Source organism: Trichechus manatus, unplaced genomic scaffold (assembly GCF_000243295.1).
Source record: "Trichechus manatus latirostris isolate Lorelei unplaced genomic scaffold, TriManLat1.0 scaffold00138, whole genome shotgun sequence".
NCBI lineage: Eukaryota > Metazoa > Chordata > Mammalia > Sirenia > Trichechidae > Trichechus > Trichechus manatus.
The window spans coordinates 7,217,651-7,324,855 of record NW_004444074.1 but is presented as its reverse complement, the minus strand read 5'-3'; the positions used below and the strand labels follow the sequence as shown (position 1 = coordinate 7,324,855).

Sequence of the window (107,205 nt, the reverse complement as noted above, 5' to 3'; positions counted from 1 at the left end):
AAGGACAAATATTGTATAAGACCACTATTATAAGAACTCAAGAAAAGGTTTAAACACAGAAGAAAACATTCTTTGATGGTTATAAGAGTGGGGAGGGAGGGCGAGGGTTATTTACTAACTAGATAGTAGATAAGAATTATCTTAGGGGAAGGGAAGGACAGCACACAGTACCAGGGAAGTCAGCACAACTGGACTAAACCAAAGCTAAGAAGTTTCCTGAATACAATCAAACACTTTGAGGGACAGAGTAGCAGAGGTAGGGGTCTGGGGACCATGATTTCAGGGGACGTCTGGGTCAATCGGCATAACAAAGCTTTTTAAGAAAACGTTCTGCATCCTACTTTGGTGAGTGGCATCTGGGGTCTTAAAAGCTTGCAAGTGGCCATCTAAGATGCATCAACGGTCCCAACCACCTGGAGTAAAGGAGAATGAAGAACACTAAAGACACAAGGAAAATATTAGCCCAAGAGACAGGAAGGGCCACATAAACCAGAGTCTTCATCAGCCTTAGACCAGAAGAGCTAGATGGTGCCTGGCTACCACCAATGACCGCCCTGACAGGGAACACAACAGAGAGTCCCTGATGGAGCAGGAGAAAGGTAGGGTGCAGAACTCAAATTCTAGTAAAAAGACCAGACTTAATGGTCTGAGACTGGAGGAACCCTGGAAAGCATGGCCCTGGGATTCTCTATCAGCCCAGAACTTAAACAATTTCCGAGGCCAACTCTTCAGACGGGGATCGGACTGGACTGTGGGACGTAAAGTGATACTCATGAGAAGTGTGCCTCTTAGCTCAAGTAGATACAAGAGACTAAACGGGCAGCTTCTGTTCGGAGGTGAGATGGGAAGGCAGAGAGGGTTAGGAGCTGGTTGAATGGACATGGGGAATCAGGGATGGAAAGGAGGAGTGTGCTGTCACAGTATGGGGAGAGCAATTGCGGTCACATAACAATGTATAAATTTTTGTATGGGAGACTAACTTGAAATGTAAATGTCATTTAAACTACTACAATAAACCAAAAAAAGAAAAGAAAAACCTATACTGGTTAGGTCCTCAGAATAGGTTACCTTTTTAAATTTTTTGTTTTAATTGTCAATAAACTCTTTTCTCTAAGCTAATACAGAAGTCAACTTCAGCCTAGCCCAGGCCAAATTGTCACTAATTCTGAATTATCCAAATAGGAATTAATGAAGTGTTACTGTATCCAATTCTTTGGAATGGAGTAAGGACCCTGACTCCAATCAAGACCATCCCATGGATGTCCCCAACCATGAACCCTTTAATGGTGAGCAGTACTTGGTGGACAGAACCCTGGAGTGGGAGCCAGGGAACCGGGTTCTGATCCCAGCTCTGTCACTCACTTGCTGTGTATTCTTAGGCAAGTCGCTTCTGCTCTCTGGGCTTGGTTTCCTCCTCTGCAACTGAAGAACATGGGATAAGTGATCCCTGAAATTGTTGGCAGCTTGCATATTCTGTAATTTTTGTGCTCAAGGAGGCCTGGGATGGGGATCCTAGCATTTACTGAGTTTCTTCATCCATAGAATGTGAATAATAATAGTACCTTCCTCACGGTTGTTTTGAGGTTTAAATGAATTGACACAGGGAAAGCCCCTAGAACAGGGAAAGCCCTCAGTAAATGTTTGCTAATAATGGTAGTTATTATGTACACACATTCTCTCTGCTCCACTAGACTATAACCAGTTATCCCACTTTATACACAAGGAAATAGAAGCTCAAAGACGTTAAGCAATGTTACCAAAGTTCAGTCAGCAAGTAAATGAGAGTGACCCTGTGGCCAGGATAAAAGCAAGAAACTATCTCAAGAGAAATCACTCCAACTCTTATCTGGTCCTTATCTGACACTTGGTAGGTATTTAAGTCATTAGCTCCTTCCTCAATGCCCAGCTGGGATCCACCTCCTTTGAGGGCTATATTGCAAGCACTTCCCATTCTCAATAAAACATCTTTCGGTGGATGAGAGAGGAGAGATGCAGAGGTGTAAGGCGTGAGAAAGAGCTTTGGAAGTTACCAAGTAAAGACAGTCAGTGTCTTCTGATCATGCCTTACCTGCCCCTCCTCTTGTCCGAGGGAGGCAGCTTCCTGTTCTTTGGGGAGCACCCTGGCCTGGAAGGTGAAGTCCAGGATGCAGCAAAGGAAGTCGTTTTCTAGCTTCGGTGCTTAGATTGGCTCATCTTGGGGCAAAAGGAACTGGTGAGCTCACCCTGGAAGGAGGGTGGTGAGGGGAGAGAGAGACGCGAATTTCCGGGGGCTATTTCACTTTTCTGTTTTGTGCAATTTCACTTATATAGCCAATGCTTGGCTGCTGCTTTGGAAACTCCCCTACGGCGCCCCCTAGACTGGCCATGACTCCCTATAAAGGGCTGGCCCGGAGCGGACTTGCAGAGGATCCTGAGACAGCAAGTGCCGCCTTCACAGCCTCTGCCATCAGGCACCATGAAGGTGTCTGCAGCCGCCCTCGCTGTCCTCGTCATCGCTGCCGCCCTCTGCGCCCCTGCATCTGCCTCTCCATGTAAGTCCAGGTCCTAGCCACTGCAGCCCCCAGAGCCGGACCCTCTGCCCAATGCCCTCCCCACCTCTCTGACTGTCGCTGACCTCACCCTCTTTTCAACTGTTGCATTTACTGTCTGAATCCCATTATTTACATTCTTATGTATTGTTTTATCCAGATATCCAGCTGTCCCTGATAGGTCTCTAAGTCCCTTCATGGCAGGAACCGCTGATGAAGTTTTCTGTGTCTTCAAATTCTCCCGCCGGACCCTGCGGGTGCTCACTGAGTGTGGGCTGCTGCTGGGATTATTAGCAAGCGGGGACAGATCAAGCTGACCTCAAAACACAATTGACTCACGCCTAAGAAGTTTCTAAGAAACTTCTGAGCACTTAACTAAAATCCCTCCTGGGACAGTCATATCCTCCCCCATTTCACGGATGGAAAAACTAAGGCTGTGAGAGGATAAAAATAGCTCATGACTTAAATACCTACTATGCCTCAGACAGGAAACCCTGGTGGCATAGTGGTTAAGAGCAACGGCTGCTAACCAAAAGGCTGTGGTTCGAATCCTCCAGGCAATCCTTGGAAACCCTATGGGGCAGTTCTACTCTGTCCTGTAGGGTCACTATGAGTCAGAATAGACTCCATGGCAACAGGTTTGGTTTGATTTTATGTGTCAGATAAGGAGCCCTGGTGGCGCATGATTAAAGTACTCGATTGCTCACCGAAAGTTCAGTGATTTGAACATACCAGCCGCTCCATGGGAGAAAGATGTGACAATCTGCTTCCATAAAGATTACAGCCTTGGAAACCCCATATGGCAGTTCAACCCTATCCTATATGGTCACTATGAGTCGGAATCGACTCGACAGCAATGATTTTGATTTTTTGATTTTATGTGTCAGGTATTGTGCTGATTGCTTTACATGTATCATCTTATTTAATACCCTCTTTGAGTAGTTATCCTTGACTTACAGATGGGGAAACAGAGGCCCAGAGAGGTTAAGTAACTTGCCCAAAGTCACACAGCTAGGAAGCAGGGGAACTGGTATTCAAACCCAGTTCTCTCTGGCACTTAAACACCACTGCTCTGCTGGTAAGTGGCAACTGACACTTCCCAATGTCATCTTGAATTAATTAACCAACAAAAAGTCCTCCTCTCTGTTCGGAGCCCTTCACCCCATGTCTCAGCCAGAGAGGCAATATGCATCCTCAGGTCCTTCTTAGGGGTCCTGGATGAGCCACAGAGCCTGGGTTCTGGAAGCTCTCCCCCCTCCCATCCACCCTAGGTCCCAAAGAAACCAAGTTCTGAATCCATTAAAGGTCCTGGGAGGGCAAGAATGAAGGCAGAAGGTCCAGGGCGAGCCAGGAGGAGGCCTAGTATGTCCTGAGAGCCAAGGGCAGGGGGTTATGGTATACAGGAAACAAGACAAGCTGGGCTCAAGGATTAGATGAGGGGAGGGGAGGTCCCCCAGTCCTCTGCCGGAATCCCCACTTTGCCACTGTGTACCCATGGCCAAGTGACACTCTGAGTCTCAGCTTCTGCGTCAGTTTCTCATTCAAGATAAAGCATATAAAGCACTCAGCAGAATCCCCAGTGCGCACTGGCAACAAATCAAGGGATCTCCTTCTTTCTTCCTTCCAGATGCCTCGGACACCACACCCTGCTGCTTTGCCTACCACCCCCGAAAAATGCCCCGTGCCCACGTCAAGGAGTATTTCTACACCAGCGGCAAATGCTCTATGCAGGCAGTCGTGTGAGTCTCAGCCCGCTGAAGCCCTCCAGACCTAAGAGAATCCACCAAGGACCTGACAGGAACTAGAGATGAGAGGTCAGGGCTCAGGGCCCCAGTTACATTCAAATAATAATTTTAAAAAATAATTTTTTAAAAACCTTTTTTGATTGCAGAAATAATGAGGATCTCTTTTAAATATGTAAACTAATATATTTGGAAAAATACCCTTAGGTTTGGAGAGATGTAATAGTCCCTACTACACAGCAAGTGCCTACTATGTGTCAAATGTCTTAGGTGCATTATCGCTAAATTTCATACCTGGTAAGTATGCATAACTCTCTCCATGTTTAGGGTAACTAAACTGAGGCTCAGACAGATTTGGTGATTTGCCCAAGGTTATACAGTGAGTGAGGGGTAGAGTCTGTCTCTGGAATCTTCTCTTTCTACTAAAGCAAGGTCTTTAGTGATCTCTGCTTAGGAAATTCAAGAAGATAGAGAATGTAAATGGGGGCGTCATGACGTTTCCTATATAAGGGCGAATTTTTTAATCCAAACATTCTTGTGACACTGGCAAAGTGACAAGTATTCAAAGTCAGACTTTGATTCTGATGAATCCGTTTAGTGGTAATATTTAGCACTATTAATTCTGAAAACAAATATTTTTCAAATGAAAAATATACTTCACTGAACAAGTATTATGCACAGGAAGAGATTGATAAAGCACGCTCCCTGCTGTTACGGGGCTTATTAGAGCGGCAGGACCGAGGCAGCAATGACTAGCGTACCGTACCATGCGTTAAGAACAGTAGAAAAGGCTGAGCAGCCGGAGGAGGGCGGGAACATATGCAGTTTCAGGGTTTAGGAGAGGGGACTCAGCAGAGGTTTCCTGCAAGAAGTGCCAGCTAAGGTGGGACTTGGACTGGCAGAGAAAAGCCTGAGGAGCTGGGTGTATCAGGCAGAGGGAATGCCTCCAGCACTCACCTTTGGTTTGCGCATAGTCTCCGTGTAGGGAAGTCTGAGGGATAAAGCAGAAAGCGAGAGCTGGGCCTGTCCTGGTAGGGCCTTGAGTGTCAGGACAAGGAAGCAAACGCTTTCGAGCAGTCAAATGTGAAATGAGCTGGAACAGGAAAAGCCTAGAAAATAGGGGTCCAGTTTAGAGGCCGTTGTTATTATCCACACCAGTGGTAATAGAGGCTGAACAATGCCTGAAGGAAAAGAAAGCACAGACAAGGGTAAGAAACCTCCAGCGGTGGAGCCAGCAGGCGCTGGCAGGTGGCTTGAAATCAGGAGCAAGGAAGAGAGAGGGGATGAGGCTGAGGCTGAAGTTTCAACCTAAATGGCTGGAGAGGGGCAGAGCCACCGTAAGTCTCGAGGAAGAGCTGTTTAAAGACAAAAGACAGATGCGTGTGGTTTGGGTTAGTTTGAGCCTGAGGGGCCAGCAAGACAAACCTGTGGAAATGTCCCGCAGAGAGTGTGCTAAATGAGGAAGGGCATCAGTGCTAGAGATGCGACGTTCTTCTCTACGAGGAAGGGGTCTTCAATAAAAGAGGGGCAATATAATACAGTCTTGGTGAGCACTGGCTGTGGAGCTAGTATGCCTTTGTTAGAATCCCAGCTCTGCCACTTGGTAGCTGCATGAACTTGGGACAGTCACTTAACCTCTCTGAGCCTCAATTTTCTCATCTGTAAAATGGGGTGAATAGAAGTTTTTCCCTCAGTGGCTCACAGTATAACAAAATGTTTAGGATATTGCCTGGCACACAGTAGATAGCCAATAAATGCTAACTTAATGTCATCATCATCTAAATGTATTATTATATACATAGAAGTGACAGGTAAAACTTAAGGAGTGAATGCAATTCATTCATTCACTTTCTGACTCAATAAATACCCATTAAGTAAAATTTTATGCCAGACCCAAAGCCAGAAACGAGGAAAAGAACACAGAGGAAAGGGCAGCAATGCTGAGAAAAGTGCTCTTAAGGGACAGGTGAGGGTAGAGGTTCCCAAGGATCCTGAGCAGGCAAAGAAGGAAGTCAGGGAAGTAGACGGTCCCGAAACTGGGAGAAGGAGAGAAGGCTAGGCAAGGAAGGGCTGTTCTCTGGTGTCACATTCTGCAGGGAGCAGGCAGAAATGGAGGCCTGAGCAACTCTCACCCTAGATGTTGGTTTCCTGGTCTTTTGACTTCCTGGCCACAGGCAAGGGGGCCAAGGAGAGGATGATGAATCTGGCAGGATTTCCTGTGTGACTCCTGGCTGAGCAAGGGCAGGGTCTGTGTCTGAGCTCCCTCCAAATTCCGACTCACAGCGACCCTAAATAACAGAAAGGATCTGCCCCGTAGAGTTTCCTAGGAAGCAGACTAATGCATCTTTCTCCCGCGGGGCGGGGCGGCTGGCAAGTTCCAACCACCAACCTTTTGGTTAGCAGCCAAGCACTTAACCACTGCACCACCAGGGCCCCTGAAGCTCCCTTACCCGGCTCCCCTAAATAAGTGAAGAAACACTAGGGGGCATGAGAGCCCAGGATAGTCTTTATGCTCCCTTTCTCATCTGTGCACAGCAGGGTGGGAGAAAGCAAGAAAGTGGCTCAGAACCAGGCTCAGAAAGGGGACACAGCTTGCCTGCAAGCAAGTGTTATCCAGGCTGGAGCCCAAACAGCAACCAAGGAATCCTCGTTCTCCCCAGACCACCTATGCCTTCTCTTGGTCTGAAAACATCTGGGCTCAGGAATGTGCAGGAAAACATCCTAAAGGGGAAGTCAAATAAGAAAGGTCAAGTAGGCAGGGTTGACCCCTGGGTACTTCTGAGTATTCCTAAGTAATATGTTAATTGGCTGCACTTCTACCCAGACCATGGTCTCCCCCAGACAGAACTAGCAGACTGGTCAGGCAGGCAGCTAGACTGATGCCCATGACCCCACTTTTACACTTCCCGTTTACACCATCACCACCTGCAGAGATAGGGAGCTCTGGCTCAGGTGTTGTTGTTGTCAGCTGCCGGAGTCAGCCCCGACTCATGGCAACCCCACACACAATGGAACAGAAACACTGCCTAGTCCTGCGCCATCCTCTTAATCGGTTGTGGGTCAGACCGTTGTGATCCATAGGGTTTTCACTGATTTTTGGAAGCAGATCGCCAAGCCTTTCTTCCTAGTCTTAGTCTGAAAGCTCCACTGAAACCTGTTCAGCATCATAGCAACATGCAAGCCTCCACTTGGGTGGGTAGTGTCTGCACATGTGGCACATTGGCCGGGAGTCAAATCTGGGCCTCCCACACGAGAGCAAGTAATTCTACCACTGAACCACCACTGCCCTCATCTCACACTTACAAGCCTCCGCATCCTGGTTGGTTAATTGGTAGAAGTGCTTTGCCATTGCCAATATCTCAGGGCCCTCAGCCCCTCGGAGCCACGCTGTCCAGTACCAGGAACTGTGGTCTCATGTTACTCTGATCCACACCAAAGCAGAGGTTGCCCAGCAATCTAATAACAACAACACATTGTGGTATTTTTCAAAACTCTTTCACACGTTTGAACTTCACAACAATTGTGCAAAGTAGGAATTATTTCTATCCACATTTTAGAGGTAAACACATAGACTCAGAGGCCCTAAGTGATTCGCCTAAAGTCATCCAACTAGTAAGTAGTGAAATCAACACTCAGGTTCATGGCCTTTCACCCATCCATGCATGTACAGATATACTCATGGAGCCACTTTATGTCTACTCTGTGCCAGGCACTGTGTTGTCTGAAGCCAAATCACATGTTTTTTTTAACCACTTTTCAGCTCCCACTTACCCAGCCATGATTCGGTTCCTGGAGGACATAGAATTCACCCTCTTTCTCTCCCCAGCACCCAGCACAGGGTTTGGAATAGAAGGAGTGCTGTTTTCTGGCTAGTGGTTGACCAGCTCAACCCTGGGCCCCTCAGGCTCCATATCTCCAGACCCCTTTCAGCTTTCCAGGAAACCTGTGTTTGTATAGGGGTTACAGTGCATACAAATCTGCTTCTGGCTTACAGCCCTTTTACCCTACAGGAGAGGAAATGTGCTTTCTTTAGAGGCCACAAATACAATCTCACGGAGCTCCAAAATACCCCAGTACCACTAGCATTTTCCCTTATGTCTCAGTCCACCTCATCCTCAAAAAGCGGTGTCCCAGTGTTGACAAGGTCTCACCCCTTACCCTCCTTTTCCACAGCTTTGTCACCCGAATGAACCGCCAGGTGTGTGTCGATCTAGAGAAGAAATGGGTGCAGGAGTACATCAACTCTTTGGAGATGAGCTAGGATGGAGGGCATCTTGAACCTAAACTTGTACAAATTTTCCTGTTGCTGCTTGCTGTTGTCCTAGCCAGCTTGGGAGGCTGTTCCCCTCAATCATCTATGCCCACCCCTCTTTGGAAAGCAGGGATTCCACCACAAGGCAGCAGTTAGAAAAGCCTCCCCCATCTAAAGCCTCAAAAAGCTACTGGAAGTTCTGCCCTATGAACAGGCAGTCTCTAGGCTCTGAGCTTCTGGCTCCTCGGGACTCAGCTTGGCCCTGGCTCTGCGAACAGGAAGGAAGGCAGTGCGTCTCCAGAAGCAAGAAAGGAAGAAAACTGGGCTCCTAGGGGAATGTCCTGGGCCAAGTCCCATCTCAACCCCCTCACTGGGAAGGGATGACTGGCAAACAAGAAATCGGCTTTCTATTAAAATTCTCTGTGCAATTGCAAAGCTGGCTCCTGTTTGATTTCCTCCTCAGGAACCCTCCTTCCCCATGAGCAGTAAGCATGTGCAGGGCTTGCACACATCTAGTGTCCACCCTAGATTTGGGGGCTGTCGTCCTGCCCAGTGAGCAGGGCCAGGAGCGAAAGCTCTCTGAGAAGGAGGCATGGCCGGGACAGAGCAGGGAAAGTAACTGTGACTTGGTCACTCGGGGGGAAACAGCAGTCACTATCTCCCCACTCCAGGTCTCCAGCATTTAGACACTCCCTGCCTCAGACCTCGGCTGGCGCTTCTACCCACTCTGCTCCCCTGCCACCTTAGCCTATCCTCTACCCTATCCCCAGTAGATTTCTTTAACACCATCCTTGTCCCAGGAATGGGATTTAATGGCAATCCCAAAACTCCTCAGTTCTTTAAAATGAGGAGAATAAGGAAGGTTATTTTGTGGTTGTTCCAGGATTGCACCGGCACAAGGTGATACGTGAACTTTCCCACCTGTGTGTCCCTTCTTGCAAACGTATACTGAGGATGTACGTAAGAGTCAGAGTTGTATAGTAGCAATTCTAGCTAGCATTAATGGAGCACTCACAGTGCCTGTGTGCCAGGCACTGGCTCAGGTCCTTACATTCAGCTTACTTTCCATACTCACAACCCTATGGGAAGGTACTATTATTAGCCCTGTTTATACTGCGAAAACCCTTGGCACGAGAGATAAATGTCTTGCCCAAAGCCACACAGGGAAAAAAAAAAAAAGGATGTGGGTACAAATAAGATTTAAACCCATCAAGTCTAATGCCCAAGTCCATGCTTTTTGTTTCTACCTTTAATTTGCAAAATGTCAAACCTACAGAAATTTGCAAGAATATACCCACATAGGTTTCACTGAGATTCAATTATTAACATTTTACCACATTTGCTTTATCTATGTATGTATATAGATACATTTATATATATATACACACACACACATAAACATATATATATGTTTCTATATATCTCCAAAACCAGTTGCTGTCAAGTTGACTCTGACTCATGGCGACTACATGTGTGTCAGAGTAGAATCACGCTACATGGGATTTTCAATGGCTGATTTTTCACTAGTAGATCACCAGTCCTTTCTTCCAAGGTGCCTCTGGGTGGATTCGAACCACCAGCCTTTCAGTTAGTAGTCGAGCACATTAACCATTTGCACCACCCAGGGACTCCACCTACATGCACACACACACATATATGTTTATCATATGCATATATGTGTGTGTGTATACATACATATACATATATACAGTTGGTATATACATCTTTTTTCTGAACCATTTGACAGTAAGTTACAGACATGCTATCACTTCACCCCTAAAAGTTACCGTATGTATCTCCTCCTAATAACAAGGACATTCTATATAACTACAACAGGAGTAGCACACTCACCCACTCGGGAAACTTGACAATGACACAATAGTATTTTCTAATATACAGTCCGTAATCAAATTTCCCCAATTGTCCCAATAACATCCTTTATAGCTATTTTTTTTTAATCCAGGATCCAAATAAGTACACACATTGAATTTCGTTGTCATGTCTTTTTAGTATCTTTTGTCTTTCAAGACATTGATATTTTTTCAGCATTCAGACCAGACTTTTGCGGAATGTCTCTCGGTATGGATTTGCCCATCTGTTTCCTCATGTTTAGATTTAGGTTCAACAGTTTTGGCAGGAATACCACACAGGTGACGTTGTGTCTCTCTCAGTACTTCACATCAGGGCACATGATGTCAATCTCCTGGTGATGTTAAGTCTGATGACTTGGTGGCCCATGTTTTCTAGCTACAGTGAGCGGCCTGCTGTGTGCCAGGCACTATGCTGGGCACTGGACAGGCAGAAGAAAGAGGTGAATGAGCGACAGTCTCTGCCTTTAGGCAGCTCACAGTCCAGTGAGGAAGGTGGACCTGTGAACAGATAAGACAAACCATAAACATTTAAAGGGAAGGAGCTAGACAAAAGGCTGTGGTCATATTGAGGGGTGAAGAGGGATGATTACACCACTGAGTGGGTGGGGCAGGGAGCCTGAGGAGAAAAGGAGGCTTCAGAGATGAGATAACATTTGAACAGTCTGAAAGATTTAAAGAATTCTTTAACAGGTAGAAAATGAAGGGAAAAGCATGACAGGCAAAGGGAACAGCATATGCAACGGTATGGAGGTATGAAAAGCAGCTCCTTACTACACAGGTGAGAGTTCATAAGATTTGTGGGGAGTCTCTTGCCCCCAAGGAGTTGTGTGTATGTAAAAAGGGCTTTCCCATCCCTGCCATTTTCCCGCTGACTAATTCTAAGAACAATCTCTGCCCACAATTGACTTTCTTTTAGAATTTATGCCTCACCACGGGCCCTCCACTTAAGCCAGGAAGGTAAGACTTTCCCACTTGTCAGATGCGGAAACTGAAGCTCAGAGAGGTAAAGTGATTGGCTCATTTCCACAGGCCAGTAGATGCCAGGGCTAGGGCTCAAGAATGGAACTCGAGTGTTCTATTTACCAAGGCGATCTGGTTGCTCAGCACTTGGTAGCTTCTACCTCCGGCAGTCGGACACTTCACTGGTCTCTCTTATGTCAAAATGGATGAGTCTCCCCAGGATGTGCCTCCAGCCTCACAAGAGACCCAGAAGGAATCCTCAAGCCCTACCTCAACCCATCAGGGAAACAAAAAGATGTTCTATGAAAAAACTCATGTCCTCAACGTCACCAAGTCAATGTTCAAGTACCCATGGATGGAATATTGAGATAGGGTCAAAGGTGAGGCTAGAATGGACAGAAACAGAGCCAGGGGCAGGGGCCTGAAAGCCAGTGCCTGGCTCCCACTCCCAGCAGAGGGTGTCTAGGTGAGTTCAGCAAATCCATGGAAAAGGATAGGGCAGGCCCTTGGGTACTTCTGTGGCTCCTCAGAACCCTCAAGGTAAGTCTTTAGCTCCTTAGCAGGGCCCACAGGGCCTTCGAAGATGAGACACCTGTGTGTCTCCCAGCTTCTGCTCCCAGACCTGCACCCTGCTCTCTACCCCAACTCTCACACCTCCAAGTCTTTGCGTGAGTGTTCCCTGTGCCTGGTGCTCTTCCCCTTTGTCTATCTGGCTGACTCCTACTTGTATTGAAGACTCAGTTTGTGTATAAATCTCCTCTGGGAAACCTTTCTTGATCCTCCCAGCCAGGTAAGGTGCCTCTCATCTGTACCATCTGTGCTTCTATCTTCACATTTATTTCCCTCTGTTAATAATTAACATTTATATCTCACAAACACAGACTGGTGGTTCTCAAAGTATGGACCCTGCCTAAATCCCCAAACCAAAAAAAAAAAAAAAATCATTGCGGTTGAGTTGATTCCAACTTATGGTGACCCCATGTGTTATAGAACTGCCCCATAGGGTTTTCTTGACTGTAATCTTCACAGAGGCAGATTTCCAGGCCTTTCTTCCATGGCACTGCTGGGTGGGTTCAAACCGTCAAGCTTTAGGTTAGTAGACTATTGAAAGCGCCACCCAGGGCCCTCCCAGACCCCCAAAAATCAAACCCAAACCCATTGCCGTTGAGTTGATTCCGACTCATAGCGGCCCTACAGGACAGAGTAGACCTGCCGCATAGGGTTTCCAAGGACCGCCTGGTGGATTAGAACTGCCAATCTTTTGGTTAGCAGCCGAACTCTTAACCACTAAGCCACCAGTTTCCCAGACCCCTGGACCTCCAGAAATGCTAATTCTCAGACTCCACCACAGATCTACTGAATCAAGAACTCTGGGGATGGATCCCAGAAATCTGTGTTTCAACAAGCTCCCCTGGTGATCCTAATGCACTCATAAGTTTAAGAAATGCTGAAGTAAGCCAATGGTTTTCAACCTTAGATACACATGAGAATCCTCTGGGGAGCTTTTTAAAATGCCTAGGCCCCATCCCCAGAGAATCTGACTCAATTAGACTGATGTAGGGCCTGTTGTTGGATGCCTTCTAGTCAATTTTCGACTCATAGTGACCCCATGTGACAGAGTATAACTGCCCCATAGGGTTTTCTAGGCTGTAAAGCTTTATGGGAGCAGACTGCCAGGACCTCGGCATGTTAAAAGATTCCCCAGATAATTCTAATATACAGCCAAGGGTGAGAACCACTCTGTCAGATTAGAGCGTCTCAAACTTAACATGCATAGGAATCATCTGGAGATCTGGTTAGAGTGAAGATCCTGATTCAGCAGGTCTGGGGTGGAGCCTGAGAGTCTGCATTTCTGAGAAGCTCCCAGACTATGCCAATGGGCTGCTGTTCCATGGACCACATTTTGAGTAGCAAAGTACTAGAAGAAGAAGACTATGAGCCCCTGAAAGGCAGGAATTATGCCTTCCTTGCCTCCCTGGTGCCTGGTGAAACAACTGGCACCAGTGTTCACTAAATGCTGAATAGATGAATGCCTGAATGAATGAGTCTTTAAGCCACCTTTGCAAGGGCTCTTTCATTTGTTACCATACCACACTCTTATCCTTCTTCCCAGAATTCAGAAAAGCCACAGCTCTTGTTCACCTACCCTTGTCCTGCTACCAGGTAAGACCCCTAATTTTTGCCACCCTGGAAGCTTGTCAAAGTAGGAGGGACAGCAGACTGTCCTCTTCCATCAAGGCCAGCTCACAGAACCCTGGCACTCACTCTGGGGAAGCCACTGACTCTGTGTGACCTTGGACAAGTCACTTTTCCTCTCTGAGTCTCAGGAGCTTCCTCTGTCACAGGCCAACTCCTGCCTTTGTAGGCTGCTGTGAGAGAATGTCTCTCAGGCCTGAGTTATGCAGGCAGTGCTTAGTAATGGGAGTCATTTTTATTAGTTAACACAGGGATCCAATAGAGTTGCCACATAAAATACAGGATGCCCAGTTAAGTTTGAATTTCAGATAAACGATGAATAATTTTTTTAGTGTAAGTATGTCCCAAATATTGCATTCATTACCTGAAATTCAGTTTTAACCCCGTATCTTGTTTTTTGTGTGTTTTTTGCTAAATCTGGCAATCCTATTCATAGTGGGTCAATGCGTCATTTTCTGAAATCATGTCAATCACTTGAGACCCCCTTAATATTATCTTTTCAGTCAACAACTCGGTAGTCACTGGCTGAAGCTCCTTTTCCCTGTTTCCCAGAGAAATCTGTTGTAAAGACAGGAAGGCTTGAGAAAGACTTGAAAATCCCTTGACTTACCCCAAACCCTCTACTACAGGCAGAGCTGCTGTTTCACAACTGAGAGAGGTTATTTGAAGAAGTCTGTTTTCCCAATTAAACTGTAAGTTCCATGAGCGCAGGGATGATGACTGCATCCTCAGCACCTTACACAGTGCTTGGAACATAGTCCAAAAGATCCAAACCCAGTGCCGTTGAGTCAGTTCCGACTCCTAACAACCCTATAAGACAGAGTAGAACTGCTCCATAGGGTTTCCAGGGCTGTACATCTTTATGGAAGCAGACTGCCACGTCTTTCTCCCACAGAGCAGGCTAGTGGGTTCAAACCGTCGAATTTCTGGGTAGCAGCCGAGCCCTTTAACTAGTGTGCCATCAGGGTCCTTTTTTTGGCACATGGTAGGTACTCAATAAAAATTTGTTGATTCCTGAATGAATGAGGAGTAGCCTGTCTTTTCCCTATCTTAACTCCACATCTCCCCCACCCCTTGCCTTCCTTTTCATTTCCCTGCCCAGATGACCTTTTCAAGGAGCTTTGAGATCCTCAACTAACCAAACTTTGTACCAGATTGATTTACAGGTCACCAATGGCTTCACAATCTATATCTCTTTTGATCTTCACAACAGCCTTGGAAGGGGCACAGAACAAGGATGATTAGCTCCATTTTACAGATGAGAAGACTGAGACCTTGGTAGGGTGAAGTAACTTTCCCAAGTCACATGTGGGCTAGAAGGATGCTGTGACTCCAGCCCAGATGAGAGGCTGAAGGGAACTGTTCACCCCACCCCATTCCCATACCTAGCACCCATATAAGGGCCTCAGAGACCCTGGTTGAGGGATATCCTCTATGACTTCTCTGCCACTCATACCCTCAGATGCCAAAGGAGGAGTTCCCCCCAAGTCCAGAGTGCTGGAGGCAGCACCCGAGCAAGCCACACTCAGTGCCTTACTGCTACTCCCAGAGGCCTGAAATCTACTCACACTGGCACACTCTCTATGACCAGCGAGAGGAACGGGAGGGCCAGAAGATACTGTGGAAAATGAGAGACACCCCTAGGTGAGCTCTACCTGCCCCCAAATCCTCCACACCCTCCACACCCTCTAGGAAAGAGAGGAAGGAGGATGGGGTGGGATAGGGAGCGGGGCAAGTCAGCCTACAGGTCCCAGAGAGGACCCTGGGTAGAAGGGAGGCTTGTTTTGGGTGGATGTCACTGTGCCCTCCTCTGAGCTGGGCTGAAGACTGTGGCAGGGAGGGGTTGTGACCTAGGGAGGGAAGGAGCAAGGGAACCAAGGTCTGTGCAATTTCTTATGCAGGCACTTCAGGGAGAGTACTCACCTCCAAAACCTCCATCTCCCCATGAACAAGTTGACTCTAAAATCTCATGTGGCACCCAGGTCCTTAGGGCCTGCCTCAGATCCCCTAAAGTGGCAAAGATTAAAGGTCAGGGACCATAATGGAAGGGGGTTGGGGAGATTCCTTCTCTGTGGGCGCTCTTAGCTTAGGCTCACACTATCCTTCAGCCCTCAGTCCCTGCCTGTACAGTAGAGGGAGGGGAGGAAAAGGGGTTGCACTGGATAAGCTCCTTTCAGTTTGAACTTCTGTACTATATTTATCCCTTTCTTCTTTTCCACTGGCTGCCCTGGATGGGCAGGAACTCACACAAAGTCTGAAATCTCCGAGGGAGGATGAACAACATTATGCAGCTCAGGTAAGGAATGGTAAGGGTGGAGGAGGGCGGTTACAGTCAGGAGTTGGCTGAGCTGGAGAGTAAAAAGACACCTGAGGTGTGCGTGGTGGAGGTGGTATCCAAAGTACAACTTCCAGCTGTGTCCAGAGGATGGGAACTCCTGGGGTGGTGTCCAAGGTCTCTTTCTTCCTCCACCCCTGTTCTTGCAGGCTCTGGGGTGCCTGGGCATCAATGACAAATTTATCATGGAGGCACTACGGGAGGTGGTGAGTCTGGGGCTGTGTGGAGTTCCAGGGAGGGGAAAACAAGGTGTAAGGTGCAGAGGACAGGCACATGGGCACGGACAGTGCTCCCCAGGAGGTGCAAGGACACTGGGTCAGACCCAGGGCAGAGAGAGCCACCAATGTGTAGCATGCCCCCACATCATGCCCACATCAAGAACAGCTTGATATAAAGGGTGCAAAAGGGGGAATCTGAAGATCTCCTTGGCCTAACAGAAAAGACTGGACTGGAAGCCAGGGAAGAACTCGGGCCGAGTTCATTCTCTACCTCTGACTGAAACATTGCCATATGCTTCTATGCCAGTTTGCAACTGGAATCATGCATCCTTATCCATAATCTCATTTAAATCTCCCAACAACAATAGGAATAGGAATTAACATCTGCATTTTTCTAATTAGAAAAGGGAAGCTTTGAGAGGCCAAATGACTTGCCCCAGGCCAAGTGGCTACTAGATACCAAAAATAGGGATTTGAACAAAAGTCTGCTTCCCAAGACCAGTGTTCCTTCCATTGCACCATCCTGCCTGTGCTCTGTTTGAGTGTGAACAGGTCACTCTTTCGGTCTGTTTCCTCATCTGTAAAATGAAAAGGGTGGGCTGAGATGATCCTTAAACCTCTGACATTCTATCATCTGTGGTATGCTTTCACTACCTGCCTCCTAAATCAGGCCAAAACTGGTCCAGAGAAAGTGAAGTTCGAGGCCTATCGATCCCTGGCTCTCCTGGGTGAGTATGTTCTCTCCTGGGGTAGACAGTAGGGTAGGTGAGAAAGAAGAAAGTGCAGCCAGTCCTCAAGTCATGTGTGTAAGGGCAAAAACAAGTGGAGTGTATACCCACTACCACCTAGAGTTTATCGGGGTCTGGGAGCTATCTGATTACTGTTGGGCAGAGACAGGAAGGTGTGGTGAAAAGAAGAGATTGGAAAGGGTAGAGAGGGAGGGCTCCTGGAATTGTGGTAGTGCCCAGCCTGCTGCTCCAGTGTCCGGGAAGACGTACAACACCCTGGGACCTAGTACTTGGAACTTCTGTCTTGAGGGCACAGTGGAGTTAAATGGATCCTGGCAGAGAGGAGCAGCCCCTGAGGCTCTATCTTGACCTGAGGATCCTCCCTGTCCAGGTTGCCTGAATAAGCACGTGATCCAGGCTCTCATCCACCATCTGAAGGGGCAAAATGAAGCTCGAAGGATGGAGACTCTGGTGGGGCTACGAGTGGCTCTGAACAACCGGGTGGCTGTCCCTAAAGACAAGGTGATTGGGAGCAGATTCAGTAATTGGGGCAAACTGAGACAAGGTAATTGACAGTGCTGCCTGGGAGTTACAGCAGGCAGAAGATAGCCTAGCTCCCAGCTTTGACAGCAAGTGGAGTTCCTTGTGGAGTTGGATAGAAGCATATGGCTCTGCCATTTATTAGTCATACACTCTCTGAAAAGCCAGCTTTCCAAGTCGCTGTTTTGTTCATCTGTAAGATGGAGACAGTAACTACCTTATAGCATTGTTGAGAAAATTCCATGAGAAATGTATGTAAAGAATCTAGTACAGTGTATATGCTCTTTAAATGGTAACCATTTATCATCCCTAAAATAACCTATTAAAGTCAAGTCTCTATCAAGAGAGGATGGGACCAAGAGAGTCCTCTGACACTCTGGGTTTCTTTTCCCTTCGGGGTCCTCTTACTTTGATCCCATCACTGCCCCATGTGAAAGAGAATCCATCATTCATTCATTTATTCAACAAATATGTATTAAACATCTATCACGTGTCAGGCACTGTTGTAGGCCCTTGGGATACATCAGTGGATCAAACAGACAAAGAACTTGCCCTTGTGGAGCTTACATTTTAGTAGAGAGAAACACACGATACCCAATAAATTTAATTAGAAAACTACATACGGTATGAAAACTGTGAGAGCCAGAACTCAGTGGGACTGCCTTGTTTTTCGGTTTCTCACGTTTTCTGCCTTTGATGGGGTGCAGTCTTACCACTTTTCTATTACTCATTTTAGTTGAAAATGAGTTTTCCTTCTCTGACAGGTTTCTACCTTACATCGGTTCCAGCTTTCACAGGTTTTGCTGGGCATTTTAGAGGTGACAGGGAAAATTATGTAGCAAGGTGAGGGTGATCAGCAATGCTGAGTGGGGATGGGAATGCATTACAATTTTAAACGTGGTGGACAGAGGAGGCCTCATTTAGAAGTTGACGATTGAGCAAAGACATTCCAGGCAAGACCAGTCAACACAAAGGCCCTAAGGCAGGAGCATGCTTGGCGTGGTCAAGGAACAGCAAGAAGGCCAGTGTGACTGTAGTGGATTAAGAATAGAGAGAGCCATGAGCAACGAAGTGAAGTTACAGAAGTTAGCAGGAGACTAGATGCTTGTGGCCTTCTGGGTTGTTTTAAGCACTTGGGCTTTTAGTCTGTGTTGAATAGGGAGCCATTAAAGTTCTTGAGCACAAATGTGACATGATCTAACTTACATTTCAAAAAGTTCACTCTGAATGCTGTGTTGAGAAAAAATATTGGGGCCGGGGAGTGGCCAAGAGTGGAAGCAGGGAGACCAATTAGGAGCTACTGAAACAATCCTGGTGAGAGATAATGGTGGTTTGACCATGGTGGTAGCAGTGGAGATGGTGAGAAGTGACTGAATTCTGGATATATTTTAAAAGTAAAACTTTGATTGAATGTGAGCTATAAAAGGAAGTGGTGAAACAAGGACGAAGCCAAGGTTTTTGGCCTAAAACTGAAAAGATGGAGTTGTCATCAACTAAAATGGAAAAAGCTGAAGGTAGAATAGGTTTGGAGATAATATCAGTTCAGTTTTGGATAAGTTAAGTTTGAGATGTCTACTGGACCTCCAAGGGAGATGGCAAGTAAGTAGTTGGATATACAATTTGGAGTTTAGGACAAAGTCTAAACTAGAAATAGCAGTCTGAGAGTTGTCAGCATATAGATGGCATTTAAAGTCATGACACTTGATGACATCACCAAGGAAAAAAAAACAAGAATCAAGATTTGGGGCACCCCAATGTTAAGAAGCCAGGTAAAAGAGGAAGAACAAGCAAATACTGAGAAATGGTCAAAGAAGAAGGAAGGCAACCAAGAATGTGGTATTCTGAAAATCAGTGAAGAAAATATATCAAGGAGAAACCAACTGTATCAAATAAGATAAGGACTGATAATTGATAAGTAGATTTAACAATGTAGAAACCATTGATTATCTTAGCAAGAGTCATTTTAGTGGGGTAGTAGGGGTGAAGGCATGATTGGAGTGGGTTTAAAAGAGCATAAGAGGCAAGAAATTGGACTGCAAGTATGGATAACTTTTCAAGGAGTTTTGCTGGAAAGGGTGGCAGTTGGCACCAGAGGTGATTCTAGGAAAGAGGAAAAATAACTGTTTCTATGCTGAGGGGAACAATCCTACAGTTAGAAAAATGATTTTGAAGAGAGTAGGGAGAGCTACTGTAGCAATGTCCTTGAGTAGGTGAGAGGGGATGAGATCTAATACACAAGTGTAAGAGATTGACGTTAGACAGACAGATGGTCATAGTCCAGAGTAAGAACTGGAAAGGAAGAGCATAAGGGTACAGGTGTTGGTAGCTGGACAGAAATGGTGGTAGATGCCTATGGACTTTCTTTTCTAGTTGCTTATATTTTCTTGGTGAAGTAAGAAACAAGGTCATCAGCTGACCTTGAGTCTCACCAGAGTGAGAATAGAGGAAGAAGTATTACAGTTTCCAGAGGAAAGAGTGGGAAAGAGATTTGCTCAGGGGAAAATAGTATGATTACTAGGCAGCATCAGGGTCTACATGAGGTTTGTGCTCATATATTTAAAGCAAGATCAGTTGCCATGATTGTATGTTTTTCTCCAGGAGGTGCAGGCACAGAAACGGATTTAACAGGATTGTGGTTCTGTCAAGGGAATACAATGAAGTGGGCGGGGGGGGGGGGGGGGTCGTGCGGTAAAGGATTTGAGGGTGAGGCAAGGGAGTGGTTATAGCAGAACCTTGGAATTTAAGCTGAGGAAAGAGTAACAGCGAGAAAGCACGAGAGTATGGCCCCCGGACACCCTTTTAACTCAGTACTGAGGTCATTCCTGGAGTTCACCCTTCAGCTGAAGATTAGACAAGCCCATAAAGCAAACAACACACTGTATACGAGACTAAATGGGCACACCAGCCCAGGAGCAAGAACAAGAAGGCAGGAGGGGATAAGAAAGCTGGACAGATGGAAATGGGGAACCCGAGGTCAAGAAGAGGAGAGTGCTGACACATCATGGGGTTGGTAACCATTGTCACAAAACAATATATGAACAATATATGTATTAATTGTTTGACGAGAAACTAATTTGCTCCGTAAACCTTCACCTAAAGGACAATCAAAAAAAAAAAAAAAAAAAAGAGGAGGTGAGGATCAGTAGGCAGTAGGATCAGTTAGTCTGTGGGAAGTCAAACAATTGTTGACATCAGGATACTACAGGAAGTGAGCTGGAAAGATAGAAGGTGAGGGTCAGAGAGTGAGAGCCACATGAAATGGAGATTATGGAGAAGCTGCAGTTATGGGTCATGACGAGGTCTCTCTGTGGGAAATTAGTGGCTGAGGTAGAGTGGATGACAAGGTCATTGGAGGAGAGGTGTTGGATCAATTACATGTATATATTTTTTAAGTGCCAGGAATTAAGACACAATTGTTAAAGATTAACAGTGATCCAGGAGATAGAGAAGTGAGGAGAGGTGATTTAGGAGCCAGTAAATGTCAGCAAAAATAAGGGTCAAGTGAATGAAATAATGTGATGACATGAGATGCATTTTAGGGAGGGAGAATGGTCTGGAAGCAGCAGTGAATTGCCCTCTTACAAAGTACAAAGCCTGGCTAAGGACATAGCCCCTCACTCTGCCCATTTCTACTCCTGTCTCCTTGTTAGAGGACTCAAGTGGGGGACGAAGAGAAGCTGGTGCCTCTGCTGCAGATGCTGATGAAAGCCTTGCCGAATGATGCAGCTCTGGAGGCAGCCCTGTGCTTGGGTTTCCTGAAGCCCTGCAGCAAGGTGGTCCGAGAGTTCCTGCTGCAGTGCCTGGGCCAAGGGCCTAAGACCCAGAAGATGAAGGTGTCAGGGGCAGGAGGCTGGTCTCCCAGGGAGGACTGGGAAAACAGAGCCCACTGCTGACTTGAGTAGGGTCTGGATCCTGTCATCCTCATCCAGAGAAAGGGAGCTTCAGCAGGGAGCAGTGTGTTTGTGAATATGAATATGCATGAGTACGAGGTCAATGTGGACTTGTAAGTGTACATGTGTCTATCTGATGTGCATGGATGTTCATTTATGTATGTGCACACAGGAACCTGTGCTCTCCTCCAAGAGGCAGGCAAAAGAACCCCACCTGATCCCACCAGTTCTAGGCTCAGCCCTCAAGTCAGCATGGCCATCCAGAATCCTCTTGACCCTGTCTGCCCTACCCTGCCCTGCCCACTAAAGGCACTTAGGATGCTGGTCAAGGTGATGCATGTGCACTCAGCCACAGTCATCAAGGCCATCCTAGAGCAGTTGTGCTCTTCCAGTGTCCTTGAGGTAAACTCTGGGGCTGCCTTGTACCTTTCCTTCTCCAACACTAGGACAAGGTTGGGGGGGAGGGTAAGAAAGGGTCTGTCCTTCATGCCTTCCCCACCCCCTGCCCTCAGCACCGCTTTGAAGCCACCAAGATGCTCAGGACCATTGGGTTGGAAAAGATCCAGGCCGAAGGGTTGGAGGGACTCACATTTGACCTGCTCAGGAAGAAGGTGTATAATGAACCCTTCCTGGTGAGTGTCACCAAAGCTCCCAAGCCCAGGCAGCCCAAACCTGCCTCCTCTCCCACCCTAGAGACCTCCCCCCACCCCAAACTATCACATTCACGCTAACCAATTCCCTGTTCTCCTAATGCAGCCCGTGTTTTTAAGCTACTCTGCCTTTACTCAGGCAGTTCTCTCAGTTTTAAATGCCCTGAGTCATCCCTTCCTCCTTTGCAAGGTAAAAACTATTCACTCCCACTGGTTAGATAACCCCTCTCTCCTGCCTATTGTAACACTATCGCTTCTTCAAGACCAGTCCAAATGACACCTCCTCTGGGCAGCCTTCCCAAATTGCCACAATTGCCTTCCTCTAGTTTCCTGTTTTTTACCTTTATTACAACTTGTTACAGAACCAGTCACCGGCCTTCTAGAGACATTTTCTCTGAAATGTCTCTGCATAAAACTTTTCAGTGGCTCCCTAATGCCTTCCAGATGGCTTACAGCACCTTCCCAACTCAAGGCCTGCTGACCACCCTATGCTTAGGGCAGCCATGTCCTGAAAGCCACCTGTTGTCCCAGTGTAATTACTCAGAATGCCTCGTTTTGAGGAGTCCCAGTTTGGTTGCCTCACTAAGCTGAACTATTTTCTGTTCCCCTACGCAATGTCTTGCCTCCAGGCTTTTGCATATGCTCTTCCCTCTGCCCAGAAACCATCCCCCAAAACCCTCTGCCTGGTTAACTCCCACTCATCCTTCAGGATTCAGCTGAGGCATCAGCTTCTCCAGGAAACCTTTCTGGTCCCCAAGACTCAGTTAGGAGACCCTCCAATGTGCACCCTACCCTTGGCCCAGCTATAACACTAACCCAGTACCGTACTTGCATATTTACTTGTCTGCTCCCCACCCCCACAAGACTCTGAGCTCCTCAAGGCAGGAACCATATGTAGCACAGAGTAAGCATTCAACAAAGGTTTGTAATGCACTTAGATGTACCTCACTGTATTCCCTCTCTGTTGTCCCACCTTGATCCTTCTGTAGGCTATGAGGCAGGCTGTGGCTGAAACTGTGGAGGAGCTCAAGATGAAGCCTATGATGATGAACCTGGTAGAGGCGTGAGTGGCCTCGGCTAGGAACTGCCAGGGCTAAATTCCTAGGCTGCGGGAAAGGAGCAGGAAGGCCAGTGAGAGCTGAGAACCTACTTACTGCCGGCTCTCAGCTCTCACTTGCCTGTGTCCCAGGGCAAGTCACTCTTTGACCCTGGGCTTCTCTTCATCTGTAAAAAGGGGTTAATAATGCCTACCACTCAGGGTTGCTATACAGCTTAAATTAAGATGAGGACACAAAAGGGATTTGTTAAGGTAAAATTCTGGACAGATGTGAGTCCTAATCATCACTTAGTGCCTCCTAGCAAATTGTAGTACCTGCTTTCCCCTATCCAGTCCCTTTCTTGACCCAAGAAACAAGAGGGGGAAATGAACAAAATTAGCATCACTCACTGGCATTATGCCTGTGAGAAGCAATCAGCCTCCTTCTCCCACCTCTTAACTGGACCACAACACACTCACTCCCTTCTACATAGGCAACTGATGCACTCCAGCACCACTGCACGCCAGGAAGCAGTCATCTCTTTGGTAAGGCCAGCTCTACTTCTCTGACCTGATTATTGAGATGTGTTGATGGCAAGGGGAGTAGGAAACTGAGAAGAGTTACTGAGGGAAAGGGCTGTAAGGTTTAGGGAGGTTGTTTGCTTGCTTATCTGTTTTAGATTCCAGCCCTGCCAGGAGTTCAGAGTAACCTTTTCTTCACGGTTAGGGGTGGGTAGGATAAGGGACAGGAGACGGGGGTAGGGGCATTGCTTTGATATTGCAGAAGTTATATCTTGACTCTTCCTGGTGAATAATGGGCATTGGAGCCCCATGCAGTGAGGTGTGGCAAGGAAGAGGATTATCTGGGCGGGGAGGGGGCCGGGGGAGGCAGTGGGTGCTCTCCCTCTCTCTCCAGCCTGCAAGATCACCACAACGGGACTAGACTGAAAAAGGGCACAGATAGGGCATCTTCCTGGAGCTGGCTACTTAAGCACTCTATGTATGCACACATATGTGCACACGTGAACTTGTGCTCTCACTTAAGAGGCCAAAAGGCAGACGAAAGAAGCCCACCTACTCCCACTAGTTCTGGGCTCAGCCCTCAAGTCTGCCTCTCACTCTGCCTCTGCCAGGGTGTCCTGGGTATCCGCAGCCCTCACGTGTACCACTTGCTCCTAGACATGCTAGATGCAGAAAAGAACCAGGATATGAAGAAAAGCGTAAGCCATTCCTTCCCACTTCTTCCTTTTCTCTATCCCTTCTCCAAGCCTCTCCTGCCCATCCTCACCACTAGCTCCTTATCTAGAGAGAGGAGTGGAGAATGAGCCTCAGACACTGTCCCTTGACCTCACACCTTGGGGCCATAATGGCCTGTGGCCAGAGCTCCTCCTCTTGGGTGGCTCCTCCTCTCCCAGCCTGAGCCTGAAGTGTGCCAGCCCAAGGGCCTTTGTTTCAATGCAGCTACAAAAAACATTAATCCTTTTGGCCTCGACTGATCCCTGGGTCCGGAAAAAGTTGAAGAACAAGGTTCTCTTTGTATATGAGGCGCCTGAGACCAATGTAAAGCCAGAGCCTACCAGGTTCCGGAAGGAGCCTGAGAGCCCAGAAGAGTTTACTATCCAAGACTTTCAACTTGCACAGCTGAGCCCCTTGTTTGTTGCGAAGTCCAGCATCAAAATGGACCAGCAGGAAAAGTTGACGGGATCTGTCTTACACGCCACCATGAGTTCAGACTTGTACGCAGCCACTGCCTTCTCATCCTGTTTCTCTAACCCAGTAAAAGACACATCACAGGCTAAAGGGCCCTGGGAGCTAAAGATCAGGAGACAGCTCCAGACCCTCGCTAAAACCTCCAAAAACATCAGCTCTCCCCCTGATGATGCTTCTCAGGCTCCCCATACCTCCCATGAATAAATGAGTGTCATTCTACCCACTACACCTCCCTGAATCACTGCCACTGCTGTGTCCTTCCTCTTGTCATGCCAGAGGCTTCACTGGAACACCAGTCTTCTCACTCCTGGTCAGATGTTCCTTCCACTCAACTACATGGCCTCTCATCAGGGGAAAGAGGAAAGGGGATAGAGCCAAAGCTTTGGATAGTCACCCTGCCTCCCAAAATCAAGTCATTGTCTAGGCCCACAATTTGATGACAAGCTAAAGAGATGAACCTCTGCCCAGATGGGGCTACTGAAGGAAAACTAGGAGAAAATCCAATAAAGTTTGGCTCTTGGACCCATTTCCTCTAATTTGCCTCCTTCCACCCCTACCCCACCCACCAAGTCCCCAATTCCTTATCAACCAATCAGTAGTCAGGAGATAAATGAGCAGTAATCAGGGCCAACTATCCTCTCTGCTGCCTCTTCTCATACACCTGCCTCAGTCACTCCCTTTGAAGGACGCTATTTACCCTCTATAACTCCCTCAGTTTCTCCTTTTTCTACTGAAGCTTCAGTTTCCCACTCTCAGTAGGATCTGCCACACCAATCCCAACAAGCTACATCTTCTATCAAGAAGGAAAAGCCCAGGCTTTGGGGTGTGACAAATCTGAAATCTAATCCTAGGGTTCATCACTTACTTGATCTCTGACTCTGGAAAAGTTACTTAACTTTTCTGATTCAGTTTCCTCACCTTTTATAAAATGAAGAGAATAATGCCTACTACCTCAGATAGTTCCTATAAGGATTAAATAATAATATAAAGTCTAACAGTGCCTAACTTTACATAGTAAGCACTCAGATGTGAACCTCTTTTCTCTTCCTTCCCTTCTTCAGGCTTGTCATGAGAGCCTATGACCACCAGAGGTCAAAAAAGACTGACTCCTCTCACCCCAGTATATATTTTCCCAATCCTACTGGAGTGTTCTAATGGGAGGTTAAGTTCTTTTCATCAAGCATAGAAAGAAGCTCAAAGGTCTTCTACTTCCCTTCACTTCAGGTTCTAGAATAGTATAACCAGTTAAAAGCCCTGGATGTCAGAATGGGAATTCTGAATTTGGCATGGTGTGTATCACTCAGATTTATCTCCCAACCTGCTCCACCACTTCCAGAATCATGTTTTGCCTCATAGAGCTGTAAGTAAATACTGAGTGTTTTCACAAACAGCATTGCCTGGGGAACCCTCTAATTGTGTGGCACAAAAACCAAAGAGAAGAAAGATGTTCCTCCCATCTTACCCCCTTCTCTGCAGCTTTGGGTCAAGAGCAACATAACCTAAATTTTCTTGGGCCTCAAAAGCCTGTAGGTACACAATACTGGGAAAGCCAGCCCAACTTGTTCAGGCTAAGGTCATGGAAGCTCTATGGACAAATCCAAACTCCCTTAGGGACTGAACTGCTGGGCTGAGGGCTGTGGGGACCATGGTCTCAGGGAACATCTAGCTCAACTGGCATAACACAGTCTATAAAGAAAATGTTCTACATTCTACTTTGGTGAGCAGCCATCTAAGATACTCCACTGGTCTCACCCCTTCAAGAGGAAAGGAAAATGAAGAAAACTAAAGACACAAAGGAAAGGTTAGTCCAAAGGACTAATGGACCACAACTACCATGGCCTCCACCAGACTGAGTCCAATACAACTAGATGGTGCCCAGCTACCACCACTGACTGCTCTGACAGGTATCACAATAGACGGTCCCAGATACAGCAAGAGAAAAATGTAGAACAAAATTCTAACTCAAAAAATAGACCAGACTTACTGACCTGACAGAGACTGGAGAAACCCCGAGAGTATGGCCCCCAGACACCCTTTTAGCCCAGTAATGAAGTCACTCCAGAGGTTCACCTTTTAGTCAAAGATTAGACAGACTCATAGGACAAAACAAGACTAAACGGGCACACCAGCCCAGGGGTAAGGAGTGGAAGGCAGGAGGAGACAGGAAAGCTGGTAATAAGGAACCCAAGGTTAAGAAGGGAGAGTACTGACATGTCGTGCAGTTGTTAACCAATGCCATAAAACAATGTATGTACTAACTGTTTAATGAGAAGCTAGTTTGTTCTGTAAACCTTCATCTATAGTGCAATTAAAAAAAAAAGCCTGTGGGTACAAACAAGACCTTATTAACAGCAACTCAAATTTTACCTGCATAATTCAGGCTCTCAACTCCTCCAAAATCCTGCGTGCAGATTCCCAATCTCTCCCTGTTCATATCTGGGTGTCTTTAGAGAATGTCTTATTAGTCAACCAGATACCAGTCTCTGCCCAATAGCACGCCAGTCTAATTTTACCAATCCCTACCAGAAGGCTGAAGACAGCAGTGGGCATAAAGGTCTTCATAGAGCACCCACCATCAATATACTAGAGTCTTTCCAGTGCGAAAGATGCCTAGATCAAACACTCTTAAAAACATGCTTAATCCAAGCCACAGCCAGTTTCTCCCAGAGTCTTGAGATGCCCATTCCTCTCAAACATCAGGATCTGTTGGAACTTGTTAAGGATTGAATTGAATCCCTCAAAAAGTTACACTGAAGTCTTCACGTGACTATTTGGAAATAAGGTCAGTCTTAATCCCACTGGGTAGTATTTTATAGAAGAGAACAAAACAGAGTTAGGGAACAACAGCCATGTGATGACAGAGGCAGACATAACCGCAAACTAAGGAATGCCAACAATTACTGGGAGCCAACAGAGGCTAAGAGACAGGCATGGAACAGTTAATCTCTCTCAGAGCCCTCAAAAGGCATCAACATGCCAATACTCTGATTTGGACTTCTTGCCTCCAGAACTGTGAGACAATAAATTTGTTCCACCCAGTTTGTGGTATTTTGTTACAGCAGCCCTAGGAAACTAAGGCAGGACCAATCCTTGGACACTACCCAAAATGTAAACCCCTCTCTTATAGCTCTTCTGCCCCAAATCTTTCTAATGGGCTCTATGGATGTTCTTTCTGATGGCAAACAAAAACATCTACACCTTCCATCTGTTTCTTGAACATTCTTATCCACCTCTTTGCTGTAACTGAAATCAGGCTCTCTCCTGAAGAGGCCTCTTCCTGAAATCTCTCTGGTGTTGCTCATTCTCCAACATCCTTTCCAATGTCACCACTGTACTGCACCCTTATAGAAAGATCAGTGTTCCTCTGAAGTTCCTGCTCTACAACCAGCTATACCACCCTCTGCCCCACTTCCCCATTTCCTCTCATTCATTGCCTGAACTTGACTTAGTCTTGCCTTCACCTGCATGGCTTCCCTTTGGGCAACCATCCAGCCTCTCAGTCCTTTATCTCAACAACAAAGGCCTTCTCTTTCATTCACTTCAGCTACCCACTTCAATGGCCACACCTAACCCTTGTTATCCCCAGGAATTACTCCATCTCTAGAATCTTAAATATCCCACTTTTTGACCTAAACCTTCTATCTATCCAGCTCTTATTGTCCCCACTACGAGTTCTTTGAATCTCATAAGTAACACTAAGCTCTTGACTTCTCTAAATTCTACGAGCCCCGTTAACATTTTTTCTCCCTACTCAGCCTAGACCCCATGATCCATCAACACTATCCTCACTACTCTCACACCTCCACTATCATCTCTCTGGTCAGTAAAATCCCTACTCTGAATCAAGTTGTCTCCATTCCTATAACCAGAATGATGATCAAAGCTGGAGAAAAATCATATATCCATGGAGACTGGTGCCCCCAAAATATTTGCCTCCTACCTTAACTGAGCCCTACTGTTGCTTGGCAATTTTATATTTCTAGCCACAACACTTTCCTATTCCCCACAGTGGTTATTTCAAACCTTCTCTGCTATCTTCAAATCTCCTAGTCTCTTCAAACTTTCTATCATTTCACTCCTCCAATTCTCAGTAGACCATTATACTTAATAAAAGGAAAAAAAAAAAACGGAATTACCTCAAGTTCCTGCCACGTCACCTATAAGCTTCCTTGAATGTAGTAGTTAAGCCAGATGCCTGGGTTAGAACCTAGCTCTGCCACTTACCAGAGATGTGACCATGTGCAAGTTGCTTAATCTCTGTGCCTCCATTAATCACTGTACCCTCTGGAAAATCCACTTCCCAATGGCAACCAAAATCATTTACACCACCCATCTCTTCCTTGAAATGTTTCCTGTATCTCCTTGCCTCAAAGGACTGTTGTAAAAGTTAAAGGAGTTAATACATCACTAGCACACAGTAAATTCCCAATAAATGTTGATCATTTGTTACTATTATTAGCATCTGCACCTATCCTTCCCTCGAATTGCAATGCAAGAGGCATTCTCTTCTAAGGCAAATCCTCCACCAGGGTTCTGAATGCCATCTCGTCAATGGATTACAACATCAATTATCCCCATTTCCTTCCAAATAGTATATAAACATGTTCAATTCCCACCCATCTTAAAAATAACCTCCCAAAGCCCATATCCCTGTCTAGCTACCTCCTCCTCTCATCTCACCCCACCTCCAACTACCCTTCATAATCAAGACTCTTCAAAAACTTACTAGCTGATTCTAGTATACAGCTAAGATGGAGAACCACTGCTCTAGAATCTTAATCACATCCACACTCACCACTTCCATTACCATTTATATGTTGATGACTCTCAAATCTGTATTTCTAATACATTCAATTAGTCAATAAATATTCATGGAGTGCCTACTCTGTGCCTGACACTATTCCAGACACTAGGGTAGAAGAGTGAACAACAGACAAGATTCCCTACTTTCCAGGAGCCTATATTCTAATAAGGGAAAGGTATAAATGAACCACCACAAAAAGATCATTTCAAAGAGTGGTTAAGTACTGTGACATTACAAGAGATGAGAATGACTGGGGAGAGGGACGATATTTTAGATAGGATGATCAGGGAAGACCTGGGAGGAAAGAAGGGTAGAAAATGTTCTGACACTGTAACGAAGAGAGTCAGTCAAGTGAATACCTGAGGAAAGAGAATTCTAGACAAAGCAAAGAGCACATGCAAAGTACTGAAGCAGAAGCATATTTTGGTACCATCAAGAACCATGGCCAATGTGTTTGAACCAAGGTAAGTATGGAGAAATACGAGGTTAGAGAGGGAGGCACAGACCAGATCCTATAGGACTTTGTAAGACAGGGTAAGGAATTTATAATCTACTTGCAATAGAAAGTCACTGAAAGGGTTTTAAACAGAGGCATGACATATGGTCTAATTTACATTTTTACAGTATCACTTGGCTGCTGTGTGAAAAAAACATTTTAGAAAGCAAGATTGGAAGTACAGGACCAGTGAGTAGGCTACTGCAATTGTCCAGAAGAGATATGATAGTAGCTCATACCAGGATTGTAACCAAGACTATAAACATGGTTTCTGGATATACTTTAGAAGCAGACATAAAAGGACCTACATGTACAGAATGAATGAAAGTGAGAAATTAAGGATAACTTCTAGGTTTTTGATTTGATCTGACCTGGGTGGATGGTGGAGACATTCACTGAGGTTAGGAAGAAAATGATTTGGGGGCGGGAATCAAAAATTCTACTTAGTATATGTTAAATTCTAAGCACCCATTTTACATCGAAGTGGAAAGGTCAAGTAGGCAAATGGATATAATCCAAAATTAAGGGGAGAGGTCAGGACTGGAGACATAAATTTGGCAGTCATCCCTGTGTTAAATGGTATTTAAAGCCAGAGTCTGAATGGGATTGCCCAGGGAAAAAATGAGAGTAAACAGAAGAGAGAAACAGGCTTAGAACAAGCCCTAGGAAACTTTCGACATGTAAGGGTCAAGTATAGGAGAAGCTCACAAAGGAGACAGAGAGGTCAGTAAGGCAGAAAACCAGCTGAACATGGTGCTGAATGCGACTTTTTCTGAGCTGAAGATCTGTACATCCAACTGCCTACTGGATGTCTCTACTTCGAAGTTTCAGAAGTGCCCCAAACTCAACATGCCCAAAACTGAATTCATTCTGCCACCCCACCCTGAAACCTGTTCCTTTTCCAGTGTGTCCTACCTAGTTCAACTAACAGTGCCACATCCACTCAGTTATCCAGGCCACAAATCTTCCCTCCCCTTGGACTCCATACCAAATCCTGCAAAGTTTACCTCATTTCTGAAATCTATTTACTTATGTCCTTCCCAAAATACTATCTGAGCCCAGGCCAATGTCATCTCTCACCTGGCTTACCATTTCGTCTCTAGTCCCGCCCTTGCAATTTACTCTCTACAAGGTAGCCATACCATCTTTCATTTATGTCACTCAAATCAGATCATGACACTCCTCTGCTTAAAATCTTTTAATGTCTCGCTTTCAAAAGATCAGTGGTTTGAATCCACAGAGGGGTGCCTCGAAAGAAAGGTCCAGCAATCTACTTCGGAAAGATCGCAGCCATTGAAAACCCTCTGGAACACAGTTCTACTCTGAAAACACATGGAGTTGCCATGAGTCAGAATTGACTTAACAGCAACTGGTATACTGGATTTGGAGTCAAGGGAAAAATAAAACCCAAGGGCCTTATCATATAAGCTTGTCCACTTCTCCAGTCTTATCTTTTGTATGCTAACCCTTGAATTCTTCCCTGCGGTAACTGAACTTCACATGGTCCTCCTAAGGTGCACAGTCTGCTCCCCACTCTGTCTCTTAACTCCTGATTTGCTCATGTCATTAGTTTCCTCTGGGAAAATCATTTCCTCACCCTAGCCCCTTTACCTGACCAATTTCTACTCTTCCCTCAAGACTCACTGATCTCATATGACTATATTAAGTGTCTTTCCAATAAGCCCTCAAAGCACCTTGTACTTACCCTTATTGGAACGCTTATCAAACTATCTGTTGTCTATTTACTTGATCAGCAACGTATCTAGCATCTGGTCCAGTGCCTTAGCCATAATAGGGGCAGAATAGTTTTTTAATAAAACCAAATAACATATCATGTACATTGCTATCTTAACCCCAACTCGTGGAATCCTTACCTTTCCTCTCTAGCTCTTAGATCTCCATACCCCCAGCATCTAGGACCCTGCCCTAAATAAATGGTTCTCAATGCAAACTGGTTATCAAACTGACTTAATCACCTGGTGAGCTTGCCATAAATAAAGATTCCCAGTCCTACTCCCTACCTCCCACGAAGATTCCCATTCAGCAGACCTGAGGTGATGCCTAGGAATCTGTAACTTTAGCAAACTCAAGTGATTCTGATTTGTAGTCATTCTTGAGAACTATTCTAAACGTAGTAGGAGCTCAACAAATAATGTTGAAAGTAACATTTTAATTTACTAGATCAGAAGGTTACTGGTTTCCTAACTCTTTAGGGTTAGAGTCTGCTATACCTGAGTCCTGAGTGTGACACAACAATGCACTAACGTACAAAAGTCCACAAAACAAGCAGCCTTTATTGCAGTATTACAAAACACTTTCCATTTTGGCAATATTTTACAATGCACTCAGCTTCAAGGGTTGGGAAGGAGAAGCTTTAAAACTAAAAGGGGAAATTTCAACGGACATTTCTAAAAGAAAAACTGTCCCAGCCCTCCCACCCAAATAAAAATCCAAATGTCACTTAATTTTACTACCCAAGAAGAGGCCACGAGGAAAGCAGCAGGCAAAACTCTGGCAATTTCACTATGGATCATGTCAGAGACAAAGGAACATTCAAAACAGTCATCAGTATGGTCGGTTGCGCTGATCATTTCTGTAGTCGTTTCTAGGAATGAAAAATAAAGAGCCACACTAAATTCTAATTTTCTACCAAGGGAGCATTAAACACTTCTTCAGGGTGCTGATGATTGGCATCCGCTAGACAATAAATTTCTGTAAGGATGAGACCGTGTTTAATATATTTCTAGCCTCCCAGAAGATGCTTAATAAATGCCTGACTAATTTATCAGCTTTAAGACCCACAAAGTTCCCAGAAAAAGCTTTTCTATCAGTAACTCAAAATTTTTCCACCTAGAAGGACTCCAAACCACTGAGGTATTTCAGGAGGTCAGAGACTGTGCCAATTCTAACAGCAAAGAGTGGAATGAGCAAGCAAACATTTTCATGTATAAATTCTGGATCTGCCACTGATTAACTATGTGACCTGGGAAAGTTACTAAACGTCTCTGAGTCTGTAAAACAGAAAGTGTATCTACCACATGGGGTTGACAGAGGGACTAGAACTAAAGTATATGAAGACACTTTAACATTATTTGCCACATAGTAAGAAGTGTTCAATAGATGGCAGACTATTAATAATAGCTAACAATTATACAGTATTTACTACGGGCCAGCAACTGTTACAGCAATCCAATACAACTCTACAAAGGAGGAATTATTGTTGTTATTATTATTATTAGCCTCATTTTACAGATGAAAATACTGATGCTCTGAAGGGTTAAGTAACTTGCCTAAGGTCACAAAGGTAGTAAGTTATGGAGCCAGGATTGAACCCAGTCAGTCTCTTGCTGTCATGCTTTTAACCATATGCTATACAAATTCTCACTACCCTATACTGCCTCTGGCAGACAGATATTTAGTTTAATAAATGAAGCTGTTTTACATCGTTGGTTCTTCAACTTTTTCTGCCTCTACATCACTCATGTGCACAACACACTCCCACCAGTAGCACCATCAGTGATTTTCATCTGGAAAAGGTATTACCAGAATCTCCAGAGAGACACCAGTAGCGCAGCACATGTGATTTGATAAAGAACCCCCTGTAAAAGGTGTGTTCTCCCCTCACTTAAGATTAAGAATCCCTGATTTAAATACAGTTTAAAGTTATTATCATTGCATCTCAATTATCTCTTGCTTTAAGGAGAGTAATACACACACCTACACATAGGCCCAAATATTTATGAATAAGAATTTCCAAAACAAAATCAATTTTAGAAACTGCTAAGCAGGGAAGTAAATGGATCTTCTCTAAGAGGGCTGCCAATGGGAAATTCAAGTTCCAAAAAGTCAAACAATTAACAAATGTGACCAAGAGGCTCAGACCCTAAAATCTAAGAGCAGAGAGATAAAAAGGTTACCAAGTGATACTCACCTTCCTCCCATTTTGCCTCCATAGCCACCTCTGTCTCCTCCGTAGCCCCCACCTCGGTCTCCTCCATAGCCGCCACCACTTCTGTCTCCTCCATAGCCTCCACTTCGGTCTCCACCGTAGCCACCTCCACGGTCTCCTCCGTAGCCCCCCCCACTTCGGTCTCCTCCATAGCCTCCTCGATCTCCACCATAGCCTCCTCTGTCTCCACCATAACCACCTCCTCGATCGCCACTATAGCCGCCTCCTCGATCTCCGCCATAGCCTCCTCGGTCTCCACCATAACCGCCTCCTCGGTCTCCGCCATAGCCGCCTCCTCGGTCTCCGCCATAACCGCCGCCTCGGTCTCCGCCATAGCCGCCTCCTCTGTCCCCGCCATAGCCGCCTCCTCTGTCCCCGCCATAGCCACCCCCACTTCTGTCTCCACCATAGCCACCCCCACTTCTATCTCCTCCGTAGCCACCGCCGCCACTTCTGTCTCCACCATATCCGGCCCCACTTCTGTCTCCACCGTAGCCACCTCTGTCTCCACCTCTGCCCCCACGACCTCTGTAGCCCCTCTCTCCACCATAGCCTCTCCCCCGGAAATCTGTAAGGTAGAAATACAAACCAATTAGCCAAGCAGAATAATGTAAGCCTCCTTAATGCAGTCAGAAGACTAGCACCACGTAGATGCTGTTAAATTGCTGACCCACCTCCTCCTGAGGGACGAGAATCCTCTGGTCTGGGCTCATTGCACTGATTGCAGGAATTTCTTCGAGCAAAGTTCATATTTCCACATGACCTGAGAAAGCAGAAAAATAATTCTTAAGAGTTTCCAACAGATTCAGAACCCCATCCTGCAAACCTCCAACCCTAATCCCAACCCTACTCCCATCCAAGTAAATGGGATACTTACGGATTAGGGCAAACCCAGTCCCCACTTTTGGGGTCTCCACCTCTCCCCTGAAAGCCTCCACGACCTCTATATCCTCCACGGCCTGGGGGAAGGGAAGGGGGAATGCAAGAGGGGAGAAAAATCAGCAGCAGATATTAACAAAGCAGAGGAAAAGCAGCAGATGAAAGAAGAGCAAGTGCCAGCAGTAACTGGGAAGCCCCCAAAAAACTAACCCTTTATGGCAGAACTTTGTAATTCTTTGATTTCAGGCTTTATTTAGTAAACATAGGAAACGTGGGAAGGGACCACAGGCCCACAATGCAGTGCAAACAAAGCACTAAAAAACATCAAAATTTATTCTCTATAATACCTGCTTAGTTTGAGAATACGTGAGAAAGGTTAAATAAGAAGATATATTATAAATTTGCAGAATTGGAACCAATATAAATAAATAAGCTAGCAGTAACTATAATAGGGAGTTTAAAAGCTGGTCAGGTTAACCCCGTAACTAGGTATCATTTAAACAATTGCCTCCTGAATTCCAGGTGAACAACAAACTGCTATATAGCTTTCCAAAGGGATTTCTGGAACCTTTTCCCACTACCTTCTTATATACCTAATCTCCTATTCAGTACCTACCCTCATTTTAAGACAGAAGAAAAAATACTTAGGGAGAAAAAAGGGTAGCAACTGGGACGGAACATGGACTCAAACTCAAACCCTTTTTATAGTATCCAGGCCTATCAACAATGAATATCTTACCTCGCCGCCCACCTCCACTTCCACCTCCTCTCATGAATTCAGGTCTTCTGGTGGCGAAGGACACTTTAATGATGTTGCCATGGAATTCTTTTCCTAAGAAAAAAGAAAATGGTTTTGAAAAAAAGTTGGCCGAAGTTCCTAGTCCACACCTCCACTTCCCAATAAAAATATAACCATCTTGGAAATTTTCAGTTTCAGAGAAATAAGGCATACTGAAATGTATCCTCACAGAAATGCAAATACATTAGTGCTCCAATGAGTCAAGGTTTAACAGTGCAAAAGCATGACACAATCTATTAAATACAGATTAGCTACTGGGAAATAGTCACTTCTTACTAGACTTACAAACACACACACACACCCCCCCCCAATATTTTTACATAAAAAAGGCCAAATGTAGAACAATATGGTGTACTACGCTACTATTCATGTTCTTTAAAGGTAGCATATATGCACTTGCACATGTGTATATCTATATACACATACATATGTGTGTATATGTCATGCCCACTGTGCTTACCTCTAAGGACAGGAAAAGAGATCACTGGCGGTCAAAGGTAGAAAGGAAACTCATTTTTTATTACATAGCCTTTGTACCATTTGAATTTTTTACCATGTGCAAGTAGTATCTTAAAAAATATAGTATGTGTATACTTAAATACATGCACACACACATATATTCTGGTCTTAACAAAAGGAACTGTTTCACTTTAACATAAACAAAAGAACTGATACATAAGGAAAAGGTACCCAAGGATTCATAAAACAGTTATAAATCCAGAAGGCGTAGCTTCTAACCAAAGCCCTAATGATTGTGGCTGGCAGCTTCGCATGATGCAGATGGTATGAACAAGCACTTTGACACAGGAAGCAACTCATGGATCAGTATTCTAACAACTGTAATAGGAGCTGGTAATATCTGAACTAGGAGCCCTGGTGAAAATCCTGGTGGCGCAGAGGTTAAGAGCTACGGCTGCTAACCAAAAGGTCGGCAGTTCAAATCTACCATCTGCTCCTTGGAAACACTGTAAGGCAGTTCTACTCTGTCCTATAGGGTCACTATGAGTCAGAATCGACTCAACGGCAACGGGTTTTCTCTTTTTTTTTTTTTGGTAGGAGCCCTGGTGGCGCAGTGGTTAAGAGCTTAGCTGTTAACCAAAAGGTCGGCAGTTCAAATCCACCATCTGCTCCTTGGGAACCCTACTGGGCAGTTCTACTCTGTTTTATAGGGTCACTACGAGTCGGGATCGATTTGACAGCAACAGGTTTTTTAATATCTAAACTATGAAGTTAGGTTTAAGAGGCTCATCTGCCCTGTGGGTAAAAGCCACAATAATTTTTTAACATTCCATGAGCAAAATTAATTGCTTTATGACTCACAGAAACTATGAAAAAAACAGAAAAGTGAGGAAGAATGGACTTAGTCTTCAAGAGCAAGGTGATGGGGCCTAGTCTTAGTGCAAAAAAGTAAAGAAAATGGAGGTGAGGACAAATAGAGTATCACTATCTCATCTATGAAGAAGTAAAGAATTGCAATTATGCAATTATGTTTTGGGGGACACGTGTGCAATAATCTTGTAAATGAAAGGGACCTTAAGTGTCTGTCAATACAGCACAGTTAAGTACTTTAGAGACAGTGGGGCGAGACAGCCTGAGTTTGAATCCTGACTTTGCCACTTACTCTATGATCTTGGAAATTACTTAGCTTCTCTATGCCTCAGTTTCATCATCTGAAAAATAAGGGCAATAATACGGCATATGTCTCATAGGGTTTCCGAGAAGATTAAGTTCAGTAATGCACATAACACTCTTAGAACCATGCTTAGCCCATAAACCACCATAAATATGCAGTTAAGTGTTATTATTAAATTAGGGTACAACAAAAATCATGAGTCTGTAAAAACATGGGGAAATGACTAGGTTAAAATGGTTAAAGCATGAGACAAAACTGTGTTTGGAATATAAACTATTTTAAAACGCTGGAAGCAAAGTTAACAAAATATTAGTGGCTATCTCTGAATAAAGGACTATGGATGCTTCACTCCTTTCTTCTACTCTCCCATATTTTCAATGAAAAAATAAGGCTATTTCTTCTAAGAATGCACTAGCTTTGTATCTGAAGAAAAATTAATCCAGATCTTAAAAGAATATAGAGTCAACCAGGCCAACCCGCTATACCTATGCTAAGATGGCCTCAAGCACAAGGCATGATACAAGGAAATATTCTAGACAAACAAGGGTACAGCTCATCTCATTTCTAATGGTACACACACAAACTCTGACCTGCATACTTAATAGAACATGAATATAACCACTGTATTCCGGAACATACTTTGACTTCAACATTAGATAACTTTATCCAAATTGCATGTTGAAAACTATATGATGAGGCATACCATCAAACCAGTCAATGGCTGCCTTAGCTGAAGGGGGGTCATCAAACGACACTGTTGCCTCCCCTTTTGGCTTCCCCGTGTCCTTGTCTGTGTAAAGATTTATCATTGGTTTTCCAGTCTTCTTGTTTGTCTGAGGGAAAAACAAGTTGGTGTCAGATAGCATTTTAAAAATAAGTGATCATGTACCATTTAGATAATCTGCACTAGAAAATACGATGCACCCAATATAAAGTTATCTATAGGTACTGACAAAGGAAACTCTCCAAGCTACACTAAGTGAAAAACCAAGCTATAAAAATGACACATAGCAGATTGTTTTATCCATGTATAATTTCTTTAAGCTCACAAAAAATAAATACATATACTGCTTCATGTAAATAGATACCTTGTACAACACAGAAAAAGGTCAGGAAGGATATTTACTAAGCAAGTCAACAGGTTACAACTAAGGAGTAGACTGAAATTTGGCTGGGATGGGGATGGGAGACAAGGGAGAATTTTTACTTTACAGAATTCTGTGCACTTTTACATATTTCTTGTGTAACTAATTTTTTTAAAAAATTGTAACACCCCAAAAAGGAAAAAAATGAGTACACAGACACCAAAACAAGGACAACTGCAATCTGATTTTGACAAGTGCTACAATCTACTTAACACCGCTCTAAACGATGCTTTCTAGCGGATAAGAAATACATACATGAAACATGTTGCACAAGACACTTAACAATAAACAATTATGAAAGAAAGCGTTATATATTGGGCTAATATGTAGCATAGATATTTAAATACCAAAAAAGGTTCTTAATAACAACTTGAGTTTACATATACTGACTGGCATTTCAGAATCTACAGAATGCTCTCACAACCTCATTTCGTTCTCACAATTTTTGGAGGTAGGTAGGGATTTAGAGCACGTCTTCAAACCAGTTCATTCCAGTTGGAACTCCTGCTGAGAACTTGCATTTCCACCCTAGATATACTGAATCAGAATCTACATTTTAACAAGAACCCCAGGTGATCTAATGTATGATAAATTTTGAAAACCACTGCTCTACTCCTGGTTCTCAGAACTGGTCCCTAACTAGTAGCATTAGCATCACCTGGCAACTTGTTAGGAATGTAAATTATCAGCAGGGGTTCCAAGCCCTGATTTCAAGCCTAGGATTGGAAACTAAAGCATAGGTAAGCTATAGAAAGGTAAACTAAGGGAAGGAAGAAAAGCAAACACAAGCAAGGAAGACATCTGTTGGCAAATTAAGGCCCACAGACATAGGTAAGCATGTGCATTAAGCAATTTTAAGACACAAGTCTTACTGGAGTACAGGTTTATTATGTAATCTACATATTTTAACCGGAATATGCTATTATGAGCTTTTCAACGTAAGTTCATACTTCTTACTCACCTTGATAATTCCTATTTGCTTAAAGAACTCCCCCACTTGATCAGTAGACACACCCTCCCCAAGTCCTTGCACAAAGATTGTGTTGTTATCTGAATTATCAGATTCTGAATCTAAAGGGGAAAAAAGTTACGGTTAATGTTACATATTCCTTGGTTTTACTACATCCTGTTCAGAAATCAAGAACAATGGTTTATAGTCTGATATTCAACTGTTTCTATAACCAAAAGGAATAGAAAGACCAATAATAAGAACCTTACGCAGACATGCAAAGTGGTCAAAATAGTTATTTGGTTGTAGATCAAGCCTTACAGCTAAACTTAAGGTAAAGTGGATTAAGTCCACCACTATGTGAGATACATACACCAATTTAAGGGATTTTATAAATCTCACTCTTCAGATTTAGATACAGGACTAAGGCTCATAAAGAGATGAAGAGAGTTAGCACAAATTAGCATTCCCTTCTCTGGAGAGCTTTAATTCTTTATGGCTAATCAGTACGTTTAAGGCTCTCTATAAGAAAATTCCCCAAATCTGATACTCTGGACTTTCAAGCAAGCCAAGCAGAATTGCTGGTGTCTCATTCATTGCAATAAGCTTTGTATATACCAGAGGGTAGGAGCACCCTGTACACATACCTTACCTTACACGCACACTTTTGGATTAGTACAACAAAGTAAGAAAGATGTACAAAAATTCAGTCCATCAAGGGATAATTCAGAAATTGCCATCCATATAGAATACTTTGGCATCTTAATAAAAACAAAAGTTCTGATTTCAATATGTATTAAAATTTTTTTGCTCAAAAAATAACTTCAAATAACTTTCAAAAGTCTCCATGAGTAAATGTGGAGCCTTGAATTTCATTTAAAAATAAAAAGCTACATGAAATCGGTGACCTCTGCCCAGAGTAAGACAAGTCTCTCATGTATGAACTCAGGTTTCTTAGACCCACTAAGAAGACTATCCAATTTGATACTTTCTTAAACACAACTTTTCTACTTCTAATTCTCCAATGATACCAATTCTCTCATTAAATCTGATTTGTAGTAACTATATGATTAATGCTAACAAGCAGCAAAAATTCACATTTCTTCAAAAAAGAAAAGGAACAACATGGGAAAGCACAAAGAGCAATTTTCCCCAGCAAGTTATACAATCAATCCCCCTAAATGTTTATTTTTGGTGTCTCTAGAATGAAGCTCCCTAGTTTTGGTAGCACTGTCAAATTCATTCTTCCTCCTGTACTAATCCCTCCAAACACACACACACTTTTCCACTCAAAAAATGCAACCAAAACTAACATTCTCTTAAATGCAAAGTCACAAACTACCATAAACCTTACCAGCATCTGGTCTGGGTCCATAATCCCTGTGACCTAAGGGAAAAGGAAAACAAAAACGCTATTTAAGGGAGCTCATTTGAGAACATAAAAAAATAGTAATAATAACCAAGGCATGAAAAGTCAATACTTCCAAAATCCTTGAAGGTCAACCATCACAGATTTACAAAGTAAATATATAAATTAATTTTTATTAAAAGTTTAAGAAATAAGATGAATGTCAACGTTTCTTTAAACTTGTCCCAGACAGCACCCGCCACTTTGGCATTATGCTAGTATCACTTTTGTTAAGTTCTGGTTGTGAAGGCTGATTGGAAAACCCTAGTAATTTATGAACACCATGTCAGCTACCTTTATACAAAAACATTTTCTCAAAATTCAGTGAAGGTCTCATTGGTCACCAGACTCTTTCATGCAAATTCACAGTGCAGAAATCCATTGGACTGTTTAAGAAATCAACTTTGCCTTTTTAATGTTTACTTTGATATACATATATGTGTATATATATAATTGTTTTTAAGCACACAACACACACCAGCCTCAACAGAGTAAGAAAGGGCTTAGACTGCATCTGCGGGATATTGGTGGCTCTTAGATTCATATAGCATTTCCACTGAAACATTTTGAGATACTCAGCACTTACCACCAAAATTTTTGAAGCCACCGCGGTCACCACCACTGCAGAGGAAAAATTGAAGAAATGATTTCTTCCTTAAGTCTCTAATGTGCTGAGCCCTGGGCTCAATCTACACTTAACTGTCACAAGTAGAGAGCCTAGGGAAACAGTAGCACCTCTAACTTTCCAGTAAGTTCCATTTCAAAGACTTCAAAATGTTGTTTCCGTCTAAGTGTATTCCCAAGGATCTATTTCCACAAGGGTACCTTTTCAAGCTTACTACATAATATAGCTAATATACTCTTATTTTAAAATCTTCCCAACCCCAAGCCAGAGGGATTCTATTCAAACCATAACTTAAAACTGGAGGCACAGCATAAAAAATGCTAAACCAGAGCAAGTATTCTTTCCAAGGGAATATTTTTAAAATATGAGAAAAAAGAACAAGACTAGAAGAACAATACCAAGTTAAGATTTTCATAGCAGAATAGGAGAGGTAAAAACTTGAGTATTATGTTCTATTGTGATATCAAATAGTGGGTTTTATGAGATGAAGAAAAAAAGTGAGGTACAAATATGCACAAAAGTAAACCTGAATGAAAGCAGGCCTAAAATTTCAAATCATTCAGAAATCTGATAAAATGAAAACTAAAAGAAAGTATAACTTTAAACTGCCCTCCTACTCCATATCCACTATAATATATAGTACATCTCTTCACATCAGAGATACTAAACCATGCTGCCAAATGCTCTGCACACTGATCAGTAGAACACATTAGAGAATGCAACATACTCTAGTACTACCACTACCCACAAGACAATGTCCTGATTTGGCAAATTTCCACCACCAGATAGTCAATGGTGCTCACGCACATAGCTTTATGTAAAAATCTAAGGTTTCTCTTATCGAGAAACTCTTAAAATAGCCGTGCATTAAAAGCTTGTTTCTCTTGACTGAATTATATAATCCTTCAAGATTCAAACCATGAGCTGACAAAGGAACAAAAAATACCAAAAGCTTTCAGATGGTGATATCTAATCTTCTACTATAACCCAAGAACTAAAACCTCTGCTTTTGTGATCACCCTACCTTCTAGGTGGCTATTCTGAGCCATTCCGAGAAAAATCACTCTAAGTGAGAAAGCGTTCTCTCTTTATAATAAATCTATTACCTTGATGCCAAAAATTTTTTCCCTTGCAACTAGCTTAGGTACAGACACATGCATTTTAACTTTCTATTCTGATTTCTTGAAAGCAGGAGAATAAAGCTACTTCAAGGCTATGAAGACAATGTGAAACACATTCACATACAGTTTCATATACATACAGCTTCCTATTAAGTCTCTAAGATCTCTCTTTTGTAATAGTACCCAAGTCCTCCCTACACTTCTAAATGACATGCTTAACTCATTACAAAAGAAAAACCAACAGGGTTCTTGAGAGTAAACTGCTGAAATCTTATCATTAGAAACAAGATACCTCAGATTTCTTCGAACATGATCATTAATGAGAGAGAAAAGAGCTAGTAACAATATTAAGCCCAAGTTCCTATGTCAGGAGATTAAAGCACCCAGAATAAACTTCTAAAAAAAGAAACTGAAGTCACTATTTTCACAAGTAAGTGCTAGAAGAGATATCTCTTAATTACTCTGCTGTCATCTTAATGGAGTATCAAATAGTTTACCTGGCCACAAGGAGGGAAAATAATGCAATTTCATACATAAGCTAGTTCCTATAATTTTCATTTTGGCCAAGAATATAACTTTGAACAAAAAAAAAAGGGGGGCATACTCCTGCAGAAAGAAAGGGATATAAAAACAACCGGCATCTGAATAGGCTTATAAATTTCCTATTCCTCCATATAATGACATTTTAACTCAAGCCATCTTTACTAAGCATTTCCTTCGAAAACAAAGCAGCTGGTATCAACACAATGGCCATAAACCTGGAAACAACACAGCACACTGGAAAAAGTACTGGTCTTCAAACCAAGAGACTCATCTTATAGTCTTTACTACTAATTAATCATGAAAATGTGGACAAGTCAGTAATTCTCCATGGGCTTCAGTTTTCCTCCTTTACAAAATAAAGGTCTACATCCTTGGCTATTCAAAGGGTGGTCCAAGGAACAGCAGCATGGACATAGCCTGGGAGCTTCTCAGAAATACTAGATCTCAGGCCCCACCCCAGACCTACTGAATCAGAATCTGCATTTTAACACGATCCCCAAGTAATTTATATGCACGTTGAAGTTTGAGAAGCACTGGTCTGGATGATCTCTAATTCTATGTGAAGCTTTCTTTCAAGTTCAAACGTTTTAACCATTTTCTTACTAAATAAACCGCAAGCAGTACTTACTACTAAATAGTAACAGAAGATAGGACTACAGTTAACAATCTTTCTTTCAAACCTTACAGTCAAGTTACAAGTCCCTTTTCCACATACTGAGTACCTCGTCAGCAAATTAAGACACAAAGGGTACTTCAATATCTATAATTCAAGATGTTGCCACCAACAAATTTGTTTTCATTCCCATAAAAAGCAAACATGTACACAGAAAGACCTGAAGTAAAGACATATTAAAGTGAAGTAGTAGAAGTATTTAACAGAGACAAAATATAAGCATATTCAACTTTATGACTGAGTGCCCCCCTGCATGAAAAAAAACCAGTTGTATATTTGACTCAACCACGAAGACGGTTCTCCAAGTTCAAAACCACAAAGATCAGCTTACCCTGTGGTAGATTCATGAGAGTTTTTTCACTGTTAAAGCATTACATATTTAGAGAAGACAGATTCTTTGACAGAATCTCTATTCTCAATTTTAATTTTTTTAAAATCTAAATTTAAATGTATCTACTTAAGGCTTAAAACTACCAAGGAATAAAAGGACAATGCAGGAATCTTTATTCCTGGAAAATTAACTAGAGAAAAAAGGGTCACATAAAAATTGTTTAAGAGATTAGTTCTTAAAAATGTGCCACTGTTGAGTTTTCATACTACTAAATCCAGATTACAATTTTTGGGATTTGAGGAAAAGACCAACATTAATTCCAAAGGTAAATGGCTCACTGGATTTAAATACCATTCCCGACAGCAGCTGTATTTATGTTTTCTTTACTCCCATGTCACGTATGTGTGGTAAAACGGCTTTCTGGGTTCAACATTTACCAACATTTTAGGAAGGCAAAAATCCATCATTCTAGAACTGCACTGTCCAATACAGTATCTACTAGCCACATCTGAAATGTGGCTAGTCTGAACTAAGGTGTGCTGTAAATGTAAAATACAAAATGGATTTCCAAGTCTTAGGAAAATAAAAAACAAGACTGTATAATACCTCATTAGTTATTCTTTATATTAATTACACGGTATCTTGAATATATACTGGGTTAAATAAAATATATCATTAAAACTAATTTCACCTGTTTAATTTTGGGGATTTTTTTTTTTTTTTTTTTATGTGGCTACTAGAAAATTTTAAATCGCATGTGGCTTAAGTTATATGTCTATTGGACAGCACTGTTCTAGACTACCACCAGAACATATGTATGTATTTAAGGGAGCTAATCATTCTTGTCAGATGGTGAAGACACTCAAAATTCAAAATAACTTTTTTTAGGCTTGAGATATTAGCATGAAACTACACAATTACTTAGCTTGACACATACTAATAATGAAAAACAATATCTATGATGTTCTGGTAGACAATTCTGCAATGCAGTAATCACAATGTTGAAGTTAAAAACACTGGGAGAATTTCTGAACTTAAACTTTTAATCCACTAAGGTATCAATGAGCAATTTTAGATGACCATCTTTTTTGCTGCAACTGCTTTTTTCAAAGAAAAAGATTTCCTGTAGTCCCCATAATTTTCACAAATCTCTCTTCCATATTTGGAAAGCTGACGGCATCCTTCTGATCTTACTTTGTCCTTCAGTCAAGCTATCAAACAATCTAAGAATGTCCCATCGTTTAACACAGACCCCACTCTCATCCATAAACTATGCCCCTTCTTCTTTAAATATAAATACAACTAATCAGATACTCTTCAAACAGTCCCCCAAAGGACGATATTTACAATCTTGCTATTTTTAAGTAAGATGATTAGAAACACAAATGGGAGTGCTGATGAAGACTAATGAAAAATGTCTGGATATTTTTGATACCTAAATGCAAAACTAGGTGTCAGGGGAAAAAAAAAAAAAAAAACCTAAAACTGGATATCTGAATTTGAATTCAAAAACTCTTTACCTTAATTATTTAACAAAGCACATCTTGAGCAAGATGTGACACATAAAAATTTTACAAACTTTAAATTTCAACGTCCACAAATGAAACTTTATTGGAACACAACCACATTTATTCATTTACATATTGTCAAGGTCGGCTGTGGCGCTTTACGGGCAAAGTTGAGTTGCTGCAACAGAAATTGTATGGCTTGAAAAGCCTAAAATATTTACTATCTGTTCTTTTACATTAAACCTTTGCTGACCCTGATATAGGGAGTAATTATCTAATCATCAATCCACATGGATTTCTAAAAAAGGCCTTGCATGAACACCCTATTCATTGGCTATAGATCTCCCCTCCCCCACCATACCCCTATTCAACCAGATCGGCATTGTTTTGACCTAATATATTGGACTTCTGGATAAGATTTTGTTAAAGGAGTTCTAAGGCTAAACAGAAAGGTTTGAAAATAAAAAAACTCAGTTCATGAATCACTATCTGGGCCACAAATTATACTCAAATATATTGTCAAGGAGGTTATAAGAGTACTTAAAAATTGGACCTCTGGGTTGGTTAAGGTATGGATGGTCCTTCCCTCCTTTATCAGGAGGATCATTCAAGTCCTCTCAGCCCTCTGACTCTAAGATGAGTTATCTCTCACAGATGAAAATTTGTTTTTAACAACTTCCCTGCCTTTTTTCATCCCTCTCCCCCTAAAAGGTGGGATTCTACCATTCTCTGCAGACAAGGACATAGTTTAATAGACAACCCATTTGAATATAACTACCTTATAAAGAAAATTAAACCTATAATGTACTATACAATGTATACCATTTCAAGGTGCCCAATTATCTAAAACCCACTAATAGAAAAATTAAAAAATTGGTTACCTAGTTTGGGGTTCTGTGTGAAGTAGGAGGGAAGCTATAGGTTAAGCACCATGTCACTTTACATTGCTCATTTCATTCATATCCATGACGGCAGACTACTCTCTTTGATAATGAAGAGGCATACAATATATTTGTTTTACCTTAGTAAACTGACTTTAGCTATCAATCAAAAGACTTTTAACGTCCAAGTATTATAAAATGTACTAAATTATGTTTAGACTTTAGTTGTTCCACAGTATCAAAGCACTGTACACTGAATAGAGAAATACAAGTTACTGAGATTAAATTCCTGGCTCACTTGAAGAAACAACAGTGCTGTATATAACTGGTTTTATATCCCAGGTCACCACAGGGGACAGACACTCAGTCCCTAAAGAGCAAAAGAGTGAACTGGTATGAGTATATAGTTAAGCATCTGTTAACGGGCCACTGACAAATTCAGTTCCCAGGGAACATAAAGCCTGTGTATTTTACACACAAATCTGCAATCTGCAAACCTCATCTTGGGACAATAAATGTCGACTACTTTTTCATTTTTGTTTTTAGAGCCAAAGGGCTAAGTTTACAGATACATTTAAAAATAATTTTTAAACCAATTTTCATAACTTATGCTGCAAGTGAATACCAAAACCTGATAATACTAGCAATGAAAAAAAAAACCTGAATCAAAAAGTCATTCTTTTCTCCAAGAACTCAGTCTAGACGAAATACACAATGCTGCACTGAATTATTTCAATAATTATTCACTTAAAAAGGGGGACAAAATAGTTCACGTACATTAAATCTTTCATTTCCCAATCCCACCTTTACACTCTGCTATTGCCTCCTACACACTTTCCCTTCCCAAGGGGATTCAAGACTAAAGAATGGCCTATCTTCCAATCTACAGTTCACTTACCTGTTATTTTTTTACAAACAGAACACTTGGATTTTCCAGATCATCCTGTAAAGGAGTTTGATTCTAGCTTTGGTAGGAGACATAGTCAAGTGGTTTAACCACAACCATGGTAGGGGAATTTTCTCTACTGGTGTTGAAGATACACCACACAAATTAACTGCTAACATAGCCTATTCTGAAGTAATTTATGTGCCATCTTAAGACTGAAAATAAATTTTGAATCTCTGTCCTCTTCTCAACAACATAATCTCTTTTTTAAGCCTCTTAACTAAATTAGATGCTGGAATCAAACCAGCTAAGTAACAAATTAAAAAAAGAAAAGAAAGAAATGTAGTTATTTACACCTAAATACTTACCTTGATCCTGTCATAGGACCTCTTCCATCCTTGTCATATCCCCCACGCCCTCTACCTCCTCCCTGTGACCCGCCATATCCTCTATTATCTTCTCCATACCTACTCATATCACGACGGTCATCTACAAAAAGGAAAACAACAAATACATACATAAGTACATAACCATTGTCATTTCTGACAAAGGCTTCGCGTAACAAGCTTAAATGGCTCTTTAAGTCACATATTATGTTCTTTTGAAAATGCTACATGTGCAAAGAACTCAAATGCAAGTTATCATAAAACCACCTGGAACTATATGTTTTAAGAACTGTATCAAATTATATCAAATTCCATTCTGCTAAAGTCAGATTAGCAAAATGATAATTTGGAAGAGTTTGAATTAAAGTATACCCTTAGGTAGAAGAACTGGTAAATTAGATAAAAAGCACAGCCCTAATCTTAAAAGTTATTACTTTCCTCATCTCAAAACATTTAAATGTAAGCCAAACATGCACAGGGAATAACTGGATTTTCAAACTGAAAGGAGATATTCATTTAATGAGCCTCTACTTTTACCATTCACTTATTTATCCAGTCAATTATTCAACAAATATTTACTGAGCACTTACTATGAACCAAGCCCTATGCTAGACATTGAAGGTACAAAAATGAATAAAAATAAAACAAGATCCTTGCCCTTGAAGTGTAAACAGATTATTAAATATCAGTGGTATATACAATGTGCAGTGGGAAAACAAGAGGAATGAATGACTTGCCCTCCTTAGATGAGGTTAGAGAAAGCTAATATGGGATCATAATTTTCCCAAATCAAGTATACCATGACCATCAAAAGGAACTGGTAGCAGCAGCATTGTCAAGTAATCAGTGCTAACTGAGACAAAGTAAATTCAGGTAGTCAGCCACCAAAGTCATGTGACCATTTGGGAGTCTCCATGAAATTCAGAAACAGAAATCTAATAAACTCGTTTTGATCACCATTAAAGAGGAAAATATTCAAGGTCATCTCAAATTTTTACAAATAGCTGAAATCTTATGTGAGCCTTTTAATCCAAAACTCAATATACAAGTAATTCTATGAGGTAGAAAAAGAAAAGTAGCAGGAATCAATATATCTTACCTTGTGTATGGTGGCTGTAATTTTCCCTTTGAGAATGATAGGGCTGCTGGTTTTGATTATAGGAATCATGCTGCTGATCATAATTTGACTGCTCGTCATACGAGCCTTGATGTTGATCATAGCCTGACTGCTGGTCATATGAATCTTGCTGACCATAGTCTGATTGGTCATATGAAGGTGCTCTTCCACCTTGGCTAAACAGAAATCAAGAACTTAAGAAATTTACAGGATTATGTTTACCAATAGTGAGCCAATTAAGACTGATATAAGAGGCCTGACCAGCTAAACTTCAGCCATATTAAATACTATTTTCTCATGATAAATATTTAGCTCTTTTACCTACAAAATCTTCTTTTAGTCAATGGAATGCCTGTCAAATGACAATTTCTGTATCATTGAAGACGTGCCATGTTATGAGAAAAATCACATGCACATTTAAAAATTGTAGTGATGCAATAAATCACTATGGTTGTCACTATCTCCTTAAATTTAAAAAAAAGTTAAAAATGCCACATAAGTACAATGTGTCTGATTCTTAAACAAATGTGCCACAATGAGTGGTGACTCCTTTTAACAGTTACACTGAAAAGCTCTATATATGCTAGTTTTTTAACAACAATGTCACCTCTTAAAATATTTTTGGAGTTTTTTTTTTTAATTTTCTTTAGAACCTAGAGTACAGATCTACCTCAGAACCTACAGTACATCTTTGATATATCTTCTAACAGTAAACTTCAGAAACAGTAATAAATCATTTATATTTAAGTCTGGTGAGTAAGAGGAAGGAACTTGCTTTGTGATGCTTTATTTTTTTTAAATCTAAAAAGAATTCTACCAACTAATGAAACTACTTCCTTATTATTTCATGCAATTCCAAAAGAGAAATCCTAAGCATATGTTCTGAGCAATATGGCTACATTAATTACCTGTTCTCAGGGTGGGAATGTTGAATGGCAACTTAATTGAATATGAGTTCTAATATGTTTACTTAAAAAAGGGGGGGGGGGACAAAAAAGATGTCATAATTTAAAAAAAAAAAAAGTTCCCATCAAGTCAATTCCGACTCATGGCGCCCCCATGTGCTCCATAAGCTGATTTTTCAGAAGCAGATCATCAGGCCTTTCTTCCAAGGTGCCTCTGGGTGGATCTTTTGATTAGCAGCCTAGCAAGTTAACCATTTGCACACATAATTTACTCGTATTCACATCTTATTCTGCAGCAAAACGATCTAACAAAGATCAGCATATTCACCAGGCCCCTACCGAAAGCAACAATTAACAATGGTCAGAACCCTAGCACTTCACTTTAAAATGGCTGTCAAACCCAACCTAACATTTCTCTTTGACCTACATTTATATGTCATGCTTCCAGAAACATACCCTTATCAAAGAATTCTCTTTAAATTTAAAATTAACCTTTTCTTTACCTCAGTAAAATGGAAATAAATTACCGACACTATCTCATACTGGTATTTGAGGATCAATTAGGTTGGAGAATACAAAAGCATTTCATAAAATGTAAAGCACAATTTAAAAAAGTTAAGTTACTATTATCAAAATTAGTAACAAGTACAGGCTCTTGAAATCTGAAAAAAAAAAAAACTTATAAAATCTGTAAATTTGTTAGTAAACATTTACCCAGCTATATTACCAAATAAAATGTATTTTAGGAGATCTGACATATATGGATGGGTTTTGGCTTTAATTTTTTTTGTCCCTAAAAAAGTAATACATTTAAATAGTTCAAAAATAAAGTTGAGATAAAAAGGTAGATAATGACGAAGTCTCATTTTACAGGCAGGTTTTTATTTAATTTCAGATGTAAAGAATAGGTCCAAATTTTTCTAACATTTAAATCACGTGTGTTCATTTACAGCTAAGCAGTAATTTTACAAAACACAAATTATAAGAATCAAATTACAATGCTGTGTCAATTTCCAGATTCCCCATGCCACAAAATTGAGAAATAACACTATCAAAACTTTTTCTGAAAAAAAAAGTTTTTCTAACAACTAGGAGTTTGTCGGTGAAATCTGCCTAATACCGAAAGTGTTATGTCCACTGTCCAACACAATGTCAGTACTTTTACTGTTTCCTTACCCTCCTGATGATTCCGTGTTTTGCTGTCCCTGGTTATTATAAGATTGCTGGCCATAAGAACTCTGCTTTTGATTCTCATAACCACTGTAGGACTGTGAATAACCTAAAGATTAGATGGGTATACCATTTAGTGAGGGTTCTGATTTTTAAATCTCTAAAATAGCAAATTTAACAAACCAGTCCAACCTGATTGGTTCTGTCCATAACCGGAGTAGCTGCCATAGTTCTGTCCATATGAGGAATCAGTCGTTTGCCCATAGCCAGAATAGCTCTGAAATTTAGGTAGATACTCAAATTTCATCACCTACTTAAGATAAAAGCAACTATTCATGAAGAAGGTAGTTTATATTTCAACCTACTTGTGGTGTCTGTCCATAGCCTTGGTTGCCTTGATTTCCATAGGAAGAATAACTGTAAAAGAAACATGCAATACTTGAAAGAAATGTGCCAGAATTTAAAAGTGTAAATGAAAAATTCTACCTTCATTTTCAACTTTCGACTCAAATACAACCTTTCCTGAGAAACTCTCAATTTGCATGTCTCTTAGAGTCTAAATTGAAAAAGCTGACTATTATAGGCATAAATAAAGTCATTTCAGGAATTCTTGAACGCCAAACAAATACCAAAGGTTTTCCTTTAGCAATCTCCCAAAAATAAAACACTCGAGCTAGAAAATCCCAAGAAAATTATGCTTACAACATGGCAAGGCCCATAAAAATATCTAAAGCAAAAAAATGACTTTTCAGGTTAGCACTTTAATCAATTTAACTACCAATTTTGACAGATTACTTCTATCATTGCCTTAGTTACGTCTGTCTTTAACTTCCTAGAAAAAGCAGTGACATTAAAAGTCTAGTTTAATGCCTCAGTAATTACTGGCATGTACATCTTCAGAGTATACTTATCAAGAATGAAACTATATTGTATCCCCAGTGTTGTTGCAGAGCCTGGCACATAGGAGTTCAATTTAGTTATTGACTGAATGAATGAATAAATGCACCTTCCTAAGATCTGAATTCTCTTTAATTTTATAGCATGTAAGTTCTAAAAAATCAGAAACAAACCTTCTGGATACATACTATGACTTTCTAATATCCAAAAAAAATAAATAAAACATTTATTTGGGGGAAAAAAAAAGCTTATTTTAGTCACTGGGAACTAACAGAATTCTTTAACTTTTAAAAATATATTTCATGAACACATTTGATAGATGCCTACTATGAGGTTAGCACTAGCCTCTGAAAATAAAAAAATGAAATTAGTTTTGTTTGCATGACACTTAAAAATCTTATGACAAAGGATATCTGAGGTGCTATATTCTGAATATCTCCCACTGAGCTGCAAAACATTCACATTAAGCTGAAGGCTATATTTCTGGTAGGCAAGAGAAGCCTAGTGGATGCCTGCATTCACAAAAAAAAATAAAAAAATAAAAAGACTTTTCTTTTTATTGTGAGCATGGTAAGAATTTTTCCGAAGATCCTAAATGTTTCTATTTATAGTACTTTAAGAAAAATCTGCTCTGAAAGAAACACATTAGCATATTATATACCATCAAAACATGAAGTATTTTTAACAACTTACTACAGTTCAACTACTTAAACTCCTTTAATAATTATATTTCTTCTAAGAAATTTCCCAAAGAAAACAATCTTTATATTACCTATAAGATTTATTTTAATCTCTAGGGAACATCTGTATTTATTAATATAAACAACCTTAAAAAAAAAAAAGACAAAAAAATTTTTTCAGCACATATTTATATAGGCAAACTTTCTTTCCCCAGTTAAGAACTATCATCTCTTAAGGCATTCAGATATCAAGTCTCAAGAGGGAAACATGACTAAATTCACTTTTTCTCAGTTTCACCCTTTCACAGTATTATTAAATATATGTATACTTTACCTTTGCTGCTCACCCCCAGACTGACCATAACTTCCAGAATCTAAAACACATAAAAAGAATTTTTAACCTTATTTAAATTATGCTTCCCTCCAAGGCTAACTTCAGCTTTTCTAGATGAAATACAAGAAAATGTCACCAAAACTGCAGAAAGGAAAACCAAGAATTAAAAAAAAGTGCAAAGAAAAACCTGCACATACAGTATTTGCTTTTTACAGTAATTAAATCTTTGAAAACTATTATTCTATAAATGTGTGCTAATGGTCATAAGAACCAAGTAAACAACTGTGAAACAATCAGTGAAAATCCATTTAACAAAAAACTCTAACCCTCAAAAGTATAAAGCTGTATATTACCTTTGTATGTTAAAACTACCCAGAACCAAAAGGGGGAAAGACATGAATTCTAACAAGTTTTAAATATAAATCCCAGGATTATATTTACTTGCATTATCTCCCCCATACCCCCCATGCTACTCCTCTATATTGGACTGCTTTGCTTGTCAGCAGCAACAAAAGGATCTCCCAAAGACTTCATAAAAGTAGCTGAGTTAGTTGTTTAACTCTAATTTTACCAAGCTTTCAGGGACTCAGACAATTGGCCTAGCAAGTTAGCAATACCTGCTTCTAAATTTCATTTTGGCAATAAAAACTACCAAGGAAGGCATAAATTGATATTAATATGCACCCAAAAATAAAAGAAAAACTAATTCGAACTATGGTTTTCAACACTTCAAGATGTCAGTCATATCAATTTTTAAAGATGCTTTATCCTCTCTTTAGGTTTCTACTCAGTCAAATGAATGGTCTAAGTTTACTTGTGATGAATGAATAATTTCATACCAAATACTCTTGCAATTATAAAAACTGACTGCCTTCTGAAAGTTTCAAACTGCTCACGATTAGACCCAACCTCACCCAATGTGAAACAAAACACTTGGCGAACAGTTTTGAAAACCTACCAAAAATCAAATTAAATCGGTGACTTTTTCATTCAGTTCACATAAAGCTACAATGAGAACACTGCCATTGGCTGTGTAAGTACATGACATCAAATTTGCCACTTTTCTGCAGTACAGTAAAAATCTCCAATCAGACTGAATGAGTAATTTTTTTAAATCCCTAATTTTGAGACTACTAAAAGAAATTCGACACAAAACTACTTCTTCTATGAATGTGGAGAAAGGCATAAGGTTACCTGAAATGAAAAAGAAAAAACTGCATCACTGCCATACTCATGATAATAAAATGACTGTAGAATTGGAGCTAATAACCAAATATGAAAAAGATGCTGAATCTAATTGGACCATAGATTAGCTGCATCCATCAAATGAAAAAAATTAGAGATTCACCCAAATCAGAGACTGAAAAGAGTTTTGGGGTGGGGGGGAGTGGGGGGGGCGGAACTGTGTAAGAATAAAACTTAAGTACCCAGTGGATATATAAGCCTTAGGCACGGACATGGGCTTTCCCAATGGCACCGAGTCTCTTAAGATCTCAGCTTATTTCCCTTTAGTTCAGGTAAAACTAACCTAGACATACCTAGGTCATGTGACCCTATCTCAAATCTGATAGGTACTATGGTTCTTAACCTTAACCCAAGAAGCCCTGGTGGCACTAAGAGCTCTGCTGCTAACTGAAAGGTCCAAGGTTCAAACCCACCCAGCAGCTTCACAGGAGAAAAGACCTGGAGAAAAGACCTAGATTTACAGCCTAGGATACCCTATGCGGCAGTTTTACTCTGTCTTCTAGGGTCACTTATAGGCACACAACCACCTTAATCTAGCCCTCCTGAATTTTAAATCTGACTCCTTCAGTTTGCGAACTTTAAAACTTGGGAAGATATAGAAATAAGCATACTGACAAGTCTGGACCTTAATATACTTTTATCAAGTGCAGATGTTTTTATACTCATCAGAGAAAACCAGTTTGTACCTGTTATCTGAGACATTTCAAACAATTGTTCATTTATGAGAACACCTGACACTTGTGCCTTGTGACTGGCCCATTATTTCGAAGCGCTTTTAAATTTCCAAAAGTGTAGGGTTTTTTTGTTTTTGGTTTCTATCTCATTGCTGGCCAAAAATGTATTTTCTGTACTATCCTTTGGTATCTGTTAGGATTTGCTGGGTTTTTTTTTTAACTCGCCCTCCCCCTTGGTAAACATTTACAGTAAAACCTGTGAAAGCCGGAATCTATGTAAGGTGCAAACTCGTCAGAGAAGGAAAACTCAAATATGTTCCACCAAAACAAGCGATAGAAAAGTGGTAAGACTGCACTGTCACAGGCAGAAAACTTGCGAGACCCAGAAAAACAAGGCAGTCCTGTCGAGTTCCAGCTCTCACAGGTTTCACTGTACTTTTATGTCTCCTAAGTGCTTGGAAAGAATTGTATTCTGGTGAGCGCATCTTGTTAAATCTGTAAGATCATGCTCATTAGCTGTTATCATTCATATTCTTCCTAAGACATGGTCTGCCTGACGTACTACTCAGAGAAGTGCTTAAAATCTCTCTTTTGACTATGGATTTGTCACTTTCTTCTTATAATTATCTTGTTGCTTTCTACATTTTGAGGCTGTGCTGTCAGGTATATAAAAGTACAGACTTTTTATATCTTCCTGGTGAATTTCTTTTTAACATTACATGAAGACTCTTATCACTAAAAATGCCCAAACTTTTGACTGGTAACATAACTTAAAAACAATCTTCCTTTAGGTTTGTATTTGCCTGGTTCAATCTTTTTCCATCTCTTTATACTCTGAACATTTCTTGTTCTTATGTTTTAGTTATGTCACTTATGAATGGCAGTAGAGATCATTTTTCCCAATATGAAAACTTTTGCCTTTTAACTGATGTTTTAGTACTTCTACATTCACTATTATTTATTTTTTATTTCTATTTTCTCATATTGGACTTTCTACTTCCTGTGGGTTTTTCCTCCTCTTCTAACTCCTTTCCTGCTTTCTGGCAGACTTTCTTTACTCCCTTTTTTTCCTTTCTATTGCTTTGGAACTTATACATTCAATTTCTGTTCCTTTAATAAGTCACCACTCATGATTATGTTCAGTTTTTAACATGGATTTTTGACAAAGTTCAAAATTATCTTTAACCTGAAGACCCTAGTGATCCAATGGCACACTGGTTAAGCATTCAACTACTAATGAAAAGGTCGGCAGTTCGAATCCACCAGCCACTCCTTGGAAACCCTATGGGGCAGTCCTACCCTGTCCTATAGAGTCACTGTGAGTCGGAATCAACAAAACAGGTTTGGTTTGGTTTTGTTTTTTTTTAGTAATCCAATACCAGTCATGTCTTTCATCTACTAATTTGGTTCCACCTCTTTTTTAATCTCTAAACTTAATCATCTTTATTTCCACTGTTCTATACAGTATTTGCTTTTTATTTCCATGTTTCCTTCCCTGTGTTGTTTCTGCTTGCATTCCCTCCCTTTTGGATTTAATTTCCTTTTAGTTCTTTCAGTAAAGGCCTGAATGGTATTCTTGGTATTTCTGAATCACATATCTAGATACTTATCTAGGTACAAAATTCCAGATCAGTGGTTATTTTCCCTCTAGACTCAGAGCTATCATTTCATTGTTTTCTGCCTTCTTATAACTGTCAGAAATCTATCAGTCTTACTGTCGATCCTTTTAACCCTCTTGTACATGTTAATGAAATTTCATAATCTGCAGTTTCACATCAATATGTCTGAGTTTATTTTTACTGTTTTGAGACTGATGCTTGATTGAAAAGATTCATCTTTCAATAATCCTGCAAAATTCTCAACTACCTATTAATTTTCCATTTTCTCCTGCTGGAACTCATTAGATGACCGGACTTTCCAATCTATTTCCCATGTTTCTTAATCTTTCTGAATTGAATTCTGGGTAATCAGATCACATGTATCTTCCACTTCACTAACTTCTGCTAGGTCCATCTGCTATTCAACATATCCACTTTTTCCATTTCTACAAGTTATTACTGGTTCTTTTTCAAAACCATGTGGTCTTTTTTTGGTAACATCTTGGTCTTAACGTTGATTCCTTCTTTCAGGTTTGTTTTTTTTTTTTGTTTTTTTTAATTTTAAACAGAGAACATTCTTTCTCAGATTATTAGAGGTACTAAATCCTGTTTGTCACTTTCATTTCGGTAAATTGTTTCCTAGAGTTCTGCAATTTCTTACTGTGTCCTAGGTTGTGAGAATTTCCTCAGAAAAGGTTTTTCATTTGTTTCTGCCAGGAACCCAAGGGTGGTATTGCCCAGAACTAATTTTTGGGTTAATTTCTTGGCTTTAAGGTTTCCTGGACCACAAAAGCAGCCTAAATGTACACCCAAATTGTGTGAGGTACAGGTTCCAGGTTACAAATTCTCAGGAAAGACTTTTTTTCACTCCGAGCCCAGGCTTCCTTGTAACTTCTCATGCTGGTAGGTTTTTTTCTAGTTCATTCTTTTACTGAAGGTACAGTACTTCAAACATCCAGGTTTTACATAAGGATCTCAGTTCCCACTACCAGGCTCTAATGGTCTCAAGGCTTCATCTCCTGTCCTTACATAGCTGGCATTAAAACCCAAGTCTCTAAATGATGAGGCCTACACTCTCCTTCCAGGCCAGCCACAAAGTTAGCTCTACACTTACCATGCTGCTTCCTACTTTGTTTCTGGCATCTGAGGCTTTCCCTTCCTTTTTTCTAAGTCCTTGCTTTTTTAAATGTTTGGTGATAGAGAATTTTCCAGTTATCTTGGTCTTCCATATTACCAAAATGAAAAGTATCTTGACCTTGTGGTTTTTATATGTATAACTTACATTATTAGACTTGTGATTTTCATTTGAAAGAGGTAGATAATTCACATTTGTAAAGTTTTTGACTGTCTGAAAGTCTGACTTACAATATTTACAATTTTGATTTATGTATTGATTACTTAAACAAGTTTTGTAAGTCTAACTGTCATGCATTTGGAGTGTTTGAGTCAATTTGATATATTAAATTTATAAGTGTAGTTCAGAATGTTTAAAGGATTTAACTAAGCTTGTTAATGGCATTAGTTAAAAGGAGTTTACTGTTAAATTTATTAATTGAACATTCATCAAAGAACAAAAACACTATACGAAGTCGAAACTATTATTTTTACACACATTACAAAATGTATAGAGTATAACAAGACTAAGTAAACAGATTCTAGCTTTAATAAACTGAATGTTAATATAGAAACAAGAAACTATTAGGTAGTTCTTTTCACACATGGAAGTCAATCTCAATGTTTAAAAAAAAAAATCAAAGTACAAAATGACAAGTATCTCATCTGGTAATTTGAAGATCAGTACTAATGGGTAAAACAGCTCAAAAATGATATACTGAAAAACCTGAATTTTATAAATGGTAAACCCTAAAAGTTAATTTGCCATTTAAGTAAAAACTACAATGTTTTATTTTATAAATAAAAAATGCTTTAACATAAAACATTGTTTTATACCAAAACAGTAGTTATGTTAAAAATCAAGACAGGCCAAAAGTTTTTAATGACCACTGTATCCATTGAAACTTGGTAAATTTCATGAGGGCATGTTTTTTGTTTTTTTAACCATGGACAGGTTACACATCCTCCTGAAAACGTACTTCTGTGAGCTTTACCAGCCTTCATTTCAAATGATGCACCTAATAAAAGGTGTTGTACCACTGTCTACTTTGGGGTAAGAAATTGTATCTTGTAGGAGCAAGGATTAAACATATTCAAAAGAGCAAGAGGTAAACTCAGTGCAGCTATAGCCTCTTAGACCAGGTAGATGGGTACCCAAAAGAGATCAATATTCTGTTTCTATATATCAGTATTAATCTAACGAATGTATCATGTATATCATTCTCGTCTCCAATCGTTTTTGCTAATTTGGACTCTTCTTAACCTGCTGCTTCCTTTTTGTCACACATTTGCATCCTTATGCAAGACTGGGTTGCTACTTTTTTTTAAAATATTAACAGGTTCGCCCTTTAAATGAAAAATACAAGATTCTGCCAGCAGGCATACTTTCGCCCCAACTATATGGCTTCTGGAAAATGTTCTGCTTTTCCATCTGAAAAGTGACATCTAACTCTCGTAATGGTTTCTACCAAGTGGGTACCTGGGTTTTTGCAGCCAGTGATGTGATGTAGCCCAACAAGAGAAGCCCTTGTGCGGTCAGCTAGGACTGCTAAATGAAGAGGACATCCACCTTCCAGACTTTACATTGTTTTAGCACGATCTAAACTTGCTGTCCTGAAGAAACTAATGCCTCCTTTTCTCTTACACAACGGGTGGCCCCTGCCAATTTGACTACCTCGTGGGAAAAAGACTGCCTTTCCTTTGGTAAGTTTTAAGGGAAATGCCACATGTACCTGCTGAAGCCCATCAATAACAGAAAAGGGCTCACTTTCACGCTCTTGTAGGAGGCCAACTGGAGGGGGGAGGGGAAATGGCGGTGGGGGTGTGTGTGTGAAAAGGAAGCTGGATTATATACAAACACCCCCAACTCGAACCCAGAAGACTAGTGCAAAGGGGATAAATACGATCTCATACAAAGCAACGTCCTTCGAAAGGGCTCCCAGAGCGTCAAGGCCCCCACCTGATGAATGGGTGAGTCAGGAAGGCCCAGCTTCACTTCACGGATAGGGAAACAGAGGTACGAGGCGACGAGATGACTGGCCCGAGGCCTCGCTGAAAGATCGGAGGCGGAGCAGAGAACCAGAAGCACCGATTCTCTCAGGCTGATGCTCTAATCACAGCACCCCCCGCCCCCACGATGGGGTAGACTGCCTCCGCCCCCCGACTCACACACACCCTCCCCCGGGAGCGGGTCGTCTCCTCAGGTTCCAAGGACAGGGCCAAGATACGGATTTGCAGACCGAGAGCCGTAATTTGCAGACCGAGAGCGTTGGGATCGCGCGTCCCTCCAGTTCAACATGGCGGCGGCCGCGGCCGCCCCCCCACCCCAAGCCTCCCTCAGGGCCGGCGGCTTTCCCTTGGGGCCCTCTGGTGGGCTGGAAGACGGCCCAACCCAGCCAGGGCCCTTCTGGCTTCTGCTGCTGCTCACTGAAAGAGTCACCTACCCGACATGACTAACGGCCGCGGCGCAGAGCCCCCAAAGCCCGCCGAGAACAAGGAATACGAGAGCCAGGCGGCGCGGCGGCCGGAGCTGTACTGAGGGCGGCGCGGCGGGCCGAGTCCGACTGCGGGGCCTCGGCAGCCAATCAGAGGCCAGCGGGCTATACCACAGCGCCAGGCCAAGAGGGGTGACATCTATACTAGTATCGGCCTCTGAACCCTGAGGACTTCGTAATCCCTCTTTGTTCTCCCCTCCGCGAATGGTACCATTATTGAGAGGGAATTGAGAAGAGAAAATACCAATGCGGCTACTAGGATGGGGGAGGAAGCCGAGCCTACTCACTCCGTCCTAATTACAATCCTGTTTCTCACTTTATTGGGTCTGACAGAGCTCGAAGTTAGGCAGCGACAGAGGAGGGACCTTATAAAAACAGGCTAATGATTGGGAAAGACCTTTCTCCCCCCCCAAATTTTGAATGGTATGCCCTAGTTGGCTCCGCTTTTGCTGCAGAGAGCTTGAGCCACCTGGGGGCGTTCGGAGTCGATGAGCTCTGGGACTTAAGAGTCGTGACGAGCTTGGGTAACTTACTCTCTGCCGATTTGTCGTAACTGACTTGTCAAAGAAAAAATTAAAGATTACAAGGTGCTACCGGAACAAAACTATGCATTAAAACAAAATCACAAACACACGCAATACCTGACCCTGAGAAGGGGGTTGGGGAGTGGGGGCACAAGCTTTAGTTTTCAATGCTATAAAAGTAGCTAACTCTGATTGTCCGGCGCCTTCCATCTCATTTAATTCTCACAACAGGCTAATGAAATACCAGTCCCATGTTACTGATGAGAAAACAGAATCACTTGCCCTAGGTCAGACTGCTAGTAAATGGCCAAGGTGGAATTCGAACCCCGGTAGCCCAACACCATTGCCTGTGGGCTTAACCGTTATGCCGCACCGCCTACCAAAGACAAAATCAAACCCGTTAGAGCGGAGTCGATTTTGACTCATGCCGACCCCATGTGTTACAGAGTAGAACTGCTCCACAGAGTTTCCTTGGCTGTAATCTTTATGGAAGTAGATTGCCAGGTCTTTCTTTCGCTTCGAGTGGCCTAAACTCTAGAGTATGAGATGGGGCTGTGAACGCTCAGAAAGTGCAGGACATTTTTGCAGAGGGTGCTGTAACATTGAGCCAAACCCTAGGTAATGTGCAGAAGCTAACCAGGTGAGTAGTAGGGAAAAGAGCTTTCCAGACTAGTGTAGAACAAGTAATTCAAAGTGTTTGGAGTTTACCTGTAAGGAGAGAGTGGTAGGAGACGAAGTCAGGAAAGTAGGGGGATAAAGCTGAGGCCTTATGAAGTACTTAAAAGTTTCTGCTTTATCTTGAAGGCACTCACTAGAGAATTTTAAAGAATTTAAGATCAGATTTGCATTTTCAGGATGCAGTGTGAAGAATGCATGGCAGGAAGAGCTGCGTAGAAGCAGGGACACCGATTAGATGGCCAATGTGATAATTCTGGTGAAAGATCATAGTGGCCTGAACTTAGATAATAGCCATGGAGATGGAGGTAAGTAAAGAGATCTGGGGGTACTTAGTCTGTAGACTGGACAAGACCTGGCGACCAATTCAGGTAGAACAAGTTAGGGAAGACAGAAGAATCTGGGATGAATTCTAGGTTTTCCACTTAGACAAGTGAGCAGATGGTGGTGTCTAGGGAACAGGAGGAGGGGCACGTTGGGGTGGAGGTAGAGGGGTAAGTTCAGAATTAATGCCTTCAGGTTAGAAAAAAAGCATGAGGTCATCTCTTCTGGTTACACTAGCAGTAATTGTGCCCTTAACTCTAGGTAAGAAGGTCACAGAGCCTTCTAAACAGGTCTAAACAAGCAAGGTTAAAGGGATAGAAATTCTTTCAGAACTGAAAACCATTTAGTATATCATTATACAGACAAAAGCAACTCAGAGGCAGAAGATGGGCCGGAGAGAATTAGGTTGGGAGGGAGGGCTCACAGTTCTTCTTTTAAGAATATTTTAAAAGAAAGAAATATGGAAAGTGTTGCCCATCATCAACTCTTTGAGTTTGTACCTCCGTCCGTTCATTCACCCGTCACTCAGCTGCCATCTCCTGAAGTCTACTATGTGTCAGGCCCTGGGAGGTCCTGGAGATCGAAAAAATAGGAAGCACAGCCCCTGCCCTCCAGAAACTGCAGTCTCATAACAGGGAGAGTACAAACCTGTGATTCCAATCAGCTGGATGTGCTAAGATTGGAGGATGCAGAGGGCACTCTGGAACACAGAGGAAGGGCATCTAACCCACATGAGGGGTGGAAGGGTGTTAAGGAAGGCTTACTGCAGGAGGTGCCTCCTGAACTGCTCTTTGGAGAGAGAGCAGGAATTAGCCCAAACCAAACCCATTGCCATCGAGTCGATTCCAACTCATAGTAATCCTACAAGACAGAGTAGAACTGCCCGTTAGGGTTTCCAAGGGGCGGCTGGTGGATTCAAACTACCGACCTTTTGGTTAGCAGCCGAGTTCTCAACCACAGAGCCACCAGAGCTCCCAGAATTAGCCAGAGGTTGTATATCAAGAATGGTATGCTCTGGGGAGAGAGCTAAGTTCTGGGAATAACAAATGGTTCAGTATAGCTCGTCTGTGGAGTTGCAAGCATGGGGAATGGCGATAAATGGAGTGAAAGAAGTAAGCAGTAACCAGAGCCTGAGGAGCCTTTCATGCCCTGCTGAGGAATTTGGACATTACATCAAAAGCATTGGAGAATTTCTGAGGAATCTAACCAAGAGTGTGACATTATCAGTTTTCTATATCCATTATCTCCTTTAATCTTCTGGACAGCCCTGTGAAATAGGTATTGTTGTTATCCATATTTTGTAGACGAGAACATTGAGGCTCGAAGAGGTGAAATTCTTAACCAATTTCACATAACCAATTATGGACAGAAGCAGACCTCACATCCAGGCCTTTGGACCAAGCCCACCATTCTTTTCACAGTGTCGCCCGGTGGTATCCCAAACTTGAAACAGAAAACTTCTGCCAGGTCTGCGCTGCTCTGGGGCTTCTTTCCAAGTGTCCTTCTTTACCACGGACTGACTCACAAATTGGCTCCAGTACCCTCCCCTCCTTCCAGGCTTTGAAACCAGTTGCCGTAGAGTTGATTCTGACCCATGGCAACCCTGTGTGTGTCAGAGTAGAACTATCCTTCATAGGGTTTTCAATGGCTGATTTTGTCGAAGTAGATTACCAGACCTTTCTTCTGAGGCACCTCTGGGTGGACTCCAATGTTTTGGTTAGCAGCCAAGTGTGTGAACCTTTTGCACCACCCGGGGACTCCTTCCAGGCTTTTGCCTGGGGATCATTCCATTTAGTCTATTACCTGCAACAAATGTTTAATCTTCACCCAGTCATTCTTCATGCTGTGGAATGATCTTCCTCCCTCTACTCCCCCTATCCTGGCCTCAATCTGCATTTTTTAAGGAAGACACAGGTACCTTTTCCACAGCACCTTTAGCAGGATGTATATCTGGGAAGATCTCTTGGTACTGGGCCTGCTGGCCCCTGACCCATTCCTCACCTCCTCACGTGGGGAGCTGACCGCTCAGCCTGCTTTTCAGTATCAGAAACTGTCTTGTCGAGTAGCTTCCAGCAAGAATTGGCCAATTCAAGGACTGCGTAGCCCACAGTCATTTAGGTCATTTACAAGCAGCTCTCCCCCTCCCCCATTTTACCCAACCGCTCACCCCTATGTTAGAGCCTCAGAATAGTCAGAGGCTCATTCTCTATGAAGACTAGAGAAGCATCAGAGCTCCCAGGAGGCCTGGGAAATTAGACAGTAGAAGAAAGGGAGAAGCGGGGGTCCTTTCTCTCCTTCTCTGGCTCAGGGTGTGTGGCAGGCAGCAGCTGTCTTCTCTCCAGTTCCAGCTTCCACTGGTGGCCTTGCCTCCTGGATTCCAGTAAACTCCCTCTTCCGTTTGTCCTTCCAGCCTATGGCTTGCTATTATTTCTGGGTTGCCTCTGTCTCCTTCTTCCTCCATTGATGTAGGACCTTGTAGGACATTGTAAGGACTATGAATTTACTCAGAGTGGGGAAACTATTAAAATCCAGTTGTCTTCAAGTCAATTTCGACTCATAGCACCCCATATGCATCAAAGTAGAACTGTGCTCCATAACTTATTCAATGGCTGATTTTTTAGAAGTAGATGGCCAAGCTTTTCTCTGAGCTGCCTCTGGGTGGATTTGAACTTCTTTTAGTTAACAGATCAAGTGCTTTTAAACCATCCAGAGATTCCGGGTAAACCATTGTTGTTGGGTGCCCTCGAGTTGATTCCAACTCATAGTGACCCTATAGGACAGAGTAGAACTGCCCCATAGGGTTTCCTAGGCTGTAGTCTTCACAGGAGCAGATGGCCAGATTTTCTGTCCCTCAGAGGGACTTCTGAGTTCGAACCACTGACCTTTTGGTTAGCAGCCAAGCACTTAACCATTGCACAACCAGGGCTCCTAGGTAAACCATTTAAAAAAAAAAAAGAAAACCAAACCCATTGCCATCAGTCAATTCCGACTCATAGTGAGTCTACAGGACACAGTAGAACTGCCCCACAGGGTTTCCAAGGAGAAGCTGGTGGATTCGAACTGCTGACCTTTTGTTTTTTTCTTTTTGAACCGCGGACCTTTTGGTTAGCAGCCTGAGCTCTTAACCACTGCGTCACTAGGGCTCCAGGCAAACCATTAGAGGGAGCCATTTGAGCAGAGGCCCTACATGATCCAGCCTGTTTTACCAGGACTGCTTTGACTGCTGTCTTGAGAATAGACCTTAGGGGCAAGAGTGGAAGAAGGGAGAGGTTATTGCTCAGACCAGAGTGAAAACCTGACCTCAGTGATCTTTTGCCTCTTTTAAAATCTTAGGGAATTCACCGTTGCACCACATAATTCAAGGCTTAAGCACCTGATTAGAGGTCAATTTGTTCTCTGGTTGGTTTGCAAAATTCATCTCTGAATCCCCAGTACCTAGTACAGTCCCTCAAACAGTGCTCACTAAAAAAAAAAAAAAAAAGGAAAGAAAACAAACCAACCTTGGATTTAATGAATAAATAGAAAAATAAAGCAGAGTGGGGGAGCATGACTTGGTCTCTGGCTTGTCTGTAAACTCAAGCTCCAAGACCTTATCTAGGACTTTTCTATGTCTCCCACGGGGCCCAGAGTAAGTGCTTGGTGAGTGTTTGCTGAAAGAATGACAGCCCACTTTGTGTTAGGTGCCACAGACAATATGTGGCCATCGTCACCCCTCCCCCCACACACATAGAGGCGTCCCTGGAGCTGTGCTCCTCCAACCTTCCTAGAGAGCAAGTCTCTGGTTCTCTGAGGCTCTGCCGAAGGGGGAGGCTACTTGTAAATGACCAGGCTACCCGGTCATCCGACAGTGGCAGGCGCTTCCTGTTTGGGGTGGAAAGGAACCAGACACTTTCCTGTTAGCACGTCTTTTAAGCAAAGCAGCAGACACTGAGCAGGTCCTGGCGAGGCCTTTCAGGCCAGATGCCTGGCAGATAGACAGCCTTTATGTGGAAGGGAAGTGGGGCACAGCGCCAGATTGGCCAGGCTTTTATTGTGCTCCTTGCAAGTCCCTTGGGTCCTGGTGCGAGTGAAAAACAATCCAGAAGAGGCTGACGCCTTGCAAAGCTGTAATGAGGGTTAGGGGAGAAGGGGCTGCTCTGAGCAAGAGAGCAGTGCCTGGTAAGGAGGTGCTCGTGTGATTGCCCTGGAGCAAGCTTGTGTATGTCGTCTGGATGTGAGCTTGTGAATCTGTGTGCACAATACAGGAGTGTGTGCTTGTATCTGTGCACTCGATAGCCAGCATTTATAGGATTTACCAGTTATTAGTTGTCTAGCTTGCCCCATAGCAAATTGGAGTAGCAGAATAGGCAGGAATGGTTTTTTTCTCCGTTTTTAAAGTGATAGAAACTCAGAGAGGTTAGTTGACTTGCAACGGTCACGCAGAGAATGAAAAAGTCGCGATTCAAGTCCAGGCCTGTTTTGTCCGAAATTTCTTGCTGTGACACAGCGGTTAAGAGCTCAGGCGGCTAACTGAAAGGTCAGCAGTTTGAATCCACCAGCCGCTCCTTGGAAGCCCTATGGGGCAGTTTTACTCTGCCCTATAGGTTTGCTGGAGCCCTGGTGGCGCAGTGGTCAAGAGCTATGGCTGCTAATCAAGAGGTGGCAGTTCGAATCCACCAGGCGCTCCCTGGAAACCCTACGGGGCAGTTCTACTCTGTCCTGTAGGGTCACTATGAGTTGGAATTGACTCCATAGCAAAGGGGTATTTTTTTACACGTGTGTGTGTGTGTACAGAGGGCAGATAGGGAGGTGTACGTATGAATATGACCCACATGGATGATATATGCATGCTCATATGTACTGGAGAGAGGAAATTTCTCTTCCAGAGGTAGAAGCAGTTGCTAGAAAGTCAAAGCTTCTGGAATTGAATCACAGCTAAAAATGCTCAGAGGCTAGGGTCAATAATGAATACAAATTATCATAGCGACAGTCTTCACAATTCTGGGAAAAGCCCCCTCTTCTGTTCTCCTAAAAAAATTTCATGTTCTTATTATTCCCCTTAGAGCCCTGGAGGCACAGTGGTTAAGAGCTCAGCTGCTAACCAAAATGTCAGCAGTTCAAATCCACCAGCCACTCCTTGGAAACCCTACGGGGCAGTTCTACTCTGTCCTATAGGGTCGCTTTGAGTTGGAATCGACTCGAAGGCAATGGTATTTTTTTTTTTTATTCCTGTTATTGTAGCTTTTTTGAGGTTGGTGATTCCATGAGTGCCTTTCTCCGAAACCCAGAATTTCTTCTGATAACATCTACTTTGTGTTCTGCACACTTCCTGGGGAGGAGGAAGGGGCAGAGACAAAGCTGATTGTTCCTCATATTATGAAGAGAGAAACTGAGGCCCAGAGGGACCTTGTCCAGATTCACATATCCTGCCTAATTTAAGGGGTCCTGGACAGGAAGATGACTCCCTGGCCAGCTGTTGCCTTCTGTCAGAGCAGCAGGAGTGGCCCAGGCAGCTGCCAGCCACTCCCCTGGGCAGGCAACCTGCCCAGGCCCAGGCATGAGTTCCATAGAACTCCTGTCTGCTCTTTTTTTTGGGGGGGAGGGGGGCAGGGAGAGGTACTGAGGATCTGGGCCCAGCCCTGGTGCAATGAGGGGCAGGGAGGTGAAGCAGCTTTCTCTGAAGATGTGTGGAGAGGTGTACCAGCGGAGGTGGGTCAACCAAGCTAGGGAGGGAGGGAAGGAGAAAGGCGGACTAGAGTGATCTTCCTCTTGGACGCTGGTATTTAGTATTTAGTGAGTCAGTAGGTGTGGAATGGGGTTCAGTGGTAGAATTCTCACTTTCCACGCGGGAGACCTGGGTTCAGTTCTGGCCAATACATCTCATATTGCAGCCAGTACTCATCTGGCAGTGGAGTCTTATGTTTTGCTATCATGCCGAACAGGTTTCAGTGGTGCTTCCGCTGGTTCCAGACTTAACAGACTGGGAGGAAAGGACTCGCAATCTATTTGTGAAAAATCAGCCCATGGAAACCCTATGGGTCACAACAGTCTAATTCCATTGTGCTTGGGGTCACCATGAACCGGGGCTGATTTGACAAAAGCTAACAACAACAACAGGTCTGGAGTAAGGCTCAGGAATCTGAATTTTTAACAAGCTCCTCCAAGTGAGGCCACGTGAGTAGCCCAAGGACTACATTTTATAAATTTGATTTGAATCAAGATAGTGTAGTATTTCAGGGCCAAAGATCTGGATTTATACCATCCAGGTTTGAACCCTGGCTCCGCCATTACTGGATTGGTGACCTTGGATAATGATACAATTTCTCTGTGCTTCAGTTTCCTCATTTTTAAGTAAGGATGCTTATAATAGTACCTTTCTCACAAGGAAGTTGCAAAGATTCAATGAAATAATTTAAGTAAAGCACATGGCACAAACAACCAAAACCAAAACCCATCGCCATCAGTCAATTCTGACTCATGTCAACCCTACAGGACAGAGTGTAACTGTGCCATAAGGTTTCAAAGAGTTGGCTGGTGATTTCAAACTGCGAACCTTCTGGTTAGCAGCCAAGCCCTTCACCACTGTGCCACCAGCGCTCCAGCACATACGTGGTGTGTTTTAATAGCTCACAGTATTAATCTTGATTGTTTGTTCCAGCTCCCCATTCTCACCCTCATCCCTACACCCACCAGCGGAAGGAATGATGGTATGGGATCACCACAGAAACTTGTTACCACAGTGTTGTTTTGGATGTGGGTGATCTTTGGGCTATGCTTTGAGAATCCCTGCTCCAAAGCCATTCTCCTCCCCTCACTCTCCTGATACCCCTGCTGTGGACTGAGACTCTTTCCAATAAACCACGGTGCCTTTCTCATCTTCTTTTCTTCCTTGTATCTTCCTGCTACCCCACCACCACCACCACCAACATGCACATGGCAAGCTGCCCTCCTCCCCACCCCATCCAAAGTGATTTGGCTCAGGATGTGTCCTGGAAAATAAAAACATATTGCAAGTCAGTTGTGGAGCTGAGCAGGCCCCCAGATTCTTGAAGAAGATCACAGAATTTGGTGCTCTGGACTTGTGGGTAAGCTTCGGAGGCAGAAGGGAAGCAAGGCCTCTTGTTACTCAGGTGCTAAGCATGGAAAAATGCTGTCTTCCTTGGGAAATGGAGTCATTCTACACAAAGCTGTGGTTGAAGCCCAGGGTGGGTATGGGTGAAGAAAGCTCTGTTCTGCATAAATTCTTGCAGGCATTTCTAACCCTGGATGGCACTTTCAGGTGACCACAAGAAGGGACAGAGTGGCAGGAGGTGAGAATGGGATAAAATAATCCAACTAAGGACACAAAAGCAGAGGAGTCAACTTTCAAACACAGCAGTGGTGACAGTGTGCAAGATCCCAGGGACCAGGGCTAACCTGTGATGCAGAGAAAGATAGGGTCAGCTCTCTGGGTGGCTGTGTCTATCTTGTCCCAGCCAGAATGGAGAACCCTGGGATGTGATGGAGGAAGGGTTGGAGAAATTCTGCCTGCAGAAAGAATTGGCAAACCTGGATTTGACTCCAGCTTGGCCCACCAACTTGGCCTTACCAACTGGTGCTCCTCAGCTCTCCCGTCCCTAAAGCAGGGCTGTATCTTGCCTGTCAAAACCCACCTATCTGTCAAGGCCACCATATACCATGGAAACTTCTGACCCCTCCTCCCCCACTGTAGGGTTGCCAGACAAAATAGAACACACCTAGTAAAACTTAAATTTAAGATTAATTAACAATGCATAATATTTTAGTAAAAACATGTCCTAAATATTGCATGGCACATACTTATACCAAAAAATTTACCACCAGTTGCTGTGGAGTGGATCCCAACTCATGGCAACTCCGTGTGTGTCAGAGTAGAATTGTGCTCCATAAAGTTTTCAATGGCTGATTTTTCAGAAATAGATTGCCAGGCCTTTATTCTGAGGTGCCTCTGGGTGGAGTCCAAATGCCAACCTTTCAATTAGTAGCCCAGTGCATTAACTGTTTGCACCACTCAGGGGTTCCATACTAAAAAATTACTCCTCGTTAAATTGATATTCAAGTTTAACTGTGTGTCCAGTATTTTTATTTGCTAAATCTAGTAACCCTACCCCACAACCCTTCAGAATTTCCTTCTCCCATGCCCACTGCAGGACTTTGATTGAATCTGCATCCATTTCAGTCTGTTCTGTCCTTCACTGAGAACCTTCCTTCTAATCTGCTCGGCTGAACTGAAGTTCTCTGAGGGGGGGGACCTTGCCCACCATCTCTGAGGCACCCTCCCAGGCAGGGACCCTCCTTACAGATGTGCACAAGAGCACCTGCCTGTAAGGGCGCCTGGATGGAGAAAGAAATCCATCCTTAATTCTACACCCTTAGAGGACCCCTGACACAGGTATGCACAGCTGGAAAGGTGCCTTCTTCTTAGTGATCTGCCCAGAGAAGCACCTGTTTTTAATTGGTCCACCTAGAAAAGTGCCTGTTTCTAATTGGTTCACCCAGGGGGTGCCCCTTTTTCATTGGTTGGTGGATGGGTGGGCGTGGCCTGTTTCCAATTAGTCCGCCCACAGGAATGCCAGTTTCTAAATTTACTCAAAAACCAAAACCAAGCTGTTGCCATGAAGTTGATTTGGACTCAGAGCGACCCTATAGGACAGAGTAGAACTGCCCCCTAGGGTTTCCAAAGAGCAGCTGGTGGATTTGAACTGCGGACCTTTTGCTTAGCAGCTGTAGATCTTAACCACTGCGGCCACCAACGCTTCAAATTTTCTCAAAGAGGTGCCTTTTTTCAATTCTCCATCAGAGGTGGTGCCTTTTTCTAAATAGCACAAGATCATTCTGTGCACTACTGAGGCCCTGAGCCTTAGAATAAAAACACAGCATTACATTTGCTTAGCCCTTTATAGATTCAAAATTATTTTTACACACATTAACCTCTCTAATCCTCACAACAACTCCAAGAGATAGATAATCATTGTTTCATTTGCATTTTACAGATTATCGAGCTGAGGCTAGAAAAACAGCAACCTGCTCGCAGTTACTACAGCAGATAACAGAAACAGCTTATTTTTGCTAAGTAAGAGTTTAACAAAGGCTTCCACATAAATCCTTTCATTCGCCCCTACAACGACTGTGTGGGATATACAAAGTTAGGCACATTACACTCATTTTCTTTTCATCTTCATGCAACTCTGGCAATAAATGTCATTTGCTCTCATTTTATTGATGAGGACAGGGATGCTCAAAGTTGTTAAATCCTTTGCCAAAGGTCACACAGCTGCAACCTACCATTTATTAAGTCACCAGACTGAGACAGGCACCGTGCTCAGTTACTTACAGGCATTATTATCTTATTAAATCCTCGCTACAACCACATGATATTGGCATTCTTATTATCCCCATTCGCTGATGAGAAAAATGGGTTCAGAGACGCTGAGTGATTTTTCCAAGACCACACAGCCAGCAGGTGGCAAGCAGAATTCACACGGCTAGCAAGAAGCAGATCTGGAACTCAAACCCAGTTCTTTTGACGCCAGCCTAGGCCTCCTCTTACACCCCAGAGTCTCGCTCCCTGCCAGCCTGGCTGAAACAATCAACGAACCCTCTTCATTGAAGTCTTTGGTAGCCACAAACACAAGGGGAGGGCCCTTCTTGCCACGCCCTTCCCAAAGAGATCCGGATCAACTGGAGGCGGCCGAGCGAACTAGTCCTCCGGGCGGTGGCAGACGCAGGGCAAGGCGGTACAGCCTGCCGAAGAAGTTCCAGGACCGTGGCGCGTTCCAGCAGCCGAGCGGGGTAGGTGGGGCCGGAGATCCGGGCTCCCGCCCCCTGCTCCCCTCCCTCCGTCGTTCCCTCCCTCGGTCCCCGGCCTGCAGAGAGGCGGGCGGGCGCTGCCTCGGCTGGACGACCTCGGGCAGGCTCCCGGAGAAGCGGCCAGGAGTAGCAGCTCAGTGCGCGGACCTCGGGCGCCGGCGAAACCCGGGGATCTTCCCAGGACCGCGCGCTCTCCGCGCCGGGGCGGCGCGGAGCCGGCGCATTCCCCGGCTCACCGGCACGGCTGACGGCCGGAGGAATTCCCGGAGCGCGGGCCGCTGCGCGCAGCTACCCGCGCCCCCGCGCCCTGAGCCAAGATCCGCGGAGAGATGTCCGCACGCGTCGGCCTCCTGCTGCGCGCCTTGCAGCTGCTGCTGTGGGGAGGCCTGGACACGGAGCCGACGGAGCCGGGAGGCAGGGAGTTGCGCAGAGAGGCGGAGGTACCCGGGTGTGCGCGGGCGGAGAGGGGTCCGCGTGCTTGAGTGAGACTCGCCAGAACTTTACAGTCAGGCCATCCTGCCGTTCTATCTGAGCTCACAATCTGCGTTACCCTCCCCTCGTCTCCTTCCCTTTACACTTGCACACAAAGGCCCTGGGACAGCTTTCTCCCCCGGGCCAGGGCTAGGACCACACAGGCTCGGGGATCCACATTGATTGTCTAGGGTAAGGAGCAGCGACAAGACGGCACAGACAAGCTAGAGCTGAGAGGGAACCTCCTACCCCAGTTTGACAAAGAGACACTGCCCCTCGCCGCCTAAACTGGGGAGGCTTGGCGTTCATTCATCGGATGCCCAAGACCTCCCCGAGCGTCAGACCAGACGCTGCGGAAGCTCCTTGATTGGTGAGGTGGAGAGGGTACTGCTTAGTGGCCTGGCACGCAGCACAAAAGTCCTCCTGGGTTTTGGACCAGGTTTCTGGCCAGCTCGGACAAGTCACTTGAACTACTTAGCACTAGTTTCTTCATCTGTAAACTGCGCAAGAGTAGTATTACTCTCAAGAGTCGCTTTAAAGAGCTTTAAATAGTGTTGCAGGACTGATCTTGAGAAAAGGAGTCAGGGAGGAGGAGGTGAACCTTAAAGACTTCCCATTTCATTTTCTCCTTTGGACCCAACTGCTTCCTATAGGTTGCCCAAGGAGAACTTTGTGTGAGGTAGAGGTGGGTCAGTGTCCCTGGGTGGTGCAAACGGTTAAGCGTAGGCTGCTAACCGGGAGGCTGACGGTTTGAATCCACCCAGAAGCTCCTGGGACGAGAAGCCTGGCGATCTACTTCCAAAAAATTAGCCACTGCGAACCTTGTGAGGCACAGTTCTACTCTGACACACGTGGAGTCACTGTGAGTTAGTTAGACAGCAATTGGTTTGGTGTTTTTTGTTTGTTTGGAGGGAGGGAGGTCTATTTTGTAGATTAAGGTGATTGTAATAATACAGCAATATCATTTCTTTCTTCCCCAGAGAAGCATCTCAGTTTGTGTTCTTACCTCTTTTCAGCAATAGGACTGCTGAAAATAGTCTTCACTATTTTATGGAGAAGGGATGTGTCTTAGCCTGAGTTTTCTAGAGAAGCAAAACCAGTGAAGTGTATATATATCCATATATGTTATATATATATATATATAGAGAGAGAGAGAGAGAGAGAGAGAGAGAGAGAGAGGTTTATCTCAAGGAAACAGCTCATGTGGTTATAGAAGCTAGCAAGTCCCAAGTCCCTGGCTCAAGTGTTAGGCGTCAGACTGGAGGCTTCTCCTGACTCATGTAGCTGCAGGGGCTGATGAATCGGCAGGTAAGATGGCAGGCTGCTAGCCCAAGTCCCAAGAACTGGAGGTCAGATGCTGATGAGCCGAATGTAGGATCCAGAGCAGAGCAAAAGCCAAGGAGCTTTGCCACAAAGTCCATATATATTGGATCCAGGCTACACCCCCAAGGAAACTCCCTTTCAACTGATTGGCTACTCACAGCAAATCCCATCATGGAGGTGATCACATTATATCAGATCTTATCATGGACGTGATTACATCATTATACGACCGACAAACCACTGAGAATCATGACCCATCCAAGCTGACACACAACCTTAACAATCACAGGATGTGAACAAGTTCCAAATTACCAAGCCCAGGGCTCTACCCTAAGACTCCTGCTCCCAAAGAAGTTCATTCCTACCCTAAAACAGCCAGCTGAGAGCTCTCTGTATCTTTCCCCCCACTTCCCTCCCTTAGCTCATCTGAAGGATCATGCTGAATTTGGAAAGCCTGCAGAATGAGGAGGGTCCTCTCTGAAACTCTCACCCTTCTTCCATCAGACAGCTCCCATCACCACGCTGGAATATTTGGAAACGACCCTCTTCAACAAGGGGATCCTCTCTCAAGCTCCTCCACTCTTTTCCCCTCCAACCACTGGTCTCTTGTTCTGTGTTCTTAGCTTTTGACTTTCAGGGAATCACTTTGTTTCTCTGGATTTAGAATCTTACAACATCCAGTTCAGAATTCCCATGGCCCCAGGAGAAGGCGTCTGCCTACCAAGCCAAGTCTTGTTAAGAGTCCCACTCCCCTCCCCGCAAGTCCAGGTCCCAGGCAGTCCTTGGCAGGGGAACAGAGACAGTTATCTCTGCCGCCCATGCCTGTGGTGGCCCCAGATGGAGAGAGTTTCATCTTGGGGAGTGCTTGGGAAACTTAATATCTAGCAGATTCAGTCTCTTTCAGTCTATTTAACATAATTGGGGGAAGGATTTTTTTAAATCTGAGAACAAAAAATATTTTAAAAGCATAAAAAAAAACCTCTGGAAATGTGTAATGGGTGTGTATATGTTTCTGTATGCCTGTGCATGCACATGTGTGTGTATATACATGCAGATTGGTGTGTGTTTATGTATATGTCGCTCAGTATGTGTTTCTGTATGTGGTTCATTGTATGGGCTTTGGTGTCAGACAGATGTGTATTCAAACCACGGGCAAATCATTTAACCTCTATGAATTTCAGTTTTCTTAGCTGTAAAATGGGGAGTAATAATGCCCATCTCACAAGATTGCCATGCAGTTTAATGGAGATAATGTATGTAAAATGCTCAGCACCACGCCTAGTACGTAGAAAACAGTCTATAAAAGACAGCTGCGATCAGTGTTGTTATTATTTATTATTATTTTAGAGAACACAACTTCAGATTCAAACTCTGGCTTGGTGGCTAGCTTTCCCACTGTAAACAACAATAACAGGACAAAATATGTAAGGCAGTTGTTTTCAGAATTGGACAACAGGCAGCACAGGACTGCAGTTCTTAAGAGACGGTGTAGCAGTTCCTGTGGCTACATTACAAAGTACGCAAAAACTTAGTGAACAGAGAGTCCATCAGCCTGAGACCAGAAGAACTAGATGGTGCCTGGCTACCACGAATGACTGCCCTGACAGGGAACACAACAGAGAGTCCCTGACAGAGCAGGAGAAAAGTGGGGTGCAGAACTCAAATTCATGTAAAAAAATCAGGCTTAATGGTCTGATTGAGACTAGAGGAACCCCAGAAATCATGGCCCCCAGACTGTCTCTTAACCCAGAACTAAAACCATTCCCGAAGCCAACTCTTTAAATATTAGACTAGACTATAAAACATGAAATAATACTGCGAAAAGTGTGGTTTTGGATAGGAGCTGGTTGAATGGACACAGGAAATCCGGGGTGGAAAGGAGGAGTGTGCTGTCACATTATAGGGATAGCAGCTAGGGTCACATAACAATATGTGTATAAATTTTTGTATGAGATACTAACTTCAGCTGTAAACTTTCACCTAAAGCCCCCCAAAATAGCTCAGTGAAGTAAAACAACCATTTATTATATTCACAGATTCTAGGGGTCAGAATTTTGAGTAGGGCACATTAGGGCAGTTTGTCTCTGCTGTACAGTGTCTGGGGCTGGAATCATCAAAAGTCTGTTTATCACATATCTGGCAGTTGATGCTGGCTGTCAGCTAGGGGCCTCAGTTCTTTCCTATGTGGGACTTTCCACCTGGCCACTCCACATGGACTAGTTTGGGCTTCCTCACAGCATGGTGGCTGAGTTCCAAGGATGAGTGTTCCACCAGGCAAAAGTTTTTTTTTTTTTTTTTTTGTAACTTAGATTCAGAAGTCAGATAGCATCACTTCCACTGTACTCCATAGATTGAGGCACTCATAAGCCCCCACCCAGGCTCAAGGGGAGGGAACATAAACCCCACCTTTTGGTGGGAGGAGTATTGAAGTAACATTGTAAGAACACCATGTGGAATAAAAGATATTGTTGTGGTCATTTCAGGAAATACAATCTGCCACAGAAGAGAAACTTACAAAGGAAGCCCCACAATCACCACAGCACTATGCTCAGGGACATTTCCTTGAAAGCAGTGTAGGGAGCTAAGACTCCAAGCAAAGCACAGCAGCCCTGCTGAACTGAGGTGTCAGAAGTCAGAGCTAGTGAAGCAGCTGTAATCTGTGGAGCAGTACATCATAGAAGGAGCTCCACAGGAGGTTTCCATGAGCCTGTGTTGTGGTTCTCTGAAGTCCTTGGCTGAGGACTATCCTGGCATAGGTAAGTAGGACTACCTGAGGCTTGCCAGAGAGCAGCTGTTAAAAGAATTGAGAGCAGAAAAAAAGTAGGTCTTACTCTAGAGCATGGTCCTTACTCCTAAAGCATGACATTTCTGGTGTTTCAGATGGATGCCTGGGATGTTAACAAGTTTAGTTGTTTTTTTTTTCCCCCCACTCTGGTTGGTTCAAAACTCCAGCATCTTCCAGAACTGCTCAACTTCTAGAATAAGACCTACTTTTACAAAACTTAGAAGTGAGTAAACATAAAATACTTTTTTCTCCATTTGTCATAATTTCCTTAAAAGACAACTGAATGCTTAAAGTAAAATAATAACATTGTAAGTTGGGCTTTGCATGTAAAAGTATTTGATTAACCCAAAAGAATTTCATTAATCCAAAAGTAAAGGAGCAGAAGAGGAACAAAAACACAGGAGGACAAATGGAAAGTGAATAATAAGATGTTACACTTAAACCTAAACATATTATCATATTAAATGTAAATGGAATAAATACTCCAATTAAAAAGTGGAGATTGTCAGACTAGATGAAAAAGCAAATCTGTGCTGTGTACAAAAGACACCTTTAAATATAAAGGCACAAAGGGTTGAAGGTAGAAGAGAGGAAAAAGATATATCACACAAAAACTAATTATAAGAAAGCTAGCATAGCTATATTAATATCAAACAAAATAGACAAAAAGAAAAAGATTATTACCCTAGATATAGAGGGGTATTTCATAGTGGTCAAAAAGGAAATTCAGCAGAAAGACATGATAAGCCTCAGGATGTGTGCTCCGTTTGCAGAGATTCAAAACACATGAAACAAAAAGTGACAGAACTAAAGGAAGAAATAGAACTCCTCAATCTCAGTTGGAGATTTTTTTTTATATAGCTTTATTAAGATGAACAGTATAATCCACTCATTTAAAGCATACAATTCAAAGGTTTTTAATATATACACAGAGTTGTACAACCATAACCACAATCAATTATAGAAGTTTTTCATCACCTCAAAAAGAAACCCTAAAAACTAGATGGTGCCCGGCTACCACTATGACTGCTCTGACTGGGATCCCACAGAAGGTCATGGTTAGAGTGGGGAAAAAATGTAGAACAAAATTCAAATTCAGAAAAAGACCAGACTTACTGATCTGAGAGAGATTGTAGGAACCCACGAGACTGTGGCCCTTAGACACCCTTCTAACTTGGAGCTGAAGCCACTCCTGGAGATCATCTTTCAGCCGAATAATAGACAAGCCTATAAAATAGACAAAAACACATATGAGGAAAGTGCCCCTTAGAACAATCATCTGTATGAGACCAAAAGGGCAACATTGGCCCAAAAGCAAAGATGAGAAGGCAGGAAGAGGCAGGGAAACAGGAGGAATGGAAATGGGGAACTCATGGTGGTAATGGGGAGAGTTCTGACACATTGCAGGGATTGCAACCAATGTCATGGAACAATTTGTGTATAAACTATTGAATGGGAAGCTGATTTGCTCTGTAAACTTTCATCTAAAGCATAATAATAATAATAATGAAAGTATATCCTTTAGTTATCACCCCTAAGCCCCCCATATCCACTTACCTAAGCAACCTAAACAACCACTAATCTACTTTCTGTTTCTGTATACTCGCTTATTTTGTACATTTTATATAAATGGAATCATATAATATGTGGTCCTTTGTGACTGGGTAATTGGAGATTTTAACACCCTTTTCTCAGTAATGAATAGGACAAGTAGAAAAAAAATCAGTAAAGATACAGAAGACTTGAACAACACTGTCAACCATCTTGACTTAATTGATGTTTATAGAAAACTACACCCAAGAACTCTAGAATACACATTCTTTTCAAGTGTACGTGAATCATTTTCCAAGATAGATAAGATGCTGTGCCATAAAATAAGTCTCAATACACTTCAAAATTTGAAATCTTACAGATTATGTTCTCTGATGACACTGAATTAAATTAGAAATTAACAACAGTAAGATATCAGACTCCCCAAAATTGGAAATACACTTCTAAATTACCCATGAGTCAATGAAGAAATCACAAAGGAAACTAGAAAATGATTGAAATTGAAAAATAATGAAGACAAAACATGTCAACTTTTATGGTTCGCAGTTAAAGCAGTGCTCAGAATGAAATTTATAGCTTTAAATGCATGCATGCATATACATTTCATCTGCCATGTGTATGTCTATCTATCTGAGTGTATCTGTGTTCCCATCTCCGTGCATGTATTCCTGTGCCCTGAGTGCATGGCTGTATGTGTCCCCTGTGTGCACACCAAGTAATAAAGCTGATGGCCTTCCAGAGTGGGCTTTGTCTGGGAGGAGACTTGCTGCTTACAAGACTGCATTATGAACAAGTTCATTGTCGCTCACTTAGGAAAACTAGAGCAGCTCATAACACACAAGTGGGAGAAGCCTCCACTGCTGAGTTGCAAGATTGAGAGTTAATGAATGAAATCATCCCCTGGCCCCCTCCCATTCCCAGCCAGACTCTGTGTTGTTCTCTGGTGACACAGACTGTCCCAAGAGATCTATCTACCATGGTTTACTTGGACTTTCCTTAGAACAACCAGGCAGTTTTCCAGGGCCTGCTTCCCACTCAGTAGTCTATCCATAATCTGCACAACTACTCCCAAGGTGACAGTACAGCAAGGAGCTGGGCAGCCTGTTTCTCCAGGGAGACATTGGAGCTTCTGTGGAGTGTCCACCCCCAGATGCAGTGTCTGTTTCTCATACCCTAGAGTCATTCGTTTGAATTTTTGTGAGTCAGAAACCTGGGTGTGGAAGCTGTTCCCAAGAGCTCAGCTCAGTGACTCATGGCTCCAGGGTGAATAGAAGTGCAGAAGAGACTCTGGGGAATCTTAGAGGACCACAAGTTGGTGGAAAAGCAGTTGTTAAGCCAGTTGGAGAACCAAGAAAGTTAGCAAGAGCTGGGTGGTAGAAGCAGGAACAAAGAAGGGAGAGACTGCTGGACATTTTCTCCCTAATCCTAGCCTTGGTTAAGACATTATTTTGTGCCCTGAAGTTGGCCCCACAAGCCTATTGAGGACCATACAGGTTTATATAGTATCATTATTTGGCATTAGAAAAAGAGGTACAAGAGGGGATCTGGATGGGACTGGTCAGCTGATATTTTCCATCTTCCTTAAAGACCAAAAATGAAAGAAGGAGCAGGGATTACAGCAAGAGGTATCTAGGTTACACCAGTCAGAACGTTTTGTGAATTGAACTAGGACTTTGTGAATATGAGACTAGGAACAAAGAAGGGGAAGAGGAGAGAAAGTCAGACAGAAGGGAAGGGGAAGCCTTTGCCCAAAATAAGGGAAAAGGGCTGAGCTGGTCCCGCTGCCCTGAGGCTTCATGAGCCCCTAGGAACCAGACAGTGAAAGCAAAGCATCCTGGATGCAGGTGTTGGTCATTTTGAAGGGACATACTTCAGTCCTGTTGAATGCCTGTGGCTTTTTAGGCGACCTGTTTGGGGTGTGATGGGAGATGTGGTCCTAGTCCCTGTTTGAAGGCTGGAGTTCACTGCATGAGCAACTTCTTCCCTCCTCTCTGCTCTGCCCTTGGCCTGTCTTGTAGAGGAGACAGGAGGAATCAGCTAGAAACATCCCAGCTTTATCTTTTTCTAGGTCGAGGACCATCTTCGTGGTGAAGAGAGCAGGTTGGCCCCTGCTCCTTCAGTTTCAAAGCCTCTGAGCCACTTGTTTGAATGTGAAGTAAACCATCCTGGGATAGGTGTCAGAAGATTCTGGTTCAAGTGTTGGCTCTGCCACTCATTGGGAACCTTTGGCAAGACACTTCACCTCCCTGAAGGTCCCTGGGTGGTGCAAACCGTTTTCGCTCCACTACAAACCAGAAGGTTGATTGCTTGAACTTACCCAGCGGCACCATGGAAGGAAGGCCTTTGATCTGCTTCTGTAAAGATTACAGCCAAGAAAACCCTACGGAGCTCAGTTCTTCTCTGTAGCACCTGGGGTCACCATGAGTTGGAATTGACAGCCGTGGGTTTGGTTTTTTTGGTTGCACATCCCTGAGTCTTAACATCCTCATCTTTAAGATGGAGATAACAACAACCTGTTCTGCCTACGTTCTGTCAAGGTGATTGGGAAGCTCAAAGAAGGTGTAGTGCTTTTAAAATCTCTACAAATCAAGGGCTCACTGTGCTCCCAATAACCAGAAAAACATTTTTCTTTATAGAACATGCCAAGGCAGAACGCCAACTATCATTCCTTACATCTTGACTTGGCTAATCATGCTGAAGATATAGTTGAATGATAAGCACAGTCCCAGGGGAGTCACTATGGAAAGAATAAAATTGTAATGAAACATTATATAATATGGAATAAGTCGTAGGTAAAGCAACATGGTTTCTGCGTGAGCTTACCATTTTGCTATTTTTCAATTCTTGCATTTGCTGCTGAAACTCTTGGCTGCCCTCCCCTCCCCTACCCCAAGACTGTGGCAGATGTCACAGCCACTCTGTGGACACACCATGGGAGATGGCCCCTCCTAGACTCACCTACCAAAGGTCCCTTCAGCAATAAAGCTCTGTGGCTATAGGGGGAAAAATAAAATTTTTTAAATATTAAATACTGTCTTTTATTATTTTCTTTTTTTTTTAATTGTGATTTAGTTTACAGAGCAAGTTTAGTTTATAGAGCAAATTAGTTTCTCATTAAACAGTTAATACACAAATTGTTTTGTGACATTGGTTGCCAACCCTGTGATGTGTCAACACTCTCCCCTTCTGCACCCCAGGTTCCCTATTTCCATTCGTCCAGTTTTCCTCTCCCTTCCTGCCTTCTCATCTTTGCTTTTGGGCTGGTGTGTCCATTAGTCTCGTATACATGATTATAAACTATGAAGCATGTCCCTCACATGTGTTATTGTTGGCCTATAGACCTGTCTAATCTTTGGTAGAAGGGTGAGCCTCAGGAGTGACTTCAGCACTGAGATAAAAGGGTGTCCAGGGGCCATACTCTCAGGGTTTCTCCAGTCTCTGTCAGACCAGCAGGACTTGTCTTTTTTTTTTTTTTGGTGAATTTGAACTTTGTTCTACATTTTTCTCCCCTTCTGTCCCGGACCGTCTATGGTGATCCCTGCCAGAGCAGTAGATGGTGGTAACCGGGCACCATCTAGCCGAGCTGGACTCCGTCTGGTGGAGACTGTGGTAGTTGTGATCCATTAGTCCTTTGGACTAGTCTTTCCCTGTGTTTTTGATTTTCTTCATTCTCCTTTGCTCCAGCCAGCATGGTACCAGTAGATGTATCTTAGGTGGCCGTTCGCAGTCTTTTAAGACCCCAGTCGCTACTCACCACAGTCGGGTGTAGAACATTTTCTTTATAGACTATGTTATGCCAGTTGAGCTAGGTGTCCTCTGAGACCATGGTCCCCAGCCCTCAGCTCAGTAGCTCGGCCTCTCAGGGCGTTCGGATATATCTGTGAAGCTTCTATGACTTTGCCCTGATAAAAAATAACATTTTTAATGGGACAGCAATCAGAGCTTTCCCAAAGAATTTTCTTATTGGATTTTTATGAGTTCCTGTGAGAAAAGGAAAGCAGTCGTCTTACCCCCATTTTATACACTAGGACACATACAGGTTGAGTAACTTTGCCGTCGTTCATATACTTAGTCACTAGCAGCAGCAAGGCTACAATAATAGACAGAGCCGGAATGTATCTTAGGACTCTAATTGAAACTTTCATTTAAGAGAAGAGACTGAGGCCCAGAGAGGCGCAGGACCTACAGTTAGCAGCAGCACCAGGTATAAAACTCAGGACTCCCAGTCCAGTGCTCTTCTCCTTACAGCCCAGTGACTCAGAGCTCTTGACTCAGGCCAGGGATTTGTTTGGCTACACCTCATTGCTATGCTTGCCTGCTCAGAAATGGCCAAAATTTCCCCTTCCCCCAGGCTCAAAACGGGCTGGACTCTGCATATCCTTTCATGACAAGTCAGGACAGACGTAGGACTAGAACCCCCAAAGTTCTGATTCCACCCAGCTTTCTGGGTCCCAGGACGAACGGTTTTCATTTTACCCAGACACCATAGCCACTCCCAGTGCTTTTCAGAGGTGACTCCCCAGGAAAGTGGCCCCAGCCCTGACCGAGTGGGTGAGGCATGTTGGCACAAGCTTTTAGGCCAGAACCAGGTGAATCACCACAGGGGCACAGCCCTCAGGCTTCCTCTCCATTCAGCTCAAGGTTCTCCAGGAGAGAGGATAGGTGGAGAACTGGGAAGAGAGAAAACCTGGTGTTGGAACTTCAGGGCAGGGAGGAGCAGCCTGGGCACTGTCTCCATGAAGTGAGATAGGGATGATGCCAAGTGGAGCTCACAGAGTCCCTAAAAGAACACAGGACCAAGCCCACATCGTGCAGGTGCAGTGCAATGGATCAGTTTTACATGGCCTTTCTTGCCATGGTTTTGTAACTCCCATTAAATGACTGGGTGGGACTATGCAAATGAGGTGTTTGTGGCCCACCAAGAGGATTGGATAGCTTGCTAATAATGTAAATAAGGTTCATGGCACCCTTGTAGGGGTGGGACCATGCAAATAAGGTGTGTGGAACCCTAACAAGGAGATTGGTCAGTTTTGCCATCCCGCTGGTCATCCCAGAGGCAGGAAGGGAGGATCTCAACACCACCAACCAAGAAAGCAGAGGCAGGAGTGGAGCATGTCCTTTGGACCCGGGATCCCTGTGCTAAGAACCTCCTAGATCCAGGAGACAGAGAGGCTATAACACAGAAGACAGCAGCGCTAGATGGCAGGAATCAGGAGACCTTCATGAGACAGTTGCAGTGAGGTTTCCCGGCCCACAGGGTGAGAAAGCTGAGCGTCTTGGGGCATAAGGCTTACTGGTGGAGTGGGGTGCTGTCAGGCACTGATCGGCAGAGCTAAGAGTTTTGTAACAGTTGCCCGAGCAGGGCAGAGGCCAGGCTGAGCGGCTGAGGGCCAGAGAGAGACCTGCCTGCAGGCACGGCTGAGAAGAGACTGTCCTGACTGAGAACTGTATCCTGAGCATTCCTGAACCTGAATTGTAACCTGTTACTTCCCCAATAAACCCCATAATCGTGAGTGTTGCCTGTGAGTTCCGTGTAGCCATTACAACGAATTATCAAACCCAGCAAAGAGGTAGAGTGCTGTGGGAGGGACAGTTGGTGTCAGAATGGGTAAAAAGGTTGGAGGGTGGAGGCATATCTGACCTCCTCCTCATAGGAATCAGCCTTGGGCTGTTGATCTTGATTCTCCTTCCCCCTTGTGATGTTAGAGAAGATCAAACACTGCTGCCATGCCATTTTAACAGCAGGAAAACAGACCTAGATGGGAGCATAACTCGTCCAGGGAGATTTGTGGTTGAGCTAGGATGTGAACTCGGGCCCCACCTTCCAGTCCTTGTGGTCTTCTCCTGAGATCGCCTTGCTGCGCCCTCCGTATCTCACACCTGCTCTTTCTCCATGCAGACAAGTGTTTGTCTCACCTTCAGGAGGAAACCGGCATGGCAAATAGGCTCACAGAAGCGGGTTAGGGACAGCTCCTAGAGCAGGTACCTCAACTCCGCCTTCTCCCCACCCAGGAGTGTGGATCTGCCTCCATTCAACAGAACTTTTAGAGCACTCAGCACTGACAGTATTAAGGAGGCCTTGTGGTGCACTAGTTAATCACTGTGCTGATAACCACAAGGTTGATGGTTCAAACCCACCAGCCGCTCTGTGGGAGAAAGATGTGGCAGTCTGCTTCCTTAAAGATTACAGCCTTGGAAATCCTATGGGACAGTTCTGCTCTGTCATATAGGGTTGCTATGAGTCGAAATTGACTCAACGGCAACAGGTTTGGTTTGGTTTGACAGGTATGTAATGAAGATTTTTAAAATATATGCGTATTGAACATAAAATAAGTATAAGGGAGTCCATCCGTGTTGATTCTTCCCATTATAACTACTTCAGTGCTTTTATGGAAATATCAAATGTCAAATTCTTAAGATTTCTTTTTCTCATTCTTTTGATGCCTCGGCTTGGCTGGTGTCCTGGGCATGTGCTCAGCGGGCTTACTGGGAATTCAGCTCTGCCTTGCAACCCACAGGGTCCCAGAGAAAAGTTAGGAAGAAAGGCCCAAGGGTGCCCCTCTGAGAGGTCCCTGAAAAAGGCTTCCACCTTAGTCCTGCCCTGCACTCTACCTTGCCTGCCAGGCACTGCAGCCCAGCCAGGAAACAAGAGACACCGCTAGTCAATTTCCCTTCCCTCCTCCCCCTCTTTCCAGGGCTTCAGCGTTCCAGAACTGCAGCCAACTCCCTGATAAGGGCTGGGAAGGTCTGGAGGGAGGAGCCCAGGGAGTGCCAGCCACCTTGGCCTGTGACCTAGTCTCTCTGAAGTCACTCACGGAGCAAAACGGCTTCTAAGGAAACATTTATTCCCTGGCTTCTTGCAGAAAGCCGCTCTGTCTGCCTTTACCAGGGGGAAGGGAAGAGGCAAGGAAAAGAACATGGCACCCGGCTGGGGCCAGGCAAGTCTGAGATGGAAGTACCTGAATTGAGAACAGAGGTGTAACTGCCTTGTTAAAGCAGTTCCCATTTTACAGATGGGTCATATTCCGAAAGTCTGTTGTTATTTTCTCTCTAAGATAAACCAACTAGATCCACTGTTTGTTGATCACTTACTATGTACCAGTCACTGTAAAAATGCAACATGTTCAACACTAAACCAAACCCATTCCCTCTGAGCTGATTCTGATTCATGGCAACTCATGTGTTACAGAGTAGAACTGCTCCATAGAGTTTTCTTGGCTGTAATGTTTACAGAAGCAGATCCCCAGGCCTTTCTTCCACGGTGCCACTTGGTGGGTTCAAACCACCAACCTTTTGGTTAGAGGTTGAGTGCAAACCATTTGTGCCACCTAGGGACCTTGCTACATGTGCATTCCCTTATTTAATCCTTCCAAGAATCCTTTGGGGTTATTCTTATTCCCACGTTGTACGTGAAGAAACAGAGACTGAGATTCAATAATTTGTCCCCAGCCACCCAGCAGAGTCAGGGTTGGGAACAGAATCTAGACTCCAAATCCTGTGGCCATTCTGTGATGCCACACTATTTTGAGAAGTACAGTTTCCCAGAGTAAGCCAGTAAAAAAGCCAAATCAGTTGCCATCGAGTCAATTCTGACTCACAGCAACCCCATGTACTGCAGAGCAAAACTGTGCTCCATAGGGTTTTCGAGGCTGTGACCTTTCGGAAGCAGATCACCAAACCTTTCTTCCAAGGTACTTCTGTGTGGGTTCAAACCACCAACTTTTTGGCTATTGGTTGACTGTTTAACCATTTGCAATACCCAGGGACTCCGATTAAGCCACTAGAAACCCTTTAATCCATTATGCATCCAAAAATCGTATACATTTGCCAAGTAAAGAAGAAAACAACAGTGCTGAAATACTAATAAATTAATGCAGAAAAAACTCCACTGAAATGGACTTGGAAAACGTTCTGTCGTCTAGAATGGAAAATAGCTTATTGAGAAGAGGATGTGGAGGTGACTGAAAACAATGTAAATGAAATCGAGAAAGAGGAATCTGAATACTTGCAAAGGCTTATGGGCTTGACGATCCTAGCTCTTTGTGTCTAGCTTTATTTTCCAATTTCTGCATTTTCCTTTAGGCAGCAGCTATGATTGGAATTGATTTGAATTAAAAAATACAGCGAAGAAAAGCAGGGATAAGAGAACAAGGAAGACAAAATTATTTCAGAGGTAATAAGCAGGGGTAAAAATTAGGAGGCTATGTGTATCTATTCACCACTCGTCTGAGAATTTGTCACACTGTGGTGGCTTGTGTGTTGCTGTGATGCTGGAAGCTATGCCACCAGTATTTCAAATAGCAGCAGGGTCACCCATGATGGACAGGTTTCAGCAGAGCTTCCAGACTAAGACAGACTAGGAAGAAAGGCCTGGTGATCTGCTTCCAAAAATCAGCCAGTGAAAGCCCTATGGATCACAACAGAATATTGTCCATTGTAGTGCTAGAAGATGAGCCCCCTAGGTCAGAAGGCACTCCAAATACACAGTGGCCACAACAGTGGACTTGAACGTAGCAATAATCGTGAAGATGGTGCAGGACCGGGCAACATTTCATTCCATTGTATATGGGCTTGCCATGAGCTGAAGCCAACTTGGTTATAACTAACAACAAAAACATGTATCTCTGTGTAAGAATTACACAGCCAAGGTGATATTTATGGGACTTTATCATCAAGAGAGGCAAGCTGGGACCCAAGTGCATCATCTCCTTGAAGGGCGGGATGGATGCTAGGTGAGGACACACTTCTCTCCACTGGCCTCCAACAACTTAGTTGCTGGGAGAACAGCTTCCAGGTATCTGAGGGTAGGCAGTGAGCAAAAAGTAGTTGGGCTGTTGGCTGTTCTCTAGTTTCACTGATTTCCCAGGGGACCTCGTCCAGGTCCTTGGCTTCACATCATGTACCGCTGGAAGAATCCAGCCTCTCCTTTGAGCTCCAGAGTTATACAGCCATTGCCACTTTGACCTCACTGCACTAATATTACTCCCACCCCAGGCCCATCTGCTTCTCCTCAGGCATCCTCATACAGTAAAGGGCATCACCCTCTGGTGCAACCGATTAATGAGCCCAGTTGCTAACCGAAAGGTTGGAGGTTTCAGTCCACCTAGAGGTGCCTTGGAAGAAAGGCCTGGTGATCTACTTCTGAAAAATTAGCCCCTTAAACCCCATGGAGCACAGCTCTAGTCTGATACACATGGGGTCACCATGAGTAGGAGATGACTCAACAGCAACTAGTTCCAAGCCAAAAACTTAGGAGCCTCCTTTGCTTTATTTCCTGCAACTAATCCATCTGCAAGCCTAAAAGAAAACCCAGATTTATTAGTTTAGTTGACTAAGCTCTGCGTCTCTCTTTGACTTCATCTCATGCCCTGCTTCTTTGCACTTACTATGTTCCAGCCTTCATTGTTTCTTTCTTTTTTTTTTTTTCTGGACTTAGTACCACACCCTGGGTCCTGGCCACAGGAAAACATGCTTCATGGAACTCTGGGTGGTGGGTTCTTTCCTTTGCATTGAAATGATGATGGATCCAGGGCCCTGGGTAGCTTTTTTTTTTTTTTTTTTTTTTAATGTTTTTTATTGTTATAGTTTAAGTGAAAGTTTACAATTCCAGTTAGTCCCTCATACAAAAATTTATACATACGTTGTTATGTGACCCTAATTTCTCTCCCCATAGTGTGATAGCACACTCCTCCTTTCCACCCCTGATTTCCCGTGTCCATTCAACCAGCTCCTGACCCTCTCTGCCTTCTTATCTCACCTCTGGACAGAAGCTGCCCGTTTAGTCTCATGTATCTACTTGAGCTAAGAAGCACACTCCTCACGAGTATCATTTTATGTCCCACAGTCCTGTCCAATCTTTGTCTGAAGAGTTGGCCTCAGGAATTGTTTTAGTTCTGGGTTGACAGAGAGTCCGGGGGCCATGCTTTCTGGGGTTCCTCCAGTCTCAGTCAGACCATTAAGTCTGGTCTTTTTACTAGAATTTGAGTTCTGCATCCCACCCTTCCCCTGCTCCATCAGGGACTCTCTGTTGTGTTCCCTGTCAGGGAGGTCATTGGTGGTAGCCGGGCACCGTCTAGTTCTTCTGGTCTCAGGCTAATGAAGTCTCTGGTCTATGTGGCCCTTCCTGTCTCTTGGGCTAATACTTCCCTTATGTCTTTGGTGTTCTTCATTCTCCTTTACTTCATGTGGTTGGGACCAATTGATGCATCTTAGATGGCTGCTTGCTAGCTTTTAAGACCCCAGCTGCCACTCACCAAAGTAGGATGCAGAACATTTTCTTAATAAACTGTTATGCCAATTGACCTAGATGTCCCCTGAAAGCATGGTCTCCAGCCCCCCGCCCCTGCTACTCTGTCCCTCAAGTGTTTGACTGTATTCAGGAAACTTGTTCCAGCCTTCTTTCTATTCCTTAAATATGCCAATGCTATTCCTAGCTCAGGGCTTTTGCATTTGCTGTTCCCTCTGCTTGGAACAGGAGCGGGGGTGGTGGAAAGGTCAGCAGTTTGAACCCTCCGTGGGAGAAAGATGTGGCAGTCTGCTTCTATAAAGATTACAGCCTTGGAAACCCTATGGGGCAGTTCTACTCTGTCCTACAGGGTCACTATGAGTTGGAATCTTCTTTCCCATCTCGTTGAACAGCTAGCTATTTCTCATTCTTTAGGACTCAGATAAAATATCAGCTCCTCAGGCTTCTTCCCTGACTGCCTTATCTGAAGTTTCTCTCTAACTTATTCTAGATCACATCACCTGATTTCTTTCCTTCCAAGCACCAAAACTATCTTCTTTGTTTACTTGTTATCTGATTTTATTGTCTACCTCTCTTCACTAGCATGTAAGCCCCTTCAGGGGTGTCTTGTATACTACAGCACTTAGCAGGGTACATTGCATGAATGACTGAATGAATGAAAGTAAATAAGTTGCCAGTTTTCTAATTCAAAAATACTTCTCTAGAGTGTCAAGTTTTTATATCAGCTATAAGGTCAAGGGTAAGCACATTTATTGTTCATTGGTCCCGAAATATATTTGCTTTTTAGGGGAGGAGAATTGTTTTTAGGAAGAAGCCAGAATTAGAGAGAGAATTAATTCCCCATCCAGGCATGGCGGAGCTGACACTTGGTCTGCTCAATTCCTGATCAAAACAGGAAGGTTTCCTAGAAAAGCTAGATGTTTCAGTAGTAAATCTGATGCATATGAATAGTGTATATTTACATAACACATACTATAATAGCTACTTTATATTGAATCCCTACTTTGTGACAGGCACCACGTTAAATGTTTTATATGCACTCTTGTGTTTAACCCTCAAAATAAATCTGTAAGTTCCAAATCAGTTGCCATTGAGTTGATTCCGACTCGTGGCAACCCCATACGTGTCAGAAGAACTGTGCTCCACACGGTTTCAGTGGCTGATTTTTTGCAAGTAGATTGCCAAGCCGTTCGTCTGAGGTACCTCTGGGTGGATTTGAACCTCTAATCTTTTGGTTAGCAGCCAAGCACGTTAACCATTTGCACTACCCAGGAACTCTAACCTATAAGGTAGGTACTATTACTAAGCCCAGGTTCCCTGGGTGGCGCAAACAATTAAGTGCTTGACTACTGACCAAAAAGTTGGTGGTTCGAACCCATGCAGAGGCACCTTAGAAGACAAGACTGGCAATCTGCTGCTGAAGGGTCACAGCCCTGAAAACCCTATGGAGCAGGTCTACTCTGCATACATGGGGTCCCCACGAGTTGAGATCTACTCAATGTCAACTAACAACATTATTAAGCCCATTTTACAGGTGAGAAACTTGTGGTTTAGAGAAATAATTTGCTAGCTAGGATTCAAACTCAGGCTATCCTAACTCCAGAGCTGGTAACTCTTCCGTCCAGCATGCCCTGCTAAATTCCTAACAATGCCATGAGATAGCAGGGTAGGTATTGCTGGCCCAGTTTTAGAGATAAGGAAGCTAAGGTTCAGAAAGGTTGACTTGTCCAAGGTCATCCAGTTAGTTAGTGGTAGCCTGGAATTGGGTCAGTCCTTCTGACTTGGATCCCAGGACTCTTTTTGCTGTAACCTTCTTGGGGCAAGAGGTGAGACAGGGCAGGATGTATAGGCCCTTGATCCTTGGAGGCCAAAGGAGGGGGAAGGATGCTGCATGGTGGGAAATGCTGACGGTCCTCTCTCCCCTAGGCATTCCTGGAGAAGTATGGCTACCTCAGTGAACAGGTCCCCAAAGCTCCTACCTCCACTCGGCTCAGCAATGCCATCAGGTAGGACAAAGGGATGTGGAGGACTTGAAGGTTTTGGGGTGCAAAGCTTGGGTGGTCTTGTCCTTTCCCTGGAAGGCTGGTTGGGCAAGCCCCAGGAAGGCAGCCTATCACTTGTACCCAGGGGCCATCATCCATCGTTCCTTCCCTCTCTGTCCCCAGCCTCTTGCTGGCTCCAGGGAGGCTCCCTGCCCTTACTACTACCCCTCACCCTCCCTCCCAGGTCTTTTATCTCAATTCCTCCTGACAGGGAGTTCCAGTGGGTGTCCCAGCTGCCTGTCAGTGGCGTGCTGGACCGTGCCACCCTACGACAGATGATGCGGCCCCGCTGCGGGGTTACCGATGCTGAGAGTCATGCAGCCTGGGCTGAGAGGGTCAGTGCCCTGTTTGCTGGACGCTGGGCGAAAATGAGGCGAAGGAAACGCTTTGGAAAGCAAGGTGAGCACTGTTAAAATCCAGCTAGGCTGGGAGTCCCCAGCGTCCTGAAGTCCTATGACCAGAAAAGTTCCTCAGCCCTGGGACTGGGCTTTGTCACTAACTTCTCTTTCTTAGGGCAGGGAAGGGGTGAGCAGTAGGCAAATAGGGCCTCTTGGCTCCCCATTTTGAGCTTGAGGACCATGTTTGTGAATAGCAAACCAGTTACCATCGACTGGATTCTGACTCATGGCAACCTCACGTGTCTCAGAGTAGCACTGTGCTCCATAGGATTTTCAGTGGCTGATTTTTTATTTCAGAAGTAGATCGCCAGGGCTTTCTTCTGAGGTACCTCTGGGTACACTCAAACCACCAACCTTTTGGTTACCAGCCAAGGGTGTTAACTATTTGCACCACCCAGGGACTCCTGTTTGTGAATACAGACATTGAAATAAGAACTATACCTATACTGGTGAATTTTCATTGTGCAATTATTTTTCAAAGCAAACTCCATCAACCCCACTTAATTCCTTGATCAGTTTTCTGTCGCAGTGGTGACGGTTGTCGGGGCGGCGGAGACAATAACCAATGCCACAACTCTTACAGAGAAGTGGGGCCAGGAGGGTCACTCTGAGGAGTCGAACCCCGGTTCGAGTCCCAGGAGTTTATTTTATAGTCAATACAGCAAGCAGTGAAGCAAATAACAGAACAATGGGCTTTGGGTGAATAACAATAAGTTTCGGGCAAGGGAGGAGGGATTCAGGTAAACAAGCCAATCAGTAACGGGTTTGGAAAAACAAGTCGTGACAAGTCTCAACATGTTGGGGACAAGTCTCAACATGTTGTGCAGCATAGAGGCCTTTGTACATCCATATTTTAATGGCACATATCCCCACAGTTTTCTATGCAGGGCAGTTAAACTGTTGTCATTTTTTTAATGTACATTTTGCTGAAGTTATTTTCATCAGAATCCATTCTTTTTCATAAAAATTATTCAATAATGATGTGATCCATCAATCCATTTTCTTTTGTCCATAGCTCATTTTTTAACAGCTTTATTGAGATGTAATGCACATACCATACAATTGTTCACCCATCCAAGTGTACAATTCAGTGTTTTTTAGTAGATGCTCAGAACTGCACAACCATCACCACAATCTAATTCCAGGATATTTTCATCACCCCACAAAGGAACCCTGTGCCCGTTAGCAGTCACTCCCCATTCCCCATTCCTCAGTCTCCCCAGCCCCTGGCACCCACTAATCTACTTTCTGTCTCTATAGATTTGCCTGTTTTAGACTTTTCATTGTAGTACAATCGCACATTTTATACATTACAGCTTCTACTGTTGTGACTTTCCTTTTGTAGTTTTTTTTTTTTTTAACCAAACCCAGTCTTCCAGGGCCTGATGTTAAAGACCTAAGCTGGATGAAATTTTGATTCTTCTGTCAATTTTTCATTAATAACAAGTTTTACCATGTATAGTTTTAACATCTTGATGGTTTTTACCATGTCTAATTTTCTCTAATCAATGTTTGCCATTTCAAAGATTTCTCACAAGATGGGATTATGCAGTCAGGTTTGCACTTGTAATTAATTTTACTGTGAGCGTTTTGGGCCATTGTCAGTCTTAATTTGCGGTAACTACTTTTATCTATAACGGTAAAGGACAGAGGCACATAGTTTGCATTTATCAGCTATTTCAGGATGGCTGTTTCCAGGTGTTTGCCAATCCAATTCCTCTGTGTCTACCTATGTAGCCATTCTGGGTATCCAGTACTGACTGACTGCGCCCCTGGTAAAGCAGAGTCAGCGTTGGGGTCCAGGCTCCCTCTGTGTCTGCATCCCTCTGTGTTTCTGGGCAGCAGAGGGAAGGATGAGGTAGAAGGGAGAAGAACTATGAGCTCAGGAAGCGGTGGTAGAGCAGAAGGAACAACATCCCTGGAGCCCGGGGCTCTGGGTTCAGGTCTCAGGTATGTGACCTGGGTCATGTCACTTTGCTCAATGAACCTTCGTTTTCTTCAGGTTGCAAGGGAGAGACAGGCGCTGATTACCAAGTGGAAGGGACTCGTTGTGAGAGGTGATGCAGCCCCAGAAGCAGTCTCAGCAGCTGCACCTACCGGCTGTAGCTGGCCTCACAGAGCATTGGGAAGATGCCTCCAGGCACTCTGGGCATAACCCGAGCACTAGGGATACTTCCTTCTGATATGATGGCAGCTCACCTCCTCATGCCCCAAGGGAGGATCTGATGGAGTCCATTTGTCTCCATCCAATTCAGAGCACCCCTATTGGGCAGAGATTCGTGCCAAGGCACCTAGGCTGGTGGACTCATCCCCGTCCAGACTAGCCAAGTTGCCTGCCTGGTCCAGAGAGCAGTAGCCAGGTTGGACGGAGAGTTTCCCACTTACAACATGACCCACAGAAGTGTCCCTCAGATAGCACCTCCTGGGTGGGAAAATGTTCTCTAGAAAGGAGCTGTGGGCTTGAGAGGCTCTGAGCACTTTTTATGTCTTAGGAAAGAAAACGTAATAACAGTTAATGTTTATTGAGCGTTTATGATGTGACAAGCAAGGTTCTAAATGGATTAACTCATTTAATCAGCATAAGAACCAAATAAAATGAGTACCATCATTATCCTCACTTTACAGATGGGCAAACTGAGGGATCAAGAGCTTGGGTAACTTTCCCAGCCAGAGTATGGCTGAACCTTGTTATTGGGAGGATTAAATGAGTTCCAGATGTGAAAATTCCCAAACATGGGTAGGTGCTTAAAAAATGAAATGGATTCCTAGATCAGTGACTTTCCATTATATGCAAGAACCCTGGGCTGATGAAGCCCGCATCCAGTTAGGGTTGCCAGGTAAAATACGAGATGCCCAGCTAGTTACATTTGAATTTTTGATGAACAACAAATAATTTTTTGTTTTGACATATTCATACTAAAAAAATTATTTCTTGCTTATCTGAAATTCAAATTGAACTGAGTGCCTGTATTTTTATTTGTTAAATCTGGCAACCTCATTCCAAGTGCTTGCTCCTCTCTCTGCTTGCAGAGCTGATTTTCGATCCCCCCTGCACCCTCACAGAGCTGGCAGGGGTGGGGGAGATGGATATTTACTGAGCACCCACCACATGTTGCAAATAAGTTTGCAAATAAGGAAACTGAGGCTTGGCAAGATTCTGTGATTTGTTATGTAACTTTGTAAGTGGAGGTACTGGGATTCCAATCCATGCTTTTTCCGCAGCTTCAGCTGCCTACTGGTTGTCAGGACTCCAGAGTCCTCCCCAGCCAAGACTTTTAGCTCTCCTCCCCTTTCCCATCTCCTTTTCTTTCTCCCTTCCCTGTTGGACAGAGTCCCTGGGTGGTGCCACCCAGAAGCATCTCAGAAGAAAGGCCTGGTGATCAGCTTCCGAAAGGTCACAGCCTCAGAAACCCTATGGAGCAGTTCTACTCTGCAACACATGAGGTTGGCTGGAGTTGGAACTGACTTGATGGCAACTGTGTGTTTGTTTTTTGTTCCCTTTTGGACATTAGAGCAAGAGGGGTACAGTGCCAGGTGCTACAGGGGCCTGGAGGTGGCCATGGATACCGGCGAGGACTCAGGCTGCTCCCCACCCCCTCCCTCATGGGTTCCTTCCTTCCTGGTAGACACACCAACGACCCTGGATACTGTTCTCCTCCCAAGGAAAATTAGATTCCTTTTATTTGCCCTTTTATCCTCACCCCAAACACCACACACACACACACACACACACACACACACAGACACACACAGACACACGATTTTTATCCTAAGAGCTGTCATCCCCATGGGCTACCTAGAGTGAGAGAATTGCCCACCCTCCCCCTTTCCTGCCTGTGAAGTGAGGGGGCACCTAAGCTGCAAAGAGGCAGGAGCCTTCACCTCAGACTCTTCTAGAAGAATAAAGACTTGAGGGCGGAAAGCAAGAGTGACATACAGCAGAGTGTGGAAAAAGTCTGAGCCAGCCAGTTTAGGGCCACTGGTGAAGACTTTCAATGCAGAAATGTTGTTATACCTAATGAACCCTCAGGGGGGGCCTCTGGACCCTGGGCCTTCCTTCTGACTTCCTAGTCTCCCTCCATTCCTCAGAATCATTCCATCTTCCCTCCCTGAGGGTTGGTCACTGGCTGGGAGGCAGAGGCTGGGTGCCTGCCAGGCCAAACAGGCCCCAGGGCAGCAGCATTGCCTTGAATGGAGCTTGGCTCAAGGGTGGGAGAAGGGGCATGTCCCTCCCCCACTCCTTTGCTCTCTAAACCCTCCCTTCCATCTGGAGAATTTCAGTTCCAGCAGAGTCCCTGCTTTGACCCCAAGGAATGATGTTCAAGGCAGATTTATAATCCTGGAGTTTTAGCAAATGTGCCTGCTTATCTCCGTGGTATAGTGGAAAGAGCACTAGATTAGGTGTCAGGAGGCCCGGGCTCAGGGCATAGCTCAGCCAATCACTCATTCTGTGACCCCTGAGCCACAGGTCTCAGTTTCTCCAAATAGAACAGAGATGTTGGAGAAGGAGATGGCCAAACTTCCATGACTTCATTCCTGCTGCTTTTTCAGGCAAGGGCTTCCCCAGGGCGAAGGGGCAGGTGGCCTGAACCTGCTGTGGGCTTACAGGGCACCTGCCCTTCCAAGGGAAAGAGGTGGCTGTGGCCTGGGCTCTCTATCCGCTGGCCTGGCCCCCTGACATGACAAGACCTGCCCTTCCTGCCTGCTGTCCATGCTCCAGGGATTCTGGTCCATTCGTATAACTGAGGAAACTAAGGCCCAAAAGTGAATATGACTCTTGCGTTCTCCCTGGGCTCGTGCGTCTCCCTCCAGGCTGGGACTTGGAGTCACAATCTAGGCCCCCTGACTTTGCAGCACTCAGAAATGGCCCAAGAGAAACCCTGGGTCTGAACCTTCTAACCACCCTGTTCCTGGGTGTGTGGTAAGCTGCAGAGGGACCCAGACTCAGTTGACCTGGGGCCAGATTCTCAACCCTCAGGGAGTAACTTCAGTTTTGGGCTAAGGGAAACAAACTCTTAACTAAGCCGAGATGGGAAAATTCCTCTCAGTCATTGACAAAACACACCCTTTGTTCTTATTTGTTTTCACCTCGAAGCTCTCCTGAGTCCCTGAGGAAGCAAGGGGAAGGGAGAGGGGAGCAGGGAAAGACCTCAAATAAATGGATCTTGTGGTCGCTGGTCAGCCACCCGCCTGGGGCACTGGAAAGGGCAGGGTGAAGCCTCAGGAGGTGGCAGGAGGGTGGGAGGGGTGGAGGGAAGGAGGAAGGAGGGGAGGGGAGGGCAGCCACAGCTGTGGCCTGGAGGCCGCACCTCTCCCCTGCCCTGACACAGAGGCAGGGGCTGGAATTTCCTGCCAGCAAGAGGCACAGAATTGTTCTCAGCAAAGAGAACAGAACCCAGACCAGGGGGGTCAGACATAGACCTCTTTGGGTTGGGCAGGGGCTGCATCTCCTCCATCAGACTGGGGTCTCCCCATAAAAGCCACTGGACTGAGGGCTTTCCAGGACAGAGGTAGTGTCTCCTCTCAGTGCAAGGGTAGTGTCTCCCCAGTCAGACTGGGTTCCCCAGGGCAAGAACTGTGTCTTCCCCATCAGATCAGAGGCTCCTCTAGGGATGATCTGTTTCCCCCATCACACTGAGGGCTCTGCGGGGACCAGGCCCAGGTGTAACTGACGCGGCCTCTCTGGTGTCAGGCAACAAGTGGTACAAGCAGCACCTCTCCTACCGCCTGGTCAACTGGCCTGAGCACCTGCCCGAGCCGGCAGTTCGAGGGGCTGTGCACGCCGCCTTCCAGCTGTGGAGCAATGTCTCAGCGCTAGAGTTCTGGGAGGCCCCGGCCACAGGCCCCGCCGACATCCGCCTCACCTTCTTCCAAGGGGACCACAACGACGGGCTAGGCAACGCCTTCGACGGCCCAGGTGCTGACCATCCATCCCCACAAAGCCTTTTCTCTCCCACACCCAGGCTGGGTCTTCCAACGGCGGGAGGGAAACCAAACCAGAAGAGGTAGTCTAGGGTGTCAGTGAGCATTCACTATCCCTGTGACCTCAAGCAAGCTGCTTCCCCTCTAAAGAATTCTCAGTCTCTTCATCTGTAAAATGGCAACAGTGGTACCTGCCCAATTGTGTACCACATGGCTGAAGGGAAGATCAGATGCAGATGAGGTTCTGTATGGAAAATGCTTTGTAAGCTCTAAAGAATGTTTTCTGTTCTGGAAGAAGCTTCTGAGGTCTTGTCATCTATCCCATCTCTAGAAAAGCCTGTGCCTCTCTTGTTCTACAGGAGTGGATATTCTCCAGATCAGAACCCTCAAAAAATATCCAAAGTCTACCGCTGTCCCACTCCTGCCCTCTCCTCCAGCTGCCACAGGACAAGAGGGGTTTTACCCCCTGCCTGCCACATAAATGTTCCACATACCCACAGCCACAGACAGTTCTCCTGTTTGTTTAACCTGAAGGGTTCTGGCTGCAATTTAAGTGGCTCTCCTCCTAGTCTGCACAGCACTGGCCTTTAGAAACTGAACAGAGGCCCTCTGCTAATCTCTCCGCTAATGAGGAAAACAAACCTGAGTTCTAAGTCTCAGGGAGGAGACTTAAACCCTTGTGTGTCCTGGGAACTTGCCTTCCCCCACCCCTACCTTTGCACTATCCTGCTTTCCATCAAACCCACCCACAGCAAAACCACTTCCAGGCTTGGCTGCTGGGACCCCGGTTAGGACTAGGGGAAATCTAGGTTTTGTGGAATCCACATGTAACACACACATGTGCTTGCATATAACTCACTTCACACATGATACCCACATGAGATGTTTATGTCCGTACCCAGGCCGAGTCAGATAGCTAAGATAGCACTGGACACCAGGTTCCCCCAGCAGCTCTCTGATGTGGGACAGACGCTTTGTCTTCCTGAGTTTTGATCTTCTCCTCTTTGAAATCTGCCCATCCATCTCCCAGGGTTATTGTGAAAGCTGATGGAATGGATCTAACAGGGCTCAAAACAGGTCAAGGCACATTCAGAACAGGAGGCATGTATTCCCCGCCGACTCTCCAGGCCCGAATGAGGCTGTCCTTTAATGCCAGCCTCCCGACCTTTGCCAGGTCCCAGTTGGCCTGGGCTCCAAGAAGGCAGCTCTGAAGGACTCTCAACAAGTCTCTAGGTCAACATTATCACAGTGCGGTCTGCATCAGGGTCACCTGCCTCTGAGGAAAGCCAGCTACAAGGGGGGAAACTGCATACCTAGTAAGCTCCATGTGGGGCATGCTAAAAGCTGGAGAATCACTGCTCCAGCCTGGCTCCCTCTGCCCCTCTTACAAGCAGGTAGGTAGAGGCCCACAGAGGAGGCTTGGTAGAGGAAGGGCAAGAACAAAAGAATATATATAATGTTTACTGAAGAAAACATACACACACAGAAAGTGTACAAATCATAAATTTACAGCTTGATGACTTTTCACCAAGTGAACACGCCCACACCCAGAGAGAGAAACAGAACATTACCAGCACCCAGAAGGTTCCATCATGCCCTCTTCTAGGGGTACCCACTATACCTACGCCTAGATCTTGTTTTTCTTTTATAAATAAACTTCATTTTTTAGAGCAGATTTTTAAAAATAATTTATTTTATTTCTATTGTTGTTGAGAATATACACAGCAGAAGATATACCAATTCAACAGTTTCTACATGTACAATTCAGTGACATTGATTACATTCTTCGAGTTGTGCAACCATTCTCGCCCTCCTTTTCCAAGTTGTTCCTCCCCCATTAACATAAACTCACTGCCCTCTAAGTTTCCTATCTCATCTTTTAAGCTGCGTTGTCAGTTTGATCCCGTATGGATATATCCTAAAAGAGCACAATGCTCAAGGCAGACATTCTTTACCAGTTAAGCTAAACTATTGTTTGGTTTTAGGAAGATTCAAGAGATGTTTTTGGTTTAAGGTTTTAAAGATTATCTCAGGGCAATAGTTTCTTCAGAGGTTCATTGTAGAACAGGTTTAGGTCTCCTAGAGCTTCTTGAAAATTCTTAGGTAGCACTTATGTGCTAAACACTGTTCTAAGTATTACGTTTAGCATCCTCATTTAATCCTCAGGACAACAATCCTCAGAACAAAAGAAAGAAGCTCATTGTCATCATTCTCATTTTCAGATCAGGAAGCTGAGACACAGAGAAGTTAAGCTACTTGCCCAAGGTCACACAGCATGGTAAAATTAGAATCTGAACCTTGGCAGTCTGGCCCCACACTATCCTTACACCCCGCTGTCTCTTAGGCGTTCACACCGCACAGCCTAGTCACCTGTCCACTGCCTCACACTCCAGCTTCTGCCAGACTTAATTGGGAGGGAAATTATGCAGCGGCAAATAGCGACACCCACCCCCCCACAAAGGTATTTGCATCAGGCTGTGGGTACTTGGTGGCGGCGCGGGCCAGTCGCTCCCCCTGACCCACTGTGCCGCCTATAGGGGGCGCTCTGGCGCACGCCTTCCTGCCCCGGCGAGGCGAAGCACACTTCGACCTGGACGAGCGCTGGTCCCTCAGCCGCCGCCGGGGGCGCAATCTGTTCGTGGTGGTGGCGCACGAGATCGGCCACACTCTAGGCCTGACCCACTCACCCGCGCCGCGCGCCCTCATGGCGCCGTACTACAAGAGACTGGGCAGCGACGCACTGCTCAGCTGGGACGACGTGCTGGCAGTGCAGAGGCTGTATGGTGAGCCCCCAGTCGTGCCCCAGTAGCGGCCCACCCTTAACTCCTGCACCTCCAGTCCTTGGACACTTGCTGCTCAACTTAGAGCCCCTATCCTAACCGCAGGGATCTGGCTCTTCCCATTGCGGTCCTCCCCAGTCCTGAAGTCCCTGGCTCCTCAAATCTGAAAACCCCTTCCTCAGGCTCCTGCTTCCCCCAGACCTTGGGCCTATCTTCAGCAGTCCCACCTAATTCCTGCGCAGTTCTCCCTTGCAGTTCATTTCCTTAACCCCTGCCCAACCGTGGCCTCAGCAGCTCCTCAAACATCCCTGCCCCATCACCCAGACCCAATCCTTGGTCCTGCCTCTTGCCCCATCCCAGACCCTAAAGCCCACATTCCTGCCCCCAGCCGTACTTGCTTGCCTCCTCCACTCCATCTGTGAGCTTGAGTCTCTGCCTGGCTTTGAAATCAGATAGGGCCTTCCCTCCCAGAGCAGGCAGGGCGAGTGAATTGGCCAGTGCTACTGCCCCAGCGACCTGCCGGCACCCTAGGCCTGCCCCAGCGTGTGGTGCGGTGGGCAGAGCCAGGAAGCCTGGGTTCAAGTCATCATTCCATACTTGATTAGCCCTTAGCGAAAGCATTTCCCCTCTGAGTGCCCTCAGCTTTAATTTATGTGAAAAAGGGGTAATAACTAAGGCCTTGCTTACCTCACAGGGCTATTATGCTAGTGGGTATGAACATGCTTTGTAGCCTGAGACACCTGCGCAAACATAATGGTAATTAGCTACTATTTCATGAGTATCTACCACTTGCCAGGCACTTAACATACTCATAACACGCCCGTGAGATAAGCATCTTTCTGTCCACAGATAGGAGAATGGGGCTTAGAGAGGCTAGGTAACTTTTCCAAGGTCACACAGTTGGGAAGTTGAAGACTGGATTCAGGAGTTGTTGCCAAATTCTAAATTCATTGGACTCTGCCTCACTCCTCTCATAAGGGAAGGATAATAATGATAATTATTATAATTGCTGTAGTTATCACAGCCTGCATCCCTGAACTCTGCCCTCGTGCCACCAGTATTGCTCGGGACTCAGAATCCTCTGCCTTTCTTAGTCCCAAACTCTTGCTTGGCATCCGATCCCAATTTTATCTCAATAGGTCCCTCTTTCCCAGGCTTTCCCTGGGTTCAGTGCTATGGTTAACACCAATACCCAGGGTCAGCTCAGCCCCCATCCCACTCACCTTCCCTGCCTCTCATCAGATAATGACAAAAGGAACCAAGGAGGTGGTCTGGAGTCCTCAACACAGCCCCCCTCTATGTGTGTTCTCTCCCTCCTCATGAAGGGAAGCCCCTGGGGGGCTCAGTGGCTGTCCAGCTCCCAGGAAAGCTGTTCATTGACTTTGAGGCCTGGGACCTTCACAGTCCTCGGGGCAGGCGCCCTGAAACCCAGGGTCCTAAATACTGCCACTCTTCCTTCGATGCCATCACGATAGGTAAGATGGCCCCAGCCCATGCTGTGCCTCACTTCTTTCTTTCCTGCACCTCCACATCTCCAAGGGTCTCCAGAGCTGCGGGACAAGGGATGGGGGGTGGGGGGTGGGGGATGACTTATAAAATCCAGAAGCCTCAGGTCAGAAGCATTCTGCCAGGCAGCAAGCCCACACCAGATGCTGCTTTCTCCTGCCCACTTTCCCCTCAGCTCCACCTGTGTACACTATATCCTCTCCTGGTCAGTTTGGGAAGCTGAGTTCTAGGAAAGTGCCTTCCCTGGAAAGAAGACAGGAGGCTGATGGTCCTTCCTCTCTTCTTTCATGTCTCCGGGAAGACGGGCAGCAGCGAGTGTACATTTTTAAAGGGAGCCACTTCTGGGAAGTGGCAGCTGATGGCAACGTCTCAGAGCCCCGCTCACTGCAGGAAAGGTGGGCCGGGCTGCCCCCCAACATTGAGGCTGCTGCAGCGTCTTTGGAGGATGGAGACTTCTACTTCTTCAAAGGTACCAGCCCTGGGCCAGTGGAGAAAATTGAGGCCTAGAGAGAGGAGGTGTCTTATACAACCAAGGTTAAGAGGACAAAACAGGGGAAGAGTATCACACAGCGAGTCCATGGTGGAGTCCCTATTCCAATTTGAACCTGTGATCCCAGGGAAGACTCCACCAGGGGATTCCTTTCTGTAATGGAGTGGGGGCTGGGCAGGTGTCTAGGTTGCAGCAGAGAGAGATAGGGAAGATTTCAGAGAAGAATCCAGAGGGATGTAGAAGACCACTCCTGAGCTCTGCAGTTCAGCAGAAAGAGTTGGACCTTCTGTGGAATCCTGGCTGTGTGGGGTTGGGCATGTCACTCAACTTTCTTTGCTTGAATTTCTTGAATGGCGAAATTAATACCTCAGGTTTATTGGAAGAATTAGAGCATAATGTCTGAAGAGTGTGCAGTATGATACTAGATGCATGGTAATGCTTCAGTAAATAGTATTCATTCATTCATTCAACAAAGATTGAGTGCCTTCTCGGCACTAGACACTGTTGGAGGTGTTGGAGACAGCAGCGAACAGAGCAGAAATCCCTGTCCTCACGGAACTACTAGTTACCACAGTACTTGGTGGTGAAGAAAGCTCCTGGCCTTGCCTGTTTTCATTCCTTACTGGGGGAGGGGGCCTTGCTTCCTCTATGTGGTAAATAGATTCATGCAGTACTATCTGCCCTCTGCTGACACCAGCTTAAAGTCTAGACCACAACAACAGTCCTCCTATCTCCCCTACTGTTTATAAATAATGATTAGCATAATCCATTATGACTATTAAGAATACTAACAACCCGGGCTCCAACATGGGGGCTGGGGTGGACAGGAAGAGAGCGTATAGGAGACGGCTAGGGTGGAGGAATAAACGTCGAGAGCCTCCAGCTCACCTTGTCCCCGCCCCCACGCCCCACAGGCAGTCGATGCTGGAGGTTTCGGGGCTCCAAGCCTGTGTGGCGCTCCCCGCAGCTGTGCCGGACAGGGGGCCTGCCCCGCCACCCAGACGCCGCGCTCTTCTTCCCTCCGCTGCGTCGCCTGGTCCTCTTCAAGGGTGCCCGCTACTACGTGTTGGCCCGAGGGGGGCTGCAGGTGGAGCCCTACTATCCCCGTGACCTGCAGGACTGGGGCGGTGTCCCTGAGGAGGTCAGCGGCGCCCTGCCGCAGCCGGACGGCTCCGTCATCTTCTTCCGAGATGACAGATACTGGCGCCTTGACTACACGAAACTGCGGGCGACCGCCTCAGGCCGCTGGGCTGCCGAGTTGCCCTGGATGGGATGCTGGCACGCCAACTCGGGGGGCGCCCTGTTCTGAAGGCCCCACCACCTACTGAACCGTTGGCACCCTCATGGCCAATTCGATTCCTCTGCCTCAGGAGCGGGACCTGTGTCGTGAAAGCCTCAGCCTCTCTGTGGAAGACTGGGCTGGAAGTCTCCACCAGAAAGTTTGCGTTTATCCGCTGGAGAATGTGGCATTTTCTGTGTGCCCTTCCCGCCACCTGGAGGTCGGGGTGGGATCTATCCAAGAGTCCCTGATCTCACCGCCTTTTCGCCAAGGACCTCTTTCCTCCCAAGCTTTCGAGATTTTGTTTCTTCTGATAAAAGAGGAGTTCCCGCCCACAAGGGGGCAGCATTGAGATCCAATCAGGGAGAATGCAAGATTCTATGCAAAGGTTGGGGACACTTGCAAAACTGTCCTCTCACCCTCAGGGCTTCCTGTATTAGGTTTTGGAGAACTGTGTCTTATTTAAAGCAGAGACGCCACCCTAAGGAAGCTTGGATGGGGCAGGGGTGTGGGGTCTCCAACGTCAGAGGCCCTGAAGGGGTCAGGACCCTAAGCAGGAGGGAGATTGACGCAACCCTGCTAGGCCTCAGCTTTTGTGAGGGACTGGAATAAAGAGGAGCCCCAGCTGGTGGGCCGGAGGCAGAACCAGCCTTCCTTGAAACCATTCTTCCATCGTTCCCAGTGAGACCAGGTGGGCGTGGATGCCGGGGATGCTGGGACAGTGCTCACACTCTGTGTGTGTGTGTGTGTCTGTGTGTCTGTGTGTCTGTGTGTTTATGATGGGTAGAAGGGGGCTTGCCTTGCTTCAAAAAGCAAAACATCCTGCCTCCCTCACAGGCCAGATGGAGAACCACATGTAGTAAGGTCTGCAGGCCCTGGGGATGCAGCTTCCACTACGGCTCAGAACGGGGAAGCTCTGCCGGTACTGCAGGTTGGAGGGAGGCCTTGTCCTCACAATGGCCCCATTCTCCGGGCCACACATGCAGCATTCCCGAAGCTCCTACCAGATGGCCAAGAATAGCTGGAATTCCTAGAGAAGGAACCAGCTCTCCAGCCCCCCTCCACCTTAGCCAGTCTGATTTTAGCATCTGCTTCTGTAGCCCTCTCCCCTCAACCACAGCCCCTCCACACCTGCCAGAGCCTCATTTTACACTCATTAGCTTCAGCAAGATCAGTTTTCCAGGGGGAGGGGAGAATGGGCTTGCCAAGGGTTCAGCCCCCAACTCCCAACGGGCATTCCTGGCTTCTGGGCCTTCATTTTCTTCTCTGTGAAGTGGGCAGAATGGCCTTTGGGTGCAGGCCCTGTCCTGGGAGAGGCTGATGGAGGGGGCTCTCTACCAGCCCTTTTCCCTCTGGCCTGAACCCTATGGGAAGTTGAGAAGGGTTAATCTTCATCACCCCCACCCCCCAGTCACCTCATCCCCACCTCAAGGCACTGACACTTTGGTCAGAGGCTTTATTGAAGGATTTGAGGGGAGGGGGCAGGTTTCTCAAAGGGGGAGGGAACAGGGAGGCTATTTTCTCTAGGCGATGCCTCTGCCCGGGGGGCCAGAAGGACCTGAAATATCCAAGAGATGAATGTGAGGCTGTGTCCGAACCGAGTCAGGTGGGCAGTAGGCACTGGGTGCTGCCTCGGGCGGGGAGCCCTCAGGAGGCGCTATTAGAGGGATGGAGCGCCAGGTTGTGCTGGGCTCCTCATTGGTGGGAACGCCACATCAACAGTGGGCCTCTTGACTGAGGGATGGCGTTTCTGAGAAAGGGCAGTTCTGCAGAATGTGCTGGAGCGGGTCTCCGAATCAGGGGTGAGGAGAAGGTTGCAGGGGGTTGGGTCAGGCAGGCAAGGACGGAGGACCTAAAGGCTGGGGAGGTGAGGCGCTCAGGAGCCCCCGGCGGCTCCTGCCCCTCCTGAAGCCCTCGCCTCACCCAGGTCCCGGTGTTCCAGAATGCAGTGCGCCACGTAGACTGGGGGGCTGTGGAGGCTTCTGCATTTCTTGCAGAAAAGGATCTCGCAGCGCGCACAGCCCCCGCCGCGCGGCCGCCGCCGCGGCTTCTCCAACACGCAGGGCTCCTCCGGGAGGCTTCGCTTTCTGCGGGCGGGGGCCCAGGCGCTCAGTGCAAAGTCCCGACCCCTTCATCCTGGAGCCATGGCAGCCTCCATCCTTCCCGGGCCCTAGTCCTCTGCCGGCATAGGGCTCCCGGAGGGGCTGAGCGGCCAGGGGAGCGCCCTCACCTGTCGGCGGGAGCCCCCAAGCCGCCGAGCAGCGCGAAGGGACTGAACCAGGCCCAGAAGCTGCTGTCCGCGGGCCGCAGCAGCGCCACCTGTTGGGTGCTGGACTCCTGGCGCAGTGGGCAGTAGGACACTGAGCCCCGGTTGCGGCCCTCGTCCTCCGCCGCCACCGGGTATTCCTCCTCGCCCTCGGCCGCGCTCTCCGCCGGCTGCCTCTCCTCCTCTTCCTCCTCCGACCCCTCCTCCTCTTTCTCTTCTGCCTCCCCGGCCCGGGGCTCCTCCAGTTCCTTCTTCCACAAGGGGGTCTTAACGCCTGAGGGCGGGGAGGAGGTTAATGCAGTCCCCTGCCCCCAGTGAAGGGTCCGGGTACCCTGGTGTTGCCCACAACATACTCCCCCCAAAAAGCGGGTGCCTGAAGGACGATCCGTATGAGATGCACCAGGTTAGCAGGACTCCACGACAGGGGGTTGCAGAGTGCAGGGATTTCCCGGGCAAGGGAGGGCCTGCCTGCCTGCCCCCAATTTCCCAGGCTCCTAGATTTCCTAGCTAAGGATTCCGGACTAGTTGCTTCTGTCAAGCATTTCCTCATCTGTAAAATGGAGAAAAATAGTGCCTATCTCAAGGTCTGTTGTGAGGTTGAACAGAGACGTCCAGTCTGTGTTTAGCAGGGCTTTGGAAAAGAATCACCTGGAGATCTTGTCAAAATGTAGATTCTGATTCAGTACACCTGGGGTGGAAATGCAAATTCTCAGCAGTGGGTCGAACCGGAATGAACCGGTTGGAAGCCCTAGTGTAACGCGCTTAGCCCAGGGCCTGGTGCATGAGAAGGAATCAACAAAAGGTGGCAAATGTGATGGCAAAGACCGCAAATGGAGAGGAAATGATGGGTCATCACCAAATTCCTTCTGATTGACTTTAGGGTGGGTACCTGATATCCTGTAGGATATCCTGATATCTCAACAAACATTAATTGCACTAATTGTAATTTTAATAGGTGGTTGTTTATATATTGTTTTATGACCACAATTTCCTTCCTCAAAGTGGGCCTTGCTTTAAGGAAGCCTGTTGGGGAGTGCAGGCCGTGGAGATCCGGCGCCTCTGTATAATTAGAAAAAGGCACCCCCTAGGGGTAGACCAATTCGGAAAAGAGCCCCTTATGGGCAGACCAATTAGGAAATGGCTTGGGGGGTGGGGCGTCTGTGAACCAATTAGAAAAAGCTGCCTCTGCCCCAGTCCAGGCTTGACCAAGCTGGATGACCAGCTCGATTTCAGTGCCACTGTTCCCCTTATTGCGTGGCCCTGTGGCGCAGTGATTAAGCGCTTGGCTGCTAACTGAAATGTGGGTGGTTTGAACCCATCAGCTGCTCAGAGGGAGAAAGATGTGGCAGTTGGCTTCCCTAAAGATTAGAGCCTTAGAAACTTTATGGGGCAGTTCTCCTCTGTCCTATAGGGTCGCTATGAGTCCGAATCATCTTGATAGTTTGGTTTTGGTTCCCCCTTACTTGTTGCCTTTGTTCAGGGCACAGACACCACAACCTGGGCAGGCAGGAAGTTCATGTGCTGACAGGGGACCCAACCTGGCATCTGCCCCAAGGCATACACTCAGTCATTCAGCAAACATTCACCCAGCAACGCCACGTGCTCTGCTGTCCCCTGAACTGGGAAAAAAAGGGGGGGCAGGGAAAACACAACTTCTAGGGTTTGTCCTGGAAAGGTCGAGAAAATTTTCTGTTGCTCTCTGGTCCTCCTGCTTACAGGGGTGGGGACAAAGGAGGGAATAATAAAATTAGTGTTCTAACTCATATGTATCGAGCACCAGCTGCATGCAATCACTATGCTAAGCTCTTCTAATACATTGTGCCTCTTAATCTTCACAACGTTCTGAGGTAAGTAAGGAGGAAGGTAACAGAGGGCCCATACATTTAACTCAAAACTTTTGAAACCTGTGAAGTTGTTTCAAAGATTCTGACAGTTCTTGGTGTTGCTAAAGGTGGAGAACCAGGGTCTGCTGAACTTTTATTTAGGAAAACACATTAAGGAACCTTTTGGTTGTGAAATGCCAGGCCTAGTGCACAGCCTGAAAAAGGAGTGTGAACATTTGGGGGTGGAGGGAGAGTGGGAAATGTGTGGAAAGTAAGGTTGAGACCTCACTGTAAAGGACTCAGGGTGCTGGACTGTGGAGTTTGGACTTTGTCCCTCAGCAGTGGGAAGCCACTGAACATTCTAATGGAGGGACATGCTCAGAGATGTGTTTAGGATGTTTCCTCTGACAGTGCAGAGGGAGACTCATTTAGGAGCCATTACACGGGTCCAGTCTAGAGAAGACTAAGATCTGAACAGGAGCAGGTGGAGATGAGGGAACAGGTGTTAAGAATATTTAGGGATCCTCAACAAAATTCTAGCCAATAGAATTCAATAAAAAAAAAATCAAAAAAAATAATTCATCATAACCAAGTGGGATTCACACCAGGTATGCAGGGATGGTTTAACATTAGAAAAACAATCAATGTAGTCCATCACATAAACAAAACAAAAGATAAGAACCACATGATCTTATCAATTGATGCAGAAGAGGCATTTGACAAAGTCCAAACACCCATTCATAATAAAAACTCTCAGCAAAATAGGAACAGAAGGGAAATTTCTCAACATAATAAAAGGCATTTACACAAAGTCAACAGCCAACATCATTCTAAATGGAAAGAGTCTGAAAGAATTCCATTTGATAACGAGACCCAGACAAGGATGCCTTTTATCACCCCTCTTATTCAACACTGTGCTGGAGGTCCTAGCCAGAGCAATAAGACAAGAAAAGGAAATAAAGGGCATCCACACTGGTAAGGAAGAAGTAAAAGTATCACTATTCACAGATGATATGATCTTATACACAGAAAACCCCAAAGAATCCACAAGAAAACTACTGGAACTAATAGAAGACTTCAGCAAAGTATCAGG

General features: G+C 44.5%; 5 protein-coding genes across 5 annotated transcripts in view; 3 read left to right on the top strand and 2 right to left on the bottom strand.

Annotated features, from left to right (window-relative positions):
- Positions 1-2,429: 2,429 nt before the first annotated feature.
- On the top strand, positions 2,430-8,685 carry CCL5 (C-C motif chemokine ligand 5). The gene is made up of 3 exons (XM_004385434.2): positions 2,430-2,531; positions 4,156-4,267; positions 8,444-8,685. Exons 1-3 carry the CDS (start codon positions 2,456-2,458, stop codon positions 8,529-8,531), a joined length of 276 nt encoding a protein of 91 aa, XP_004385491.1. The 5' UTR covers positions 2,430-2,455; the 3' UTR covers positions 8,532-8,685.
- A 2,942-nt stretch (positions 8,686-11,627) lies between these two features.
- On the top strand, positions 11,628-25,202 carry HEATR9 (HEAT repeat containing 9). The gene is given in 15 exon segments (XM_004385462.2): positions 11,628-11,733; positions 13,467-13,516; positions 15,012-15,193; positions 15,451-15,577; positions 15,789-15,845; positions 16,034-16,090; positions 16,773-16,830; positions 17,222-17,352; positions 21,021-21,203; positions 21,570-21,662; positions 21,773-21,892; positions 22,900-22,973; positions 23,441-23,492; positions 24,080-24,166; positions 24,408-25,202. Coding segments are annotated over 15 exon segments (1,809 nt in total). The 5' UTR covers positions 11,628-11,648; the 3' UTR covers positions 24,861-25,202.
- A 6,046-nt stretch (positions 25,203-31,248) lies between these two features.
- On the bottom strand, positions 31,249-59,961 carry TAF15 (TATA-box binding protein associated factor 15). The gene is made up of 16 exons (XM_004385461.2): positions 59,850-59,961; positions 52,776-52,815; positions 51,230-51,281; positions 51,057-51,141; positions 50,871-50,973; positions 48,772-48,965; positions 47,655-47,775; positions 41,305-41,339; positions 40,665-40,697; positions 39,323-39,432; positions 37,920-38,049; positions 35,524-35,616; positions 34,783-34,864; positions 34,580-34,668; positions 33,888-34,473; positions 31,249-32,561 (listed from the first exon to the last, which is right to left on the bottom strand). The coding sequence occupies exons 1-16, from the start codon at positions 59,854-59,856 to the stop codon at positions 32,522-32,524; spliced, it is 1,800 nt and encodes a 599-aa protein (XP_004385518.1). The 5' UTR covers positions 59,857-59,961; the 3' UTR covers positions 31,249-32,521.
- An 11,596-nt stretch (positions 59,962-71,557) lies between these two features.
- Positions 71,558-102,203, top strand: MMP28 (matrix metallopeptidase 28). Its single transcript, XM_004385433.1, has 8 exons — positions 71,558-71,670; positions 89,533-89,612; positions 89,860-90,047; positions 95,739-95,963; positions 98,506-98,751; positions 100,074-100,223; positions 100,556-100,723; positions 101,659-102,203. The coding sequence occupies exons 1-8, from the start codon at positions 71,560-71,562 to the stop codon at positions 102,051-102,053; spliced, it is 1,563 nt and encodes a 520-aa protein (XP_004385490.1). The 5' UTR covers positions 71,558-71,559; the 3' UTR covers positions 102,054-102,203.
- Positions 102,204-103,899: 1,696 nt separating this feature from the next.
- Positions 103,900-107,205, bottom strand: part of CUNH17orf50 (chromosome unknown C17orf50 homolog) — a 6,031-nt gene continuing 2,725 nt past the window's right edge. The window contains exons 2-3 of the mRNA XM_004385460.1: positions 104,254-104,563; positions 103,900-104,110 (exon numbers count right to left, since the gene is read on the bottom strand). Coding sequence (XP_004385517.1) covers positions 103,900-104,110; positions 104,254-104,563 — 521 coding nt within the window. The remainder of the gene's footprint in view (positions 104,111-104,253; positions 104,564-107,205) is intronic.

Bases quoted from the DNA above. Each gene is read 5' to 3' on its own strand.
- CCL5 (XM_004385434.2), top strand. From the start codon at position 2,456: ATGAAGGTGTCTGCAGCCGCCCTCGCTGTCCTCGTCATCGCTGCCGCC. The intron at 2,532-4,155 runs GTAAGTCCAGGT...TCTTCCTTCCAG, and splicing joins CCCTGCATCTGCCTCTCCAT to ATGCCTCGGACACCACACCC. The intron at 4,268-8,443 runs GTGAGTCTCAGC...CCTTTTCCACAG, and splicing joins TGCTCTATGCAGGCAGTCGT to CTTTGTCACCCGAATGAACC.
- TAF15 (XM_004385461.2), bottom strand. The intron at 51,142-51,229 runs GTAGGTTGAAAT...CCTAAATTTCAG, and splicing joins GCTATGGACAGACACCACAA to AGCTATTCTGGCTATGGGCA. The intron at 50,974-51,056 runs GTTGGACTGGTT...TCTAATCTTTAG, and splicing joins TTATGGACAGAACCAATCAG to GTTATTCACAGTCCTACAGT.
- MMP28 (XM_004385433.1), top strand. From the start codon at position 71,560: ATGTCCGCACGCGTCGGCCTCCTGCTGCGCGCCTTGCAGCTGCTGCTG. The intron at 89,613-89,859 runs GTAGGACAAAGG...TCCTCCTGACAG, and splicing joins CGGCTCAGCAATGCCATCAG to GGAGTTCCAGTGGGTGTCCC. The intron at 100,224-100,555 runs GTAAGATGGCCC...GTCTCCGGGAAG, and splicing joins CTTCGATGCCATCACGATAG to ACGGGCAGCAGCGAGTGTAC.